The sequence below is a fragment of the Lepeophtheirus salmonis genome, chromosome 1, assembly GCF_016086655.4.
Source record: "Lepeophtheirus salmonis chromosome 1, UVic_Lsal_1.4, whole genome shotgun sequence".
In the NCBI taxonomy this organism is placed as follows: domain Eukaryota; kingdom Metazoa; phylum Arthropoda; class Copepoda; order Siphonostomatoida; family Caligidae; genus Lepeophtheirus; species Lepeophtheirus salmonis.
In genome coordinates this window covers 40,094,283-40,238,461 of record NC_052131.2, presented here as the reverse complement: position 1 = coordinate 40,238,461, position 144,179 = coordinate 40,094,283, and the positions used below count along the sequence as shown (strand labels likewise).

The 144,179-nt window shown below is 30.9% G+C and overlaps 7 protein-coding genes and 4 long non-coding RNA genes across 37 annotated transcripts; 3 read left to right on the top strand and 8 right to left on the bottom strand.

Moving 5' to 3' along the window:
- Positions 1–2,263: 2,263 nt before the first annotated feature.
- On the bottom strand, positions 2,264–3,904 carry LOC121127729 (uncharacterized). Its single transcript, XR_005867900.2, has 2 exons — positions 3,573–3,904; positions 2,264–2,700 (listed from the first exon to the last, which is right to left on the bottom strand). It is a non-coding gene; the product is annotated as an uncharacterized lncRNA (long non-coding RNA).
- Positions 3,905–14,705: 10,801 nt separating this feature from the next.
- On the bottom strand, positions 14,706–27,916 carry LOC121127743 (uncharacterized). The gene is made up of 3 exons (XR_005867906.2): positions 27,526–27,916; positions 15,419–15,540; positions 14,706–15,329 (listed from the first exon to the last, which is right to left on the bottom strand). It is a non-coding gene; the product is annotated as an uncharacterized lncRNA (long non-coding RNA).
- On the top strand, positions 25,976–27,403 carry LOC121127736 (uncharacterized). Its single transcript, XR_005867904.2, has 2 exons — positions 25,976–26,876; positions 26,927–27,403. It is a non-coding gene; the product is annotated as an uncharacterized lncRNA (long non-coding RNA).
- Positions 27,917–39,598: 11,682 nt separating the features above from the next.
- Positions 39,599–46,070, bottom strand: LOC121127974 (uncharacterized). The gene is made up of 3 exons (XR_005867998.2): positions 45,859–46,070; positions 45,074–45,680; positions 39,599–39,894 (listed from the first exon to the last, which is right to left on the bottom strand). It is a non-coding gene; the product is annotated as an uncharacterized lncRNA (long non-coding RNA).
- Positions 46,071–51,488: 5,418 nt separating this feature from the next.
- LOC121127748 (putative polypeptide N-acetylgalactosaminyltransferase 9) lies at positions 51,489–112,188 on the bottom strand. 21 transcript variants are annotated; one of them, XR_011783244.1, is made up of 13 exons: positions 70,941–71,062; positions 69,855–70,318; positions 68,727–68,897; positions 58,533–58,607; positions 56,175–56,269; positions 55,941–56,105; positions 55,729–55,874; positions 55,468–55,650; positions 55,258–55,394; positions 55,015–55,192; positions 54,099–54,464; positions 52,511–52,639; positions 51,489–52,448 (listed from the first exon to the last, which is right to left on the bottom strand). XR_011783244.1 is itself a non-coding variant. In XM_071892866.1 (13 exons), exons 2-13 carry the CDS (start codon positions 70,196–70,198, stop codon positions 52,305–52,307), a joined length of 1,872 nt encoding a protein of 623 aa, XP_071748967.1. In that variant the 5' UTR covers positions 70,199–70,318; positions 111,981–112,188; the 3' UTR covers positions 51,489–52,304. The 21 variants fall into 21 exon arrangements, 18 of the variants coding, with proteins under 18 accessions (XP_071748967.1, XP_071748982.1, XP_071748971.1 ...); XR_011783246.1 differs by having other exon boundaries at positions 70,917–71,048; XR_011783247.1 differs by having other exon boundaries at positions 70,874–71,017.
- LOC121115693 (uncharacterized) lies at positions 86,167–86,517 on the top strand. Its single transcript, XM_040709840.1, has one exon. It carries the CDS (start codon positions 86,167–86,169, stop codon positions 86,515–86,517), a length of 351 nt encoding a protein of 116 aa, XP_040565774.1.
- A 1,359-nt stretch (positions 112,189–113,547) lies between the features above and the next one.
- Positions 113,548–119,714, bottom strand: LOC121127756 (uncharacterized). Its single transcript, XM_040723242.2, has 2 exons — positions 117,947–119,714; positions 113,548–117,864 (listed from the first exon to the last, which is right to left on the bottom strand). Exons 1-2 carry the CDS (start codon positions 118,151–118,153, stop codon positions 114,151–114,153), a joined length of 3,921 nt encoding a protein of 1,306 aa, XP_040579176.1. The 5' UTR covers positions 118,154–119,714; the 3' UTR covers positions 113,548–114,150.
- Positions 119,114–122,198, bottom strand: LOC121127764 (uncharacterized). Its single transcript, XM_040723253.2, has 2 exons — positions 121,895–122,198; positions 119,114–121,820 (listed from the first exon to the last, which is right to left on the bottom strand). The coding sequence occupies exons 1-2, from the start codon at positions 122,080–122,082 to the stop codon at positions 119,216–119,218; spliced, it is 2,793 nt and encodes a 930-aa protein (XP_040579187.1). The 5' UTR covers positions 122,083–122,198; the 3' UTR covers positions 119,114–119,215.
- Positions 122,199–124,403: 2,205 nt separating this feature from the next.
- LOC121127789 (transmembrane protein 256 homolog) lies at positions 124,404–124,800 on the top strand. Its single transcript, XM_040723283.2, has 2 exons — positions 124,404–124,604; positions 124,660–124,800. Exons 1-2 carry the CDS (start codon positions 124,404–124,406, stop codon positions 124,798–124,800), a joined length of 342 nt encoding a protein of 113 aa, XP_040579217.2.
- Positions 124,801–124,865: 65 nt separating this feature from the next.
- Positions 124,866–130,485, bottom strand: LOC121127775 (putative helicase MOV-10). 7 transcript variants are annotated; one of them, XM_071892835.1, is made up of 5 exons: positions 130,176–130,310; positions 129,005–129,187; positions 128,372–128,510; positions 127,739–128,275; positions 124,866–126,651 (listed from the first exon to the last, which is right to left on the bottom strand). In XM_071892835.1, exons 3-5 carry the CDS (start codon positions 128,444–128,446, stop codon positions 125,353–125,355), a joined length of 1,911 nt encoding a protein of 636 aa, XP_071748936.1. In that variant the 5' UTR covers positions 128,447–128,510; positions 129,005–129,187; positions 130,176–130,310; the 3' UTR covers positions 124,866–125,352. The 7 variants fall into 7 exon arrangements, with proteins under 7 accessions (XP_071748936.1, XP_071748935.1, XP_040579205.1 ...); XM_071892834.1 differs by having other exon boundaries at positions 129,005–129,207; positions 130,176–130,232; XM_040723271.2 differs by lacking the exon at positions 129,005–129,187 and having other exon boundaries at positions 130,176–130,485.
- A 5-nt stretch (positions 130,486–130,490) lies between these two features.
- Positions 130,491–132,098, bottom strand: LOC121127795 (uncharacterized). The gene is made up of 4 exons (XM_040723297.2): positions 131,930–132,098; positions 131,696–131,862; positions 131,070–131,185; positions 130,491–130,998 (listed from the first exon to the last, which is right to left on the bottom strand). The coding sequence occupies exons 1-4, from the start codon at positions 132,074–132,076 to the stop codon at positions 130,571–130,573; spliced, it is 858 nt and encodes a 285-aa protein (XP_040579231.1). The 5' UTR covers positions 132,077–132,098; the 3' UTR covers positions 130,491–130,570.
- Positions 132,099–144,179: the final 12,081 nt, after the last annotated feature.

The window sequence follows — 144,179 nt, the reverse complement described above, 5'->3', positions numbered from 1 at the left end:
TAACTTAATATCACATATATACGTGATAATACTTTAACTTATCAACTTACTAGTAATTTACTGCTTAAAGTGATAGCCATTAGTTTTTGATTACTCATTGTATATTATATCATAACTTTAATCAATAGTACCATATGTCTAGCTCCCGCGTTTTATTCACACTCGCTCGGTGCCCATTCCTAACCATGACATATAACTTCACCTGCTCTCTATAAACAGTTAGCTAATAACATTATATTTTGTTTACCCTCTTCGTCACATTTAAAAAGAATTTCCTCCTTCATTTCAGTAGATACTGGATTAACTGAAGATACCAAAAAGTATATGAAAGCAAATATTACTTGCTTGACAGAAAAAGAGAAGATGTATGTCTGATGGTAGATGAAGTATATTGCGAGAAAATAGTTTAATATGCTGGTGGTAAAGTATTTGGAATCGAGAACAAGCTTGGATTACATTTTGATTGGAAAAATAAACAGTGATATTATAGAGAGGTGTTTTGGAAACTATAGCCAGTTATCTGGAGCTAATTACTTTATGAGTGTTCGACAGTTGCTGCGAGCAGAAAAAGCCATTAGATTAAAATCCCCGAATAAATTATTTTCATTTGACACTTACCAAGATCAAAACTAGCTTTCCTCCGTCAAGTGAAATTAATGTTGAAAACAAGGAGGACTACTCCCTTTTAGTATTCTTAAATGAAGAATACCCTGAAGTACTTCAGGAAAACGACAATACTATATTTTTTTTTATGTGAGTGTATATATTTTAAGAACCTCTTAAAAAACAAGATTGTAAGGAATGTATGGCATTATTATGCACTAGCATGGAGAGTCCCAAAATTATTTTGGAAGATGGAGGGGAAAAGGATGTCGAGAGGATCGCGAGGGATAAATTTTTAAAGCAAATTAATAGAGGTTGCCTTGTTACCCCCTCAGACCTTGTCTTCAACATCTGCTGCCAAACAAATCTACTCCATCAAAGACATTTGACAATGAAAGCACAAAATAAAATTCCTTCCCTCAAATTCGTTGCCCAAAATTTTCCATACAGCTTTGAAAATAAAATTGGAAGGAACTGAATTGGGGGAAATGATTATTACCGAAGTATGTAATAATGGCCATATCTTCAAAGATCTTTTTATAAAATTGCTTATTCATTTTTCAATTGTTTAGTCAAAGTATTGTATCGGAAATTAATAGCAAAATAAGGGTAGGAAGGAAAATGATAAAATATGATAATAATTGTAGAAATATAAGAAAATTAAATAATTAAAAAAATAATCTTAACTAAGTCTATACTAATATGTTCAGAATTCTTAGTTCAGCTAATAATATTGCATCATTATGATGTATTTATGACTAATATAACTGTGGACATTTGAACATGTTAATGTTCCACAAAATACTTATATTTTAAAAATATAGTCAAAATTTAGTAAATCCTCCATTGAAATCAATCATCTCTTTTTTTGGTTGCAACTTGTATAATTTGCTTATATGAGTTAAAACTTGACCAAAATCGCAACTTGTACACAAAATATCGGGTTATCTACTTCTTTTTCGTTTATTAATGTTTAAATGTTTGAGTTTGGATTAGACCATATTAAGCTGTGATTATTTCTGAACAATTATTGAATTATAATTCCATAGTTGTGAATAATTTACGAATTCTTTGTGTGTTTTTGTTTTGAGGAAAGTTTGCCAGATATAATAAAGGTAACAATGTATTCTACATATAGTTTTAAATCAAATGTGTTCTAAAACTAAAAAACAAAAACCACACACACAATTGAAAGATTTCTTGGTTTACAAATTATGTAAAAGATAATTGTGTTACATTAGTGTTCTTAGGTAAATAGATACTATAGTGGTAGCGGGCTACATACACTTTTAAAATGGCGTTATACTAAATGGATACAGGAACTTGTTCTTACAACGCCATTAAAAACATAAACAAATTGTCCTTCCTATGACGTAACCCACCAAATTTTAGAACTATATAATTGTACTTTATAAAGCAAAGCAAGAGCAAAAATTGTTTTTCGTAACGTCATCAAATTTTCTACTACCCTACCCCAGACAGTCTTATGATTATATGTGAATGGTCCTTAACGACAATTATATTTTCTGTCAAATAAGTTTCGAAATATCAATACTAGGTTTGACACCGGAACCGGTACAAAAGTATTTGTACCGTGACAACACCTGTTAATGTATATTACCTCAATATAAAGTATATATAATAAAAAAATGTAACATAATTTTATAAATCATTATATAAAATATTTTATTTTAAATCAATTTAATAGATTTTTAAAATATTAAAAAAAAGATGATGATTTTTATATATATTTAAATTAAAATTTATAAATTCAGATAATAGAAAATTATTCATAATTGTTATAACCAATAATAAACATCCGCCCAGACTCCGTTTCGTACAGTCAAAGATATACGAAGAATAATTTACCGGAAATCCGAACATCACAGCATTGGAAAAATATTATGTTATACATACATATAAAATATTTGTTAGACTAAGATTGTATACGGAATACATTTTAAGGAGTGTTTACGATTGAAGTAATTGAGCCACCCTGTCAGACTTCTCTGTTTCGGGTGGCGGTGTTCATTGAGCCTCAATTTTTTGAAAGCCAAGAACTATTGATAGAACAATAGCAAAAGTGATTGTGAATATCTGTAATGAAAAAATTATTATAATTAGTTAATTTATCAAATAGGGTTATCTATAAATAAAACATTAGTTGCAAGGCAAGGTTTAAAAAAACATATTTTATGGATGTTTACTTTGTTTCTAGGCATCATTTGATATTTAGCGCATATAATACTAGTATATTCTTCTAAGGGCTTATTTTGCCCTTGAGATATTGAGAGATAAATTTTCTTTTAATACAACTTTTTAAAGGTGCAAATAATGAAGTATAGTATAAAAGAAGAATAATTTCGTGTTGTATTAAAAAATTGGTAAGAAGATACATTAAGGAATCACGTAATGGTAATAATCTCTAACCAAACCTCGATTCTATTTTACTCTCCCCAATATGTGTCTAACTAGGTTTAGTCGATAACTGAAGCAGAAAATGCAAATGCAGTTAAGTTGGGCTTTTCTTATATCAGAGCTAAAAGAGCTTGGATGTGAAACCATATTTTTGACAAAACCTATAGAGAAGAATCCTAAGGGATTAGTCGCAACATCCAAAGAGGTTGCAAGTGTTTGAGTTTGGTCCACATACTAAATATTTATAGGAGTTTTAATATGTTTCTTTCCCTTTTATTTTTTTTCAAAGAAGATTAAAGAAAAATGACAATGATCTTTAAGTTTTTAGTTCCCTTTGTTTCAAACTTATAATGAAATGGGTTACGTGTGCTAAAAGAACGGGAACCACAGAGATTGAAAGACATCTAATTGTTTTGCATGAATAATATTAACATTGCAAAATATAAGTATCTAAAAATAAGTTATACATGATATAAATCCATATATTATAAATACAAATTATCCAAATTTATGGATTATGTTGTAAGAATTCAAAGTAAAAAATGTCTCACCTTATGAAGATTCATGATGACTCTGAACTATTTATTTGAGGTTCCTCTCATTTTATACATTTTTAAAACATCTTACAGGATACACTTCGATTACTTAGATCAAAGTATTAATTGGATACTTTGATCATCACGATAAATCTACATATATAGTACATTGAGGACAATGAGTCCTTAAAATAGGCTTATGTTCCTTATGTATGGGTCGGGCTTGATCCGGTTTTTGTCTGTGCGAGCTTTTATTAATAATAGAAAATTTTGGTTCATTGTTTGAATTTTGATCTAGAAAAAATTACCAAAAACTGAACCGAATATTCTGCTTCGTACCGAGTCTCAATACTAAAAAATAATGTCAAAATACAAAGATTACATTTATTTATCAGCTCAATATAAATTTTGTCATGTATTTGAGGAGGTAGGGTAGAATTTGTCATTAAATGAGGTTTCACTGTTCGGCTATATTATATTATTGGAGTGATCAAATCTATTTCAACTTGAGAGGCCTTTAAGGGAAAACATGTTTCACCTATTGCGTTTTTATATTGATATTTGTTTTATTTTAGAAAGATCTATGAATGTTGTAATCACCATTTAATGCGTCATCTTCCATTTTTTTCTCTTAAAAATAATAAAGGTCCATGTTTTGTCATTGACAACAATATGTACCCAAATGCGCAATAGCAAGACTCATTACAAATTAAAAATATTTATTTTCATTACATCTTGATTGTTTATTTTTCTTATATTTTCCAGAATAAAATTAACTGATTTGATTTGTGAACAAATGAATATTGCAATAAAATGTAAACATATCTTTGTAGAAATAAGAAGCGATATAATTAGAGTTTTTATTCGAGATAAAAGTTACACTATTATGCAATCAAGGGCATCTCCCGGATTATATTATGGAGGGATTTGTTTTTGTATTTTTTTTAATATAAAATCTAAAAGTTAAATTTTTTGGAAAAAAAAAATCAAAAATGAAATTTCAATTATTATATTTTTCGAAAAAAGAATTTTATTAATTTGAATTTTTTGAACAAAGTTACTAAAATCCAGAGTTATTCACAAAAAATTTCAAAAATCTATAAATACACACAAAAAATTCAAAAATGCAGAGCTATTCACAGAAAATTAAGTTTTTAGAAAATAAATTGAAAAATTAAAATTTTGAAAAAAAAATACAAAAATCCACTCTATTCACAAAAAAATCAATAATTAAATTTACTATATATTAAATTTTTTGGTCAAAAAATTCTTTAATTTGAGGGAGGCTACAGACCCTCCAAGCCTCCCTCCTACTGATGCCTCTGGCAATTATACCGTATCAAAATATTTTTTTAGTTCACAAATCTGCGTAGTTGAGATGTTTTGTTCCTTGGTGTGGTGGGATATAACTAAAATCTTGTTGTCAAAGTTGACTTTTCTACAAAAAAAAATGTAATTTTAAAAGTAGCCTGTCAAATTTTGTCACATCCTAATGACCCCCAATCCTTATATTTTACATTACCTCAATTCATTACAATTACGGATGTATTACTCCCCAAATGCTGGTATGGAAAAAGGGAGTGGATGAAAATATATTAAATAAATAGAAAAAAAAAAAGATAACTTATTCTTGAAAAACTGATATATTTAAAAACCCATTATACGTATGTGCATTGTTATTTAGTATACACAAAACAATAATCTAAATGTATTTTTAATTAAATTAATAAGTTTGATGAGATGCATTTACTTCGTTTATCAGAAGTTTGATATATTGGTCCTACAGCATTACCGAGGTATTGACGCAGTTAAGAGGGTACAATACTAAATTGGTATTCGAATCGGTACTTATATTGAAATCCCAAATACGTAACAATCATTTCCCTCTTTATCATTTAAAATTTTTATACTAATTGATACTCCATATATAAAAAGAAACAAGAATAAAAAAGGTATACAAACAACCCAATTGTTTGTTAATGGTAGTTAACTTTGTTATCCTAGGGTAAGGTGATAAGTTGTCGGCTTGACATAGAGATAGTTCTGCAATCGGCAAAAAATATGTTTCCTGTTGTGAGCAGGGATCATACCTTTTTATGAATTGTTTCTATTGGCTTGCGCAAGTAGTTTGTCTACTTTTTTAGTTTTGTTAAAATGGACTATGAAAATAATCTTTAGTGTTCTAGAAGCTCTGAGAATACAAAGAATTACACTATAAGTAACTCACTAACATATCTGTATGAATTCAAATATTTTAATAAAGACATGTGCGTTGCTTACTTATATTTGTTTGTAAAAAAAAAAACGATTCAGAGATTAGTGGCTGAATAATAATATTAATTAATAAGAAATAACATATACGTATGTTTCTCAAAAAGAGGGCACTGTAAAAGTTCTTCTGAGCATGTCTCATTTTTTGAACAGCAAACTAAAATCATGTCACACCACCTTGCTCATAATATATATATATATATATTTGCTCATTTCCTATTGAATTTTTTATGTGAATTCCGCAAAGAGAAGAAAAAAGTTCACACGTCAAGAAGAAAAATTATTTAATAATATTAAACATTATGCATCAAAAGTAAATTGGTGAAGTTATATAAAGTGAAATTCATAAATGATCTTTACAATAGATTTTTTTAAAGAAATAAATTATAATACTTGGGGATGGTATTTTTGTAGAGCGCTAAGAGAAAGCGGGAGAATAACATATAGTACTACTGAATTAATACTTTTGTTAACACTTGATACCTTTCATCGAATTTGGGCAGGAGAAAACCTTCAATCGTTAAAGTAGCATTATTAATCGAAAATATTACTAAATTTTATTCAAAAAATAGGTACATTATTATTTTATAAAGCTTTTTGATAAGAAAAATTAAAGCAAAAGAAGGGTGTAATTCATCTTTCAGAAAGAGATAACTTATCTTCATGACAATCTATTAAAGAATGAATATTTTTTTTTTAAAAGCACACTATTTTTTCTTTTTTTATAACAAAACTATATTTTTTTTTCTGAACAAAAATTACATATAGTTATGAATATAGTTGTTAAAAATATGTTAATACTTACTATTTGAAAAAAAATGGTAAAAGGCAGCTTAGGTGTCATTGCGTGGCCTTAAATTAGCTGCAAGCAGCTGAAAGATGAAAGAAAGAAATACAAATGCTACTGATTATCTTATAAGGGCATTGGTAATAATTAATCTGATGTCGTTTCTCGAATCTACTCTGAGTATAATAAGAACACTTATAATTCCCTAACAAATCATCAATGTTGCTCTTTGTCTTTCACACACTAATGATTACTTATGCTTAGACGAATCTTCAAGATTAAAGTAATAATGATAACAACTTCGGATTTTTTGTAAAAAACAAGTTGTTATAAATGATTACTTTAATCTTGTAGAAACTACAAAAGCCTCGCGCTCGTCCAAAGTCATATTTTTTTAAACTCTAAGGAAGTGAAGAAATGGCTGTTTCTTTGCTTCTTTTTTTTCTACAGCTCTACTCATTAGAATTGTTGTGTAAAACTTAGAGATATAAATTGTACTTTTTTTGGCTAATTTTCATTGTTTAAATTGTCCACAAACATATTATTAACAAGAGTTTAATTGAAATATGTTGAGAATATTTTTTAAATTGTGAATATTGAACACTCTGTATGAATACTTGCACATAAATTGAAATCAGAATGCATGATTTGACCACCGTTTCAGAATGTCTCACACATTAAGGCGTTTCTTATTCTTCATTTTGTTGAAATGTCCGAGTCGTCGGGTCAAAATCTGTTCCTATTGGATACATTGATTCAATTTTTGATACATACTCATACATTGAAATCACAAACATATCGTAATCCTCGTTCTTCACTTGGAGTCAATTTAAATTATAGTCTAAATATCCAAATTTTGAGACTATATATAACTTTTGAACACCAACAGACATGGTACATTGCATTGCACTAGGTGACATGAACTTAAATCCACACTCAGGGGCATCACTCAGCTATATAATTAATATTTTTAACAGTTCTCTATTGTCGTCTCTTTAATATCTTTTTTAAGATTATCTTTCACAAATTCAATAGTACCTTCGTGTATGTCTTTCAAAAGACTGGCCACCTCTTAATCAGCAGTTTCAGGTTTAAAGTTAGTTTTGTTGATTGAAGATAATTTTCCTTTAAATCTTTTAAAAAAGAATATCTGGTGACGATATGGTACCCATACACTCTTGAAAAACAATTCCAATAACTAATTCCGTTATATGTGTCTTCAAGAAAATTGAAAAAGTTTTTTGACTTTTAATTTTGTAAGTAGAACATAAGTTCCATTATTATTTCCTGTATTTGAACTTATCATGTTAAAACATTGCTTTATTTACACAATATGTATGCACTCTTTGTTTAATTTGAAACTCACTCATAATTTATTTGATAAATCATCAAGAAAAAAGAACAAAAATGTATCCAAATGATGTATTTTTTGTAGGTAATATCTATGAATAGGATGATTTAGATTTTTATTTCTGATTTTATATGTTAGAACTGAATTGAAATGGTCACTTTCCTTGAATAGATAAAAAAAAAAAGTCACTTAGGTCATGATAATTAAAAATTTAATTTTTTCGTTGAAATTTATGTCATTTAAATGCAATTAAATTTTTTTATATTTATCAGTACAATTGTTGGGTTGCAATATGCTAATTTTTATCAACTCCAACTGACGTTATTTTGAGCATATAAATATTATTTTTGTTGAAATCGTTATAAAATATATTTTATTATAAAGTTGGTGAGCTCAATTTATTTGATTTTACAAAAAAGCTTTAATTTGAAGTATATGGACAGTACTCAAGAAAATACTCAGTTTTATTGATAAAAATGTAAATTTTCAAAACTACCTCTAAATATTCTTTCAATTTCCCTAAAACTTTACAAATGTTAATTTTTTTAAAAGGAACAGATTTTGACCCGACGACTTGTACATTTCAACAAAATTAAAAAATAAAGAAACAACTTACTCACAGATTTAACAAAATAATCTTTGTGTATAAAAAAGAAGAATATTAATTATTCAAATGGAATGAAAGTTTAAAAAAAGTTGTTGGAGAACTCGATGTATGAATTAACATTAGAAGTTTTATAGGATCGTTAATATTGATGATTCAAGAAGATTGATTGAGTTTTCTACTCGAAAACGGAATATATATAGAATCAAAAGCAATTTCTTAGCAATCGATTTATAAATAATAAATGACTTGTTCTTATTGTAATACATAAAACTTTAATTTTTGTCTTATTATTTTACATACAAAAAATGTAATATATTGGTTTGGATATGTAAAACAGTACACTAGGGCGGCATCTATACAATCAAAACCTGATAGGATGTCATAAAATAGTCAAGAGAGTAAGAAAAATTCATGAAAAATCGTCCTAATACAGTTCCTTCCAAATTCAATGTATCGGTTTCGATTTAAGGATTGATTCAACAAAGGTAATTAATAGAAGTTTGTGAAAAAGAAACAAGAGCCGTTCAAAGACCAAGAAATGTATTCTGTACTGAAAAAGAAGAACATGTCGTTATTATGAAAGGTAGTAGACTGACAGGATTAGTTTAAATATAATTTTTCCCAAAAGTTAAAAAAAATCAAAGTTCGAAAGCAATGAATAGTTGTTTTATTTTACTATTTTAAAGGCTGTCTTGACAGAATACTTTTTAAGAGCCCGACCAAAATACATTGACCATGTTTCACAGAAAATTGGAAATCCTGAAGATCAATCAAGAAAATACTTTCAGTTATAGAAGAAAATGAAAGCATCGAGTCATTAATTGCATTTGTATGTGGTATTTGTAATATAAATTGGAGTTCTCCATTGGAAGACCAGTACAATGATTCATATACCTTCTACATATGAACGAATCCCTCTTCAGAGAAATTTTTAAATACTTACAGAAAAGACCAGGAACTAATGAGGTGAAGGAGAAAGGAACCCAATATTACTCTATAGAAGCCAGCAAAATAAAGTAACAAAAAAAAATATATAATACATCTTTAGTATTTTGATATGAGTAAAGATCTGTATTTGTACTTTTTTTTTTAATTTTCTTTAAATGAAAATTTTTTTTGCTTCATAAAGAAGCATTTAAGCAAAACCGGTGGAGTAAGGTCTTAGATAATTTCATTTATTTACAAGAGTTTCTTTTATCAATATGCAACTTTCGGTAAAAGAGGAATGACGAATCACACTTTCGATTTTTTTTAATGACGTAACTCTATCCAAAAATATTCATTTTTTCTCTGTCTAAAGGGTGGCTAATAACAAACAACAAATAAATTTAATACAATTGTAAATAATTAATTAGTTGAAAGGTTACAAAATTATTTTTTATGGAATATATTACAAAAATGAGCAAGTGAATAATCAAATGTAAGGTATGAAATGTTCACTTCGGTAATAAAAGTTTCATTTTAAATTTTATTAAGTATTTTGAATATATTTTGATTAAGACTACATGAATACAAGGAGTTAGCAAATTTATTTCTCTCGGGAGAGGCGTACACAAGTCAGCATACACAGTTTTTCTCTCCTTTCTTATTGTTTACTGCAGTTTTAAGAGTTTTATTTTATATCATCCTTGAACAATACCTCAGCAACCTCTTCCTGAAACTCGAGGAAGAATTAGGATCTCCCAATATAGAAATAAAACTTTTCAACTTAGGTATGAGGTTCAAGTGGAGAGCTTTTTTCATGCTGCCAAGTATGACTCTCTTTTTCACCTTAAAATGAAATTAGGTAAGATCCATTTTAATGAAGAAAATGTTTAGTGTTTGCCATTTTCACGCAAGTAAATTCCAGTCATTATGTCAGGGAGTTCATTTTTTTCCTTAAAGAACCCCAAAATAAATCAGATATCACCCAAAACGATTTGATGATATTTACTCAAAATTTGCTGAAGAATGCTGATATTTGCAGCTTGAAATTATTGATAAGGAAAAATTAAACTTCACATGTGAGCAAATCCTTTACACTTTATCTTTAAAGTGCGTTCTTTACGACCAAAACGGCTCCCATGAGGCTAAGGTTTCTGGCTAAATATAAGTAAGCCTAGACCCAAATTAATTTTTTTAATTCAATTGTACTTACTGGCGAGTAAAAAACAAATATATCAAGGACTTAATCTAATGCAACTTCTTTAGAAACTACGAGTTATTCAGCGGATAGATTTCTTCGCAAGGAAAATCTGTTGGCGTAATTCTATTTTAATCACATCACGGTTTCACGGAAGTTACAAGAGCTTAACTAGCCAAAAGAATTGTATTCGAAACAATTGGAAAAAATAAACAATTTTTGAATGTCCAGATTTTGGCTGTGAACAAATTGGCTCTCCTAATTGGATATATATTTTGAATTCTATGGATCGATTCTGTAAACAGGCCGACAATGGTATATCGTTTCAATGAAAAAGCTCTCAATCCAATATTAAATGAAAAAACAAACGTGAAGCTTCAAAAATATAGGTCTGATGGAAGGAGTTGTTCATATTTAAAATAATTAATATTGTTTCAGGAATAGGAAAAAACTTTCAAATGTATATTTTAGTATGCATCAAAAATTTCGAAAAAATCATTTATTAAGCTCAATTTTTTTAATTAGCTTTTTTTCCCTTAATTTTTTTAGTAAAAGTTGTATATAAAGTGAAATATTGTGGTAGGGTGTGCAAAATGATGTTTTTCGAAAATGAAGGATTTTTGGAAAATGGACTGCAATGGTCATGGGGGTCTGAATGAGTTGTAGAAATAAATAATACGAGTCTTTAAATATCGAACATATCTTAACGCTTGATATCCACTTTAGATTCCTCCGAAATAATCACTTTTGGACTGAACAAACGCTTAGCGTTTTGTACGTACGTTTTGAATAAATTCTATGCTCTGACTTCTGGTGAGAACTATAGCAATGATTAATTTTTTACGGAATAATGAGGCTGTTTACATGCTTGCTTTGGGACGTAATTACACTTCTGAGAATACATATTGACAAAGTTTATCAAGGAAATTTTGGTAAAATGAACTTTGGCCTCCGTCATCACGAAACACGAATGCCATAAAACAGTCCGATGCTACAACCAAAATATCAGCTACCTGAAGACTTTTGTAGAGGAAGACTGGACCAAAATTTCGGATAGACCCTAAAACTATTCTGCCAAACCCTAAGGAAAAGGTTGGAGAGATGTATGGTTGAAAAATAATATATCCTGGGTTGAGTTCCACAATGTCGTAACTGAAAACCTACAATATTTATGTTATTCCTTGAATGTCATTCTAGAAGTATAATTTCAAAAACAGTGAAATTCTGACTGTTGACCTGGGTTTTTTATCGATTGTTTTTTTAACCATTTTAATGTAAAAAATTGGAACATATGTTGTTTTGTATTTTTGGTGAGGAAAAAAAAATTATGTGTGCTTTAAAATAATTTGTTATCTAGTGTGGAATTCATCTGAACCATTTTGAACTTCTGAGAACTACACGAAAGGGTTTTCTCCATAGAAATTGTTTATCTAACAACATATTTAAAAATTACATCATAAATTGGTTAAGTGCATATCATTTTTTAGTTATAACAATTTTATTTTGTAGATGGCCGGGCTCCCACCAGTTACACCACCAGACGTGGGGGGTAACAAAGGATTCTTCTTACTCATCCCCTCGTTGACTATATTTGAAGGCGGTTAAACAAGGAATGGGTAATGGGTCTATGCAGGAAAATTTATTGACTAGGATAAGAGATTTAAATGGGAAACATTTGTTGTTTTATTTGAAGGCAGTAATGGAAAACTCTTCTGTATTGAAGGTCTGAGGCATATTAACGTTTTGATATTGCATTATTACATGGTTTTAAAGAATATTAATTGCAAATCCATACTTTGGTAATAATTACGAAGGTTTTTTTATCTAAACTTCCAATTGATATAAGAGAAAGATAATAGGAATTTAAAAGGGAACACCCATTTATGGTTAAAAATGTGAATGGAATTTGTATCAATGTGAGCTTAAAATTAAAAGGTATTGACAAAATTAATCTTAATAAAGTGACAAAAAATTAACTGTCGTGATGGTTAACACATTCAAAATAATCAATGAGTTAAGCGCTGTTAATTGGTTGAAACAACTTTGGCAAGTAGTCAATCATAACTAAAAAAATACAAGAAAAAAAAAACAATCAATGAGTTCGCTAAGAAAAATATGAAACTGTGTGGAGAGATGGGAAATAGCAGCAGATCAAACCAAATTTTACAGCTAATTGTTTTTCAGAGATGCTTGGTATGGCTCAAATATAGGGATCCGTTCCGATCTATACATCATCGACCCATTCCATTGTTTTGGACCAGGTAGTAATAAAGGAGTCGGAGAGGGTAAAAATAAAGGGTCATGGTAATTTTGATTTTTAAAAAGTGTGGCCATGCTTATGGGGTCCCTGACATCCCACCTTTGAAGATTTATTTATTCACATCATTATAAATATGAAGGAAGTAATCTTTAAAAAATCTTTTTCGGGCATGAATATGAGGTTGGTTTTTTCCTTCCCTCTTTTATCACATGTCGATCAATGAGGACCTTTTAGAAAGGGTAATGTCATCTTGAATGACGAGCCCAGAGACTTGATCGGTTGGGGTAACTCCCATGTGTATAGCAAATATTGGAATCAGATCCTTCCTTGTTTGGTTTTCTTTTTGTTGTTATTTTTTCTCTTCATTTTGAGCCCTTATTTTTGAATGAATTATATGTGGGATTGTTAGGCATGTTAATTTAATTAACTTGGTTGTTTATGTGCTGTCTTTTTTGTTAGACTAACCTGATTATTTATTTAATTTTGTTTTGTTTTTGTTGTTGGCGATGTCAAACCATCTTAGTTAATTATTATGTTTTATATACTTTCTACGTCTGCCTAGAATGTAAGAATTTGTTGTTTAACTTTAAATTACTGTTGTTCCTTTGTTTGTATTTTCTCTCTAATGGTTGTGTATAATTAATTACTTTATTAAATTAGATTAAATTTAATCTATTATGATACTGTAAGTTAACTGCAGAATTATTACTCATAAAATAATTCAAACATTTTTAATTGTATATAAAAGAGTTTTCCGAATTTAATGATATTATTGTTCGTCTTCATCGTTATGCAGATGTTGTATATTATTTTTGATAGATTGCTCGAAATAAATTTCCTATGGATATGTTGGTGGGCAGTTGGAATGTCTTCGCAAGTGATTTTTTTTTTTTTTTTTTTGGGGGGTAATTTTATGCTACCAAAAATATTGTATGCTTATTCATTTATTCACTGGACTGATCTAAACTTTTTTATTAATTCTTCTATTCACAAATGGAAGTAATTTAATCTCTAAATATATTTATAACGGCAATTTTATCAGGTCCTATAAAACAAAAGCTGTAAAGGCATGATTGTAGAGAAGTTGGCAGTAGTAAAGTCTATCAAAGTTGAAGAAATCAGCCTCAGCTTGATATTCCGCCTTCTTTTTTATTATTCCAAGGGTCTTCGTGAACTATGTTGTGGACATAATACACTACTACCGCTCATCGTCAGATAAAAACTTGATATTCTTGCGCCGTTTAATACACAATTATAAGAAATTTAAAAGCTATTCCGGATCTCCATAATAATTATTGTTGTTTTTTATTCTATTATTTTAAATATTGTGAAACTATTTTCATTCTTTCTTATGAAATTTTTAGCTATTTCATAGCTTTGTTTTGTTTATTTATTTACTGTTGAATTTTCTAGAGGGAACATTTTGCTAATAATAAATTGATTAATAATATCATATACAGTAAATTTTTTCAAGATGTTTGACTTTGGTTTAGAAAATTAATTTTAAACTAGAATGTATATCTTTATATGTATGCATGTAACTTCTCTAAATAAATAAAGTCATCATATATATATATAAACACCATTTTTAATAATAAAAGGATGGAGTTTTTGAAGCTTAATTCTCTAAAGTAAATATTTGAGTTACGACAACTTGCGACTCACCCCAGGATATGTAATTTAATCTATTATAAATTAAAGATATTTATTAAAAAAGTTATTAACTGATTGTTTTAGGTGAATAAAGTGTCAAAACAATAATGAGACATATTCGTCGGTAGTCCTGTAGAAAAGTTTTCATTTTGTAATATGTAAAAGGAACATATCTTATATATGTTGTTTACAAGGTGCAACCAAAAAATTTCACGAATAATTTTAAACGAAGGATTTACAGTACATGGGATGAGGATTATGGAATTATTAAATATTTCATGCACAATCAATATATTTATGTTGTCATTTTTGACTATTTTAATACAAAATTAGTAAAATATAAGTATTCTGTGGCACATTGGAAAGTTTCAATGCCCAAACTTGTACAATCTATTTATACAAGTTGCAACTCGTACAGACATCACAATTTATATACAAGAATAAACTTTTGAATTTTCCTCCTTTTCTCTATTTTTCTGCCTAGCAAAATTTTTTGTTCATCATCTACTATTAAAAATTAGAAGGGAAAGGGAGATTGCATAAGGCAGTTAATTTGTCCTGGATGACCACTTATGAGAATTTAATGTGCTAAAAAATCCAAATAGTGTATAACTAATATTTGGAAGTATCTATGGCCCAAAAGCATTCCATTGAAGACTTGGATATTCTGGTAATATGGTAATTTTAAGTTGTATTGTAGTTGGTGCATGTATCAGGCAATCTGTAATTTAGGAGTAGGTTAGTTTATTGACACTATATTTCACATTCATTATCATCTCCCATGCGTCCGTGCAACGGGCAGATTCTTACCTGTATTATATACATATATATATTCCAGTGTGAAAGAGACCAAATCAATTCATGGGACGAATGGCAAATCTGATTGTCTACAAAACACAAAAATCGTTTGTTACGAAACCGTTTTATGAACCCTAGGAAAAAAGGAATATATACATATTTAATGTACACACATAGAATAATGAAATTTCGTTAAAGCAAATAAAATACCACACTAGGTATAAAATAATATTTAAAAATACAACTCATAGATTCTAGGTTTTGTCAATTTCTAGAAATGTTCCATTATTCAATTCCTTCGCATTTCCTCGTTATAATGTATACATATCATAATATGGTTTATGCTTAGAACTATTGGTATATGCCCGTATTTTATTCGATCCAGTATTTCGAGCTAATCTTTCAAAATCATTAACTCTATTTTATTGTCCATTTTTTTAGCTTTTTTTGAGTATGTCATTTTCCATAGTCATGATATTTCCTAGTATTGTTTTCTCTTTTACCAGGCATGACTACTCAAAAAATTTCTGAGGCACTTCCACATTCGTCAAGATTTGAGTTCTTCATTTATTTTCAAACTCGAAATTATTTCTTGTATACCATGATCCAATATCCCTTATTCATGGGTATGATATACTAAAAACTTTCGTAGCCAATGTTTTCATACTTTTTAGATAGGTACATTCATTTAATTTATTTAGATATACTTCCATGATAAAAAAACTAAACTTTGAGTAAAATAAAATAAAATAAATCCCTTTACTTAGGGCTGTCGCAACGGGAGAGAGGGCAGTAACATTTCTTATGGACTATTGGTGTAGGGAAAAATGGGATTCAGTTAGAAAATTTAACAAAATTGAAATATCTATGCTAAAAAAGTTATGATATATCCTCATTTTCTCGGAATCGGCTCTTTACATGTAAATATTCGAGTAAATTTCGGGTATCCAAACTTTTGGATCATATCCGAAACCAAAATTAAACTGATAATTGACGCATTTTGTTACATTTTTACTGATGAACGATGCCGAAACAATGAAAAATTCAATGTGATTACTAATAGAACATAATTATTAGCTATTATTATAATAACATTGAATACGTTGAATAACGTGAATTGATTGTATCTCGAAACCTATCTTTCGAAAAGAAACATAAAAAAATACCCAAATCTTTTGGTAGTTTGTCAAATTTAAAACCAATTACGCCCTAAATACAGCTAATTATAATACAACCATTCGACGTCAGAGAAAATAGAAATAACAAGCAAATACACTATACATTATCGTGTTAGTGGAGTAACGCTTTGTGGAATAACAATGCAACTGTTTATGGAGATGTGGCTCGAAGCACTCATCAAGATAAATAGAGATGCACCATTCGATATGGATAATATTTTTATTTATATCACAGATTAAGTATGAAGTCTTAATCCTCAGAGATCCTCTATTTCTTTCATAAGTACACGCAAATGTTTAATTCGACTCCGTTATATAGTTTTACTTTGTTAAAATATCACCCCATTATCTTACTTTGTGTTTATCAAGGATGAACAGCTTATCAAATGTTCAAATAAAATAAAAACGATCCAGCCAGGCTCATTGGTGTTTTTTCCTATAGTGATAATGCTCTGAACAAAGACATGAAGAGATCCTATGGATCAATAAACTGTTATTTATCTATCAAATCCCAAGTCATCAACACGTTTTTCTTAAATAACTTTTGTTGATATTGTTAATAATGCAAGTTTTAATGGGTATATCCTAAAATTGGTAAATATTGTAATAAATTATGTTTCTCAATTGCAGAATTGTTATTGCCAAGAATCGGGTTCAATATTATGAAGGACCCTAAAAAATCCATTGTCATAGTCGAGAGCAACAAATTTCTAAACACATCTTTTAAATTTATATTCATGTCACATATTTACAATAGTTTGTAAAGAACATAAATGAAATTGTTTACTGTGCTAGTAAAAAATAGATATTATGTTAAGGTGATAGTTTATAACCTTCCTAATGCATGTTAAAATAAAAAATAGATATCATATAATCCACTTATTATACATATTTCAAAACAATTTTTTGAATTTTTCTTCATTTTATGTACAACATTAGATTATTCAAAAGTGTGTGGTACCACCCCTTGAGGGACGGTTATGAGAAAATGGGCGATTGGGGGGGGGCAAAAAAGTGGTGATTATATATTATTACATTTAAAACAAAAAAATTGATATACAAAAATCAAAAAATGTGACTACAAGGTAGCAGCAATGAATATGTTCAATATTATCCGGTGGATAGAATAGATTTACATCAATGATGATTATTGAACATCCTTTTATAAATAGATTCAATTATATTCCTAATCTGATTGACCATTTGCGCATGCTCATAAAAGACACAGTGTAACCATAAGGGTTTTTTGTGGAGTTATAATTGTAGGTCCTGGTTGTACTCAGAGTATAATTGGGGATCCACATAGGAGTAATTCTAGCAAATGTCCTTGGTTATATCATTTGCTCACTTATTACAGCTGATTATAGCTAATCTAATAAAACGTTATGAGCATAATTCTTTATCTCCTCCAAAATATTCTTCAAATGGTCGGGGGTTACCATATTGATTTTTGGATTCTTTTTTTTAAAATGCCTATTCTTACTAGATTTCCATCATTATACATAAGTCACGAAATCAAATTATGAAGTCTATACCACTCAGTAATAACTCAATTCAAGGAAGAATAAATGAAATGCCTGAAAACATAGAAGATGAATTGTGTAAGATTCTTGCTGCAACATAATTTAGCTTGCAATTAGATAAGTCTATTTTACTACTAAATGAATATGCCCTTCTCACTTATGTTTGTATTTGTCAAAGATAAAAAGTAGGTTCAAGAAATTATAAAATTTGTAATAAATCTACTAATAAACCAGCGCAAACACGCTATCTTAAAGACAGCCAATGAAAAATAGCTTATTTAAGTTAAAACTTTAAACTAAAACAATTTACTATAAACTATAATTACATAATAGGTAAATTTCTATTGTAAAACCTCCTTGTATACAAATTTTTTTGTTGCTTCTGTCCATTTGTTGTAAATATAATCAAACCTTCACTTTCTTTGATACTCTTGGAAATGCAACATATGAAAATACTGATTTTGCTAATATATCGCCATTTTTCAAACAGCACCCTGTGATTTATTTATTGTCATTGCCATTGCTAACTTGCCATGTTCCTTCTTAAACCATAAATATCATGAAAATTGAAGAATCATACTAAAATTAACTCTCTCATCTTCTTCCTAATTCCCTTTTTTAATTTGAATTTAATATATGTTTTTCTTTTTCTGTGACTAAATGAGACACGCAACACACGCACACACAAAAAAAAATATTTTAATAATATATGGTACCAAAGGAGAGTTGGTATTTGATATCATTGATAATTTTATCAAGTGGAGAAAAACAACCACTTGATAACATTAGTGCGGTGTAATAGATGGTGCACCTTCCATGATAGATCGTCATGGTTCATCAGTTTCTTGAAAAGCCATACCTGGTGAACTTGTAATCCACAGGCAGCATCTGGTAGTATAAAAATCTTAGTGGTCGACTTCCCAAATCAATTAAGACTTTTATCATAGGAGTAAATAAGATCCAGGCACTTTCTCTCAATTTCAGACTGTTTTGACAGTTTGGCATTGGTAGTGATGAAGAGTTTCACATTTATTGCTACACACATAAGTTACATAGCTATCGAGGGAAACTTGAAGAAACTTTTTTATTCTTTGTTCAACTTTAAACATGACTCTAATTCAATACATAAGTAAGAGCTCTTTTAAAATAAAATATCGTATTAAAATGAACAATTCCTGTGAATAATATTATTTCTAAATTTGTCTATAGTTAGAAAAAAAAGGACTTTAGATCCTATTAACACTCAACCCCATTTACAGATCTACTATATATTAGGCACATTTATGAGTTTTAAGACTACCAAGTATATTTTCGGGAATAAGAGATGCTAAATTTTATATAATAATTAAATAGTTTTATTTAAATCCATTAAGATTTATTCCTCTCTTATTAGATTGAAACTCAAATATGAAAGAAAAGAAAAGACTTTTTGAGCCGAATCACATTCATAAGAATTGTAGCTTTCGAATGAGTTTATGTAAAATAATAGTTTTATCATACAATGGGGGGGGGCGTATCCTCAGTTGACCTTTTATAACTTTGTCACAGAGTCACTATTAAAAAGTTATCTCACTCTCCAGATCCAAATTCCCGAATGGAAGGCCAAGGAAAAAAAGAACTTCATAAAAGACAATAAACTAACCAACAATTAATTATGGAGCTCACTTCCTTCACTCACAAAGTAGAGTAAGGGAAGGCCGTTAAAAAATAATTTGAATTGAATTTTAGTCTATTAAGAAGAACAAGTCTTTAGTAGATCACCACACACTCGAGAGGTTAGAGATCGGAAGTGTTTGATGGCCTCTTAACGACTGGCGATTCTATATAATTTTTGAACTTAATACAAACCTTCCCTTACCCTAACTCGTATAAAAATCAAGTCTGATATGTCATCATTATTATTAGTGATATACAAATAAGATTTATATGGCGTCTTCAATACTAACCTAGTAAAGGTATTGGTCTCTGTTAAATTCAAAGATTCCCTGGAGGCGTACTCTAAGAATACATCTGAGGGACCAAATGTCAATTCTATGGAACATGGGCCTACTGGATAATAATTTTACCTGATTTATTTGCATTTGTGGCTCTATTCTGCATTTTTATTTGCATATTTAGCTCCATTTTTATGCATTATTTGGGCATCACTAATTATTGTTCATAAATAAATATGGTAACTAATGAGTTGTAATAAGTAGGCTCACAAAAAATTTTTACTTATGAGCAAACATTATATGAATTAAGAGTTGATAAGTAAGGAAAATCTTCGTGAGTATAATTTAAATAGTAATAATGTTGGACCTTTGATAAAAGACATATCTACTGAAAGAGATCATTATTAAAACTTTAATTATCCTTGTTTGCTAATACGTTTGAATTATTAAAATAGAGAAAAAAATCTAAAAAAAAACACTTATATCTTGCTAGTTATCAATTAATACTAACATGGTCAACAATTTTACAACTCTAAAGATAAGGCCAACTCTCCATTTCTACTCTTTACATAATTAATTCAGACCTTCATTTTTATGTTTTTTCAAAAATATGTCGGCAAATACCCTCTGTTGTGGCGTTTATGGGGAGGACAGAGCTAGTCATTTGTTGTTAGGGCGCACGTAGTTCTAGACCTTAATTATGATTTTTTTTTCTTTTTTTGGGGGGGGGGAGGGGAAGCGGAAGGAGTAATAAATAGCTACACATCCCTTCTACTGCAAGAAAAATCTTCCACATCATTAATAAACTCTTTGACTGAATTAAAATGCTTAAGTGTAGAAGACAATGGTTTTAGACAACCTTAATTCTAAAAAAAATCAGAGATGATAGTGTTTGTTTTTAAGAAGTAATAGTCAGATATCCCTGCTATTCTTATAAGACTATAAGGGAGACAAGTGATAAGCAACATCATTAGAAAATTTTATTCAAAGATTTCGGCTGCTTTATTGCAATACTCTACTCTATGGCTAATGAAAACCTTCATTCTTTCTCTTAACAAAAATTTGTGTCAATACGTTTCTGATACTTTTTACAGCAACACTCGTAAATTTTTTATTTGCCGACTTTCGTAAAAACTTCCAAATTAATGAGTTAAGGACGACCCAAAAAAATAACCATCAAAAGGAAAATGTGCAGTCATGGATTGCTGTCGAGTGTATCAAGCTTTGGTAGATATAAGAAATTGTTCATTTACCTCAAGTTCTTTCTTTATCTTGGATATGTAAATCTGATCGAAAAAAATAATATGTAATTCATTTTAAAATTGTTGAAGAAATAATATGCCAATGATTGTCTGGGAGTATATAAGAGGTAAATGGCAATTGATATGATTGACTCATTTGGCTAACTACCTCATGATTTGGGGTCTGTTTTTCCTTCTTTTTTATCTTTTTTTAATGAAAGGTTGTGTGATCCAATAAAGGTAACGACGTGACCTAGAGTAGTGTATTCATAAAATGCGATCACTGATATTTGCTTTAAAAATTATTACTTACAAACATTCAAGTACTTCTTAGTTCTAAGTACTTTCGACAAAAATCATAAAAAAGATATCACTTATTTCGTTTAAAAATGTTTTAAAAACAATATGTAAATATTTGCGTAAATTGTAATATATACTTCTAAGTATGATATAGGATATTGATATAGGGAGTTATGGACTTTGAAATTATTGTTTAGTTGCAGATGGGGTTTTAAATATACAGTTACAACAGTTTATTTTTAGACTAAAATTGAAGGGCTAAAAAGAATTATATTCAAATTTAAAAAATGGAATAAAATATAAATATACTTTATAAAATAATCAGTTCAAAAATATTTTATTAACCTATTCACATCTCTAAATCCATAAAGTAATGCTAATAAATTATTATTATGACAATAAACATTTCAAAAAGATTGTAGCCCCCTCTAAGTTTTTAACGTTACTAACTATTGCAATTCGAATGTTTTGGTCAACTATTTATTTATTTTTTTGACAGTCTCAGCTACTTTTTCGTATCATCACTCTATGTTATGTATTTTATCACTATGCAGAGCAGCTGCAATCAGCTGTGAGAAGGGGAGAAGTAAATAATTGAGTCTATTTAGCAAAGGAAGTTTACTACTCAGAATTAAATAATAATGACAACTCCTAAGGGGAAAAAAATCCTTTTTCAGATTATCAATTCCAAAGAAATGGGACTGATAAAAAGTATACACAATTTACATCACTGATAATAATTCCAGTAAGAATACGCTAACACTCTGGGGTACCGAAGAACTCTAAACATTAAGAAGAAATAGGATTGTCCACTGACCATTGGCAATGTGATTTCCCTCTCTCTCTCTCTCTCTTTTTCTCTTTGAGTTTATTGTTAGGACAATTATTTTACTAACTCAGCTGTTGATATGTTGAAACAGCGTTTATACCTTGAGTTGTAAAAATATGAGCTTAAACAAGTCCAATACTTTTTGTAGTGGCAACTTGTGCAGTAATATTTATTTATCAAAGATGTTAACGTTTATTCTCTAACTCTGGAGAAGTGTGTTATCTACCATTGGATCATATTTGAGCTGCGTCCAAATGATGATCATCTATCCATGACGATGTCAATGAATGTGGTATTGCATTACTTTTAGTATTAACTATTTCATTATATACTAATCTTATTAAGACTTTTTCAATTTTAGAACACAAGAGATTAATTAAATATGGGTGTGGTTCAATCATTAACCTCTGAATATTTCTATAGTCAACAAAGCAGCTCACTATTTCTTGAAATGAATCGGAGAAAATAACTATTAATCGATATTAGGATGTTATGTGAATATTCATAATATTTATATGATTAATGAAATTGTATGATTTATATGAAACTTTAAAAAAATTTTAAATTTAAAAAAAAATGTAGATTGTTTACAATTTTACTCAGCGTATTTATTTATAAATAGTAACTCAATCGAAATTTATGAATTTAATTATCGAAGCTTATTAATTCATTTAGAAGACTTAACAGAATCAGATATTTTTTTTCTAGTGGAATAATTTTGGCTGTTGGTTAAATAAGATAAAAATTACATACAAACAGTACATAGTGTACAAGATATTTTATCTAAAAAGTTATTAAATTTGTGATTATTTTATATTTTACTGTCATTATCCAAGAAAAGTTTTCTTCTTTTTTAATTAAAGTATTTACAGTAACAGCAAATACATGTGTTTCTTATAGTATCTACATGAAACATTTTCTGTAATATTTGATGAAGATGAATTGTACTCAAGTACATGACATCTTTTGGTCTTTTGAGCCCACCTATATCCATGACATCCAAAAATAAATTTAAGATTTAATATGTTCCAGTTTCATCAACATAAATAAGATCCTTTTTTGATGAACAGGCCAGTTCAACACAACATTTTTGTTGTCAACATTTCATTATGCTAAAGCCTATAAATCCACTGACGTAATAAATTACATTTTATATTTTGGTAATTTCATCTAAGTTTGTAATATGTATATGAGAAATCATGTAGTAAAATATTTATGAATCATCTTCAACCTTTTGTAAAAAAGAGTTGGTAAAATTTATTTTAATTAACCTAAAATGGACCGAATGTTCATTTTCAATAAGAACCTAATTCCATTTTTTTTTTTTCACTCTCTAAAAAATGTCTGCAATTCAAAAAGTAATTACCACCACCAAGTTGACGCTACCATCCTAATCTCCTTTAATTGGGGTCATAATTTATTATTCTATGTATATAAACTTAACGTCTTTTATTTGTAGGAGATAAGTCCTAGGCCGATCCTTTAAGTGTGTGAATTTCAGTTTGAAATGTTTCATTAGATAAACTGTTGCGTTTACCAGACATTGTTTTCCATTTCATCCCTATTCTCCGAATGAAATGAGATAACTTATTTGTGTTCTTTGATCGTTAAAAATTGGGTTTTCGTGCCATTTTATATGAAAATTTCTATGTAATTTTGCAATTCTCCGTTATTTTTACCAAGCTTTTATTGTTGATTCATAAAATTTTTAGTGATAAGTTAACTTTTTTTTTCTCTAAAGTATGTGGAGGAATTACTTAATTAGTTAATTTATGCAAGTATTTGATGGCCATGCTTATTTCCTTTTTAAATATAGGTTTAATGCCGTCTAATTTTGCAGTAAAAGTAATTTTGTCATTTTCAAACGATGGGAAGACAAAATTTCGACGGCATAAGAAATTATTATAGAAATTTTTGAAAATACGCACTGGGGCAAATATAAATATGTTTTCCCCCATTTATAAAAAAGGATTTTTAATATATGATGCCTTAATTGATAATTTATCGAATTATAATATATGAATATACATACATATATAATAATACTTTTATTCAATCCGATATAATTGAAATACATTGAACGAACTTGAATAATATTTTTTGTATGACAACTTCTAAAATATCAAAAAGATTGCATACTCCTCTAGAGCGCTCCCTGTATACACAAACACGATAATATAAAAAGGAAGAAGATAAATAAAAAGATCAGGAATCTTGAATTTCTGTGAAACTTTTACTGACTTATTAAATCCCTTAACAACATAGCACACTGTCTTCCGGATGTATCCAATGAGATCTAAAAAGGGGAGAAGAATATCCTGATCCACAATGTTCTACAATTGCGTTCCTTTTTGTTTTCTCCATGTTTAGAAATAATGATTCACTATTTTATTTTTCTATGTTAAGGATTGTACAAAAAATATAATTCCAAAAAATTATCTTAACCATAACTGAAGTCAACCAAGCTTTACGTTTTGAAAAATATACAAAAATTCTGTTAAATTGACTAACATGTTAATTTTTTGATATTTCAACTTATTCAAGAAAATCATATAAAAAACTTAAAGGTAAAATATAAGAAAATGCGAGAGAGAAAAAAGAAATCAATTTGTATAAAAATATTTTTATACAGCAATAGTGTTCGAGTGTATCTGAATTTGTATATGATACTCTACAATTTTGTAGTAATGAAATTTTTTTTTTAGTGGAAATATATAAATATGTAAAATCTTTAGTATTTAATAATATTTTAAAACTCAATTAAAAAACACACCTTAAATGATCTCAGACATTTACAAATGTTTAATAAGTTTTTCAATATGAATTGATGAGTATTTATACATTTCTCTTAGTTTTGTGAGTAAATTTTGAGCAGGGAAAAATCAATAATCTAGATACATGAAAATTAATGTATTATTTACAAAATTGTGTATTAATTACAAATATGTTATATATTTATAACTTAACAGATTCTTCAAATTCGTTATCAATTTTTAAAAAAAATTAACATTTTTAGTTAATGATGAATTGAAGAGAATTTGTTGTAAGTTTATCTTGAAAATCTTGTGTATATATAATTTTCTAATAATAAATCAGACGTGATTGTAACTGTCAAAAAAATTAAATTATTTATGTATGTGATTTTATAGATTTTTAACAATGCCCTACTCTATTATAGCTATACAATAGAGTGATCCCTAACTTTAAAAATAAGTAATATGAAGAATGCCCCTATTTAAAGTAGGAATGTAACAAAATAGTTTTGGCTTCATTTTAAGTGTTTCCAAAACTCACGATGGGCAATTTAAATATTTTAAAAATAATTGTACGAGGTTGCGATAATATATTGATTTCAGATATGTTCCGAATAATACTTTAATATTTAAATGTGAAAAAACAAGATAGTCAATGTCATAGAGTCACATATCACGCCGTTATCTACCTAACACACCATTTTACGACCTATTTTGTGGTGAGCTGTTCATATTTCTGTTTTCATTCTACAAATCAAAGTTCATTACGTTGATTAGTTAAATTAGAATCAGCTCTTTTTAAGCTGAGAACACTTTTCATCCATTATTGAATAATAATGACATAGTTGGGATGAGTTGATTAACTACCAACTAATTTTGTCACTTTTTCTATTTATTTTCCTATAAAGGTTGCGTGATAGAATAAAGGTAACGATGGTAGAAATCACCAATTATGTCTGGAAGTTCGTTCAATAATTTTGTTTCAGTTTGATTTTAACTACTTAAAATGCTTTTCTTGATACGTTTTAAAAGTTTTAGATAATGTATAAATTAACTATATTTTTTTGACTGTTGGTTAGTGTTCCTCAAAGGGAATTTGTTTAAGCATATTTAAAATATATATTACCGTAGCCTCTTACTTAAACTTAGCTAAAAAGTTTTCAATGGCTGTGGTAAATTTTGAAATGACTTAAAGTGAATCAAAAATTATTTATGAAATCCTTAGACATGTCATATTCGCGTCTGCATGATTATATTTTTGTGGGGAGGAATTGTTTTGTTTTTTTAATTTTTGGAAAAAAATCTTTTAAAAATGTTTTTACTACTCCTGTTTTCAAGTAATATTTTTTTTATTATCGAATACAAAATTATTTTATTTTAACCCTGCATACGCCCCTGTATTCATACTTTAAATGAACAGCTTCACACTTTTTCATATCAAAACTAGTGATCACTCTAAACTACCAAATAACACTACGAAAGAAATCTCTCAAGTATTTTGATGGGGATTCATTTAATACTGTTTAATTTTTATGAAGATGCTCCTTAAAGAACAGATCGTATAACGAATACGGAATGAACTTGACTTATTCCTTATTCTTGCTCCGCGCTCTTTCTTCCCATCATCATATTATTCAAATAACAACTTCAATCAAATAAATTGTACTGAATTAAAATTTATAGGGTTTAGAACGATCATGGATCTTGTTAAAGTAAGTCGATTCATGTTTCGAAATTGAAAAACTAATTTATTCATTTCCAGATATTTAGTCTACTCTTCCTTGTGCTACTAAGCATGTGCGTTCACTCTTCGGAGACTCAAGCAGTACGCAAATGATCTCCACCAACAAGGACAGATAAGAAGCCCAAATAATCAAGGCATCATCATCTAGTTCTCATTTATCTTTTAAGTAAATTTATTCCTCAAAAAATACTTATTACTCTCCTTCAATATCATGAAGTTGTGATATCCTTTAAAACTAAAATGTGATTTTTAATGATTACATATGGGATTCATACTGATGTTAATTTTGATTGAAGGAGATTTATTTTTTGTGGAGTGATTGTTGTTTATAATATATATATTGTGTACAAGTTGTAACTTGTATAAACATATTGTACAATTTACAATTTTTACGTTTTATTATTACCTTATTTAATTAGATCATTATAATCGAAAATGTATTGATTTGTACCATCATAGGATTTTAATCTATTAAAATTAATTTTTTATTAACAATTATTCTTATTATAAATTCGGGCATTTGAACTTTTTAACATCATTAATATATTGGTCATCTATGGAATATCGTTTTCAAATGTATTCTAAATTCTTATCTTATTTCTGGGCTGACAACTTACATAATCCTCTTGTACAAGCTACAACTTGTACAAAATAACGACTTGTATTCACCATATAAACCATAGAGGCGGTGAAATCGATAATCTGCACCATAAATTCAGCTGAGGAACGGAGTTATATGTATAACTGAATTGCTCCATTTTGTATGGGTTTTCTTGCTATAGTAAGGCTTTCAATTCAAAGTTTGGGCTAGGAATAAAATCCATATTTTACATATCGTTAGTTACTATGAGTACGAAATTATATCCATGAAACTTTATTCAAGGTATTTCCATTTCCTCATCTAAATTAAAAACAACAAATGTGACGTCATGGCCGGAGTATCAAATCTATTCTTGTGTAAATATGTTTTATTTTTCTACGGTGTATACACTTAAAAGTTAAACATATTGTACACGGTATTACCTCACTTACACAAATAGATACCTTGTATTTTGTTGTCATCTGTCAGTGTTTCTGCTTCTATTCCCCTAATTAGTGTTTTGAACCTTGATTGGTCCAAATCTACTTTTAGAGTATTACAGTTTGTTATAGAATGATATTCAAGTATACTCAACGCCCCTAGCGGATAAAAAAAGTGTCACTACAACACGGGAAAATATTGATACGTGGTCCTCGTTTCACCACATGGTGAATAGCTTTGGAAGTTCCCTCCTCAATGATCAAAGAATATTTATAACAGCTTTGGAAGAAAATAAAACTCGCTTTAGATAGTATTTTCTACGACTCTAAATATGAATATGGTTTACAATCTTGTCAATACATCATAATTTCTCTTTCCATCATTGATTTTTATATTTGTAAAACTATCAGTTCAATGTATATAATATGTAGTTACATTAATTAACCTCTAAATCTTAGTTTATCATTTGGTTATAAGAAAAATACAGAAAACTAGTTTGAATATGGAGAAAAAAGGACTTTGCCTTGTTCAGAATTCGTTTTTAAAAAGGATAAAAATTATTTATTAAGATGCCAATTCATTGTTGGGAATTGTTCACAAGTTCACAGTACAACTTAAGGCTAATTAAAATTAAACCAATCAATGTTCGGAACTTTGATAAGGTGAGATAAACAGAAAATCAACCATTGTCAACAAATATAATGCAAATTTTATGTTATCCAGGTAGGTAGCGTTATAACGGCAGTGAGGATAAGCCTACAATTGAATAGAGAAGGAAGAATTACGTAATTGGTAAACTTCTATATAAATTTGAGTATTTTCATTATTCCCTTGGTAGGAAAGGCTGCATGATTATTTTGAGGATGTGCATGTAAAGAGATGAACAGCCATAAATATATATATATTAGTCGTCTTAAGAAACATAGCTACGCAGACTTTGGGTATTCTATTAACTTTTAAGGAAATTAGATCAATAATAAGGTTGATAATGATTTGTAAGATGTAAAAACATAAATGACTGAAAAAACTGGGAAAACAACATTAATAGAAAATATTTTATAGAATGATATTAGATATATCTTTAAAATATTTATAATATGTCATTATATTTGGTTATGTTTCTTTTATCAGGTAGTAACATGACCCCTCTTTTTTGTAACATAATTTATCATGAATATGGAGAAAATATTCCCAACAATAATTTTTGCTTTGTAACTGAAACTATGATTAAATTTGTATTCTTCTTTGATATTACATATATTTATTAAGTCTTTTTTGGTGAGCTGTGAGCAGCAAATAAAGATTGATTGTTTTCTGAATTTATTATAAACATTCGGAGGATATGCTTTCCAAAGATCTCCCTAGAAATTTCTTACAAATAAATATATATGAATAAGATTTTTGATGGTGCAGAGAGCCACCAGCAACCTCTATTACATATTTTAAGAAATTCAGGATTAAAGGATTCGCGGTATTTGAGGGATAAGTCTAAACTTATTTGAACTTAATATATTCCCCATTTTTTAATAACCCTTTTACAAACCAGAGCAATTAAACGATCTGGCATTCTCACAAAAAAGTTAAAATCGAAAGTTTAATATGCTTTAAAAGTGAAACAGCTCTTTAAAATAATTTATTAACATTCTTGTTCATATTATATTCAAGGGAGTAAGTATTTAGTTACTGAAAAGAAGAAGGAAATGTTATGACGACTAATGTATGGGATAGCAAGATAGACTTTATATTGATGATATCCTTCCTTTGTGTAATCCATGCATATAATATATTCACAGATTTATATGAAATGTTTATGTTCAACAGATCAATGTTCAAGGCCTTTTCATGACTATAAGAGACAACAGCTAAATTAATTATAAATTTTGAAAAACTGCTGACTAGTACGTACAAAAATATTTCTTGTACTAACAAGATAATCTTTTGAAGCTCTTATGTTTCTATAATTTATCTTTTGTTTTATTTTCCAACTTTGAATGAATATTTTTTGTGTCATAAAAATCTCATATTTGAAATAAGTGTACAAGTTTGAAGATAAAAGATGCATATGTAGTTTAAAAACTTAGTTGACTATTGTCAAAATTAAAATGTCAAATGCAAATAAATGATTTTGGTAAAAATATTTTGTATCAGGTGTTGAAGCAACATGAATTAACAACAAAAAGATAATGACATTGTATGATATTTGAACGTCAGCTGGATGTAAGTTTTTGTTTTCATAGATTTTTGTAAGTAAAGTAGAGAAAGGTTAATTTCCCTCCAAGAAAGGTCAATTTTTTGAACCTAAGAGGTTATAGAATAATAATAATAACTAAAATTATTGTTACTGAAAATAAATTACGAATCCAAAATGCATTTTTTTTCTTCTGATTTTTAACTTGACGCATGTGTAAAATTTACGTGAAGGATTTCATTTATCGAATGTCTCATCTCTTCAAACAACATAAAGGTAGAAGATATTTTTCTATGCTTCTTTCCGTTACTTTGTTATGGCACAATGTTACTTCAGAAAATCAAACTTCTAAAACAGATCTATGATTTACAAATACAGAAATGACCCGTATTTATCAAGAAATAGTTTTACATGAATCGATATAAGATATCTGCCTCTAAAATAACAAAATGATTTTAGGTTGTGCAAAAAAAAATGAATAAACTAATAGTGAATTCGTCTCACCTTATCAATCCGGGATGTACATACTAAAAATAAGGAGTAAGTGAGTCTACTCAATTGTAAATATTAAAAGAATAATACTTTAACATAAATTGTTTCCTTATTTGACACAATTCACATCATTCAATTCCATCTATACATAGGCAAAAAAAATGATAATATCTTATCTCTGTGAATATGACATGCAAATTATAAGTCATTCCAGACAATTATAGAAAATCTCCTAACTCTGAAACTGAATTTGTAGGATCTTCAACAACAACAAGGAACAGTCATTTATATTACCGGGTATACCGGTAATTGCATAAATAAGCGGACTATTTGTGCCAAATAATTAAATATGTAATAAAATTCGTATGACGTATTTTTTTTTTGAGAATTATATAATAGAGAATTTATTATAATATAACGGCCATCAGCTGCTATGACACCCTCCAAGCGCCCGTGGAAAGCCTTGCACACATTGATGATGTAATGTTATTCCATGGCTGCCCATTGCTCATTGACGCTAGCCGTCAATGAGTCAAAATTCGGGTGGCGGGTAGCACAGGCCTTCTTCTCAATTTGCCACCACACACTGTAGTCAAGGGGATTCAAATCAAGTGACTGAGGTGGCCAAATGTTTTTGTTACAAAATGGCATGTTGGCAGCAAGCCAATCCTGAGTCATTCCAGAGGTATGGGCAGGTGCGCCATCCTGCTAGAAGATAAAGGGCCCCCATTAGAGATCTTGAGGGCTTATGGAAGGACCTTGTCCTTCAAAATCTCCAAGTAGGCCTCTGATTTAAGTCGGAAACCAGTTTTGAACCAAATTAGATCCATTTTTGCCCCATTTGATGTAATGGCACCAAACATCATCACAGATGCTGGATGTTTGACTTTGGTGATTGTCTGAAGCTCCTCAACCATGTCCTTGTTGTCATTGAAGGCCACCACACGGGCACTTTACCTGTTGAATACTGGATCAACAGTGAAATTCTTTTCTAAAAAATGCAAATTCGATCCATTATGGGCAAATGATTTCCAATACTAGCAAAGTGTAGCAGATATGTTTTGTTCCAAAAGTACTTATTAAATATAATTTAAAGGGCTGATAAAGCAAAAACGAACTATGGGGATACCTATTTTATGACAGTGGCTCAGGGGGGTTAGTGGGACACTTTTGAAGGCTCTTATCGAACATGAAAGTTTCTACTACTATACCTTAACTCGAACATATAAACTTGACCAGTTCAATAATTCTGAATCATGGGGCCGAGGCTCATCATTTGGCCGTGAATGTAAGCAAATTTTCTACAAAAAATAATAAATTCTTCTTCCCTTCGGTTAGCGAGGGATGCAGTATAGTCCTGCTGGAACACATAGTTTCCCTCTGGGGAGTTGGATTTCACCCAGGACAAGAGCACCTCCTTGACGACGCCCTGATACTGATTGACTTCGATTTTTATGACTTTCGGGAACCAATGCCTCTGATGCCACGATTCTCAATATCATCGCAGAGGCTAGGAACATATTCTGGTTGACTGGCGGAACCTCATCGATGGCGTAGGCGAGGTAGAGGTCGTTCTTGGAGTTTCTTGACTAGTCCACGGTCCAGTTTTTCATGCATTGTTACTATGCTGGGTGCAAATCAAATCTGTCCTACTTTGCCTTTTGGCTTCCATCTCGACAATAAAAAAAACCGATTTTTCTAAGTTGTAGCTTATTTGAAGACTAATACTCACTGAATTATTGTGTTAAAAAATCTTGAAATATAGTTGTCAAATGAGGTATCCATGACAACGTCAAAGTGAAAGTCGCGATTTGCTGTCGTACAGTGAATAGGGTACTACGGTACGATTGGAATGCAGTACGGAACAGAAATAATGGCTGAACGAAGAAGACCGGAACGTTTAACGGAAAGCCAAAATTTCGGAACGCTTACAAACCTGTATATTACAATCATTTTCCAAAAATTTGCACTTCTCTCCCGATATCTACCTAGGGTTATAATACCTTAAATCGACTCATTTAGTAATTTCTTATGTAAATATTTTGTGATAAATCTAAATTTGTTGATTCTGTTGGAAGAGGAGGCCTCAATTATTCTCTGTATTTAATGTAGGTGATCTATATATTTAATGAGAGTATGTGTATGTTTTTCTTCAATTACGGTCAAAATAATTGGTGGATTTCCCTGAAATTTTTAATATGGGTTCTTAAGCCTCCGAAAACGGTTCTGGTTACATTTTTCACTGTTCACTAACAAGAGTTATGAAATAGTACCCTAGGCTTCCTTTCATATACATTTAAATAGAAAATATCAAATCAAAATAAAGGATTGAGCAAGCTTGAATCTTCCCAAGAACAGGTTCAATCTGTTTATTTATAACTAATTATCAATTATGGTAATTATTTCATTACTGATTATCTAAAAACTTCCGAACTATTTTTTTGTTATTCAAAATATGATTGAATATTAAATAATAGTATATCCCTCTGAACATTAAGTAAACCTGTTTTTTGAGGATTTTATATGTTAAGTGTACGCTGTATACAAACAAAGTAATTAAATATTACGATCAATCTCGACTATATATTATAATTTAATAATGGAACGCATTTTGATCCGCAAACGACCTCGATTGGAATACATTCAAGATATGGGTGATAGTGATACAAGATCAATCAATATCAAAAGATACAGCCACCACTTCATGATTGGAAAAATATGAAGAACATGGATCGAATGGGGGAGTTGATGGCTTCATTGAAGATATGGATGCAAATACAAATGCAAATTCAAGTGTTAATATATCGAACCAAGATTTTATTATTGATGTCAGTTCTCATCCAAGAGATGATCCGCGACAACCTTTGCTTTCAAGGCATCCCTCAAGACAATATGGTACTCAAATGCGTTGTTTTAACAAAGGTTTGTTTGTTCTTTTTAACTGGCAAGAATATAATGTTACAAAGGATTGTATATTCTGTTTTGCAAGCCATCATTTTCTGAACAAAAATTGGAAGGGATGTATCCATGTTTTCCATTAAAAAACTAAAAACTTGGATGTGCTGGACTGACCGATTAATTATGGAGATGAGGCTTCACTTTTCCTTGGAAAACAATAATATAATGAAAGGAGTTCAGGCACTTTCCCCAAGGCATTCAACTTTCTTAGGCAAGAATGTGCTCTTACCCATGACAATGCTTTATGGAATTAATGAAGACGATTTGACTGTGGAACTTCATCATGTGTGACGAATCATGGAAAGAAAAGCCCTTCAGAGACAATGTTCAAAAGATTTTTTCCATCTCTTTCGTCCTTATAGAGAGGATTTTATCGATTTATTTAAGCTAATTGGCATTTCTTTAACCCTTCCTGTAACATCAGTTAGCTGTGAAAGAAGTTTTTCATGCATTAAGTAACTAAAAAAACTATTTGAGAAATAGCAGTGGGGATAATCGTACAAATGATTTAGCTATGCTATCAATAAATGTATCAAGAGTATGGAGAATTACGAAATTATTGACAAATTTTCCCTAAATCACAATAATAGACAAATTATACTTTTGTAAATAAATATTTACTTAGAAAAAAAATAGGTGATATATGTTTTTGATGTTGTCGTATAATTATTAAAGCAATATAATACTGAAATAAAAACTTTATAGGTTGTATATTTTTTTATTGTTGCTTTACTTGAAGCATATAAAATGTTTATTAGCAAAAAAAGTATCAATTATAGTAAGCATCTAAGTGTATTCCATAGCACTTACATGAAAAATTTCATATAGTCCCCTAAAAAAATATATTTTAACTAGAATTATTTTGGTCAGGATGAAAAAATTTTACAGCGAAATAGGAGTTTTTTTTGGAATGATTTATTTTCTTTAAAAAAAATCATTCTGGCAAATTATTCAAGCAGTGTATAGCTATGGATTTGCTCAATTTTTTCAGAAAATTGTAATTTTTTGTGAATAGCTGTGGATTTTTGAAAAAAAAGTTAGATAAAATTCAATCATTGAAATTTTTTCGCGAGAAATTTAACTTTTTGTCAACAGCAACTAATCTTTGATATTTTTTTTGCTAAAAATTAATTTCTGGTTAAAAGCTATGGATATATATATGAAATGAAACCGCCAATGTACATTCCTTGTAATATTTTTGATAGAATAAGGCAAAAGCGTTGTTTACATTTATATTACAGAGAGTGGATCCGTATTGCGACAAAACAATACAACTCCTTGTAATTATCACATAGAGAAGACACCAACGCCTCAAGCAATATATACTTATGTTAGCCCAGGCTACAGAAACTCACAAAACTTTATGGATAGCATATATATTTTGGTGTGTTCATGCCCTATCGTACCTATGTACAATATTTGATTTGCAAATGAGTTATGTTAATATTTTATTGAATTTAAATATGATTATTACATACATTTGGATATATTCGTCTCTTAGGCAGTACACATATGTGCATTGTACATATGGCAATCAAATCAATAATGTTGAAATTTATATGTAAGAGCGACTGGTGTAGGTTACCTTAGTTGTGTGGGTACACCTATTAGTGAGCTACTGGGGGGGGGTACTCTTTCTTGGTCACAAAATCACAGCAGTTCTCCTTAAGTTAGGCCTTGTTGGTCACATGGGAGGTTGCAGAGTCCTTCTGCCACACCAGCGACAACCTTGGCTACTTGGGTAATCCAGGGTATCACAGTCTTCTCCATCACTTGTATACAGATATTGGAGTACTTATAAGTATTATGCATTTCCGTTCCTCCCACTAGAACTGAATCTCAGGCAGCTCCGAGTATTCTTCTTCCATTGTTATGAAATTAGACTGAATGAATGTTTTTTGTCCTTATAATTTGTTGAGATTGTTACAATAATATATACAGGACAATGACATTTGGTTCCAGGGCGATCGAAAGAAGGTACAGAGTTCCTATTCGAGGTAGTTAATACCTTAGTAGATGATAATAAAAATCTAAATATCTAATACTTTTTAGGGAATAGAGAAAGGAATGAAATTAATGATAAATCAAAATATTTTATCCGTCTACTTTATTTTTTTTTTAATTAAAAAATAAACTTAAAAGATGATTCAAATAAAAAAGGGATTATAAGAAGATTTATATTAATTAATTAACTTTCATTCAACATTATATGAACATTGTACATATATTTATACAAGAAGCGACAGACTTTGAGTACAATTTTTCATAAATTCCTTGTTTATTAACAAATAGAATAAAAGATATTATGTACACATAAATTTTAATTCGTTTCCTAAGGACTAAGGAAAATAATTTTATTATAATGTTTCTCATTAATAAAGAAGTCATTCATATTAATTCATCATTGTATACATTTCTTCGCAAAAAAAAATACTTTAGTTTGTTATATTAGTATCAAATTTCTTTCTAGCCTCATAGAAAATATTATAAGTTGCGTGATATTTCAACACTTTAATACTAATAAAATTATTTTAACTTTAAGATATAATATTTTATGTACATACATATATTTAGTGCATTCCAAAACTATACAAATAATTTTTGATATGTGACTAATTATAAGGTATTTATGATTATAGTTGATAATTAGTAGCTTTTTAACGCTAAAGCGTAATATAATTACAAAAAAAGTTATGATACTTTGGTCATTCCATCAAGAATGTGCAGTTTATTTTTTTTTCCATCAGAACATGATAAAACATTTTATTACTGAAAAAAAAGACAAAAGCGGAAGGGGCTAGGGTAATATGAGAGGTTTAATTTTTTCATATAATCAAAATCTTACACAATTTGATTGTGTGTGTCTTTAATGGTTAACCACAGCCTTGGGCCTAGGAGGTTGACACCTTGCTGGGTTCCTCTTTTGAACCTGATCAGGCTAAGACGAGGTGCCGTTTTTCGAAAGTATACTTCTTCGATTGTTATGGTCATTTAAGGAAGCCTTATTCTATACCCAAAACACAAAAATTGTTTTTTGGAGCTCATAAAGACAAAGATAGAGGGGTTGACTTATAAATCAAAAAGTGACTGGTGTGGTGGAATGTTTATTAAGCATCTTCAAACTGAATGTTATTCTTAGGTTTATCCGGATGAAGTATGCATACATAAATTACTTAAAATGTAAGTATATTAAAGGTGTGTTATCCAGCGTTGCATGGCAGGTATACATAAGACTTTTTTAAATACCTTTAAGGTCAATATATTCCAAACTAGGTCAGACATTACCTGATAAGCTCATTACATAATAAAGAGTTACCATGACTTCAATAAAGAATAAATATTTCAATGTCGACCTTCACTTGCATATATATATATATTAATATAAAGAAGATACATAGTCTGGTAGTATTCGTCTATGAAAAATCTCGTCAGTGGCACTCATAATGCTTGTTTGTTTGTTTTTTCATGATGATTGAGAGTTGTGAAAAAGAGGGAACAATGGATTTGACATACATATCCTTTAATTGATCCTTACTACAGTCTCAAAATTAAGAGTGTTTAAAAGGACAGTATTGTATGATGAAATTAGATTTATTTTAAGGAGTTGTGGATTTATGAATTTTTTTCAAAAAAAAAAAAAAAAAAATATTTCAATAGCTGTAGAACTTTTTGAGATATTCTTCTAAAAAATTTAATGTTTGAATTTTTTTCATATCGGCTATGGATTTTTGAAATTTTTTTCCCAAAAAGAAAATTAATTTCTTGTGAATAACTATAGATTTAAAAATAAAAAAATTAATATTTGAAATTTTTTCCAAAATATTAATTTTTGATTTTTTTTTTCGAAAAAATTCCAAAAATCTATTAATATACTTTAATGGCTTTATTTTCATTATAATATACATAGGTAATTCAAGAGAAGTATAATATTGAAATATTGTAAAAAGTGTGAGTATTAAGTGGATTTATTCTTTTTACATATATATTTTTATTAGAAAAAAAAAATACGAAGCCCATTTGCAGAAAAAAACATTCAGGGTCGTCTTTAACTTATTCTTGATGAACTGGGATATTATACATCCCTTGATTTATAAAAAAAATTATTTCTTTGAATCTGTATTTTATTGTCAATACTTTTCAGTATGCCCCTGAAGCATTAAATCTATACAACTCTTTATTTATCTGGATAATGCTTTTTTTTTAATCTATTATTCTACTTAGCTATTTTTTAATCAAGGATTAGTGGATATTAGTGGTTAATTAATAACATAGTAGCTTAAAAGTCGTTCCTTATGATTTCTTGGATTCTTCTTTTTTTTAATAGAGGGACTCAACCCATAGAGATAAAATCTATATAACTTATCATACAACGGTAGCTGCAATAATATAACATATATAACAGCTTTTATTCTATATAATGTACGCAACCTCATCAAAAATGGATGATTACTTATTTGATCTCCAAAATTCGGTGAAGGTGCTTATATTATAATAATAACAAATTACATCTTTTTAAAATCCTATACTTATGTTTTGAAGATTATTTTAAAATAAGAATTATTTTTCCTTTATGTCTTATTTTCATACTAGTATTTTTAGGATTTTACTTGATATTTACGGGTGCAAAATGGAAGGAATATTTTAAAAATGCTCACTGACAGAGGTTTAATATAATTTTTTATTTAGAAAAAATGTTTATTTTATCTTATATTCACTTTTTTAGAAGAGGTTGATTAGTTACTTCTAAAGGTAAAAATAATACCATCAGCACCTCTAACCGACAAAAAAGTATTCTCTTTGCTAACTAAATATGGCCAAAATTGATCTTGTGTTCATTGTTTCGTCATTTGGTCGAGTTTTAGTCCTGAGGTAAAATATGTGATTAGAGAAAAATATAGCAGGAGTAAAGATATAAACGATAGATTCTTTTTAAAGATTTTTTCTGTTAATTATTAATTTTTTCTGCGTTCAGGTGCTCAAAAATGAGCACCTAGTATGAATAGTAATTTTCCACTCAATCTCCAGCCTTGGTATTACAATACTAATTTTATAAATCCATGAACTATTTGGCTCTGATAGAGGAACAATATCTCATATTTTATTTGTTTGGCACGATGTTTAATGACAAGAGGCTCTAAAATATCCTAAAAACTGTTAATGTCATTTATGGAAGACAATGATAAGTTAATGAGAAAAAAGAATGCAATGTATTCGGCATAAATATTATGCATAGATATACAGGGGTGACCATGAGTTTTAAACCTTTTTTAATTTTTTATATTAAGTGACAGATTGATCGTAAATATTTTAGAAAATGTATTAAATTTTATTCCATATTTTATAAATTATTGAATATAACAGCCTCCTTTATCGACTACCTCCCTTAGACATGATTGAACTGCTTCACATGCTTCACGCACCATAAATTGGGGAAGTTTCGCCCATTCCTTCTTAATTGAGTCATGAAGATCTTCCAAATTTAAATATGGACGAGGATTTACCTTCGACTCGAGATACCCCTACACAAAGTAGTGGAAGGGGTTAAAATTGGGACTCGAAAGGGGCTACATAGATTTTTCCCAAAAAGGAATATTTGTTTTAAGCCACTCTTGTCATTGAACCATGGTATGCATTGGAGATCCATCTTGCTGAAAGGTCCCCTTAATCATTTTAAATGAATTGGTTTTAAGCCACGGAAGGACCACTAGCTCCAGAACATATCAAATGTAGTCACCCATCTTCATACGGATGCCCTCTAGAATAAAACCAAAAGAAGCTTATCTCTTTTACATGACATCTCTCCCAAAACTAAAAGGGATCGACTACTAACCCGTTTTGGAATTGTTCTTTGGCCTAAGGATACATCTTTCGATGATGAGGCCAGGATTTGGTCGTTTTGACAATTGAATTTTTGATTTAATGTTCCAAGACTTGTCGAACATATGGTTCCGAATCGGAGTCAAATCCAAGGTTTACTTCTGAGAATGTATGGTTTTTCTAATGACCTTGTAGTTAGAAGATGATAAGCAATTTTTTCATGGAGTTTATTATGGTCTAAAGATCCGGAGTTTGCCCTTCTTTTCTGTTAAAACCTAGGGGCAGATTTCCTTATACATTATCCTTCTATTTATTACTGTACTTTTACTTATCAAAGTAATCCTTTTTGTGGTATCTACTCACAGTGACCTTTTTTGCTCACTCACAACCTCTTCTTTCTGATAGAACAGGAAACAATCGACACTTGGGGGGCTTTAAATCCTAAAAAGGGGTTATCGACAACATTGTGATAACAGCAGTAGCAAGAGGAAAATGACGACAGTTCAAAGTCTACAAAAAGAATGATCAAACTATTTTAATATTATATCCAACTTTATAAACAAGTGATATACTATAAACTTTTAATCAATAATATGAATTACTGTAGTTCAGTTTTCTTTTTTCAGTCTATATAAATCATAAAATAAGTTTAAGATATAAAAACGACTAATAATATTATTATATAAAGACTAAATTTATAGAGAAAAGTAATCTAACTTTGAGATCCCACCCTGGGAGCTATGATAAAAAAGCCAACACGATTTTTGGCACAGTGACACCCCTAGTTATGTAAAACAAATTTCCTAAGGTTTCATATTCGTAAGAGTTGGGCTATTGTAATTGATTTTTTTTTTAAATCAAATTTGAGGTCATAAATAAATTTAAATATTCTAATTTTGACTTCATTTTTGGAATTCTCATACTTCAAAATAGTGAAGTACCAAATTACCTGGCGATGAAAAATGGGCCATTTACGAGAACAACAGCCGAAAAAGATTGTGGTCAAAGCACGGTGAAGAACCTCACAAGATCGCCAAGCCCAAATTAACGGCTAAAAAGATTATACTTTGTGTTTGATGGGATTGGAAAGGAATAATTCACTAGAACTGTTCCCATCGGGGTAAAACACTCAATTTGGACTTATATTGTCAAAAATTAATCTGTTTGAAGTAGGTGATCCACCAGAAGCAGACAAAATTTGCCAATAGAAATGGTGTTGTATTCTATCAAGACCCACACATCTTTAACGATACTCCAGGAGCCCAGAGAGCTTTGAAGGGAGGATATATTGCACACATCGCATATTCCAGACCTGTTACAAAGTGAATATCACCTTTTCAAACATTATTAAATTTTCTTGACGGTACAAAAGTGGCCTCAAGAGAAGCTTGTGAAAATTAGCTGGTTAGGTTTATTACCAATAGGGACGTAGACTTCTTCAATCGTGGAATCCAAAAGGTCTTTGTTTTTAGCATTTTTTTGGAAAAAAAATACTAAAATCCATAGCCATTCTCAAAAAATTAAATTTTTAGGTAAATAATTTAAAAGATTAGATTTCTAAAATTTGAAAAAAAAAATCGCAAATCAGCTATTCACAAAAAAATAAATTTTTTGAACAAAATTTCAAATATCCACAGCTTTTCACAAGAAATTAAAATTATTTGAAAAAATATTAAATTGTTTTCAAAAAATTTCACAAATCCACAGGTATTCACAAAAATTAAAGTTATTGGAAAAAAATTTATAATATTAAATTCTATGGGAAAAAAACTTAAAATATTATACTTTTTGGGAAAAAAATTTAATTATTAAATTTTAATTTTTTGGAAAAAGAAATTCAAACATTAAACTTCAAATATTACATTTTCTTGAAAAAAATTTCAAAATTCCACAGCTATTAACAAAAGATAAAACTTTTTGGAAAAAAAATTCAGTCCCTCCAGCCCACCCCCTGCAGACAACCCTGAATTCTTGTCCTTGTCTTTGCTAGATACAGAGTGTTAATTTCCTTGCTAATAGCTAATCTAATAAAACATATTGACTGCTAAGCTGTATTTTGCCAAACATTATTCCAATTGCCAATTATTCTGATACTATGTTAATTTTCGCTTTATTTTTTACATACCGCCAGGTCGCATGATTTAAAGCTCTAGGCATGCATAAATAGGTACCTAATGCAAAAAGCATTGCATTTTCTACTTATTGTAGCCTACACATACATCTAGAAGAAATTGTATAAGCTTTTGACGTTATTATATAATGATTTGATTTGAAATATGACTACTTTTAAGTAGTGATGGGAGGGTTAATCGGAACCAGGAATCCAAGAACGGTTTTGGTGTCGCCGGGTCGCCTTTAGAGTGTATTATATTGAGAGAGAGTCACCTTCCAAGGACTGTAAAAAAACCGCTCGCCCATGTTATTCGTGACTGCAAGTAATTGTCGATAATCTGACATTTTAGTGTGAGTCTATTAGAAATTACTAATGTCTAATAGATTCACACACTATCTAGGGAGAGGGACAACCCAAGAGGGGGGAGGGGGGAATATTGTTGTAATGACGTTGTTCTTCCGTTCAGAATTGTATCCAAATAATTACATAATTACAAATTCTAATTTTAAAACCATTAAACTCTACACAAATATAGCTTAACGAATTTAGTTTTTTTAAATCCGTTCCGTGATTGTTTAATTGTATTTATTTTTTGATTAGATTATTATTTCATTAATTTGTCAAATCCTCTTTTTTAATAGTGTTTTCTATTTATTTTCTCAAATCCTTTTTTTTCTTTTTTGTGATTGCTTTATTTATAACATATAGTGTCGACTTTTTTCCTTTACGTTTATAATAATCTGACTGTAATAATAATGAATTATTGCAGAAAGGTACATATAAAAAAAGGAATTGTTTTTTTTCTTGAATATTTAAAATTTAATTTGATTTTGTACCAAAAAAAAATTCATTTTGTCTAAACAACTATGTATTTGTGAAATTTTTTACCAAAAAACTTTATTTTTTGTGAACAACTGTGAATTTCGGAAATTTCTTTGTTGAAAAAATTTACTTTTTTGTGGGCAGCTGTAGATTTTGGAAAAAAAAAGCCTCAAAATTTTATTTTTTGGGAATAGCCATGGGTTTTTTTAATTTTCGTAGGGAATTTTTCGAAAAAAATTTAAATATCTAATGGTATACTTGAAAAAAAAAGTCAAAAAAGAAATATAATGAAATTTAATTTTTAGAAGCACCTCCTCCCCCCCAATAAAAAAATATAATCCTGTAGAATATGATATTTTTTTAACTATTATTTAAAATATTCAAGAATCGTCATCATGAATTTTTACTTGAATTGCAATGGAATCGGCATCGGGATTTTTTGGAATCGTCCCATCTCCACTTTTAAGTTTTATAGTTACATCTTCATATCTATATAAATAGACATGTGATGATGTCATAGGTAAATATATATATTTAACTTGTGTAATTCAAATATTTTTAAATAAAAATCTTCTGCATAAAACTTCACATCCATATAATATTATGTTTACATAACATAATAACCTATGATATGTAGGGAAGACCCGGTACAGTTTATAAAACACACATTTGAAGTGGAACAAAGACATTTGCTGGAATTACTCCGATGTCGATCCTCAATTCCCCCCGATTTCATTTAATCAAAATCATATTCCTTAGGATAAAAATGGGGATATTGTGATAAAGATTTATACTAAAGGAGAGGCTGAAACAAATGAATTACGTGTCCCTATACTGCAGGCCTTTTGGTTGCATGTCAAGGAGCTTGTTATCAGGGCTGTGGGATTACCAAAAGTGTCAAAAAAGAGTGCAAAATAACTTTAAAGCCTCATTCAAAAGAGCCTTGAAAAATGGAGATGTGTTTCTTGCTTCAAAAGTGGCCTCTCCAGACTGCACACTCACAATACTCTTTCCACAGGTTTTTTTATAGCTCTTTGGACAGTTTGATGTGAAACCTCGAGATCTCTTGCATGGGCCCTCATGGGCTGCCTGAGTTGTTTTTTTTACACTTCCGGATCCAGTTTGGCCTTTTTGACCCTCACTTTCTTCCTCTCCAACGTTTTGGACGTCCTGGAGACGCTAAACTGCTTGGAGAGCGCGAATGGAAATGCGTCAATTATTATCGAGTGTCATTTTCTCAATTTGTAAATGAATTCATATTTCAATATATTGAAATATGAATTCATTTCAATCACCCAGCCTTCATTAATTATTGAATTAGTAAGTGTTGAGATTTCAATGTACCACCCGGTATTAGTTTGTAAACAAAACAACAGAGTGTCACACCGTCTTGCGGTAAAATAATACAACTCCCTGAAGGATAATATTATTGGATAAATAATATAGGTACAGAGGGTACTGAGAACATTTTTCTCAGCAGTTGACATTTTTTTAAACAACAAGCTACCGAATGTCACACCGCTTAGCAAAGAATTTTTTTTTTCAATTTGTTGATGCCCTTTTGAATGTAACGCCATGTTTGGGAGTCACATTGAAGAAACTTCATCAAATGGCTTGAATATAAAAAATAACTTAACACCTGTATTGAATGCTACTTGATGAAAAAGAAAAACAGTCATATTTGTATTGAATCAAATACACGGCGCCAGAACTGTATAATTATCCTTAATTTTATATTTAAAAAGAAAAATATTATCATAAAACATAATATTATAGTACCCCTAGATGGCCGACATCTACAATGCTGACGTCACTTGACAACGCTCTAGAGACAAATAACGTCGTTTTTCTACACAAGTAAAACAAGACTGACAAAAGCAAGTTCGTCAGATAAAAAACTAAATTCGAAAATGGAGATTAACTAAAAGTAAAAAACTTTCAATAAACTTTATTTTAATTATTTAAAGATGTTAATCGTTAACAAAAAGACAGGCTAGAATGATTTTTCTCCATATTACTGCTGTATTTTTCAATTAATTATCGTCAATTGCTTTCAGCAAATTATTCTGATGAGTCCTTGGGAGGCATTGCAAATTGTACTTAAAGTAGCAACAATTCATTTTATTTGATAAGGCCATATCAGGCCCAAATTAAGTCTTATGAATCAAATAAATGTTCCATAGTATAGTAAATATTCTTAAGTATATCTGCTCAACCTAGAACTTTGAATACAAAAATTAAAATTGACTTAAATCGGAATATTGGGATGTAGGATATAAAAATTGAAAGGGTATTTTTCCTTTTCTTGATTTTTTCCGGATTGGATTTGTGCTAACACAACACAGATAGAATTTTTTTATTTAAAAATTTGGTATGTCTAAAACAAATACTCTTTATTTTACAAAGTATTTCAACTGTCTCTGGTCTTCCCTACATATTAAACTACATAATATTAATATTATATACTTCAAACTCATGGTATCGGTGTAACTCAATATCATTATTGACGAATATAATTATGAATTCATTGAATAATATATTTAACTTTATTTTACTCATAGATTGATAATAAAAAGAGCCCATTAAATTTACGATAATCATTCTTTTTGCTCCTTTGACACGTTATACTATTGGGCTATGTAACTATTTGTACATGAGAGGTGAATGCATCATACATATAGCTGCTATCTCAGTGCTTCAATGAAGCAGAATGTAGTTTTTTGTGATTTATTAGTTAAATAAGGAAATACATACCCGAGATTTAATGAGCTATTGCCATCTTGGGAAGAGTTTGGAAACTATTTTAAAGTTTGATATTAAATTAGGTATGTGTCCATAACAAGCCTATTTCACGCCCTTAAACATACTTTATGTAATATGCGTACTTTTATGTGCATTGTGTTTATTCAATACTTGTCAGGTATTGTGTCGTACTAGAGTTTCTCTCACTAGATCCTGTTTTCCCAGGATTTCTCAGGGTTTTACACATACATGAAAATCCCGAGAAATCCTCCATTTTAATTGTATATATTTCATTAAATCAAACGTTAAATACATATTGACGAATCACTCGGTTTGATACTTGGAAAAATGAAATAATATGTACTACCCAACAATCAACTCAAAAGAATCACATACTATTTGCTATATTTTGAATATAATAATGTGTTTTTGAAGTAGTTTTAGATGTAACATTTCAGATGTCTCATATTTTTATGAAGAGAGTAACATGAATTATAGTGATGTGTAGTGATGAAGATCGTGATTATTTTGAGTTTAAAAAAAAACAGTATGTGATGTGATATTTGAGATAACTCATATCATTATGTTGAGAGTTACATGGATCATACCACGGTCATTCCTAGAAAAGAAAGTATACTTTATATATGTATGGACTTCAAAAAATATTCCTAAGTCAGATGAAGGGATTGTAATACTATAATGTTTACTTATATAAATCACTGCAACTTCATCTGAACAATTAAATTAACATTAAATATATATATATTTACATTATACAGCATTTATTATTTACTTACGGGTTCCCATTATAAATACTCAAAGACAATTTTTCGGGAAATGAGAGAACCTAGTACATACATCGTTCAATGACTGGTGTCTTTTAGTGAATGAAGGTTGAAGTAACATCATCGTCATCAATTGTTATGTATTATATAATATACAAATATATATTTGGTATTTTTTTTTTTTTCAGTATGTATTTAAAACATATTTATGGATGTAAGTACAACGCGACGAACGTATCAATTTCAAAGTATGAACATAACATATGTATGCATATAGTACGTAGATATTAAAGACTGGATATCAGATATCGTCAGGGGGGAAGGGGGACTAATTAAACTACAAATTATATTACATGAGAAAGATCTGTATGTATCATGTACATATTTTTCAATACATGAGTACTTATTAAATCAGTCTTTGTTAATGATAAATACTTTTGAAAGAGAGCAAAAATTAGTCATATATCCAGGGAAATAGTCATTAAGCGGGATCTCGAGAAATGTCGGAATCCTGTAAGTGAGTAATAAATACTTTGAAATTTGAGTATTTCTTTATTCTAAGTATCAAATGTACATAATAGGTAAGTATAAAAATGAAGTTGTAGTAAAGTTCCATCATTCAAAATATTTTGGTACTTTGTACGGCATAATATATTATCGATGCTTATACCATATAATTTGCAAGGTATAAATCAAACAACTTCAAGCCGAGTCATTCTTTAATATGTATTTAACTTTTAATTTAATGAATATTTATATATTAAATGTGAATGTCTGTGTGTACGTTTGTTTGACCTTCAGTCACGGCCAAACAAACGGATTTTGCTGATTTTTTTCATGTAGGTTCTTAAAGGGTCCAGAAACGGTTGTGGTATTTTTTTTTTTTTTTTTTTGTATTTGGTGGCAATAGCGGCCTTTAAACGCCATTTTTTTAGCACTTCACCTGCACAACCTGAGAGCTGGGAAGTATTTTGGGATATTAGGAGGTTTCCTTCATACTCAAGGAAGCAGCTACGAGACTGCGAGTTCGGCGCCTGACCCAGAATAAAGTAGTCCCAATATAATACACATATATGTATAGTATAATACTTATACTCATAAAACCAACATGAGAATCATTCTTAAAATTTTACAGTCTTTTTTATTTATTTTGTATTAATCAGAAGAGTTTTTAATGTCCCGGGCAACACCTGGCAAATAAACTCTAGTCTAGAATGAAATTCGACTGCCTTTGCGGATGTCTCCAGGATTACCAGCAAAGCCAAATTACGGATTTTGTGAAATTTTTCATGTAGCTTCTTAAGGGCACAGAAACGGATTAAGTAACAATTTTTTTTTTTTTGGCCTTCAAAGTCTTTACATCCTTAAAATAGACATTTTGTAAAAAAAATTCACTAACAATCGACTACTTCATTTAAAATACAATATAGAGACTTTAAAAACAAAGAATTATTCTCTATAAATTTTGTCATGTATGCTTGCATACTTTTTTTTAAAGGAGATTATATGACTTAGAGAAGAAAAAAAGAACAAAGAATAAGAAAAAAGATTTTTGAACATACCATGGCAGTTGAGCGAACGGCAGTTCAACGTTCGGCGCTTGAATATTTTGTTAATACAAAATATTATTCGACATTTCTCTTAACCTCACAATCTCTCTTAAAATTTTTTTGCTAAGATACACATTACATGCAACGAGAATAATTCTTAAAATTTTAAGGTCTTTATTTTTTGTTTTATATGAAGCAGAAGAGTTCAAAATTAATTTTAATTTCCTAATGACCCGGGCAACACCCCATAAACCTACTCTTGTATATAATTAAATAAAACTTATATTATAAAATAATTCAATGCAAAAAATTTCCAGTCGGTGTCAAACACAAAAACAATCCGTGAGAGAAACTCGACTACCTAGTTCTAATGTGCACAGTTTAAATAATAAACCTAAGGTACTTAAGAGTCATTTTCTACGAGCTTGAATCAAATACCGCTAATAATTATAATTTGAAACAAAAGATGGGTATGCGTCACATGCCTTTATACTTATTCCATTAATTTGAATTACTTATTTTCGAGTTGCGTGTCTTTTCATTTTGAATCCGAGTTGAGTATCTGGTTAAAGAGACTTAATTGCAACTCAAGTCCAGGTATTCGTGAGTATGAGTCCCCATAGCTTTGATTTAGCAGTCGTCAGTTATACATTAAAATAAATCCTGAAAATACTTGGATTCGTAGTTTAAAGAGATTTAAGTGTGGCACAAATGTACGAAAGCCGTGAGTACAAGTCCCCAATTCAGGGCTCTAATTCAATAGTCATCATCAATGTTATAAAAGTCGTTAAAAGATGGAACCAATAATTATTAGAGATATGAAAATTGTCTAAATCCTCGTGTGCGTAAATTAAAAAGAAAATCATCATTTGGCAAATTTGATAGACGACATATTTAATGACAGAGATCCCTATAAAAACTATATATATTCTTACTAACTAATACGTATGAGTTATCAAAATAGGGATAAATAATTTATAAGAACACGAATATTTTCAGGTTATAAATATATCCTTTTTTTTTTACTCATGAGGATTTTGACAATTATCCCATTCCTAACAATAAGAGCTCTACTGAAACCAAGTCAAGTTACGAGAGTTGTTCTTCGCAGTTTAATTATACTTAAATGTGATTCTAACCCGAATTTTCAGCTCTGGCATAAAATGTATTCCAAATATTGTATAGATATCACGTTGTTACTTTTATTTTATCATGCAGCCTTTCCTTCGAACATAAAAAGAAAAAAGGCCCAAAATGAATTATTCCCAACTATAGAATGACAATTCAAAAATTGTTGGAAATTGTTAACAGCTTAAAAAGAGCTCAATTCTAATTCAACTAAGCCACTTGAAGAACACTGAAATAAACGAGGAGATATCCTTCCAAACTCTATAACTTACAAGAGGACTACTTCACTTGTCCTCAAGTACAAAGAAAGTTGGTGTTTTGGACCACCAAATGCTTTTTTCATAGCTATGGAATCAATAAAAATAAATAAATAAGAACAGAACTACTAGGTCCGGGATACACCTCAGCAGAAAAGCTGGTAACCAAACGGTTGGACACACTAGGTCTCCCTAGGGTTGACTTCGGTACAAAAATACTATTTAAAAACCCTTTTACTTCATCAAAATTCTGCTACAAAATTTCTACCTGATCAATTTATACAAATAAGTCGAATAACGAGGATGAGAGTATGAACTAGCGAGAAAATAGAAATGACAGCACATATTTTGTACGAGTGTAATGGGTTGAGTCCTTTGGTAAGAATGTGTAAAGTAAAATTATAAGAAGAACTACATGTTTTGACGTCATAAACTGATTGGGTAGTGACCACCCATCCGAATCTTCCCAGGCTTTTAAGGTGGAAACCATCATGAGTAAAGTGCAGGCTAGAATATATTCTTGCAGATCTACTGACTAAGTCTTTTCAGCTGTTGTAGTTTCTACAAAGGATCGATAAGTACCGGTCCTAGGACTGACAAATTTTATTAGGACTATTTTTTTAGACCTCCGATACTAATGATAGGGAATTGACAATCAAAATCCCTTTTAATTAACTTTGTTTAAATGACAAAAGAACAGCTACAATTAACAATGATTTTAAAAAAATACTTTAGAATTATGTTCAAAATTAAAGTTGTTTTTTGTTATGATCATAACCTTATAGTGTTGGTCTTATTTCTTTTCATGTTTATCAATGACTGACTATTTACGGAGATCCCATAACATTTTTTGGCAAGTACCTGCCGATTTTTTAAATGGAGATTATCAAAAAGCTTCTTCTTTTTAGGAACAAATCTAAATCTTTTGGAACTAAACTTCCTGATTTAATAATCATAGGTTTCTTTTGAAAATCCATTATTGTTTGCATTATCAAGGTGCTGTTTTTCTTCTTCGAAATGTTGATTTTCTTATTTTATTCTGTTTATTTTCCTGTAAATTTTCTTTTGGGATGCCTTATATTTTGCTCTCAGATGTATATTTTCTCCTGCTCTGAGTATTTTTAAAAATCCTATATTTTTTTTTAATTTAATCTATTCCTTATGATAAACACAGTATTTCTTCCGTTTTGAAATTAGAGGTATCAAAAAGTATATCTATGTTTTTTCAAAAACTTCTCAATTTTTTAAAATGAACTTCTGATGACTGTGCTTTGTGTTTATTGAAGGATTTCCCTTTCTTGTTGTACTTGTACTTGATAAGCTTGTTCGTGGCACAATCTATTGAAACTGTGAGTAACTTGTTCCTTTTCCAAAGAAATTGAACCTCATCGATAACGACTCCAGCTTATTTCATATCTAAACTTCCCTTCCTTGTATTTGATGATAGTGTTATGAACCATATTTTATATAATGAAAATATTTAAAAACTTGACCAACTGTTGGTAAGGTTGATGATGACATATTTTCGTACAGCTTTTAGTAGCAGGTTTAACTTAACTCATTAACATAAGTACCTTAAAGTTGATATAAATAACTCAAATTAGTATATTTATGCAGAAGAATGCCTAAATTATACAATAATTAACCTAAAATATGAAAGAAAAATTAGTTCATTACATTATAAAGTACAATATTGATTTTTAGTTGAATCAAAATGAAAATATAAGTGAAACAAAAAATATAATTCATAGAATTAGTCATACTCAATTAAATATAAAGTTTTCATGTGCTGAAACCATGAAATTTGTAGCAATTTTTCATTTCAAAAATTAAGTAAATCTTTAAGCGTCCAAGACTGGCTGAATTTTTATAATATTTGTATAATTTTTGTTATCTTATTTATATATTGAAAAATCTCATAATAAAATAGCACAGGTTTCATGATAGCTAAGCAATTTTTTTTTTTTTGACACCTTATTGGAAATGAGTATTACACAAAGAGTACATTTTTTCTCCTCTCTGATTGGCTTAAAAGTGTCAATTGTAGATAACTCCCAATTTTGAACATATTCAATATATTAAGTTCATAATATATCATGAGATTTAAGATTAATATTTAATAAGTAATTTATTATATATTAAAAATAAATTATCTATTTTATCAGTGCTTTTTCCTTTATATTTCATTTATATAAATTAGTCATATATTTTTACAAGTTTATAATTATAGTCATAAATTCTTACTTTTATCAAATAAGTTTTTCATAATTTTTTTAGATTTCACGCTGAATTTTTTATAGTTATCTTTTCCTAGAGTCATTTTGTTGTGATCAAAGCTATAAACCAAGTGACAAAACAAAGATCAAGGTATAATTATTTGCCCAAATTTGTTGAATAGGCAATAAATTTTTTGTCCGACAGGGGAGTAGAATATAAATATTACTCTATAAATATGTATGCAACCTCCATGGATTCACCTTTTTAACTGAATGAATAATGTAAATTCATCGAAGAGAAGAAAGTCATGAGGGAAAAAGACAAAAAATGAAGTCGTGACGTCATCTGTGATATCATAAAAGTGGTATCTTACGTTTGAAAAAAGATGTTCGTACGACAAGGAATAGAGGCATTTTGGTTTAAAGCTGTAGTTGCAATAACTAAGAAACATAAGTTGTGTTAAAATGAATAAATGGAAAAAAAGGTAATATTGAATCATATCATTTATTATTTTTTAAAACACAATAACAAAAAAATTCATAAAAAACACATTACATAAAGCTTTTTGCATTCCAAAAAAAAATGTATTTAATAATGAAATACACTTGGCAAAACTGATCATAATTTGTCTTAAGAGCCCTGAGAAAAGCTCTTTCATGATTGATAAGGTATGGTTATATGTACTAAACTTATCAAATCATGCACGAAAACATTAAAAAAAAAAAAAACAATAAGAAAAAGAGAGATATGTACTAACAAAACAAATAATAACTTTGGGGATGGGGTAGGGAAAAGAAAAAAATATCACAATTATTCGTCATCAGAGGGTATTTGCTATTAATAACGCTTTTAGCATGTAGATGTCGCATCACCTTTTGGGTTTTCGCATAGGTAACATACATATGTATGATGAGGGAGATAGAAAAAGAGAGAAGAAGTAACAAAAAGAGGCATCATGGAAATACTCTGACGGTTTATTAAGGTAATTACAGTGAGGGAAGGAGGAAGAGACGTAAACTACAGATTGAAGATTTGCATTGTACTAAACTTTTAAATAGTGATGGGGTTTACTGACATGATATTTGCGCATAGAGAGCGGTGGATGGGTGGTTGGATGACAAACGTGTAAAATGAAGAGGGGACTAACATAAGTATGAATGTATAGATATTTCTTTTATATAATAGAATTATATGTAGTATGTAACGACTTGAATATCACAAAAGTTATTGTTTTTTTAAACTTGCAAAAAAAAATCTAGTTTGATTATTTAGGAATAATAGATTTGATAAGATATTTCTTTGTTTTTTATTCCCTGTTGGACGGATTATAGGTTGAAAATTTCCACCTTTGTCGAGGTTCCTTACTATCACAGACTGCCATTATTAACTTATCCCTTTTTTCGTTTAAGGATAGACATTTATGAGTTGGACTATGCGTTAAAGTCTCCTCCTGAAAATATAAGTTTACATATTAGGATAAGGTAATTAATTAAATGAAAAAATCATTCATACCTCATGGTCATAAAACCATTGCTGATTTCCTTTAGAACCATGGCAAGGGAATAATATGACGTCATTTCCAGCGTAGTCCATGCAAGAATCCTCTCTACGAATTTCTCCATCTTTACTCATCATCCAATACTATAATTAATTAATAAGAAGATATTTATTATTCCGCAAGAATGAATCAGACTCTCCCACCATCTCTCCCCAGTCCCTTCACCACCCACGAATACAATATATGTGCCCCGTCAACACACTAGTATCTTTTTTGAATTGCACAATATGTACATACTAGTCCTGAAAATTGGCATGAAAAAGTAGTCATCTAAGCAGTTATAGTTAGGAGCCTTTGGCGTCGACTAGATAAAAATTATTTTGGGTAATATTTCTTTAATTGAGCGATTTTTAATGAACAAAAATATTTGGTAATTTTTAAACTCATAAAATATTCTACGAATGTTTTTAAATATAATAATTTCTTGTCTTAAATGTAGTCAACCCTACAATCAATGAGTAAAATAAATCCATTGAGAAAGATTATCGTCAGAAAATGATGGTCATTTCTCATATGTACTCTTATAAAATATGCCACACAATAGGTAGAACATGAAATTACTGCAAAAAACATTCACCGAATCATCATTAGTGATGAACACTTTCAAAAGGGCAAGGAGAAGTCAGGAGTGAGATTGGACATGGTACTTTTGAATTAGTAAATAATAATTATTATTTATAATAATCAGTTGTATTAGCATATCTATAGGCGTATCTAAAATATTTCAAACGCCAAGGCTCCTACAATTTTTATGATGGCCTGTAAGGCACTTTTATTTAGGGATGGCGACTGGGTACCTTTTAGTAATTGTACTTACTCTTTAATTAATTAGTTGTACTGATTAATCCTTTGGAGGACCAGCAAATTGTACTTAAGGTGAAAAATTACAAGGTAGCAATTAATAAATATGATAGATAATATGTATTTAGGTATTTTAAAGCCCATAAATATATCAAATGAAGACTCTATAGCAGGAGTTCTCAACCAGTGGTTGCATAGCAAATATTTACAGAATTTTTAATCTGTATATTTCCATCTCCTTCCCAGAAAATTTAAAGAAAATCCATTGGGTTTCAAACTTTTCGGAAAGGGATCACAGGTGCAAAAAAGGTTGGAACTATAGACTATGCTTAACATTTCCAAGTATTTCATTTTACACTATATTAAGTCCATAATAAGACAGAAATATGGCTATAAAATATTGGCCGTTTACATGAATTTATGAAATAAAAAAATCGTAATGTTGCTTTTTGTTCAAGTGCAAAATATAAAGTAACTCCTATATATTTTTGTAAATCCATTCCCCTAAGAAGATTCTGAATGTTGATTTGTTGAAATCAAGTGTATTTTCTTTAAGCTGTGATTATACCTTATTAAATAGAGAAGGGCACACCGCCTTAAAAGAATAGCAACATTGACTTATTACCAGTTAATTTCTTATATTTGTCTTGGAAGAAAAATTGAAAGATGCAATGAAGATTGCTTTTGTGTTGACGTATCACACATACATACATAAATGAAAGATAAACAAAAAGTACAGACCTGATTACCACCTTGTTTGTGACACGGCCACAAGCCCAACGGCTTGTGCATATCGTCAGGCTTAGCTGCTGAGTCCACACACTGAGTACTCACTTTGTTACGGATCTACAAATAGTTAAACAAAGAAAAGGACAAAAATCTCCCGCAACAAAAGAACTCGAATTCCATGTTATAAGATGAAAAGGAAAAAACTAGCCAACCATACATAATTAATAATATGTATATCATCAAACAAACTCATACGGAGAAAAACAATGAATGATAAACCACCTGATTTCCGAATCTGGCGTGGTTGCATTTGTTTCGATTAACACCCATATTTTGGACAAGCTCTTCAATGCAAGTCAGAGTTTGTTTATTTACGATCTATGTATTGAATAATCAAATAAATTTAGTGTTTCATTTCGATCAATTTTTTCCTTAATATAATTAAAGGATTAATTGAAATTGTATTTGTCATTCAAAACGACGTTAAAAAGCATTGGCTTATTAATTAATAATATTTTTACTTTCTCTATGAAGTATTTGCTCATAAATTTTTACAATCTCTATATAAAAAATATTTTGAATAGTCAATGTAATTGGGAGAGCTGTAAACTTGAGTCAACCTTTAAACTGCGACTTCAGACTGGAAGTAAAAAGGCTCGCAATTCGAATAACATTCAGGCTCAAAGACTCAAGATTTCACTTGGTATCGTAAAAAATCAACTCGGGTAATTTTTTTAGATATACCGGAGTGTTAGAGACCGTCAGTGCAACAAATTAGCATTTTATTCATTTTGCATTACATATTATTTAAAAGGTATGAAAATTTAAAAAAACGTATTATAGTGAAACCGGGTCTGATCAAAACCAGACGAAAAGGGATATTTCCTAGATCTTTCATAATAAGATGAAAAAAAAAAAAAAATCTTACCTCCCCGGAAGCAATAGCTTCACCAGGAATGAAAAGCTCGGGATAAATATTTTTTAAGTACCAATGGAAGGATTTGCATTCAAGATTTTTTCGTAGTTCTTTACGAGAGGAAACATCTCCGAAATTCCCAAGATCATTTCCAATCCTATCGTAGTAGTATTTCTTGTATTCATCCATCCTAAAATATAGTTACGGATACGAAATATTCATATATTATACCAAAGGGTTAATGAATACACTTACCAAACTTCTGCAAGCCGAACACTATTTTTTCTAAGAACATTGACTCCTGTTCTCCATTTATAGGGAGACCTTTTGCGAAAGATATGCCCTACATGTGAGCAAGGAACAATTTCAAGGGTACCACCGCACATCCACGTCTAGAATAAACGTGGAAAATGTCATGAACCAAACGTTACACAGTTTGTGCGCATATTATGCATAAAAACGAACCTTAAACGAAAGCTCTAAATTCTCCCCTCCCCAAATATCAAAACCAGAATCATATGTTCCTAATTTGGCAAAGTAATTTCTATCAATAGAAAACAAACCACCAGCCATTGTGGGTGAAGCTACAGCCTCGGCTGGATGGCTATGTTTTTTCTTCTCTCGCTCTGGTAATGAATGCCAATTGAACTATATATTACGAATAAAATACATTAGATAATGATTAAATATTTAGATATGTATAGCGTTTAGAATAAAGTCCAGTACTTGTAAATTCCAATCGAATCCTCCAACATTCACAGCACTTCCACCGTGATGATACTCAAGAGTAGCATCATTGATTACATCAATAACAGGACAAACAACATTTGTCTTATTTCTGGCAATACGGTCCAAAAGAGGCTCTAGCCATCCTATTCGATTATATAAAGGTCTGTAAATACATCTTCTATGTATATAAGTATAGTATGTATATTTACCTTTTGTACATTCACAATGAGAATCCAAGAAGGTCAAAACTTCACCTTTGGACGCCCTAGCACCACTGATTCTTGCACGAATTAATCCAACACGAGTTGGCTCTCGAACAATTCTAAGCTTTTCATGCTTATTAACGTACTCATCCAGCGGTTTTAATAAATGATCTGAAAATAATTAAAGGAGATGTACAGTCTAACTGTAATACAAAAATTAAGTTTCCTAAAAAGACTCACCTTGCGTGGAAGCGTCGTCAACTAAAATAATTTCCTTAATGAGATGACTAGGTGACCGATCAAGAACGGAATGAACAGTTCTTATTAGAACAGACCTTAAATAATAATAATGATTATCAAAAGAATGCTAAGATTACATTTTATTTTGTACAATATCATAATTTATAAAGTGCTGGATACACTCTTATGTTCATTAATATATTGTATAAGTAATTATTTACGCTCAAAAACCCCTCAAGTCAGGCTGACATAAATGTGGATCTTCTATATTTAAAATATGCAAGTTTGCATGGGAAATTCAAAGAAGTTGTTGCAGTATCAAATCTAAGTTGTTGTTTTTTTGATCAAATAGGACGTGGAATCTACATGGTACATCTATTTGAATTACATCATATCGTATTTGATCCGTAATAACTTGTACAAGATTTATAAGACGATAAAATTGTAATTCCTTGTCATCATTATTAAGTTACTTAATTATTTATTAGATGAACTGCTATAAAGTCTTTGCGTCATAAAAAAATAAAAACAAAACAAATTTCAAGCGAACTGATATTTTTCTCTGACTTTTAAATCCTAAACTCGTACATTATTTTACCATTTGCTCTCCCTCCGTTCTCCAAGCATAGATAATCAAGAGATGAATCAAACGCAATATGGAACTTTTTAACAATAAAACACCCCTATATACTTTTGAACAACAAATTAAAACCGTAATTTCCTAGGGCTATTGTACAGAAGTAATAATTTTTAATTGTAATTACAATCATTATTCGAATTAGAGAAACCTCTAATAGTAAAGAGGTGTACACACAAACAAAAAGACATAGTATAGCGGTTTATTTTTGTGGTTAAAAAGGCAAAATACTTGGAGCAAGAGAGCATAAAAGTTGATGAATTTCTAATTTCAAAGAGGAGTTCAAACCCCTAACAGTTACACACAGCAACTTTCATTACATCTCTCAACTTTTCTTCTAAATAGAGAAATAAAAGTACTTAGATCAACAGGTAGTTATTTACCCAATTACGCCTTTCTCTCCAATTGATGAATTGTTACATTGCAGGGATATAAAAGGATTTAATTCCATTTCAACAAACCAACGTTTAGAACAGGGATCGGCAACCTTTTGGAGATTAGGGACCAAACAGCAATAGCTGCAGAGTCATGTTGGAAAACCATGTGATTGAATATATAATTGATTTTCTGGCTGTTTAGAGAAAACAAGGATTCAATATAATTTTATTCAAACAGTACCCTCATTTTTTACAACAGGAATTACAATAAAGAAATGAAATATAAACCCAATTTAAAAGAAAAATCTATATTCCACTAAAACAAAAGGAAAGTAGGAAAAATACTAAATACTAATTATTTCATTTATGAAGGCTCTGAACTGTCATTTTGGATAAGTATGCCTAGTTTTAGATGATTGCTCATGATAAGATGGCGGGCCGTCGAAATTCACTCACAATATGGTCCACAGGCCTGGGATTGCCGACCTCTGGTTTAGAACAATAACAAGGGGGATTACGATTAGAGATGTTAAACGAACTGAATAATATTCCAAAACTGGTCTTTCTAAATTTATTCTATTCAGTTCGCGGATATGGAATTTAATATTTAAAAGAATAGTCTATAAATAGTTTTAGGCATTAGTAAGAAATAAATCAATGGGAGGAATCACATGGAGGCATAATATCTTATGTTGGGCACAATTGTCTTCAGCACAAAGATAAGAGGAGTGCTAAATGTCTTAAATGTGATCAAATTTCAAATTGGTAGAATTTAGGATAAAGTTTATCTGCTGTGTGAAAATATTCGACGTAGACTGATTATTTGAACATTAATAGATGAGGGTTCGACAAAAATGGAAAATTTATGATATTTCATTATTCATTTTTTATCGAATAATTTAGCATCTCTATCACGATATTATATTTATTGGCCCACTAAACTATTCCTACAGCAGTTGGAAGTTAAACCATTCTTGCCAAGTTCGGAATATTGTTCTACACTTAAAAGGAGGGATCAGGAAACACAATAACAAAGTAAATTCGAGTTCAACCAATCACCGTTCAGAATATTAGGTAGTAAGGGACAAAAAAATACAAAGGAGTTTCGGGGGTACCATAGTGGCTATCATGGAACTACTAACAAAAAGAAAGAATCTGAAAATACATTTTCAGATTTCTTTAGTGTGTGTCTCATCCTCAGATTTACTCCAAGATTACTCGCACATATAATAGGTATGCCGTACGGGTGTGCACGTCACATATCTCTTTCTATTTATTAAATGATTTGTAATGATAATATACGAGTTTATTAAGCTAATTAAAAATATGATGTGACCAACTTACCAGGCTTCATTATGAAAGCAAATAATAACAGATGTAGAAGGAAGATTTGTCAAAAATCGGCCATCAGCTTTACACCTGAAATAGATAAATATATTGAGTACAAATACGTAGACATGAGATTTCATTAACAAAAAAAGGCATTAAAAATAATGTAACAGTTGTTTGCAGTCGATGATCTATTTATATGTATGCACTTTCTGTATACCAACTGTAAAAGATTAAATTTTGAACAAGTCGCGGACAAGTACGTCTAATATCGTCATATTAAAGAATAACATTCCACAAAACGGTTTTTTTATTGCATGTCCTAAAACTGTGACGAAGTAACTGATTTACATTTCATGTGAAGTCCTTGAATGGGACCACTGATGTTAGGTATAACGGTACTATAACCATACCAGGGTATTGAAACATTTAAAACGATATTATACTATTCTGATATTAAAACCGGTAATTACAGCTCCACTAAAAGTAAGAATAAAAATTTTGTTTTATAAAATAAAATCATCAAATTTCTGAGCACCCAATATAACAAACGCCCTTGTAAGTACTTCTTCAAGTGCCCTTAAAGGAATTTTTTTTATAAATTTTAGTCGGAAAGTATTGAAAAGTACCAAATACGATATCTATATTGGTACCAAAACCGGTACAAAAATATTAATACCGTGGCAACAGTAAATAAGACTGAGGCGACTGCTAAAAAAAAGGGAATCTACGATTTCAGCCTTTACATACATAATACATATTGGCAGTGTATTGTCTAAGGGTCCCCGAGGTTATAATGATCTTCAATCAATATTTATTTTTTCTTTCTAAAAAATAGCTCATCAAAAAAATGATCTTAAATTAAACATAGATCCAAATATCAGGAAAAAACTAATTGCTCCCTTATAAAATAATAATACAAGATTGATAAAATCCATTATATGGTGATAGATGACAGAAGAGTGAAGGTGCATGAGATTGCTAATGCTGTGGGCAGCTCGAGTTAGAACCCTATTTCCATTAACTTTGCCACTACAACTGCTGAGATGTGAGCTGGTGCATTCTTGTGATGGAAAATGACTTTTTTTGTGGGCAATTCGTGTGCGTTTTTCTTGCAGCTCGGTTTTCGAACCGTCCAAAAATGATGAATAATATACACTTGCAATAGTTTTACCCTTTTTCAGATAGTCGATGAAGATTATCCCTTGCGAATCCAAAAGACAGTGGTCGTAATCTTTCCAATCAATTCCTCGATTCATAAGAATACCAAACAGAAAAAATCGACCCATCTGGCTGAAATTTAGTGTGTGTTCTTCCAAGAGATGCTACTAACTTAACATAAACTCGATATGTACTAGAAGTGCCATTTCTTGGACTTTGCACGGAATTTTCAAACAACCCCCGTATAATAAATATATTGGGCATTTAATTATTTCAATGATAAATTTTAGCCATCATACACAAATGCATAGCTACGCTTTTAGTAATAAATTGCTACGCAATATTATAATACAGTATCGAATAAAATACTATGTAGAATTTTAATATTATGAAATATATATAATTATAAGTAATTCATTTTACTTATAATGAGGAATAATATAACAGTAATAGTCTAGGAGTACATAAAAGTATGCCTGATTGACTAATTTGTCTAACTACCAGATGATTTCTGACCTTTTGTTTCTTTTTAGAGGAAAGGTTGCGTTATACAATAAAGGTAACGACGTGAGTAACATCACTAGTTCTTTTTTTACATCCCTTTTTGTTAGCAGCTGAAATTTAGATGAAGCTTTTTCTCAACTTGTTACCTTTTTTTCTATGGTACCAAGGTTAATAGAAATACAAGGTTAGATCATCATGTAATCGGGCTTGCTAGAATTTTTAATCTGATGTATTGTACCGAAAAAAAAGGCAGATTTTGAGAAAACACGTAACCACTTATAGTCTATGACGTCACCATTACTAGAATTTTCAATTTAATGTATCTTACCGACTGCTGAGCAGGAAAAACAGATTTTGAAAAAACATGGAACTACTCATCTACTATGACGTCAATATTCAAAGCGTGGTAGAAGTCAAACATCAGTCGTACACGCGTTATGGAATAACCTTGTATGGTACGACAATTTTTCATTTAATAGAAAGGATATTCAGAGAGAGCTTTACAAAATTTTATTCAAGTTCTACCTACAAATCAGCTTTTGGAACCGAATGAGGGAAAGAAAAAGAAAGAAATACATTTTTTTCCTTACTCGTTATAATGTCAAATCAGGAGCATTATCTATTTAAACTTTATATTACATTGCATTTATTCCAAAAATTAGTACTAATTATGTATGAATAAGTACATATGTATTCAAAAATAAAAGGGTAACAAAGTTCAATATGCGTATGAGTCGATGACTAATTAATTAATTTAGATGTAAATATCCTTTGTCGATCTAATCAATCGATCTTGCAACTGGTCTCAACATACTCAATAAACTAAGGATTACGGATTTTCCTCAGATTAGTCGGGTCTCCTCCTGTCCTAATATTTGACACTATTCTCCTGACTTGGCTTATGGATAAGCTCCGATCTCTATCAAAATAAAGGTCCAAGAGCAGTGAAGCCAAGTGATACAAGCTTTTTACTTTACTGGCAACGCTCCAAAGAATGCCATCCGCGTTACAATGTACAACAAGAAGACGGTGTGCGATGTTGTGAAACGACTAAATGATGACAAGAGCACATCAAGCATGCTCCATGCAGTCCTCACAAGACCAAAAACCAACTCCAACCTTTTTAACCGGGCTAAATAGTTCCATCATGGCAAACCCGGCCGTCTCTTTTTCAGTACACACGAATAGTAGGAGTGTGAGCAGGAGGACATTGGCCCGAGTGGTCAAGGAGGACTTAAATTTTCCCTCCTACAACAAAGGCCACTAACAGCTCCTTACGGAGAAGATGGAGCAAGTGAGGGTGGAGAGAGGGATCAAATTGCGTCGTATCTACAAGAAAAATCCAGGCATCATCAAATTAATGTATCACTGGTCCAACTTCACTGTTGATGGTGCCTACAACCCACAAAACGATCGGTGGCTGTCAGGTTCGAGGTCTTCAGTCCCTTCGGTAATAAACACCAAGAATCCAGCCAAGGCCATGGTCTTTACACTGCTCACCAGTGACGGAAAGCTGATGCTGCCCAACATATTTCCGCCTAAGGCCAGGCTGAACACGGATGTGTACGTGGAGCTTCTCAAACAGCTGTTTTGCCCTGGATGGCCTCCCAATACCCTCCGAATACCAAATTTATGAGGATTCAGGATTCTACTCTAGCTCACGTGCCCAAGAAGTCAATTGCATTCTTGGAAAAACATTTTAAAAGATTCGTCAAGCCGGATTTGTCTTCTAACAGCCCAGATCCCAACCCCTGTCGTCTGTGCTGAGGAGGAATGTTAATAAGACTCGCCTTTACAGTGTCGCCTCCCTAAAGCTTTACATTAAGCGAAAAATGGCCACCTTTACTACGGTCGAGGTCATCCGCGCGTTTTCGCCTTCCATCGTCGCCTGGACTCTGTAATTGAAGCAAATGGTGGCCACATCCATGTAAAAAAATATGCCCAGAAATAGTTGCTGCTAATTAAAATTGTAAAAAAAAACTATGCTTAATAAAGAAATATATAAAATTATGGAACTTTTAAGTGTTGTGTAAATACTTCTGCCCACCCCTGTATGAAGTAATGAAATAAATTTGGATGTTTCTTGATTTTTGCTCAAGATTGTTTTTAGCTTAACACATATATTCCATTTCAATGGACCATCAGTTAATCAGGGCAATTTGTAAAGAAGAACGAAATCCAATTTACGTACACATATCCCAACAACTTAATCCTTTCAATATGATCCAATGAAGCAGTCTAACATTTACTTAATTTTTCATAAAATAAAGCAAAACAGACAGAAATTCTTTAAAATTGAGTAAGCAAATGAATGTTCGAAATATTCACATAGTAGTCAAAACATATTCTTATTTGACTACTATAAAAAAAATGCAGGTTTAAGAGCATAGAGAAATAAATGTTTAGAGGGGGACAAGTTATTTCTAATGGCAATATGGGATTGTGAGGCAGAAGTCTTATAGAATATAGAGCTTGGTAGAATAATGCAGCTGCATAAAAATGAGGATATTGTAGGGATGTCCTTGGCTTGAAGAAAAAATTTGGACTATTCACGTTCAGCCTACTCATTAGGTGTTGTACATCAGCTGAGTTAATTGAGATGATTGGCCAAAAAAAAATATCCCGAAAGAAAGAAAAAAATAACTCCCTATTGAGATGGTGAACTCCTGACTGTCTTCTCTTTTCCAACTATTCTCTTTTTCTTCTCTACTAAATCCATGCTTGTTAATAGCTGAATTTTTGATCAACATATTTCCCAACTTGTCACCCCTATCTATATATATATACATGACAGTATCTGTAATTGTTTCAATGATCATACTGTTCAAGAACGTCAGGCCTACAAAATAACATGTTAATGCTGGATTTTACATACATATTAAAAGAGTCTTGAAATGAAAAACGTTTTTTAATATCTAATCGCTGACTCAAAAGGGTATTCATATAACATAAAGGGGAAAATATTAATATGATAGAACAACACGGGGAGATGAGTGTGGTCAATTGCCCTTCCTCAAAAATCAGCGAGCCCCTAACCTTTTGCTGATGTACGTCTGGATGTCAAGGACTGAACTGACACAACAACTCTGCTCTTCATTACTAAATCTTTGGTTACAAGCCTCTTCATTGTCGGTCGCCTCAGATATTTTAAACTCTCCTTATAGTTATCTTATTATAATTCGTGGATTTTGAGATATCTTCGACTTAAAAGATGTAACAAGGCCCTCGGACCGAACAAATAAAGGTTTCCCAAGTATCGACTTCCCGTCAGGCTGCCTCAATAATTATACATCTTTCTGGTGTTATAAACAGTGCTCTTAGAGATGTAAAAGCGGCTGGGAATGTCAACAGTTCAGTCTTCAGCTAAAATAGTCGCAAGCACTATTTGCCGTAGTTCCACCATTTCAAAATAGTGGCATCAGTTTTTATTTTTGGTAACACCTTATTTACAAAAATATACTCGTTGGAATATTATATATTTATGACACACACTTAATCTCCTATAAAGACATAATTTTAGATTTAACAAGTGTTCAACGACTAATGACGTTCAAACAATCATTGTTTATTTTAAAACGCAAAGTCGGATCTAAATAAATTTTCAATATTTTATAATATTATTCTCCCTTTTGTTCCATGGGGTGACTTCGATAAGTAAACCTTTATTGCCTCCGCAACAAAGTTGAACGGAGGTTATATTTTTGCATCTGTTTGTTAGTCACAAGGATTACGGGAAAAGTTACAGATCGATTTTGATCAAACTTGGTAGAAAGATTATAAATGGTCAAATTAAGTGGCCATTAAATTTTGAGAGATAAATGGTCAAGTAACAAAAAATGTCTAATCCCCCATAACTTTGGAACAAGGTTATTTTCTGACTACATCAACAGCTTTTCCTCACTCTCCAAAATCGAAATTCGAAAAAAGTGGAAGAACAAACTGCCCTATTATATGTATGTACACATTTACTATATTGATATTTGGACATGAAGACTCGCGTATCAAATGACTCATAAATCAAATGAGAAAGATTTATTTATTTTTCTGTCATTATTGTATAAAAAAGCTACTCTTTACATTTGGTTACTTGCCTAATACCCCTCTTTTCTTCCTGCCAACCATTTCCTTGCAATCATAATTGTTTAATCAAATCAAAACATATCATGAATCATCAGGGAAGATAAAAGAGATAAAATGAGAAGATTTACCTCTTAAATACACATATTAAGGAAATATCTTTTGAAGGTTCCCCCTTTACTCTCCTCAACATAAATCAACCTGATTCTACAACAATTCTTTAATGTACATACTAAGTCCTTTCCAATTAGGGTTTATCAGATCCTTTATAGAACAATAAATAAATTCCTTTAATTGCTCCATTAAGCGTAGTTCTTAATATAAGTTAGACATTATTAGACTACCATTGTTTTTTTAGTGTTGTGTTCGATCCAATCCGTAGAGAAAGAAAAAATATGTAGAGAAAATCAAAAATTGGTGTGCGTACTCAAAACTGAGCTAGAGACCTCCTTAGGCCGGCGAAACGGGACAAAATATATAATGATGACCTCATCAGGGTGATTTAATGGGAGGGAAATGTTACTAAGATTTTTCTTGTGGCTATTTTTGACAATTTGGACAGCATGTTTTTGTTTTTTATAAAAGATATTGACAACTAACTTTTAATTAGAAGAGACAAAAAACTTTTTCAAAAAGTGTTTAAGTTTTTGGGACAAATAATCTTTTACTATATAAGACTTTATTGCGTTACCCATAAGAAATTCCACAAAAATGAGCCCTATGGTTCCGACACCACTGCCTTCGGCCCTGTTTGGGCAAAGTTTTTAAAGCGAGGCTATATACCTTTTATTCGGATTCAAAAGGTTTTAGCGTCCACACGAAGAAGAAATCTGCTTAATCCGAGCCGGTTAAGAATGTTGATGAATTATGTACATTATACATATATACGAGAAGTGTTGTGTAGGTCCTTATTTATTCGGTACAGTCCAGTATTAGGACCGGTTCTATCGGTCCTTAACTGTTGGTCCTTGGAATTTTTCATAAGATGGTTTATTAGGATAAACAAGATATATAAAATATGTCTGAAGTTTATTGCACATATCTTGAAATTTTTTTTTATTTTTCATTATAATGCAATATAATACGATCCTATTATTTTGTTTGTTCGTTATTTAATTTATTCTATTATATAACATAATAATTTAAAAAAAAAAATGGGAGGAAAAATATCCTGGTTGATTCAAAATTTTTCATTTTTTAAGTGCTGACAAGTGGGACTGGACTGGACCGACACAGCACTATATACGAGTATATCATGTGAAAATGCGCGCTTTTTTATTCATCGGATGAAATTATATATTATAAAAAGTTAATTAAATTTAGGAGAAAAAAATATGGGAGGGGAAAAAGATTAAAAGATATTCTGGAATTGGGTAATGGAGTTAAAAAGGCTCTCTTTGCATACTTTTTGAAAATTCGACTTTACTGGAAAATCAAAACATACGAAGAATGATTAGTCAAATTTCAAGTATTACTCAAAAAGACAGTAAAAAAACTACTACACTCTGAAACTCTGCAAAATCTTTAAAGAAATAGTATACTGTCATTACACAAACTAAGAAAATAACACTCCACACAGAATTCAAACATTTTGACTGGAATCCAACACTGGTTATTTTACACTTCGTCACCCAAAATATGGAATTATTATTGAAATGTAATTGTTGTGAATTGTTCACAGATTGTTAACAATAGCTGATTCGAATGTTGAAGCAATCCACATTTAGAACACTAATAGGGATAAAAGAAACGGAAAAATCGACAGCTGACAACAAAATACATTACACATTTTCATGTTAGTGAGTTAGTGTCGTGCTCACAATAATAGAAAAGATATTGTAAATCGTGACGTGGAAGAAGTTTGCCGATTAGTAGCAAAATATAGGATTAGTCATGTTTATTATTGAATAAAGGATGGGTGTCATTATTAGAGCAAAGGACAGGGACCGTTCCTTTGAACTCTTTAGAGCATAAATATGTAGGTATGTAGGATAAATAATAATGGTCTAATAAGCAATCAACATATAAGGATTATTACGTATGATAAAGTTATCAACATGGTCTTTATCTCCCCTCAGTTTCTACAAGAAGAAACAATTGTCAACATTAATTAACCTACTCATATTACTTTACATTAGGTCATTTATTTATGGTATTAGTGTTACACGCTTATAAATATTAAGACATTATTTATTAAGTATATTAAAGTTAAATTGTACATTGCACAAACATAGAAACCCGTTGTGACACTCCTTGAGTTATTGTTTTATGCATAATAGGCACAAGGGTTTTGCAAGCATGGTGTTTACAGGCACTTAGATAAGAATTGTTCTTTTAGATTACATCCCAGCTTTTAAAATATTATGAGTAGCCAGAATTGGAAACTCGTATTCCCGACCCCAACTCAAGACATACATAGATAAGATTGTAAATTCTAAGGTTTTAGTAGCGTACGAGCTGTTGTTCTATTGTAGTTGACAAATGAATGTTATGGGTAACAAATCGAAATAAGAGCAAAAATTTATTTTCTGAAAAAAATACAGGATCCAAAATTTTCCTAACAAAGTACTGATTTTATAAATAGACTTTTTTTAAATATGGAGCATTGGGTCGCTAAAATTTACACATGATCGACTCTGTGAAAATTGCGACTCTTCGCCTTTTACTGAGACTTGCAAAGACTCAAGTCTGTACTTGGACTCTTGTCCCATGACTCGTTAACAGCTCTGTTTTTTTACTTAACCAACAGTACTTATGAACACATACACCACTTTATATATGAGCCTACTAGGGTTTTTCTCTCACCATCTTGGGATACCATTTCCTGGGATTTAATATCAAAGGGAAATTATCGAGGAAAAAAATATTTCCAGGGAATTCTTCCATTTAATTATTTAATTAAATGAAAATATAATATAAAGATGTATGCTACAGTGCAAATGATGTGCTATAAGCAAGGACGAAGAATGTTCCACAAACGAAACATTTATAGGAAACCAAGAAATGAATATTTAATTATTATCTTATATTGTCGAAAACATGGTTTAATTTAGGATATTGCATGGTTAGACTGTATGAGTAAGGAATTTAAAATGGATTTCTCGAGATCATGCTGGAGAACAACTTCCTAGAAATAAGAACCCCTTAAATCTAAATACATAATTAATTGCTTACCAATTTTGACTAGATCATAAAAATAGAATATATTGCAAATTGTCACTCGCCTTTGGCTATTAAATATTGTCGGAGTAGAAGGGAGCCCATGGCTCTCCATCTGGCAATGAATATTAAAAGGCATACCAATCATTAGTGGGCGCAAAATTTCAAAAATATAGCCGAAAAAGCGATTCATTTTTTAATAGTTTAAGGACCGTTTAATCGAAAGAAGATCTGATATTTATTTATAAATAAAATACAAGGTCCGAAAGTCCCCTCCCCCCAGAAAAAAAAGAACATATATATATATATACTCATTTTTTTTAAATAAAAAGGGACACCAACATCTGTACATCTGTAGCAAATGAGTTGTAAAATTTACATATGGTCTCCCCAAATCTATAAACCAAATGACAAAATAAGGACCACGTATGTATAAGGATCAACATTTTATTAAGTATTAGTCACCTCAACAAAAAGTTTTGTCCACTACAGGCTTACAGTATATTAGAATATTACTCTATTATAAATATCTACACAACCTCCACTGTTTAAATTTAATTAAAAATGTGAATTCTGCGACAATAAAAAAAATATTTATATGCCATGAGATAAAATGATTAAGTATCCCCTTCTGTGGTATCATAACAAGTAACGTCGTATGGTGGAGAAAGATTTTACGTCCACAAGGAATCTACTTAAGCTAACAGGGGCGTTCGCCACTTGGTTTTTAGCTTTGGGCCTCCCCTTTGTAAAGTCGTGTCACTCAGGTACTGCTCATGAAAAATATATGTACTTGTGTTTGTAGTCTATTTATAAAAAGATTAGCTAAAATTAAGAGACAATATACATATATGGGTTTGTGTGAAGTCCTAATATATAATGGTTCCTTTCTTGTTGCAAGGATTGAATCCCTATAATTAAATAGGATAAGTAAATCATTTATAGGAACATAATAGGTGCAAATACACATTACAGGGCATCATTAGATGAGCTTCAATATATAACTATATAAATATTCAATTTCTAAAGTTTATTTAAGAGTAATTAAGTATTAATAGTTCCTATCATACGTTGATGCATGTGCAAAAGTAACTCTTGGAAACAAAAACATTTTGTATAATAGTAACAATCCTCATTTTTATTCTCCTGGGAAAGGAACAGTTCAATTTTCTCTATAATTTCTCTATAATTAAACTATGCACAGAGATTAACCCAGCCCCTTCTGAAAATTTATCAATCGTTTACTCATTATTGAACCGAAATGATGAGTAGTAAAGTGTAGAAAAAATAATCAAATGTTATAATTACCAATCATCCCGGATATCTGGAAGAGTTCGATGAATCGAAATCATATCTGATACATATTGATTAAATGCATTGTCTGCCCAGCCTTTATCGATAAGTGCCTTAATCTCAGGGCTTGGATTTTCAATTCTAACGGGTTCTCCATTCTCGCCAGGTACATCTTTTACCACATTTCTTTAGGATAAGAATATAAGAAAAATATCAGATGGAAATTCGGATTTTAGACATTTCATTACTACTATACAAGAATATAAATTAGTGAGGGACTATTTAGTTTTTCAACTGTCACTACTAGATAAACATATTATTTGTAACAAATGTTTACAGGGCCCAAGTGAATAGATTATAGTCGCAAAACATGAGTCAAATAAACGAGGAGAACCTCTCTGTTGTAGTGATACTCATGGAAATGAATTCTTTAAAGTTACTCGAGAGGACTTGAATCCCCTTTATTTGACCATTTGAGGTGTTTTACAATTTCAAATTGAGTTCAAATCTCTTATATATAAATATTATTGCCATTGCCTCGGGTTGCATCATTTTAATCAAACCGAATATGTACATGAATTTGTTCAAAAAATGTTTGACAACTCTTAAAAGTAAATTACTCATTAGAGAAAGAGGAAAGAGTGTTTCTTTTCAGTCCTGATCCGTAGATATCTATATATAAATAAAAAACATCTGGCAATCAAAAAAGCTTCATTTACTGTGCTTATACAGAACAAATATCTATCACGTCACTTCCGAAATATATTATCGTTTGGATCTAAATTTATTAGTAATTAAAGATACAATGAATTAGGGCATCATATAAATTTTTTGTAAAAAATATAGCATTAATTAATTGAAAATGATAGTAAAGCAAGTGTATGGATATGTAAATATCGGTGACATGGGTAGGAGTAGCAAAACAATGACGCCACAGATTAATCCATGACAGATATTAATCAATAAAATAAAATTAATATAAAAGAGGCAAGGATTGTACTTTAATGAGGGACCAAATAATCACTATTTTAATATTAGCTCATGATGCAATAACCAGCATAAATCATTGACCCTTGTTCAATATGAAAATTTAATCTTAGGGCAAAATAAACAAATAGAGAATTGAAACTACGTGGAACTTACGGCTTAATCACATTTGAAACAATGAGAGGTTTTTCTTTGGGATGTTTCTTCGGAGCATGATTTGGACCTACATTGGCACGTCCTTTGACAGGTGGAGGTAACGTATCGATCTTAATTTCAGGATCATCTCCAGAGGCCTCTTTATTTTTAGCATTCAGCTCCCGATGAATATTCTCTGGGTGTATGTTGGAGTCCTTAGGATCCTTAGACGGATCGGATCTGAGGGATGAGGGAGATGTTAAACGTAGAGAAATAAGATACATGAGGTAAAAAATCGTAGGCACAGAGATGAAGATTTTGATCAAGGTGTTTCGATGTCTTCTTGGTACGAACATGGACTTCATGATGCTGGTGACGAAGAAGAAGAGGGACTCAGGGATGGAAGGAGGAGAGAAGGAAGAGTTTACTTTTCTATTTCGTCGCTTTTGTTATGGTTCATACAGATTGTAATACTAGATGCCCTCCTAGAACATTGAAAAGAATGATATTATACACACTACATATATATATGGATATTAATGGGATTCATGTCTTCGTTACATTTTAAATGATATATGATATAAATATTTTCATAATATGCAATAGTTTTAAAAACAGAGAGTGAAGTCACATTTTAATAGCAGTTATAATTCAGACAGAGTGTTTATACTATTCTTACAACAAATATCTAATGAACTTAAGAAAAGCCATGATAAATATCCCAATAGATTTGGTCATAGAAAGTTGAAAAACAAAAAGTATTTCGTGTAATACAAAAAAATATGAATATAATTCTACATGAAAATGGGATAACGATGATCCATAATTAGTTATAAGCTAATAAGTAATGATAGGCCGGTACAAATATGAGTTTAACTTTCCACTGACACGGAATCAAACTATTAAAAAAGGGAAATGTATGCCAAAAAAATGCCGGATATCAGAGATGCACATAAAAAAGTACACTACCAAGGTAAAGCTTCAGGATTTAAAGCACAATCAATTTCACCACAAACAAACATTGATATAATATTTATTACTTATTAGTTTAAGACAACATTTAGTTTCTTCTTTTTTACTCACAACTTTTATTTTTTTAAATTTCACCTTATCATAAAGAGCCTAAAAGGGGGGCGAGAGTAGGAAGAGAGGAGGACGCACAAACGCAAACGACCAGGAGGAATGATTCCAACTGATATGATGACGATGTAGAGGAGAGGAAAACAGTCAGTCAATAATAATAAATATACAAAAAAACGGACACTCCAAAAGGAGTGTGTCAGTCAGTGGTGGGACTATAAGAAGAGGAACTTAGTACGAGTGTGTACACGAGAGTACGTTCCAACCTAACATCAGAATAGTATGTAGTTAAAAACCACACCTGTATGATGTGTGGAGGATAGTGATAAGGGTCTACTACTACTAGATTATTTATACACGTGAGCCGAGCCTTTTCGAGCCGGTTCTCATTAACATTATGCATGTTAGTCTGATGGCGTATTGATGTACATAATAGACCATAGTATAGTTTAATTACGATAATGTTGTAAAAAATATTCCACACTCTGATCAATAATAAACAGTCGTGGTTCTTAAAAAATTAAACTTTTATTTTATAACTGTTGTTTCATTTCAGTCTAGGGAAAGGAGCTACCATCAAGAAAGAAAATTAAAACATTGCTTTAAGGTAAAGAAAATGATAGTTAAAAAAGCTTGAAAATCGTTGCATATGCTACACCTAATTATATATTATAAATAATTATTAAGATAATTTGTATTATATTACTACTGAAGGATAAGGCGCTAAATCCCGATGTTTTATCAAAAATGTATGCATGTCACAGGAGAAGTTTATATTGCATCTCTCAACCTTTCTCCTTTCAAAAAGAAAAAAGGCCCAAAACTAATTGGTAGTTGTAATTAGTTTAGTTTGTTTTTGCACTGGAAGTACATGACTGGTCTGAGACCGTTTTAATGTTTGTTGGGCCAAACTAAGTAGGTCATTTTAAGAATTTCAGTCTATTTAAAATTCGATCTAGACCAATTTTAAAGTTGAATTGTTGATGAACTCAAATGGAACTTATATTACTGAGTTATGACGAATTAATCAATTAATGAACTGGTAAGAATACTTTTTAGATTTCATAAGTGTTCCACATGTTCCTAGACTCTTTTCTAAACTAAGCATAAAAACTGAAAAATCCATCCCCTAAATAAGACCAAAAAATCGACTTAAGACATATGTCATGCGTATACTCACAATTTATTTCTAGGAACTTTGTATATTATAATCTTCAAACCTCAACAACTCCCCCTTTCAACCCCAAGAGGTTTTGTGATTCATAATTTTTCTTGTAATGGGCAGAGGAAATGCCACGTCAGTAGTTTTTGTGCTTCCAAAGTTTAATTTATCCGGACATTTTCACTCCTACAAACTGCACACATTTTAAATCACAAAACCTCTTAATTTGATAGGGCTTGTTGAAGTTTGAAGAATATAATATGCAAATGTTCTGGAAATAAATTGTTTATTCACGTATACGTGTACATGCATGCTAAATGTGGCTAGTCACCTAACGAAAAAAAAAAATCAATTAAGACCGAATTGGAAAAAATCGATCCCGGAACGAGTCTTAACACCAAGTAACTAGCCAATTATATCCTAATCTCCAACTGTTGGACTCTTCTCGATTTAATAGAGAATTTTCAATGACGTCATACATTGAAGAATAATGGACCGAAATAGAAAGCAAACTGGAGTCATAGTTATTAAAAAAAATAGACAAATTTCAAAAAAAAAAAATCTTGCGGAAAACTTCATTTAATGGCCATTAAAATGATAAAAGTTAAATTGTCGCCTGATGTTATAGAAAATCAGTGATATTTGAATAAAATCAGAGTAATAGGTGATCTGGGATCTTATAATAAAGAGATATAAATATCCCCTTTGCTTTTGAGTCATATTATGACATCAACGGTAGTTCATTTATTAATCAAAAATGAGCAAAGTTTTTTTTTCTTATAAAAATTGGTTGTTTATTTCTCAAAGATGGCCGACTTGTGCAACGATGACTCTTGCTTTGATTCCAAAGAGAAACAGAAAAAGGGCATTAAATGAATTGTTAGCTATTCCGTGCTTCCCAACTAAGAAATTATTATTTAGGTAATTATAATTGTTTAGAGCATAGCAATAGCTTATTTAAATTCAATGTTCAAAGCACGGATGGGGGGGAGCAGAAAAATCGACGGCTGACAACAAAATGTATTTTGAAATTTTATCTTAATGAGGTAACACTGTTTTTTATGATGAATTTACAAAAAAAAACATCCCTTTGCATCAAAAATTATTTTATCCCTTTATACAAATAAATAATCAATTAAGAACCCTATCAAATACATAACTAAATAGTATGCAAAGACAAAAAATAAATTCAACCAATACAATGATGAATACATTATACTACCTATTTATTGGTTGAATCCCTCGTAGATACGTGTATGTAACCCCTTAAGAGGTTTTCTATTTTTAACTTCTTACTTCCGCATAAATAATATCTAGTTTGGAACATACAGATGAATTCACCTCAAGAATGATATTTAAAATGAGTTCATCCCTTTTGCATATTGTAAACTAGCGGTAGTATTGCTTGCAATTATGAAGCGTCGATGAACAGAAAAAAAGACAGACCTACTTAATAAACTTTTAATTATATAAATTTGATTTATTAGTATTAGATGATAACTCCCCACCAAATCGTCAGTATTATTCTTCGTTTTACATGAGCACACTCAATATCTCGATGTTCTCTTCTCAAGAATGAAAGAATAATAGTTTGAGAAAATACAAACAACCATTGTTGAGATTGTGAAGAACAACAAAACTTCCACGCAAAAAAAATCTTTAAAACCCTAACTAATATTTTTTTAATATGAGGAGCTGACCTTTAGCTTCACACGCTTGTTGCTAAAAATGAGTTATCTTTAGACAATCAAACAAACAGACATACATGCAAACTTTGCTTTAATTCATATAGATAGATTATATTTTCATTCATATGATTTAAGCCAAATTGATCTTTTTATATAACTGATATTTAATATTGATGATGTGTTAAAGAGACTCACAACTTAAATTGGATTAGTAAAAATGGCTTGTAAACAGATCTGCAAAACAAAGTCATAAGTATACAATAAAACCTTGGAACAAGTCTTAAATTCCTTCTGGAAGTAACGTCGAGAAGCGATGGAGTTGCATTCTGAAACAATTTTCCTTTTAAGAAGAAACTGATTGCAGATTAATCCGTTCTCAACCATCGAGCTTTTATCCTAACTTTGACTTTTTTCTATATAACAATTCAGAGAAATATGTTCCGAATATATTGTATATTGTATCTTACAATCTTTCTTCACAAAAGAAATAGAAAAAAAAGTCCTAATTCAGTTGGCAACATTTAGAAAGTTGATCGTAGCTTTTAGGTGTCGACAACAAACAGACAAGGAAACTTTGTTTCATTAATTTAGATATGTTCTCTCCTTTTCTTATGAATATACTTTAGCACCAAACGTAAATATAACTGAACATGATTTTTTTTTAATATGACGTGCTAAGTTTTAGCTTTAGCTGCAGACGCTAGTTGTTACATTTTCTTTCTTAGATAAAGTAGTAACACAGTTTTTAGATATTAAATACATATTCAAAAAACTTTGCTTTGTTAATGTGTTATATAATGATATGTACTCCCCTTTTATTTTATTTTTTAAATGAAGCGTTGTCAATAGACAATCAAACAAACAGACAAACTTTTTTTTATTAATACAGATAACTCTGGAGAATTGTTCACAGCTTAGCATGAGCTCATTCTAATTTAACCCATCAACGCTCAAACGCTGATTGGGGGTAAAAGAAGCAAAAAGTAATTAAATAACAGTAAAATAAAGTACACTTTTTTGTATAATTTTTACTTCAGACTCGACTTGTACTCTGAGTGAAGAAGAGCTCCAAAACTTGACTCAGATTCGTAAAACAAAAAATGTAAACAACTCGGTTATAGGTACGTACATATACAGTAGACTCTCGATACTTGACGCTAATTCGTTTCGGAAGGAGCTTCGAGAGGAGATGCAGTCGAGTTCGGAATCTATTTTAACTTAGAAGGTTTTTAAATTAACATAGCCTTTCTAAAGCAAACATTTTAGGAAAATAGGCTCCGAGTTAATTAATATAATTTAAATAAGGAGCACATCATCAAGCAAGAATGGCAACTAGGAGCATGTGATCGAAGCACGAATTCAATTTTGTTTAGGGAAGTCACGTGAGTCACAGTCATGTTATAGATACGTTTATATGTAGAAATCATGACAAACAATTTTTTTTGCATATACATTGTAACTAAGTAAATACGTCAAAGCACTGATAAGCAGCATTTCAGTCTATTCCTAGAACCTTGTTTTAATAACTTAATTTACTGATTGAAGATAAAATTTCTTTTTTTCTCCAAGTTTCAAATGTTCTTTAATACGAGATAGCTTATAATATTCGTAATGTATATTTTTAGATTGATGAAGCTACCTATTTATAAATGCATTTCTCAGATAGTATCCAAATTAATTAATTATGAGTGAAGGTGTTTAATGTACAAAGATGGACGATCAGAAATCCCCTTCCAGAGTAAAAAACAGTGAATAATAACCGATTTCGCCTATGATTTTATTTTAAAGGAATCCATATTTATGATTTGGCGTTAATCGCCTCAATATTAACAATTTCATAAAACATAGAACATGGCACTTGATTAAGAATGTTTCATCGGTTTCAGGTGATTCATATTCTACTTTCAATTTCTATAGAAATATAGTACTAAACAAAGTTGTCATTTCATAATAGTGTCAAGTTTGTATAGCATCACAATCAAGAACCTTTGAACTTGTATTTAATGATACTTTAATTGCTTTATCTAATTCATTTCTGAATTTCATTTGGTTAGATATGATCAATCTTCTGGTCGCATCAAAATTTCCAATTCCAAACACATGTCCTCTATCGATGGAATCCTTCGATTATTTTGGAAGAGCAATGCATTTTAGAATTATGTTTGAATTAATTGAATGGCGAGCTGCCTGTGAAATATTTTGGATATCTTTAAGATATAATATATTCAAATCAAATTAAAGTTCCTTTATTTTAAGTAATAATTTATTGTATCAATCATTTGTTAATGTTACTAATCGTAGAAAAGATTATATAAAATAGATGTCCATACATCTCACTACTAAATAAATTTAGAGAAAATCGATTTGCTCAAATAAAAGATCTTTCGTGTCACGAGCACATTTTGAATAAAATGATCAATATAAAAATAGGTAATGCACCTATGAAATGATACTTTTTTTTTTTAAATTGAAAGTTTATTGTGAAAAAATGGTTACAAAATTTAATTTCCATGGTATGCAATTCGCTAGCCAAATATTTTTCCCATCTTTAGGCAATGGATAGATCCTTTTCTTTAGAAAAAATTGTTTTTCTTTGGCCGCAAACCAGCATTGGGCCATTTTTTGGCTCCAGCGTGAGAATCGAAGCGTAAATCATTGAGTACGTGGCCCATCGATGTAAACAAGTGATAATCGGAAGACACCAGTTCTGGTGAGTAAGTTGCATGAGCAAGAGTTTCCCAGTTGTACTATTCAACAAGCTGGCGGGTGGCTATAGAGCGATACGCAGGTGCGTTGTTATCAAGGTAAATTACATTGTGTTGCCTAGCTTCATATTTTGGGTTTTTTGGCGTATAGCATGGTTCAAGTCTGCTAATTGTTGTTGGTAGCGATCATCATTAACGGTTTGATCGGGTTGTAGAAGGTCATACCAAATGACGCCACACTGGTTCCAGAATACACACAGCATTGCCTTCTTCATTTATCTTCATTTCTCAAGTCAAAATCACCACTTTGGAATTTTTCAAAGCATCTGAAACACTGTACTCTACTTAGAACATTTCCACCATAAGCTTCTACAAGTATTTGATGGGCTTGAGAAGCGTTTTTCTTTAATTGGTAACAGAAAATCAATGATGTCCGCACATCGTAGTTTGTAGGCACAAAATTAGACATTTTTACGAGCGAAAAAAGTGCGTTGTTGAATGAAACTATACAAACAATGAATGTTGACACATGTCCAAATAAGCATTTAGATTTTTGGACCGGTTTATAATGTCTAACTGGCGACACCTAGGGACCAATAGCCGAAAGTCTCATTTTATAGGCACATACCTAGTATACATAATCCCAGTTCAAAGAGAAATCCCCTCACTAAATTATTTTGTTCAAATTCATATTAATTGACTTCATGAGGAACAAATTCTATTCAAGACTTAAAGATTGGTGATACATTAGGTATGCTGCTTTGTAAAACTACATTTTTTGCTCTTCGCAGTATTTTATTTTTTTAGTCTAAGTCAAAACAAAATTTATGTATTACTATAAACTATTTCCAAAAAACTTTAACGTTACTATATAAATTGCAAATAAATAATTAGATAGACTTTCCCCTATGGACTAAGTATGTAATTTCAGGTCGTTAAAACTAGTCTTGTGTCGAATCAAAGAATTATCAACCCCAGTCAACTCAGTTAAGTAGTTTTTATCACTAAAACTTATCAAAAGTTCTTAACTTCTTGGTGCTACTATCCCTGAATGATTATATAATCAGTTATAATGAATAACAAATATCTTCTAATCTCTTAGGAGACAGATTAAATAAATGTATACTAGGGGTTTCTAAAAAATTGTACAATATCAGTTAGTAAAAAAATTTAGCTCATTAGTTCTCATAGAGCAAAAATAATTCCCACAAATAGTACATGAAATGTTGTAAAGTAATACACAAAGTATTTCATTGGATATAAATGAGCAGTGGGCAAGGGGCATAAGTGTTGTATCAGTCCTTATTTAGGACTAAATATTGCAGTACCGTCCAGTTCACTCTCATTCCGGTCCAGTTCAATTTTGCATATCAGTCCTAATAAAGTTAGATCCTTGACGACGTTACTCAACATTATTTCTTTTTTTTTTTAATTAGTTCCAGTACTGATAATACGAAGGGCCACAGTCTTAAGGACAGACCCTAAGACTGTACTGGACAAAATAAATAAGGATGCTGACACTAGTCAGCATCCTTACTTTTTCTTCTTCTTCTTGTTCCTATCTAATTCTTAGTTGATCCTTTAGTACTCTATTCGGTTCGAGTTCAAGTTGATACAATAGTAATTAAAACATAAATACATATTATATCCATTTAAGAGTCAATCCCGTATGGCCTAACAATATTTGTTATATACAAACCTATATTTAAAGTACATGATATTATATAACTGATTAGTCCATTATTTTATTTTTTATCGATCTCTGAGCTAAGAAGTCAATATTATAATTACAAGGAAGAATAAAAATATGAAAAGAGTAGGTATATTTTGATTAGTTAATAGGTGTTGGTAGAAGACCCAATAATGTATTGTACGTAATGCCTTTTTGTATAATTACGGTTCAATCAGGGTCATTGATAATGATTTATGAGTTCTACTCTTGAAGTATATATGAACCAGTGAATAATTGTTGTTGAATATTCTTTAGGATTGCAACTTTTTGTATAGTTGTAATTTATTAATTTTTAACTATTCTAAGAGTGGAACTTTTAGGTTTTTATATTTTAATATACAAAATTCTTTTGTTTTTCCTTTAAAAAATTAAAAAAGTTTTGTGAGTTAATTATTCATCGAAAAGGAGGGAAAGTATATTTTTCTTTCTTAATTATTAAAAAAAATTAAAAATTAAATGATCCTGTCAAGAAAAAATGAATCCAACTTCCTTCCGAAAAAATTATAATTCAAAGTTTTGTTTCTTCTAAGAAAATAAGATTTAAAATTTAATTCAATTTTTTTTTTTATTGAGGAGTTGTGTCATTAAACAAAAATCACATATTACCATTTATAAAAATTATGACATTTTTTTAAAGGACAATACTTCTTTTTTTTTTTTTCATCTCAAATAATTATCAATAATCCATAGGGTCACATCCAAGATTTTTAGAGACAAGGTATATCAGAGACAAAAGTTTTCATGAAAAAAGATTGAGAAGCTCGCCCAATTTTCTTATGTTATAAGTATAAATCTTACAAATATAAAAGAACACTCAACTTATGTACATCTTACTTATCTCTATGTATATTGTTCACATCTAAGCACATCCTTAAAGACTGACCTAACTGACTCAAACACATTCCTTAACCCACAATGCTTCAAATTATATCTCAATGATTTAATTGTTTCATTAGCTAATTTAGTCTATGGACCCTTGAATTTTAGCTAAAACTTGCCTTTATAGGTTGTTTTTATTTATAATGATGGATTTTTATATAGCAGAACGTGGATATATATCATTTTTTGAAATATTCGATGGCTTATTTTCTTAAGGGACTCTATAATTATATTATATTCTACAAATTTAAATATTCCTTCCTTTCTAAAATAGAAAGTTTCATGTTCACAAATTTTAATTGTTAATATTCTATGATAAAGGGACTTTCAAAAACTCAGAATATTTTAGGAAAACGTCAATTATTAATTTGCTTTCTATAATAAACCAAGAGTGTAGTGGTTATTAAACAGAATAGACAAGTTTCCAAAAAAATATTAAGGCAAGTTCAACTAATGGCTTTAAAAATAGAATTAAAAGAATCATAGCACAGCGTTTCCTTATTTAATCTTTCTACCTTTTTTTCTCCAAAAAGAAACAGAAAAAGGCCGAAAATCATTTAATAGTTCGACTATTTTACTCAACTAAGAAATTATTATTAAATAATATTTAGAAATTGTTCACAGCTCGTAAAGAACCAATTTGAATTTTAAAAAAAAAACAATATTTAGAACCCTTTTTAAGTCAAAATAAGTAGAAAAATCGACAGCTGATAACAAAATAAATTTTTGATAGAGCAAGGTATTTATTCTTTTTTTAAATGGTTGTTTATGACTACTTACAGACGGCCAACTTTCAGATTAGGGACTTAATGTAAAAACGTTATATTTCTCACTTTTAAGAAATAAAATTAGTATTTAAATGAGCAAATAGAATGGGCACTCGTTAGAGAGCAAACCCACCGCCTCAAATCAAATTGAGTTATATATCTTAATTTGTTCCAAAGTTATGGTCGATTATGAATGTTTTAAGTTATGCGTTAACTTGACGTCCTAAAATTTAATAGCCTCTTACTGTGACCATATATTATCTTCGCACCAAGTTTGATCAAAATCGACTTGTAACTTTTGGAGTACTCCTGCTGACTAAAAAACAAACAGCCGTAAAAAGCATAACTTCGTTGCGAAATTAAAATTATTCTTCTCTATGAAAAACTAGAATTGGTGAGATTTGATTTGAAAGTCCATGTCGGGGGCAAATTAAGTCCTATCAATCAAATGAAGATTCTAAAGTACATTTAATATTCTTGGGTATTATAAATTATCACATAAATTCAAAGAAAAAGCCTATAATTGATCGAATTATGTCTATGAAATGAAGGCATCTGAGGTGTAAAATAATATATTCTTATGTTGGTTTTTGTTTAAGTTTTTTTTTTTTTTTTTGTCCACATATCCGCTCAAATCTTTCTCTCAGAGCTGAATCCAAATATTATATAGGTGTATATCAAAAATACACTGACTTGCTAAAAAATATCCGTAAATAAACATTTACACATACACAAGACAATATCAAACACCTGTACGACTATTCATTTGTTTGTACGCATACAGCTTCTCATTGTATGACAAAACGTTTTGTCAATAAATTAACAGAGAATATTTACCAATTATATGGATTTGACTGTGAGTAGTTCGATTTGACGTGGAAATTGAAACAAATAACATATGTTATTGAATACATTAATACAATATTCACTCCTACCTATCGAAATATCTAAAAGTAACATATAATAATGTATATAATATGCTGTAAATTAAAACAAGTTATCTTGATCCAATTGGAAAAAATCCGTTTCTAATCAACAATAGCATTGTCGAAACGCGGAAATCTCTTTTTCAATTCGGTATTAAGTATTTATTTTCTTCAAATTTAAAATGAAACAGACTCAGACAGATTTTTTTTTTTTTTTTGAGGCAAATTTATCAAATAGTTATCTGTATTGTATCTTGCAACCTTTCCACCGGAAGAAAAAAGAACAACAAATAAAAATCCTAAACTCAATTGGTAGTTAGTCAATTCTGTAGCACAACTATGAAATTGTTATTTAATTATAATTGTTGATAACTGATTACCGCTCATTAAGAAAAGCTAATTTAAATTCAACAGATCAAGTTCAGATCACTGGTTTTGGTGAAAGAAGAAGAACAATCAACAGTTGACAGCTGAGGTAACGCCGTGATGGACTGAATTTTTCTATGTGAACTTTTTATTATTGGTTTGGTCCAACACTAATTATAACCAGACCGAGCCCCAACACTAATACAGACTAAATAACCATGCATTTCTATTTTAAGATTCATAACTAAATAATAAGAACTCACGAATAAATTAAATTATAATGTTGGTACATTAAAAAAGATACACATACGAAAATCATGCATTTTCTACTCAATGAAGCGTTTAATCATCTTGAGTTGGGATGATGACTAGAAAAGAATAAAATAGGATATACCATCCATTTCCAAACAATACTACATACATATAAACGTGCTTGCACTACCTTTTACTCATATGTTTTTGCTGTTTTTCAAGTCATCTCATGATTTGATAACAACTAAAGGAGTGAAACATGTACTCTTTATTGTTAAGAGTAGAAATTATTAAATAAAGAAAATAGAGGCAATATCCAGGGTTATATCAGTCCTGACTTTGGGACATAAAATAGATCACGTCCTACTTATCGGTCTTGGAAAAGCATTCCAAATTTAAGCGCCCTCTCTAAGGCATCATTCTCACTAATAATACATTAAATTACCTTATGATCAAACTAAATAACATATATTATCCACAAGGTGATGTGACAGTCTGTATGTTGTTGCTTTAAAAAATGGGCATGCTGAGAAGAAATTTCACCAGTCCATCTATGTGAGTTACATGCACTTATATTTTATATCAAATACTATTACCAATCCGGGCGACTATTATTTTGCTGCAAGACGGCGTACTCTTTATCGCTTTTATACAAACTCATAAAAACAAACAACACACATACCAAATAGTGGAGATTGCTTAATGATGACGTCACAGGTTATGTTATGTTAAAGTCATTTAGAAAAGATTGTTCTAAAGTACGGCTTTTACGTTCGATTTGGAAGCGCCCTTAGGATTTAGAGTCAACCTTTTGGGACCAATAAGCATCTGAGCAAATCAAAAATAATAATATTCTCGGGAATAAAGGTATTGTGTCAGTCTGTAGTGCAACATAAATATTTTACAAGACCCTCTATCTGAGCAATATACCTACACCTATATTTTATCTACAACAATATTTTATATTGTTGTAGATAATTATAATGGCCAAATGGATGGAAGAACTTCAAATGCTGTCTATCGACAAGTTTTATTAAATTTTGGAGTTATTTAAAGCATTAATAAAATAATTAGAAATAAAATATATAATAAGGTTATGTCCTTGTATTTAATAATATTATCGTTCAGGGAGTTGTATTATTTTCTCACAAGACGTCGCCACTCTCTTCCGCTTTGTTTACAAACTAATATAAGTAAATAACGCTCATGCTCTATTAAAACAGTCGTGTAAAGATTATCTTAAGACATTTAAATACTTATTTTGGTTGATCTATTTATTTTTTGTCATCATCATAATAATTTATTAATTTAAGAAGTTGTATTAATTCTCATAAGGCATTTTTTACAAGATTGTTTTAATTCAGTTCCCTCATTCATTCATAATCACTCTACTAAAAAGTTCCCTTTTTGAAGTCCAAAAAAGGGATGGGAAAAATGAATGGGTGTTCGTTAGTTAACTTTACATATTGATATTACGGATATATCAAAAATATATAAAAAAATCAAATTTTTCTTTAAAAAATTTTCAAAATTAAATTTTTGTGGAAAAAAATTCAAATATTAAATTACTTTGAATTTTTTTTTCAAAATCTACTGGTATAGATTTAAAAATTTCAAAAATCTATAGTCATTAGCAAAAAATTAAATTTTTACTGAAAAAACCTAAAATCCATAGCTGTTTACAAAAAATTAAGTTTTTATAAAAAAAATTTCAAATATTAAATTTCTTGAAAAAAAAAATCAAATATATATACTTATTCACAGAAAATTAAATTTTTTGTAAAAAATTTGAAAAATTAAATTTCAAATGTTTCATTTTTGTCAAAAAATATATATATTACATTTTCTAGTAAATGCAAAAATGCGTACAGTCCACTCCCTTCTAACGCACCTAGAAACGAATATAGTTCAGCCAAGAGTGTTGTGTCGACTTAAATCGATTGAGTTAAGTCGTTAAAAGTCAACTTGAGTCGGAAAATTAGTTGAGAAATGATAAAGCCATTGCCAAATGAAATAGAATATAAATATTTAGGGTACAATCTTCTTATAAAATGGAAGTTATTTTCGATTTCAAACTTTCAATTAAGTATTCGAATGTGGAAACCCACTTTTCTCAGAGTCTTTTCCTATATTCTTACACTTGATTCGGGTGGTAAAAAAAATAGTTCCACATTCTATAAAACATATATGGACTCGCTGAATTTATTAGATCAAATATTTACTCTTGGCAGTCCTTATTATATTGTCAATGCATGTTTATTTTTATTTATCGAGCTAAAATATATTCAAATGGATAAGTATGAACTCCTAAAATGATTAACAAACCGAAAGATATGAGGTATGTTTTTAATATTAAAGGAATGATATAATATCTCCATTAAAATGATTGATTAAACAAAATATGGAAACTCTAGGACTGAAACATATAATGTATGAATGTTGATATAAATATTTGTTCCAGTTGTGTAATTAAAAATCGAACCGACTACTAAAAACAGAGCAAAAAATGTAATATTTTAATAGCTATAGATTTTTGAAATTTTTTGTGAATAACCGTGGATTTTTGGAAAATAAATTTATACATGAAATTTCATTTTTGAAATTTTTTGTGAATAGCTATCGAATTTTGAACTTTTTCCCAAAAAAATTACTAATTTAAGTTTTTTTTCAAAAAAAATGATATTTGTAATTTTTTGTGAATAGATTAGGAATTTTTTTAATTTCAATGAAAAATGATGATTTTTTTTTTTTTTAATTCCAAAAACTAAAGTACCCCCTTCCCCCAGAAAAAAAAATATATCTAATCCTGCGGACGCCCCTAAATTAAGATCGTACATGTTTGAATACGATTTTTATATGAGGGTATTTTGAACTTATATTTATTTTATTGGATTAAAACCTAACTTTGGTTATAATTATATATTCCAAGACTCCTTGTGTACTTAACTTTGATTAATTGAACACAAATTAACTGTTGTTAATCAGTGAACAATTCCCTCCTATAAAATAAAGAATAGTTACATATTTTTTCCTCCTTTTTGGGGAAGGATTGAGAGATACAATCAATAGAATTGCATTCTATTTTACATGAATTACACAAGAGAAGGATAGGAACAAGAAAAAATATTAATCTGCGTGCTTACATCAGTCGTCATAACATTCAATTCTTCTTTCATACAGAGTGGGGCTTCATAACTTCCTCTTTTTTATAATGTATGGTAGTTAGGCTGTTGAAGTAGTAGTGGTGTGGCCATGGTTTTATTCTAGAAGACGATGTTCTAAAGTTTTCTTGAAAACACAGTAGCAACATACTTGCTATCCTGCGTTGAAATAATGAGGAAGAGTCGAAAAATGGTTTAAATCTTTTAATTGCTTCAATTTCTAAATGCAAAAAACGAGTTTTTAAATCATGTTCATGATTTGAAATTTGAACGCAAATTACTCAACGGATAATAATACTAGAGAACTTAAATTGAAATAATCAGATTTGGAGTCATGCAAACATTCTAATTTGATGCAGTTTGTCTAAATCAAGAAATTAGAACCGGATTGATTCCGGAAATCCTGACGTTTTATAATAAGGATGCAGAATCACCAAAGAGTAAGCAACTAATCATCCACATTTATGGAATTACATTTTGTATTGAATAAGTATACTGTAAAACCTTTCAATGAAAAGTCATTTAAAGATAAACAATAAAAATAAAAGAATCAACGGGTATTAAAATATGGAAGTTCGGTGAAATTCAACAATGGGTTAGGTCACCTATCTGATATGATTTTTAAAACTGTGGCAAAGAAAATTGTAAATGTGAACCATCATTTTTGATAGAAAAATAATGCTTTTTTGATTTATAGAATAGCTAAATTGCCATTTGAAAAAAGGAAGCTATATTGTTGCACGGAATGTGAAACTTAATATACTTACTCTCTTGAATCTACATTGAATGTATAAGTCAATAAATTATTTTAAAGAGCATTTTCACTCAGAAAACTTTAATTTTTGTGGGAATTCCAGATTGTTGGAAAAAATAATTGATTGTACAGGAAAAAGTAGAATATATTATATTCACATAAGTTCACATCAAATTGCAAGGAGAGAGAAATAGATAGATGTCATTAATGAAGTTGTGCCTGATTAGCTTATCCAAGGACTCCTGTAAGTAGGACCGGGCACGCGCAAACATGAATTCAAATACGCGTGCAACATGGGTCTATTGGGAAAAAAACAATGCAACGTATTTGCTTAGATAATAATTAATAAGTAATAACTATTAGATACTTTGTGGACGTCATCTTTATTGTGTTTTGTAATTCCAATCATGCCCACTAAGTGTTGTGCTCCAGGGTGTAGAACAGGCTGTGACAACGAGCAACAACAGTCTGGAGTTACGATCCATATGTGGCCAAACTAAGAGAGAACCCCTGGACTTGATACCGCCTGCCTGAGAGCCGTTCCAAGTGAAACAAATACGAAAAAGACAGATTAGGCACCATCCAAAAGTACAAACCTATGTTCCCTGCATTTCAACGACTCTGATTTCATCTGTGAGTCTAAAAGAAGATAGACCCTTGGCAAGGCTCTAAAGAAGAGGTAAGACAGCTGCTCACTTTTGATGCGTATGCTAATAACTGTCCTTCAGTTACAGGTACCTCAAACCAGATGTAGTACCATCCCTATGGCCAAACTGCCCCAACTACCTCTCAACTCCTACAACTTCAGTAAGACAAACTCAAGCCGTGACCACGTCACGTAGGGCTCAACAGTTCAATAAAATGAGTTCTGTGGAAGAACTTGGTGACAAATTGGCCAAGGAGACACTCCCATCAAACTTCATCATCATCACAAAACCAAGTGTTGCCCTTTTGAAGCAATCCCATGATGAGAAATTGGGCCCCCAAGTAGTAGCCAGAATCCAGTTTGAGAGAGATATGTCATTCAAAATGAACCTTTCTGGTGTGTTGATTGACAAAAAGGCAGTGTCACACATCACCTCACCAGGCAAGGTCAACACTGTGATTCAAGCCATCAATTTGGCTTCCTTTCTGGGAGCAAAAGAAGAATTGAATCAAACAGAGACCTTAGAAGACATTCAACAAGTGGAGGTATCTACTACATCAGAGTGAGACAGATCCTGGAAGCAGGGGAAAATATTCCTTTCTGAGTCTTGTCAAATTCCACCACTATGTTGCCGGGTTTTTTGTTTTTCTTTGAAAATGATCAGCTGTACACCATGCCAAGAGTTAATTGTCATCAGAGACACACCTCCGGACTCAATAATCTTCGATAGCCCAACCAATCAGCATGTAGATCTGAAAGAGTTCATCCACAGAATGAACAGAGGGTGGTTTTCGACTCCATCCGACCTTCTCTACCTCTCCTGTCTTTATGCTCATTCCATGTTCTCTTACATCACAGCTACTCCTAAAGAGAACGACAGTTTACTTGGCACCCCGAATCCTAGAGCTTCATTTGTTGCTATATTCATTGACAGGATGTAGGACAGTTTAAACTCTGACATTATCGTCGTTGTGGAAGTAAAGTGCGAGAAAGGACACTCCTGGTCAGCTTTTCTTCAAATAATTTCATTCGCTTTTTTTAATGTTATGGGTAAAAATTTAAGTGCTAAACTGAATGATGACATCCGATTTTTAACAAAAAAGAGAATGGGAGCTAAGAATTCAGAAGCTAACAGGAAAAGAGCTAATTTTAATCAAAATCTTCTTACTTGTAGACTTGGACCAACTTTGTACTTTTTGATTGTGCTTTTTCTTTTTTAGATGCTTTTAATGTTTATTTTGATTAAAGAACTAATGAAATACCACTTCTATTACAAATATATAGCCTCATTTTTATTATTTTGATGATTTCCCCTAACAAAATACTTTTAAAAACTCTTTATTTTGTAGCAAAACACTATAAGAGACATTCCATATATGTAGAATAAACTAAGACCCATATTGGAAACGCGTAAGCGCAGTTTCCTGTCCCGCTTACAGGAGTCCTTGGCTTATCCTTCAAACAAAAAGGAACCTCTAATGCACATTTGCTTAAAATATATAATAGAGATAGATGGTGGCCTTTCTATGTCAACAGTAATGTTATAACTATATAGTAGCTTTATTTGTAAGCAATTTCTATGAAGTCATTTGGAAAAACAATATCCTGCGAAAATAAATTTTAAAATTCAGAAAATAATAAATTTTTATTTACTGTTTCCACTACTCAGCATATGGGAGCGGAATTTGATGTAGACTTGGTTATAGTCTCTGTAGCAAAAGAAATAAAAATGTTGCTACATGTTCGACACAGTTAATAGACGGAAAAACATTGACAAGAAAAATGATACTATGTACTGATCAAAGAAATATCAAAATTGAAGGGTACATTATAAGTTTTTTAGTAGATTAAAAATAAGTCGATTATCGTTTATTATATACAATACCGATACCAATACAATCTCATAAATAAAGTTCACTAGAAATTAAAGAAAGTTCCCGCTGATCAAAAGTGGATAATTACCTTAATTACTTACGAATGGAAAACTAATTATGAATTATTCTCGATGATGGGGATGGTGACGCTAAAGGCATTTCCTTCTCTATTATTAATTTAGGTATAATTAATAGATCTTGTAAATTATGATAACTTTTGTCATAATATATTTTTTTCTGTCAGTTTTGAGAACCAAAGAGAGAAGTGGGATGGGTGAGGGAGGAGTTCAATGTGATGCAATGCAAAGTAGTATTTATCATAATTAATTTTTTGCATATAGTTATACTACAGGTATAGCTTAGATTACGAGCTGCGTCCTTGTCAAAGAACGGCTTCACAACATGACCCTTCCGGAACTTCCTTCTCAAAAAAAAAAATATATATATATATTTGTTAAAGCGTCCCACACATATTTTTTTAGTCACGGTAAACCCAGCTTTGTTCTCAAGCCTTAAGTCTTATTCAAGTATGAATACTTTATTGGTGAGTAAATACTCATTTAAATTTGAGACTCTAAAACTGACACCTAAAGAAGCAGTTTGCAAATGAGTCCTACAGCTTGAGGTAGAGAAGTCGTGAATCTCCAGCTCTGATTTAGTCATCAATTTCAAATTCAAAGATAAATGATGGTGAAACAGATTCAAATAACAATATGAATTATCTAATCAATATATAATATTCAACTCTAATGTTTAAAGTATGAGTCAGGAGGAAAATCCTTCAAACCACACGTACTTGCAAACGCTGTAGATGGTGACGGCTGACGAGGTGTCATGATGGATCAAAGTTGTCATCTCCAACCTTTTTGTTCCTCTCTTTGTTCCGAAGGGATACATATTTGTTTGCAATATCTTGTTTGAAAGATACGATCAACAGCTTTTGATTGATGTGATCAGCTTTATGATTAAGAATCCCTACACTTCTAAATAATCCAATTAAAGAGGTGGTATATAATATTAAAAACCAGGCTAGGACCCATTCATAATTTTATCATTTATCTGTTCATTTCTGAAACATTACCTTCAATCTCCTAATTTGTTGATTTATTTATCTTTATTCATTCTTTTTTTAACTAAACTACAGCCACGTGATCAATTTTTGTCTAAATTCCCTTACCTTGCAGAACACCCCCATCCTCCTTGCGCAAGATGTTGCATTTGAGGTACTGCAGATGACGTGATTTTTCCTGGTGACGTATTATTTCTAATAGAGTAACTTATGATACTCCTGATACTTGTTGCCAACTATAGTTAGCCAAAATTGATCATATGTTCATTGTTTCGCCATTTGGCTTTAGCTTTGGTCCATTAAATAAAAAATTAAGATAAATGAACACCGTTTAACAAAAAAAATTAAATGTTCAATTTTTTCCCGTTCATAGGGTCTAGCGTTCAAAAACAAACGGAAAGCATTGCGGGCACTCAATATCTAAGGCAGTAGTCATAAAATCAGTCTTTATTCAACAGGTTGTTACTTTTATTGTATCATGCAACCTTTCCTCCAGAAAAAAGGGTGAAATCAGTTGAATGTTAGCCAATTAGGAATTACTCACAGCTTAAAAATAGTTCGTTGTAATTCAACTAATCAACGCTGATTAGGATAAATGAAGCAGAAACATGGATGGCTGACAACAAGATACATTATATATTTTTGTGTTAGCGAGTAGTCTTATAACAAAAGGGAACTTTTAATATTCAAAAACACTCGCAATCTAAGCTATTCCTGCATGTTATAGGTAGTGTCAAGGAGTGTCTTCTTCGATCATGTCATTATATTGTGTTAACTAAACATCCATATAAGCCTACGTGTGTACTGTATTTATATTATAGATGCATATACTAGCGTCATTGATGCAAAAAAAAAACTAAAATTATAAGGTTTGGGTTACCTTCATTATCTAATTTGTGTTTTGCTTTTCCTATGATAATGTGATTCTCACAAACATATGTAGAACTAGATAAATAGATATTAAATCTACCAAACCTTGTAATGTACAAGCATACATACATAGCTTATACTAAGACACTTTGGAATTTGCATAAAGTATGCAAATTTACATTATTCAGGAAAATCCCTTCTATCCATATCACGGGGGTTTTACAAAGACTTTTATAGCACAGACTTATATATTTATTTATAACAATATCCATCTAATGTAATTATTGTGTAATCTATTGGATTTCTCGTAAAAAATATTATTAAAGAGACTAAATCGTGAGGATTCTAACCTTGCAGAAAATACAAAGATTTATCATTATTTATATGTAGAATTGCAAAACAGTTGCATTTAGGATTATAGTGTTTGTCCTTAAGTTAGAAACACATTCATACTAAGACATATTTTTTATTTGACAAATGACTAATGAGATTGAAAACAAAAAATAATCGATTTGGTCTATAAACATATGACTCAAGTTGAGATATTGAGCGAAAAATGAACACCTTGCCCTGCTTTTTATTCTTTTTTAAACCCCTGAATGCCTGAATAGAAAAAAGTTGAATGATTAACGAAAAAAATCTTTGCATGACGTTCATTTATTTATTAATTTCTTTGTTCCTTTTTCTCCAACGACATTTTATTTCTCCTCTTTAAAGTAGTAATTCATTTCCTCCCCCAAAATCATATAACAGGCAGCTGATATTAACAAGGTTCTTAATTCAGGCTTACCATATATCTTGCTCTCACCTTCTCCTCGCGCTCTTTGATAGCAATTGTTAGCAGTGTTAGCACTCACTATATTTTATCTCTATAATATCGCCTTTTCATTGAATTAATAAGGTAAATTCTCCGAAGGGAATAAAAAATTGCATATGTAATGTTACGAAGAAAAATGATAAAGTAACATGATCTGGGTTATCTTAAAAGCGACATCTTACGGGTGGGGGAGTTTTCTGTTAGCCAAATAAATCTCTTGAAGTTGAATTTTTCCTCCTTGTTTTATAGCTATAGTTGACTTTATTTTAATAGTATTAGTAGGAAATTGTTCAATGTTAAAAAAAAAAGAGAAAATTTGTGTTGAACCAATCAATGTTCAGTACTTTACTAATAAGGGAAATAGGCATAATTAAATCGACAGTTGACAAGAAAATGTTTACAAAATTTTAATAATGTTGGGAGACTCCCGTCTAATAGATAAACCATAATATAAAATTATATATTATTAGTGGAAATTAAAGAATTGTAGTGTTAGTAGGAACACTTTTTTGTCGACTAGGGGTGTCAAATATACTTGAATATTTCTGCATAACTATCTATACGACATCCATGGATTCACCATTTGAACTGAATTAACAAGGAAAATTTTGCAAGGGAAGAACAAGCTAAAATACGGCATTAGGAAATAAAAAAGAAGACAGTGACGGGGCATTTGTGATACCATAAAAAGGGACATCCTATCTTGAGACAAATATAAAAAACACGACCATTTTTTCCTCAAGCTAACAGGCGCGTTTCCCTTCTTTGTTTTCAAGCTTTAATGGGGTTAACCCCATTATCAATGTATGTAGTTATAAGAGACTCACGATTCGAAAGTGCTCCAGAGAAAAATTCACTTTTTTTGGAGGAGCTACTAAAGCAAAGGAAACTACCACCAACTAGTCACTCGTTATAATACCTACTCCAAAACAAGTACGAACCAAATGTCCCGTCATCTGAGTTATTAGGACTACTGAAGACATATGGTTAGTCTTTTGTGGTAATCCTATTTATGGATATATAATACACTTTGTTCAAGAATTAAAGAGCAATGTTTCCTTCTGTTCAAAAAGTGTGTGTTCATCTAAAATGAAAAATAGAATGTGTAATGTGTATGGTTTGACAAAACAGCTGAATGTGAGTTAGTGGAGCTTTATTATATTATTACTTATATGAAGAAGAAAAAACTGTGAAACATAATGGGAGTAAAAAATAATACATAAAAAGGCAGTTGCTTAAAAGCTTCAGCTTTGTCTTGGCATTCTAAGTATATTGTACCTATCTCTAAACTGATTTGGAAGGACAACAATCAATTTGCTCATTACGAACATATACATAAATATATTTAGTATTGTACATATTATATAAAAGGATTACTCGGAGTTATTTGTTAGAATTAACATAACGTTTTTCATCGCCTTCGTTACCCACATTCTTCATGTAGTCAATTTGAGTCTATCCAAGTTTAAGTATGTATTTCATTTCTATAATTACTTTGTAGTCTTTTTTTAAGATATATAAGTAGGAGTGATAAAAATATGACAATGAAAGAGCTCGATACTTTTTGTGGATGCAAACTAAAGAGTGTTTTATTATTTTACATCGCTGTTATGATTGTTGCATTATTCTTGAAGTCCGTGAAAACGAAAAGTAACACTGATGATGTGTTGAGGAATTAATAGTGCAAGTCTTTGTTGGACCTGGAGTAGAATTGTAGGACGACATCGCTGCAGTTCCTGCCTATATCATTACTAGATACGGAGTAGGATTTGTTTAAAAATGTTTTTAAAAAAAAAGAAACCAAAAATTGGCGTGGTCAGCCTGACAATTCGAAAAATGTTTTGAAGCTAAGGAACAACGTTGTTCAATAAACAACACACTCGGGAGAAATTATTGTCTTGAGCTCAATGTGCGTAGGTTTGCGTCTCGGTCATTCCTGGAGAAGGAAATATAATTAATCTACTTACATTTTTTTTTTTTTTTTTGATTTATTTCTTATCGAAATTTCCTTTTCTGAAAAAAGATCATAGACAATATAAATATTTCTTTTTCTTAAATTCGACGTATTGAGCTTAAGCTACACGGACTCGTTATGGTTATTTTTTTTTTCAAAAATGAGAAGTCGACATACATCCAAACAGATAAACTTGTCTTTACTAATATAGTTGGTATATTAGTTATGTATTGAATATATAAAAATATATTCACCATAAAAATCGTCATTTCAGGAAAAAAAATAAAATATAATTTCGGAACTACTCGACCTCCCATCCCTAAATAAAAATCCTAGCCATGTCCCTGAATATAAACCTTTTATGGACCCTGTGGCTGTCGAAGAAGAAAAAATATAATTATTCAAACTATAGTAGTTAAACTACGTTATTTTCGTAATATTAGACAGTTTTTAAAAGTTTTGAAGCGTCCTTGTGGATAAAATATGGATCTGACTGAGTAATTAATATTATGAAAATTTGAAGATTTCCAAGACAAGAATTACGAAAGTTACAAGCGGAGAAAGAGTAGACCAATTGTTTCAATACTGTGAGGCTACACTGCTCTATCAGCTCCCAAACTACTCTTTAGATTTGTTTTGTTTTTTTAGAGAAAATTTCATTTCCATAATTTCCCCGAATGACCTCCTTGTTTTAGAAGAAAAAGAAAAATTTCCTTCTATTTTCGCTTCAAATTTCATCCTGACGAAAAAGTTTTATAATAAACAGGCAAGAAATCCATCATTTGAGGTAAGCCATATCCCCGTCGTTGACTTCAAAGAGCCGGCACATAGAGCCTTGCTTTTTCAATCAAATGAACAAGTTTAGAATTACCGAATGTGAGTATCTACATCTTCTTTTTAGTAAGTTTAAGCCTGATATGGAGGAACTAATATTACTATCCCTACAACAAATACAACCATTCCATTATATTCATTTTGGAAGGCGCCAACTTTATAAAGTTTGGGAAACCCATGTTATAGCAGCTACTCAATCTCTGGAAGTCATATCAGAAACCTTTTTTTTTGTTGTAAAACAAGCAGATTTATTTGTTATGAAACAATCCTACGTAGAACCAATTAAAGCATTTCCATCAAGATTTCAAAAACATAGGGGCTATCTGCTACATCTCAACAAAGAGCAATGTAATAAGAACGTTGATTTCACAGAAGAAATTGTCCGAATAATATTCATGCCTGGAGTCAATACCCAGTAAACATTCAGAAAGATTGTCATGATACCAGAAATTAGTAAGAAAAGATATCTCAGAGTTGATCCAAATTATTAAATCTAGATAAAGACCCAAAATTGATACAAGCAGGCAACCAAAATATCTGTAGTTGTGTCTACTTTCAAAAGACGGTTCAGGATGTATCAAGAAATTGAGGCAGATACAAGTACGGAGAAAATGCCCGCATTGCGGAAAGCTCTTCAAAAAGGAGGCTCCTATATGGAAGATTTCTACTGCTCAGATATCAAAATCCCGCTTTGTATTCAGGAACAAAATATGGATAAATGAAAACCCCGTGTAGCAACCGAGAGTACAGGTGAATGTACCGGGTGGTCTATTGAAATATGAACACTTACTAATTCAATAATTAATTAAGCTTGAGAGAGTGAAATTAATTCCTATTTCAATATATTGAAAGAATAAACAACTAATTACAATAATTACAAAAAACCTGAGCTCTCTAGCTTACATAAAAATCGAGAAAATTGCACTTGAACGTGATTGACGCATTTCCATTCGCACACTCCAAGCAGTTGGGAGTCTCCAACACCACCTTATACGCCTTCAGCAAGTCCGAAACGTTGGAGAGGAAGAAGGGCTCAGTAAAAAGGGCAAAGTGGATCCGAAAGAGTTAAAGAAAGCAGCCCAAGCCAATCTTCTCAAGTCCAAGAGATCTCGAAATTTCACACCAGACTGTCCACGGAGCTATCAAAAAAGTTGCTGAAAAGAGCCATGTGAAAAGGCCACTTTTAACACCAGCAATGAAAGAAAACCATCTCCTGCGTCGCAAGAGTTTTTTGATCTCTTTTGAACTCTTTTTTGATTCTTTCGGCTTTTCTACAGCCCTGATATCAACCTGCTCGACTACACCTTTTGGGAACATGTCCAGGGGAAGCCCTGAAGTGTCTTTCATCCAAACACCGAGGCACTCAAAGCCACCGTCAGGAAGCACTGGGATACTATGTAAGAGGACTACATCAGCAGCAGGTGCAAGGCATTCCACCCCACCTAGAAACCGTCTTTGCCACTAAGGGCGCAACATTAATTATTAAGAGAGGTCAGGCATACATCTATTTATAATATTAATTTTGTTAATTAGTAAATTAGATATTGTTAAATTTTAAAATTCAAAGTGGTCAGATTTTAATGGACCATACAAAAAAGGTGGACTTTGAAACTATATTACACAAATATCATAAAATGGGACGGTACAAAAGCATTAGTGCAATTTTACTTTGGATATCAATAGAGAATAAAAGTAAGATTAGAAACAATGTAACAATGGTCTACATAAGTCTACAAGCTAGGAGTCTATACTTATCAATGATCTATGAAAAGCAACTTAAAGTTAATGACAAGTTATTAAAAGACCAGTATATGCTGTAATGGTGAAGGAAAATGGGCCGAATGTACCTGTTTGAGACGCAATGTACCTCCAAAGAAACCAGGGAATTGCCTTTTGAAGCTATTGAATCGAATGTGCCTGTGGGGATAAAATGGCTAATTAATATAGATATGGGTAGATATGCAACATCTACTTTTAATACATATCCGCATCAACCTTTACCCAATGTTGTGGGCCTAGCGATTAAGATACTATTAGAGCCAGGCTATATCCATAGAGCTGCACATACTCCTCCCCAACACCCATTCACTGGAAATATAAAGTAGAAGAAGACAGCCGACAGCCAAGAAGCTATGAAAGGAAGGAAATAAACACCCAATCCTACTCTGTGTCTAGTAAGGGTATAAACAAGAATTACTCCGATGTCGATGCTCAATTATATTCCGAGTCCAACAAAGACTTACACTAATAACTCTTCAAGAAATTATCAGTGTTAATCTTACACAGGTCATATTTTATAAAACTTTAACCATCAGTTATCACTTTGTGTATTTTATCTCTAGGGTTGCAAATGCAAATATTTCTAAAATGATGACTAATCCGAGGACACGAATATGAACATTCAATACCTAATTTATCAGATCCGAAATATTATAAATGGATCAGTCCCAAATATGTAGGTAGGTAGCTTTGTATAAGATTCATGATAATAATTATGAAAGTAAAGTATGTAGTATACCTTTTAATCACTTCAAAAATTATGTAAAATGAAGAACCTAGCATGAACTAATTTAAGGTTTATGAGCACGCATAATTAGATATGAAAAGTGTTTTGGATACCATCATAGCTGCGTTTTTTCTTTTTGTTTTTGTTTTTTTAAAGAAGGTAATAATTACCTAAGAATATAATATGTATTCATAGTTTCAGTGGGTTATGAAATCAGATGAACTTTGTGAGTGTGTAGAGGCGTAGAAACTGCATTGACTGAGGTAGTGTATCTTAGTGCATTAAATATGTATGAGTAACTACAGTTTTATTTATTTTAAGCAATAAATTTGATGTTTGTGCCACCATTCATTGGTAAATGTTGAAAAGAAAACACAAAGAAAAGAGGATCACAACGGGTGTACAAATGTACTAGTGTGCCATTAACTTCACCTCACAAAGAACGTATGATTAGTGATGGTAACTGACTTCATTTTTTAAGCTCGCCCGATTTTTTTTTTTTTTTTTCTTGAGTTTGCAATCTGAAGAGGAAATTTAATTTTCATAAGCTGCTATAATTTTATTTAATTCCTGAGAAGTGAACTTCACTTTCCATACAGTACCTCATTGATGTATACAAAACTAAATCAGTAAAATTGAGATCAATATTTGAGTCATTCTTGCCTTTGTTAGTGTTTATTTACTTATCTCCCCTCTTCACATCTGCTTGTAGCTGATCTAATGAAACGTCATGACAGCTAAGCTGCGATAATTATAGTCTCTTATGTAATTAAGACTTCATTAAAGTATTTATCAATATCTTAAGGAAGTAAATACAAGATAGCCTAGGTAAATTAATGATGACGTCACTGACTCACATCTAATATTGCGTCACTGGCTCATTGGTATAATGAAATTATTAAGCAAAGGTGGGACGTTTTTTGCGTTCGATTCGGGTGCATCCTTAAGATTTAGGATGGTACCGGACGAGATATCAAACTTTTGGTACCAATACATTCCTAATAAAGAGTTTTCAAATCAAAAACTTTACTTTAGCGAATCATGGACAGATCAAATCTGAACTAAATGAGGTATTACAATAAGGTACATACATAGTATTATCAGAGATGAAAAAATATTATAATTGAATGAAAGATAATGATTGTAGTTGCAATTCTTCATAGCTGTTATCAAAAATCTTTTATTCTTGAATAGAGAAATTTTATTAATTATGTAAAGACTAGTGCGTGAAAGACGGAGCGTAAAAATGAGGATTTGTAGTAGAGTTACAAGTTTAAGTCCTTGTTGGACTCGGATTAGAATTGAGGATCGACATCTGAGTAATTCCTATCTATATCATTGCTAGATACGGAGTGGTTTTTGATTGTGTTTTTTTTTTGTATACTTCCTTCATCCTATAGATGATTACACCTAATGAGCTGAAAAATTATGACGGTTAAGCTTCTCTTCTCCCAAATTGTCAGGATGACACCGATAATTTGCACTGTTTTCGTAAAAGCATATTAGTTTTTAAAACTGACTACTATCCAAAGACCACATATATATAGAACTAGAAAAACACTGTGCGCAACTCAGATGAATTGACAGCTTTCTTTTGTAGTGCATTAAACAGCTGATATTCATTTTATATATTGTTAGTAAGTATCTACCAAAATATCTATATTTATGTATATAATTTCTTCTTCTTTTCTGTTGATCGTTCCTTTCATTCAGCAGACGGATTGTTCTTCTACTTCTTTATACATATATTTTCTGGTAGTAGGTCAAAACGTCGACTGACAGAACGTCGACCAACAAAATGTCGAATGGGCAAAGCGTCGACCGTAAAAAACGTCGAGCGACAGAACGTCGACCGGAAAATATTACATTTCAAAATATGAAAAACTGTTTCTACGACATTTCACTCTATACATTTCCGCCCGATATATTTACCCCACCACCCCTAAATAAACTAACATTAAGAAACCCTCACAAAACCCAATTACACCTCAAAATTTGGGGCTATTTTGGGTATTGCCGGCCTCAAAAATGATATGAAACCGACTGCTGGTAATTAAATTACTTTTCAGGGCCCCTCTTAACATCCCAATTTGTTTCACAAAAATAAAAAGTTATAATGTTAATACATTTTAAATATTCTTATTTATTTTATTATTTTCTTATACATATAAAATAGGAAATGTAAAATTATGAATTATGACTAATTCAACGTACATATTCTAAAGTATCCATATTTTCATATTTATTAAAGACATTATATAATTTTTTATTAACATTTTCATACTTTTAGGATTTTCTGATCAAGTCCTGTCCATTTTGAATTTGTCGTAGATACATTTTTGTTGAAGTTTGCTCAAGGATTAGTTCCTTTAACAGTTTTTACTTTTGTAGGATGATTCACTTGCAAACACATGTATGTATGAAAAGTATTATGCCATACCTTAACTGAATTATTCGTTCTTGGTAAATCATTTTTCATTCGTTCGAATAAATTCCACAGATCGATTTCAAATGCAGGTTTTTGTATTTTTCTCCTTTGAATGATGCCGATCCATGTGAATTCAAAATATTGCAAGAAATCACCCAGCAATTCATCATTTTCCTCGTCGAGTGTGCACATGCATCTGGTAAATGTGTTGTTCACTTCGCCAGGAGGAAGAAAAGCTAGGGTATACAAATACTTGATAATCAATTGACATTCTTCATTCTTATACCATTCCTGAAGACCAAGCCTTTAAATATTTCGCCATAAACATTCACCAAAATGGAAAAAAACACTCGAAAATTTTAATTTCAGGGAAAACTCTCTTAATTTGGTTAATCACAGCTCTATCAAAATCAACCGTTATTGAAAAAGGACTGAGGCGGATTGGGAGGGGCCCTTACTGGTAGATTATATAGGAATTGTGCTACTGGGTTATGTTTCAGGTGGGAAATGTCTGAATGTAATATATCGCAACACCACTTGGAGTAGCCTTTATTTTATATTCTACGGTCAACCTTCTGACAGTCGACCTTCTGTCAGTCTACCTTCGGTTAGTCGATGTTTTGTCTGGTCGACGTTTTGTCTATTCGGCGTTTAGTCTATTCTACGTTTTGCCAATTCGATGTTTTGACGGTCGACGTTTTGACAGTCGACGTTTTGTCCACCCACCATATTTTCTTTGGTATAACCTAAAGGACTCAAGGGAAAGAGGAGACGATCAGTAAAAGAAGAGCATGTTTTTTTCTTCTCGTTGCTGATTGGCTTAAAATTATCAGCTGCCATCAGGACAATTTTAAAGGTTTTGAATTCAATTTGTGTACTATATTGTGAGTTTAATTTAATTATTTTTGTTTTAATTAGGCAATACATATTAATTAAAATATATTTTTCATAATGGTAACGTATGGTTTAGTGTATTGTAATAATAGATTAACTTTGACTAAAAAGTTTTTCTGAAACTCCAGCATCTTCAAGCGAAACTTGCCAGGAAAAAGACTTCAATAATGTCAACTAAAAGAAGCCGTAAAAATATATCGAAAAAGGTGGTATCTGTAAATTATACAGTAGAACATTATTTTTATCATATTTATTGTTTTAGGCTCAGTTTTGTCACAAAACCTATATTGAAGGGTTCTTATTTTAATTAACATGTTTGTACAAGAAAGGAAAGAACTCTAGAATCAATTGTTCAAGTCCAACAGTTAAAAAAGCACTAAAATCAAGGTAAACAAATAAATAGAATGAATAAATTTACGATTCTTTTATACCTTATTTTGAAACTATGCCCATTCTTATGAATTTTTAATGGTTTATTACACTTTTCAAATTTGCGTGTGGTCCGTCAGGATATTATCTCTCCTTGATCAATGATTTCCTTTATCCTCACTGAAGATATTATGTGACACATATTCTTGTCATCGTGCTCGCTGGAATTGCAAGTAGATGGAAGCAAGTTGTTGGTTATTTCTTTACTCCAGATTCAGTTAATGGGTCTGTCTGTACTGGGAAAAATTACAAAGGATGTCGTCATAAGAGCTTCTGAAATTGGTAAGATCAATTACCACAGATATGGGCCCATCAAACCAGGCAATGTTCCGTTGTTAGGAGGTTAAATTTGGAAGAAAAAATGAAATTTTCAACTTCGTCCCGCATACTGCAAATCCGAAAGAAAATTCATACTTTCTTTATGATGTTCCTCATCTTCTAAAAAAATCTACCAACATCTTTATTAAACAATATTGAAATTATTTTGCTATCATTTTTTGGGGAAGAAAGACATTTATCAAACCATATTTTTTCTGTAAAACATCTTCAAAAACTGGTAGAGTTAGAAAAAGTTCAGGAATTGAAAATTGTTCCAAAGCATTCTGAAAGTTTCATAAACCCAATTTTCAAAAATGAATATTGCTGATGCAATGACTTTTTTTTTCCATGCAACAAGTGCGGGCCTGTGATATTCGACAATCCAGGAGTATGATGGGTCAATCTTATTAATGGCAAAATTTATTGATCTTATTCGTTCCTGGTTCGAGCTCATGACCTCTCGATCACCGATGATGGCTTTAATTCATCAAAATCTTGACAAATATAATGAAGCTATACCAAATGATTTTGGCCTTTTTTTTCTTTTTTGGATCTTGCAGTGATTATATTTCAAATACAAATTTTGCTGAACTACCAATGGAAAATATATTATATTTTTCCTTTTTTATGTGTGGCAAGCAAAAAGGTATAAGATTTATAAATGTAATGCCATTAATAATTAATTCATTATGTTAAAAGAATTACATTAAATAATGATTTGGGGACTATTAAGCACATGAAATTGCATTTGCAGGTAAATGATCGAATAAGCATCAAACATTTTTCCATATTAATTAAAAATTTGAATAGGTGGCCTCTTAAATTAATGAGAAAAATAAATTATAGCATTACTGTTCATAATGAAAAAGTGTGCCACAAATTATGATCCATGAACCAAAAAATCCTAAATTCTTGTCATGCTCCGATTCCGTAAAAGTAAAAAAAGGGATTATACTCAAGCGATTAATTACTTAGATACCTGTTTCTTAAAGGAAATATAATAGATATTCCGAAGAATTGTATTACGTCATACTAAGGAGTCCTTAGATGATTGGTTGAATAGGTACCTTATGTATGTAAAAACAATGCAGCCCTTTGTCCTTTGGTTCCATATCTAATTATATATATTATTCTACTACTTGACGCGTTTATCACGAATCTGTAATTATATTTTGATCCTTATTCATCCCCGAACAAAAAAAAATCAACTTAACTCCCCATTTAATTTTGAATAAATTATTTTCATAAAATAATTTTTATAAACACATTTCTGAAATCAGTACTAAATTTTACCAAAAAATAAGTTTTTTTTCAGGTGAATTAAGTTCTTACTACAAAGTTGGCTCAAAACTTAAAAATTAAAAAAACTGCAAAAATTCCAGGCTAAGAAATTGAGCAACAAATGAGTGCCATTCATGCTTTTAGTTTAGTTTTGAGCGCTTGTAAAAAAATCTTTCAAAAACATCCATTTCTACCCTCCCTTTTTATTGTTCTCCAAATACATCTTTTACGGCAAGATCAAAACTAAAACTAAGTTGTGAAACGACGACCATATTCTCAATTTTTTATCTAAATCATATTTGGCTACAAGATTACTTTTTTATCCACCAGGAGTGCTGAAATTATTAGTGAATTACTCTATAACTAACTCCTTTTTAATTGAACACACAAAGTGAATTTTGCATAGGGAAGAACGCTGCAGAAGTCACTTTAAAAAAAGATAGATTGACGTCTTCTGTTGTCCCTCACGGGGGATTTTTTTAATAATAGCCAACTAAATTTGGACAGAAATTGATCACGTAGTCTTCATTTTCTTAAACAGGTAATGCCTGTTAAATGCATTTAAAAAATTCAAATCAAAAATGATCGAAGATTCGTAATCAGTGAGTCAAGTGTCGGATTGCAGTTTTTCTAGAATGCAATTAATTTTTACTAATGCAAATGCAAGTATTCGATATATCATAGAATACAATCAAACCTGGTCTAAGCAGTTATATCCAGTTGCCAGGCAGGAGTTTTAGTAAATAAAACAACTGGATTAACCACGTACCTGCAATCCCTGACCAGCGGTCACACAAATAATTACATATCTATCATATTTTTTCATAGATAAACCTGCTTTTAATAGTCCCTTGTTTAAACTTACATCGACAGTTGAGTACAAACAAAGAAGGAGTGAACAAGTTAATAATTATAATATTTATGAATGCATAAAAATAATATTCTTCCTCACATTTTTAATGAAAAATGAGTTTTACCCTGTTACTGCCCAGATTTAAATTTAATCCACTTTTTTCAAATTTTGAATTACTTCAAAATACCAAACCTAGTTAACCTGTACTTAACGGTCACTTGTTCAGGTTTACTTGCCTGGCTGCATAATATAGGTAGGTTGGACTGTATATTAATATTGTATATTTCCTAAATGAAGAGGCATTTCTGTGTTTTTACCTTGGCAATGACCTTACAAACTAACTTTCATGTTAAAACAGATTTGTTTAATGTACATTGTACATAAAATTGGTTCAATTAGCGACATGCAATTTGATTTCAATGTAATTTATAAAGGATTTTTTTGTTAAAACATTATATAAATAATACTTAAGTCTTTAATAATTATTATTATCGAATATGCTTAATGGTTGAGGTATTGATTGCTTTGTGCAACGTAATTAGGCAAGTAAATGCAGATCAATAGCAGAAAAATATTTGGCCCGTCAACATAAAAGTAAAATTGAACAAAAATCAAGAAATTTTTTTTCATACAAAAATTGTGTCCCCATTAAATATAGTAATAAACAAAGAAGTAAGCAAGCTACTAAATAAGACTATAATTTATGTTATATATCTTGTTCTAATCTCTTATCCGCAAGATGGCGACACTATTCATGGAAAATGACCTTAAAAACCTTCAACAAAAATAGGTTTGGCCTTTTGAGCATTTTTTTATCAAGTTTTAAGGGTATAATTACGAGTCCGAGATATATTTTGAGGTAAAATAACTATATAGATGAAAATTAAATTTTATTAACAACTGATAGAAAAAATTCCAGTATTTGAAACATAAATTATCAATTACCTTATTTTGAAGCTAATATCTTTGCTTTATATCATTACTAAAACTAAAGATTAAATCCTATATCACAACTTACCATCCAAAAAAGCTTTAAAGCCGAAACTGAGGTTCGATGATAGTTTTAATTGTCATTTCTGTATTTACAGTAAATTTCGAATTTCCTCTTGTTAACAAGCTGTGAATAATTCCCTTCAATTATTCAACAATGATTCTATAATTAGGAATTATTCACTACTGACTTTAGATCTTCTTCTTTTTTTTTTGTTTCTTTTTACATAAAAAATGCAAGATAAAATGAAAATCACGACGTGTATTGAATAAAGAATAGTCCTGCAGTAGGTAAGAATTGTTTAATTATCATATAATTTTAGGTCTTTTTTTCTTGATCTTTTTTGAAAAAAAGGCTGTATGTTGTCCATTCCTGTCTAGACTCTTTATTTAGATATTTAGACTTTATTTGACTGAAATATGGTTTTTTCAATAGAATTATCTATATATTTTTCCGGTAATAATTACTGTACATTGTAGCAATTTTGAAGTGTGGTTTGCGTATTTTTCAGTAAGATTAATAACATAATAATTAATTAATAAAAATATAAACTTATCAGTTGAGGACTAACACTCTAATGGAGGGTAGTAGTTGAGAAAAGCCATCTCTGCTTCATCTTCAGGAGCATTGATATAGTTGATAATAATGTTACTTGCCGGTGTTAACCTGCTCACCCTAACAATTTGAAGTATGTATGGGAGTAGTATCTGCCAATGATGTCGGCAGGAATTACTACGATGTCGATCCCTAATTCTACTTCTTGTCCAACAAGGACTTACACTTTTTACTCTGCACCAAATCCTCAGTGGTACGCTTTGTCTTTCAAGAACTCGTCATTACTTTAAACTTATATGTTCACTCTTCATGAATAAAGTAATTATGATAACAGCTTTGGAAAATTTACAAAATAAAACTGTTCAGGTTGTAGCTACAAAAAGTATCGCAGTCTTCCGATGCTTATATTTTTTTCAAATATAAGCATTGGTATTTATTTATATTTTATATGTGTTACAACTTACATCACAACAAAAGCAAGTTAGGATGATTTTTTTTAAAGAATGAGTCTAGATTAGATTTATTTTCTCCAATAATTAACTATTTTTAATTTATATTTTTAAATTATTTTGATTAATCTTTCGGACATTGCAATTGAAGGCTAAAAAAATAATATAATAGCTTCTATTAGAAAGGCAAATAAATTCTCAATAAGCAAATGATACATTAAACTAGTAACAATTATTTCTAGGCAGAGGTCTGAAAAAGTTATTATGCTACAAGTTCAAGTTGAGTCTTGGTTCCTACATCTGTTTCTGGGTATTTCGATCCCAATCAGAAATTTGAATATAAAGCCCAAATTGATCCTAAACATGTTTATGAAATATTGAGGTGTTTATGCACATTAAATTAAAAATTTGCTTCGAGTTTTTTTATATTTAATTATAGATTTATTCAAACAAAAAATTTGAAAAAATATTTCAAGCTACTTGAACCCTTTAGAAATAAAAAATCTCAAAAGTAAGCACTAAGTGTATCAATAACGCCAATTTGGGTTGTGAAAGTTTTTTTATAAATTTTGATGAGATACAAAAATATTATCTTTCAAATAGGTAGGTATCTAAGCCTCTAACTAGATTATGATTGCCGAAATCAAAACAAAAAATACTTCACTGAGTACAAAGAAGAACTAAAAATGTATTATTTACATAAATGTCAATATGTAGAGAGTAAATACTAGTATTGAGACCTGGTCCCGGTTCCTCTAAAAGAAAAAGATTTTTGGATTGTTTTTTTCCAATTAATAATTAATAGCTTAGCGTGCCTTTAGGTGCAAAATCATACTAATATGTGTTCACAATCACCAATAGGGTTATTTCAGATGTAAAAAAGTTGCCATTGTTACATTTTTCTTTAATATTATATAAAAAGGGGGTTTTGGCATATGAGCAAAAAAAAACATTTAAGAGTTAAGTTTGATTTTTCAGTCCATACCGATAAAAAATTCAAAAAATTAGCATGAGATTAACTTAACCTAAACATATACTTGTTCTTACTTGAAATAAACACAGTTATTTATATAGAACACGGGAACCGGACAATGTCGTGTTTGATTGTTTATAACTAAATCTGGCTTTGGAGGGTGGAATTCATTTTGACGCTGGTTCGATTAAATATATTTTGAATCTTGTCTTGTTAAACTTTGATTTTAGTCTTATTATCTATATTAACAAAGGGAGGTTGGTCTGTACATTTGAATGTTTATGTGTATGTTTTCCGTGAAGTCATTTTTGAGTGTATCTTAGAACTGCGTCGTTACTTGATCTAAGAAATGAAAATTCCATCGAGCATGCTTCTCATATAAAAAAGAAAAGCGAAGTAGATATATATTGTATTGTTTTGTTCAGAGTAGAGGCAGAATTGAGTGGGATAAAAATCGCTCGAACCACTGCTGTGCAACACGAACCGAAAGTGTATCGGCTTTCATCCACTAAAAACGTAAAGTATGGCCAATTTCTTCCTTTGAGACCTCCATACTCAGGTTAATTGAAAACTGAACCAGCCCAGCGCAATACTGTTTAAAAGCGTTGGGTGGTATTGACTCACACCTTTACAACGCTTTATCATATGATCCGATCTGACCAATAATGAATAAGACATACTTAATTTTAAAAAAGGAACGAAATTGCTTTTTCCCTAACCTAATTTTATAGAACTTATGCATGTGTGTTTCTTTTATGGGTGTCGACACTGTTAGGCCTCAGAGGCTGAAACTTTTCATGGTTGCCTCGTTGGAACTCTTTTGGTCAGGCTAAGACAGGGGTGCTGATTTTGGGGTCGGTCATATAAGGTGGGTTTATTCTATACCCAAAACACAAAGATTGTTTTTTTAAGTTCAAAGAGACTAGATAGAATGTTAAGTTATAAATCAAAAAGTGACTGACATCTCAAAAAACAAATATTTTACAAAGGACTTTTGCTTAATTTATTCCAAATTAATAAGTTATGGGCAAAAAAAGAAATCGGTGACATTTACAATTTCGTCTTTTTTCGTGTGCAAAAAAAAGTATTTTCAATGGAATAATGGGATTCTTAGATAAAATAAAGTTTGTAAAAAATTGTCTGGAGATTTGTTTACATATATATCTGACACATAAAAAATGATATTTAATTGAAATATCGGTCATTTTCTGAAGATTCTTTTAAAATGTATTTTTGTTTAATTTATTAAACGGTAATTTTCAATTTTTAAGACTAAACGCCACAAAACATTGCATTTTGGACAAAAAATTATAAACCTTAACAAATTAAATGCAATATAATATTTTTAATTTCCGAAACATTTCATTACAATTTTTTTGCAATATTTGCAAAAATTAACAAGTTATCGAGGGTTATTTGTTCGACCACACCATTCTCCAAAAAAAAATTTGCTATTGTACGTACGAAAAATATCTTGAGAGTTGTATTCCACTTTACAATGGCAATAAATTCTACTTCACAATGTGATTTCCCACTCCCTCCTTGGCCCGAGTAACGCTGGGTAACCCTTTGCTAGTATAAAATAAAAATCAATTAATGTTACTTCGGATTAGGTCAAGCAATGAACATGTTAACGTTCATTCTCTCATATAAAAAAAAGAAATGAAAATTATATTAAATACATATATACAATATATATATTGTTAACAATACTAAGCATTTTTTAGCATGCGAGTTGTGTATTGTTGGCAACCCGAACCATGTTTTTATTGCTCAAAGTCTGCTATCATTATTATTTCATTCTTGAGGAGAGAACATTTAAGTATTGAGTAATTAAGTATGAATATGCATACGATAAACACTGCGTAACACTCATGTTTTCTTGAAGAATAATCTACTATATTAATAAAGCAAATATATATTATTAAAGCAAATTTTGTCTGTTCCTCAACGCCTTATAACTCTGATAAATGCCTGTTACTCTCGATAGAATATTAATAAAGCAAAGATGTGTCTGGATATTTGGAAAGGCATCCTTTTTTAGTGTATTTTACAAATGCATCAATTAGGTATATAAACAAAAAATAAAAATAGCATATTTTTGTATTTTTTATATAATATCGATTACGTAATTTTATCTGCATATTGCAATGGCAACAAAATTATCTTAATTGGTTGGATATATAGCGATTAATAGCAATTTTTTGTTGCAAAATATTAAAACCTTTTCTTGTTTATTTGTTTTTTTGTTTCTCCCTTTGTTTATGATCAACTTGTGTATATTTCATCTATTGGAACACTAGTTGGCACTGCAAATTTGAAAATGACGTCACAAATCATAATAAACATGACGTATACTTATTAATAAACTTAATGAAAGCACCCAAAAAAAATTAGAAATCTATATTAATATATATTATTTGTGTAGTTTAATCATTATTAATTAAGTAATAATCTCTATTTCAAGAAGTAAAGACTAATTCATTGCATAACTATTAAATATTTATATACATTCTACAAATTATACTAATAAAAATATTATAAGAATATGTTAATCAAAAAAAAATTAAATCTTTAACTAAAAAATCAGCTCCTAAAGCAAACACTGACAATTCACTTTCTTCTGTGGTGTCGTAATTTTCGGTTTGAGACCGATATGAAATATTAGAACATATTTTATCTAAATTAAAATATTCCACTTTGTCATTAAAGGTTTCAAGTTTTAAATCTATAAGCCATAAATAGCATGCATTTTTTTCTATAACTTTTCCTTTTAAAATATCTAAAACCTCATTTTTAGTCCAATCTTCGATATTTTTAACATAATTAAATGCTGTTTTTAAATCAACCTTTTTTAATTTTTGTTCTATTTTTTCCTTAAACTATCTTCCTTGTATATTTCCTTCAACATCTTTCTCTTCAGTAGTTCATTACATTCATCCTCATGGTAGATTTTTTTTTTTTTTCTAAAATGTCTTGCAAATTTTACCCTTTTTGTTATGATGTCTTCTCTATGTGGAGTATCCATCTTTTCTAAATAATTTATAGTACCATTCTTTGAAACTCTTAATCGACATGATATATAGTACATATAAAGTATGTTGAAATTAGGAATTTAGGATCTTTATGTAAACGTTAAACTAAATAAATATAATACACTTTTGCGAAACTTTGCCAAAAACAGTATTCAAATCAAACAATGTTTAATCATTCAATAATCAAACATTCGTTGAAGAACTGGTTTGAAAACAAATCATATGTTGGAGCTACATAACTCCCTTGTGAAAAGATGATCGGTGTCGCCCTCTACTTTGTTATCATACCTACATAAATACTTTATCTATAAATTAACAATATTGCTTAGCGCGTTTTATAAAAAAAAAAATATGAATATAGTTGTACTTCTTTTTCTTTTTTCTTTTTTAATATGACGCGCACGCTCAAGGGAACATTGTTATTTCTTAGAACTTAGAACAAATAAAAATGTTGAAAAGGGCGTGCGCGTTATACTGATAAAGAAAAGAAAAAAGGAGTTCATATTTATCACCTCTTTTTGCACCACGTAACCTTTCCTCAAAAAAAAAAAAAAAAAAATAAGCCCCATAAACGTTAGTAGTTAGATCATTCTTCTCAACTATGAAATACAATTATTAGAAGAAAAGAACCAGAAGCATCGATAGCTGGCAACAAAATAGATTGTATATTTTTGTTTTACCCAGCCGTCCTTTATTAATAAAGTAAAGTTTGTCTTGATGTTACAGGGTAACTCAATTTTTAGTTTTCTATTTGATGAACGAAATAACAATGTAGTAACGAGCGTGTGTAGCTATTGTTCAGCCCGTCATATTGAATTAAAAAAGGAGACAACATATATTAAGGGTTGTAAATCCTAAGCATTTTTTATTGTGAGAGTTTTGTATTTGTTGTCTTATTTTCTCTAGCTGTTATCATTATTCTTTCCTTCGTGAAGAGAAAAACGTCAAAGTATTGAGTAACTATGTGTGAGTGCTCATGAAAAAGGAATAATAATACTGATGATTTGTTGGGGAGTTATCTTCTGTTGTAATAAAGTAAAGTGTGTCTGTCTGTCAACCCCTAATACTCCCAGCAATGACAGATACTATCTGTAATTAAACGTTGACTTTATTTTCATTCAATTTTCAACATGGACTATCTCACAAAAAAACTTGATATTTCATGAGTTCATATAAAACCCCAGAAACGGCAAAAAAGTCTTCAGTAGAGTTATAAATGTGATTTTTAAAGCTATTTTTTTCTTTAATTTAGCTAGTTTTAAAATTAAATTTAAATTAATGAGAACGTATCAATATTTATTGAATCTCTCAACCTTTCCTTCATAAAAGTTGGATGAAAAATACCTCAAATTACAATACAATATTTGGCCAATTCACCTGTTAATTAGTTAAAAAAAACGAGTTCATAGGATTTATTGATATTTTTATTGTGTCTTGCATACTTTCCTACAAAAAGAGAAATTAAAAAAAGGCCTAAAATCAATTGGTATAATTTTCAGCTATTCAACTAACCGTCATTTAAGAGTAGGGAATAAAACGTTTTCATTTAAAACCAGTATTGTTGACTTAAACCTTTACTGTCTATGAAAAATATATATCCCTAATGGGGAGCTTTATTATATATCAGAACCTAATATGTATTTGAAATATGTTATTACATAGTTATACATTCTTATTTTCATAATTTAGCCTATAAATAACTATAATATTTGCAGAAATACAATATTTTCCTCTATTGAACGTTTCACTGACGCCGCAGAATACATAATAAACCGAAGCGACGCTACCTTGGGTGCCTAGAGTTAATTGTATATTCTTTGATTAAAATGGACAAATTTGAAAAAAATATTGGAGAAACTTTATCAAACAGCTTTATAAATTAAAAAGACTCTACACCTGTATATGTAGTAATATAATTTGATAACAAAGAAAAGCCGAGATATTTGAATTAAATCAAATTATTATGTACGTAAAAGTATCGTAAAAAGTTAGATAATTGGAGAAAAATGTATATTCTGACATTCAAATATACAACAGTAGTTCACGATTTGTATTAATCTATATGAAAAAAGGATATTTCTTCTTATACAACTTTGTTGTTTAGAACATCAAGATGGCCGACATCAACAATCTGGACGTCACGTAGAAACTCTCTATTGCTCAAATTAAAAAAAGTTGATTCGAATTCAACCAATCAAAATACTAACAAAGATAAGATAAATCGACAACTCACCAAAATAAAACTTAAATTTATATGTCCGTAGGATAACACCGCGTTTGAAGATGGAATCCATTGTGACAGAGGAGAAGAGAAGTACACAAGACTTCTCTATTTTTATTTTATTTTTACATTATCTATAAGTTATAACTTATAACTAAGAAATTTAAGGATGCTTGTGTATTTATTCTTTGATTCTACACTTTCCCATATTATAAAATTACACACAAAAAAATAACTTCAAGCAAAAGCAACAGTTCACAAAAGTGGAACATCATTAGTCATAAAGCTAACAAAAGTAAATTATAGGATAGTCACAGATGTTACGATTCGCTATCGTCATAATCATACATATTCTAATAGACATGATTATATGCTAAGTTTAAGAAGTGTATCTCGACTTATATATGGCCATTGCCTAGTCCATTAAATAGGCTGATTATATGCAACTTGATAATCAGCAAAAGTTGCCCAATATCATTTCTCCATCATCTTTAATCAATTTTTGATTTTTAAAACATGAAACAACACACTACAATGTAATAATTTTTATGATATTTTGTTATCATTTTTGATCGTTTATTGTCAAAAATTAAACACACTACAGTCATCACTTGTCATCAAAAAAATAAAATACCTTTGTACTCAATAAAATATTACGAGGAGAAAATTTGTCACTTGTGGAACATGTCAAAATCTTTGCAAAAAAACTCACACATTTATTTTTGCACCAGACCCTGCTCAAGGTAAAACCGGCCTTGGCCTCAGTTATTATCCTTATCCCTACCTATATGTAAATTTTGGTCCCGTGTAATCTGTTTTGCATTGGACTTTGTAAAAGTTAAGCCCGGTCCTGCTACAATTATTAATATGATTTCTCTCTGTTTTATTAATATTATATGATCGATTATATCTCATCTATGATGATCGATTTGTTCTTTTATTTCCACTGAGGAGCATTATAATTTACGATTTGAAAAGAGAAAATCAGATAAAGTGAAGAATTTGTATTTTTTTACGAACCGGCCGAGGTCGTACAGTCTTTGAACTATGCATATTTACTCCATTAGAGATTGAGTGATGTAAAAAACATTGGTAGTTTTTCTTTTTTTTTTCTTCGGAAAAAAACCAATCACGTGTAAATCGTAAAACAATTAAAAGTTGGCAAAAATTGACTCAATAATTATTTTAGAGATCATATACTTACATCATCATAGTACAAATTTTCCAAAAATTATAATTAATTAATCAATAAATTCACTATCGATGTAAATACATTTAATAATTATATGTGGTTATAATATAATATAAGACATCTTTAATAAATGAAAAGTTATAATTTAATTACATAGTTGATACCAGAAACGTGATTATTCAATTTTATTTCACTATTTACTAATAAACATTGTTTTTAACGACTTATAAATAATATATTTTATAAAATACTCCTATAAATTAATTAATTATGGGTCATAAATGACTAGCTATATGAGAAGTATGTCAGCCATACCACTACTAAAACTCATATCCAGAAAGTGTAAAAAATTACCCTTCAGAGAAACTCCATGAAGGAATTTGATTCATCTCATACTTAAACAAACTTATTTAAGTAATAATATGGATCTTCACTCTTAAATGAAATATGACCAATAAATAATAGTATTTAAATAAAACGTCCTACTTCGAATCCTCCTCAAAAAGATACCAATGTTTTTCAGTGATGATGGTGACTCAATATAACTTGGATCGTACATTGATGATGATAACTAACTCCTTAACTAAATAGATACTTATTATCAACGCATGCGCAGAGAAATAAAACAGAAAGGGCTCTCAATTATGTAAGTTACTATAACTACCAAGTTATATATACCTATAACTAAGTAGTCACTAAAACTGGCTAAAAAATTACTCAAATTTCGCTAATAACATAATGTGCGTTGTATTTTTTTTTCTTTTTTTAAAGAATTGAATAGAAATATTTGTAATTGTAATTTATCTGAAAAACCGACCAGATAATATTTTTCATTTTTCCCACAATTAATTTACCTATGAACATATAAACAAATATACCAAGAAAAGGTATGTACATTTATAAGGACAAAATTCATTGCTTTGAAGCAAAATACATAGTGTACAATATTAAATATAATGTGGTGTGTTAACACAAAAACAATCATAAACAAAAATCAAGAAATGGTTTTTTAACTCCATATATGTATACAGCCCAATATTTTATAGACTTATTTCAATCCATTATAATTTTGTATTCAAATGTCTGGGATGATTTGAAATGCTCAAGAATGTTAAATAGTTTAAGATCTTTATATTATTTGTAAGACTTATTTGGGATCCGATATGTTCGCTAAAATAAAATTCCTCAATTTCTATTTATTTCATTACGATGATGCTTTTTTTTATTTGAACTTTTTGTCCATTTTGCGGTGCCTCCAAAAGACAATTCATAATAATTTATTAATAGAGTTGAAGAGCACAAATATAATCCAGAGTCAATTTTGAGAAAAACCCTTATAGCTTGTTTAGTGTTGACGGCTCACATATATATGTATAATTAGAATTACAGTATATAAGTGAAGAAAATAGACATCCATTATAATTAATTAAAGGTATTCTTTCACCGGCAAAGAACATAACTTTACACTTAACTCATTACCGGTCAAGTGACCTTTTTTTAGTAACATGAAGACTCAAAAATTCCCTTCGCAATCTTAACATTACTAACTCAGGAACCAAAAAGTATTACACCATTCTAGTACTTTTCATGGTACTTTGATGCTTAAAACAACACTTCCAAATCCATAAGAAGCCCTTAGCTATTTGGAACTCAGATAAATTATATCACCCTAATGACGTAAAAAAATCATTAGAAAACGTCGAAATTGCATAGAAGAAACGCATAAAATTGACTTGTTGATTAAAGGTAATTTATTTTTTATAATATACCTAGGTATATTATATTTTTTTTATATGAACAAAAGCACAAGAACCAAGACCGATAAGCAATATATTGCGGTGTCGATTCGACTTTGTCGGTTCCATTTCTTGCAGTTCAAGAACTGGAACCGCTTTACCAATAAGGGCACAACCTTGGGAATTAAACTTAAACTCTGAAACAGTCAATTGATGAAGTGATGGTCGCTTATAAAGGGAAGACAGGTGGTCATCTAAAGAGCCAATGACTGTTTTTAGAAGCTTCATAATTTTACAATTTATGCCAAAACTCAAAATTATAAAAAAAAACACGTTTTATTCAAATTTAGTCCTTCTATGACATATAACAACATCCTTGAGTTATTTATTTATAATTATATCGAGTTCTGGGAGTGCCCGATTAAGGCTTAAGTCTCATTGAACTCAAATCGCACTCACAAAATTAAGGCTTCAATATAAGACTTGATTCCCATTTAAAAGAATATTTTTTTAGCCAGGCAGTATGCATTCTGCAAACTACTTTATTTAATTGGCATATTATATTTTTGGTGAAAAAGGAAATCCTATAATTATAATTAATGAAAATAAGATTACAAATTCAAAGATATTCGTAATCCCATCAAATGAATAATGAATATATTGCTGAAAAAAAAAACTCAACACAAAAACCCATTTCGTAATTTGATAATTTTTGAGAATCAATTTAAAGAAATCCTAAGCAAGGTGGTTATTTATAATGATTTTTTTTTTCTAAGAAATAATAGGAACACAAAAAAAAAATCAATAAGTACTCAAGTATAAAAAAAGAAATGGCATGAATGCGTATAAAATCACAATATAAAGGCTGCATAAAATATGGATTAATATGACTAGAGAAAAGGATACAAAACATAATATTATTATGACTGACTTGCTGAATCTTTAGCCTTACTTTCATTACCATGTTTTTTTGTAACATGGTTTTTTAATTTATCTTTACGATTAGATCGAAATGGACAAATGTGACAGGCAAATGGTTTTTCTCCACTATGAATAACAGAATGTCTTTTGAGCTGAGACTTTTCAATGAATGCTTTTTTACAGACATCACAGACAAAGTTTTTTTCACCCGTATGTGTTTTAATGTGTGCATCTAAATGAATTCTTCGGAGTGTACTAAAGCTACACAATTGGCATCTAAGGGTTTGGCCGGTATGAATTCTGGAATGGGTCATTAAATAGGATTTATATTTAGTTTTGAATCCACAAATATCGCAAGTAAATTTTTGTTCAGTGGAATGAGAGAGTTGATGAAGGTCCAAGTCTCTTTGTGAGACAAAGTGTTTGGGACAGAGACTGCATGGAAGTTTTTCCTCATCACGTCCGTGTATTCGTTTTATGTGAGCAACTAAAAGTTTTTTAGTTTTGGTCTTGTGAGAACACTGCGAGCAAGCAAAAGGTTTGATTTCACTGTGAGACTTTCGATGTCTCAAGACGGGTTGGAGAGAATCATTTGTATAATCACAGAGATCACATTTGAAAGGAGGTCCTTTGATATGATTGCAAATTATATGAGCTCGAAGTCCCTGTTTCCACTTAATAGTGATATCACACATTGGACATTTGTAATTTTTGGAGTCGGATGTTTCATGCATTTTACTATGAAATCTCATGCGAGTTTTGTTGAGAGTCCAGTAAGGGCGTTCAGGACACTGATATGGAACGGCTTTTTTTATGGGTACTATACTATTATCGCTTTCCTCCTCGTCAATAAAGTCTTTGTTAAATTTCTGATCCTCTTTTGAAGAATGATGGGGTTCGTCCTTTCCAGAGCGGTTGTCAGTGTTTAAAACTTCGGATTGGCGGTGTTCAGCAAGTAGTTTAGCCTTTTTAATATGGAGTTGCTGTTGAGGTTGCTGCTCCGTAGGAGGAGAAGGTTTAGGAAGTGTGACTCTCCCAGTCTCATTATCACCAGCAACAAGACATTTTTTTAGTTTTTCAGCCGATATTTTAGATTGAATTTTCTTCTTCGGAGACAGAGAAGAAAGTTTTTTATTCTTAGATTTGATATGTTTGGACAAGCCTCCCGGGATTTTTTTGATTTTGATTTTAGCAATACGAGGCACTTCATCCGAAGAGGATGAATTAGCGAAAGATTCATCATCAATACGAGGTGAAGTAGCAACGACATAATCAACAGGGCCTTCCTCTCCTTCATCAGACGAATGAATTATGCTCCTATCCAAGTCTTCCTCGTTCTCAATTATTAAATTATGAGTTCCCATCTTGGATGCAGTATGAGAAATAGGTGTCTGAGTCCTTTCTGTTTGAACGATTAGAGGATCCAGCTGTTGTTGATCCACATGTGTTGATCCATTAGCACAACTAGAATTGGAGAACCCTTTCCCTCCTCTAGTATACCGATCCATAGCACTAACAAAAATGTGCTCAGAGTCGGAGCTTGCAGGTACATAACGATTTTGGAGATTGATGCAAATGGCATTACTACTACTACTACTATTGTCGCCACTTGTACTACTATTACATGGCTGAGGATCCGATAATTGAGAATTTCCTCGAACTAACTCCTCTTGGAAATTATCATTATCAATTTGACCATTTTTGGGATTATTAGTACTACTATAAGAAGGGTAATATCTTGGAAATTTGTTGATTGTATCCTCGCATTCATCTAAGACATCTGACTGAGATATAGTTTTATGACAAGAATCATACCGATTTTCGGTGAGTCCAGATTCATGATTGTGTAAAATATTATTAGACTCTGAATTTGAAGGAAGTGGAACTGTTGATGAATGAATTGCTACCACATTTTTATAAATATTCTGTTCATTCACATGAGGAGATGGAGGAGGGGTTTCTCTGTTATTCATAATCCAAGAGTTCTGAGTATCATAATTTTTATTACTATTATTATAGACGAGTGAGGATGGGTGTTTAAAGTATTTGTCCGGCTCCTTATTTTCTGTTTCATATCGAATGGAATCATTTCTAGAATTAGAAACAGCGCTCATAATGTCCTCTCGTACAATCATTCTCTGATCTATTATGACATCACTCTGTAGAATCTTCAAATTTGACTCCACAGTTTGAATGATATTGTTAGCAGGAGTGGCTGAGGATGTTGTATTGATACTTTTGGACGAGACGTGAGGCATTGAAGAATATTTGTAATACCGAATATCTTGATCATGAATTTGTTTCTCATTTGAATGTATATCGTTTGAATACTTGAAAAACTTCCCACTCTCATGGTTTCCATGGGATATTTGAGAAGAAGGTGGCAGTTGGGTTGAGGAGTAATCCACAAATCTATTATCATGAACGCCAGAGTTTTGTTCTTGACGATTCATTTCATTATTTTTAGGAAGAGGCAGCTGTGAATATTCTTTGTTATATGAACTCATATCCGTGTTGATCATTTCTTGAGTGTGGTGTAAATTTGTGGAAGCACTGTTAGTCTTTGGTGCCGGAAGCCCTGTTGTCATGGAGGTACTAGTTGACTGTTCTCCAAGTAAGACTTCGTTGTTTTTTTGATGAAGTGAATTGGAAGAAGAAGAATTTTCCAAGTCCTCCATTTTTCTAAAAGCCTCTGTTAATGCTCGAAACTTGGGATCATATCGTTTAATGGAGGAGTTGATATCCTTGTATTTGGACCTTTCTTCGTGCCATCTCTGCTCATTGATTACCTGTTCGACGATTTGATACTCTGTTTCGACAGAGTTAAAATCAAAATCTGTAGATGTTGTTTGTTGTTGCTTATTTAGAATGGGTCTTTCATTTGACGTGGGGCCAGTGGGGATTATGTTTGGCCCATTTCTGGAAGAACTATAGTTATTGGTATATGCAGGTGGGTCACTGGTCGGATCACTCTGTAAAAACCAGTCTGGATCTACATCTGAGTGTTCGAGTTCCTTCACAGCAGAATTGATTGCGAGAGAAAGGAAGGAATTGGAGTCATCTAATTCAAGGTCTTGATCTTGTAAATTTTGATAAATGTCATGATATTTTGGACCAAGATAAATTGAATTTCGATGAAGAGTATTGAGAATGATAAAGAGTGAATCTGAGGAATTATAGTAGAGAGGTTCCTTTTCCAAATGATCACTTAGGAATCCAGTATCGATTTGTGACCAATTGACTAAATCTAAAAGAGAAGGAAGTCCATCCTTTCGTGAAGAAATATCCGCATTTACCCATAAGGCAATGAATTTGAGTACAAGCTCTTGACTCAAATTCCATGACTTTTCTGCAAGAAATGCTGATATTGAATTAATAGATGTTTGATTTAACATTTCGGGACGGGAGTAGATGGTAGAGAAATTTCTTTCAAGAAAGGAAAAGGATTGTTTCATGAGATCAGAGAGACAGTATTTTAGAGCCATTTCTAAAACAAAAACGCAATTACGAGAGTTCAGATTTCGCTCCAAGTACTCAGAGCAGTAGGACTTGAGTTTAAAAATGGCGTAGTAATTGGAAAGGTGTAGTAACTCAGGAACATTATTTTTATCTACGATGATTTGACCAGTGTAGCAGTAAGTCAGAAGCTGGTGAAATATTTCATAATTTTTGCATTGAGTGACTTCCACGGTTTCTTTAGTCGTTTTGTAGACCTGCAATATAATAATCATCATTAATATAAGTCCTAACAAGATTTATAATTAAGAGCAGAAGGAAACAATATTTTGTATTTACTTTAAGATTTGTATCAAACCAAGGAGAGCAAGAAGCCAGTACACATCGATGGGCAGGGAACGTCCTGCCCTGTATCGACAATGTCACATCGCAAAATCTTCCTTGTTCTCTCTGAATGCGGAGCTTTTCGAAAGCATGGACACAGTGATTGTTGGCTTCAGATATCGTCCATGGAGCTGGCTCTCTCCACGAGGTTTTCATTAACATAATTCCCTTGGGAATTTAATCAATCTAAATCCTATAGTCCTTTGAACTTTTTAACATCAAATTCTCTCTTAACTCTGCTAAGTTACTTGGATCTCTTCGCTACAAGATTGCCTGACTTAGAACAACCCTTAGATTCTCTATTCTCTAACTATTCATTTTTCCAATTGTTTATTGTCAAATTATTCTTTATAAAAAAAGAATAAATTTCTTCAACAGCAGACTTGATGTAAAAGAAGTGAGAGGAAAAATATCCTCTTTTAGGGAATTATTTAACTACCACAAATCGACTCAATCTGCGATATTTTGGCACATATTCAGAAAGAAAAGAACTATAACTTGTATAAATGTATCTGAATACTGATTACTGTTTTACATAGTGTTGTTGGAATAAGAGAGCAGCTAAGAGGGTTTTTAAATACCCTCTTCTAATGAATTCTTAGATACGTCATTAATCATTGCCTATTCATATATCATATTTTAAGGTGAAATCAATTTGAATTTGTTATGTTATAAATTATAATAGTCAGATGCAATTTGCCCTTTCAACTCACCTATCTGCGACATGCCTAGTTTCGGATAAATGAAGCCCAATAATTATTAAGATACTTAGAGATGTCTTTAAATATCTTGATATTTTAAGGGATGGGAAAATTACCGAAATCCTCTGTTAGTATAAATTAAAAAAAAAGTATATTCTCATGCCCTGCAAAATATTAGTGCTCTCATTAATTATTTAATTCTCACTATTTTGAAAATTAAAACGTATTAGCGAGCAAGGACACTTTTTTATAGTGATCACTGATAAGTGATAGCTCTATCAGCAGATATGTCGTTTATCAAAATTGGCAACATATACTTATCTTTTTGATTTACACTCACGAGGATGTAAACAATTTTCACATTCCTACTAATAATATATGTTTTTTGGAATTAAAGGAATAAAAAAAGAGATTAAACTAATTTTTGCAGGGCACAGTACAATTTTTTTATTAGTCAACTGAAGGTATCATCAAAAACTAATCAAAATAATATTTACAATTATCGAAATTATTTTAATATTACTTATCCTTGCCCCCTAATAAGCTTGAAATACTGAACTCCTTCACCAACAATGAAGACCTTATCCTTGAAAACCTCAATGCCTTTAACATCCGCAACACTAGATATTTCTTGAGAATAAAAACTGAAGTCAGATGATCTCCAAGTAATGAATTTCTGATCCACACCACAACTTAAAATAAACTGGTCCATGTATTTGACTCCAGTTATTTGGGACTCATGAGCGTCATTGATCCTATTAATTTCAGTGAGACAACCATTGCGAAATTCAAATTGAGCTATGGCTCCATCATCACCCCCAGTAACAATAAAATGTCCCAATATATCAATGGCGTTAATTCCAGACTGATGAGCTATGACTTGAGAAATGGCCCTAAACGAATAATCATCTTCTATCTTCCAAACTTGTAGATCACCTTTTGTTGAACCACTCACTACAAATTTTTGGCCATTGCATAGAAGGGTCTTAACAACTAAAAAACAAGAAGGTCCTTCAGCTGATTCTTTAATGATTTGTAGCTTCGAAAAATTTGCATCATATTGGAGAAGTCTAAGCAAGCCATCCGAACAAGCAATCACAATGAATGTCAGGCTATCATTTTTCTTCCATAAGGTAACGGAAGTTATTCTGGTTTCAACATCTGGAATAAGTTTTGTATCCCTCCAAACCTTCTTACGTCTCTTATCATTGCCCTTCATTAAAAATGAACTTAACAAGATTATATTTTGATCAGGGAACATTCTCCACAATTTAAGCTCAGCTCTGCCTCCACCTGAAGCAAGAATCATGGAATCACCATCTAATATCGCATCTAAGCATCTGATATTGGATATATGGCTTTTTAAATTAGATGTTATTCTATTATTCTTAAGATTCCGTAGTAATAACTTTGTATCTTCTCCTCCTGTGAGAAGATATTGGGAATTTTCAAATGCTACGACTTTAAGTGCATTAATCTCCTTTGTGTGAAAAATTGGTTTGATCACCATTTCATTAAGAATATTCAATAATACTACTTGGTGAACAACCTTGTCCTTGACATACGTAAAGACACCAAACGATTCATGATCGAATCGAAAGTCCCAAGATCGATGACAACCCCCGCAAGGGACTTGATAAATTATTTTTTCATGCTCTGGATCATACACTATAAAATCTTTTGAATAAAATCCAAGCAATAGTAACCCACGCCTGGGAGAACTAACAATTTTCTCCATCCATGAATAATTGAGCTTTATCACATTTAAGGGAATAAGATCATCATCTTTAACTATAAATATTCGCATTGTTCCATCTCGTCCAATCGATCTGATCTTTTCATCTTCATATTGAATATCCCCTACTCCTTGTTTTCCATGAACTCGATATAAGGAACTAAGAACAACTTTATTGGCTAAAAACAGAGTTCCATCTCGATTTCCTATCATATACCGATCCTCGTTAATGGATGATGCACATGTGACCCACCATTGTTTAATATTCTTTACTGGGATATAAAACTCAGAAACACGTTCGAGAGATCGATCAAAAATAGAAATGAGGCCATTAGAGCTACATAAAAGGACACGTCCATAGTTAAGTGCTTCTAAAGAGAAAATTTTACCCTCCACTAATTTTGTTTTTCTCTCTAATTCTTTACTTATCAAATTAAAAACGAATAAGTCACCATGGAGATTACAAATATAAAGTGTATAACCGTTCACACTCAAAAGTCCATAGCTTTCAAGGCTATCATCCTTATATAATGTCATATCATTCAATTTGACAGTACCACACTGAGTTAAACATACGAGGTCATTCGTTCCTGGCACACAAATAAGTTCTTTTACGTAGTCTGATCCTAAATCTGTGGCTAATTCAAGAACTTCTACTTTATAATTATTTTCAAAATTTAACATCCACATATTTATAGATACACCACTGGAGGCCACAACTTTATCTTGAAAAACATCAAGCCCCCAAACAGACGCAGAGGAACCTTCATAACGTCTTAGAAACTCGCCATTTTCTTTATTCCAAATTGAAATAAAACCATCCTCTCCCCCTAAAATAACATAATCTCCCTCAATGACAGATCGAAAGATCCTGGAAGTATGTGCTCCGTCTAGAACAGACACCAACTCCGTATTTTTCCACGCATCTTTAGATTTCCAAAGTCGAGCTGTTCGATCGTCAGAGGTCGATACAAGGTAGGTGTTATTGGATTGAGCAAGTGAAAAAATGACTCCATCATGTCCAAGTAGCTTTTGAACAAGTGGATAATGGCTAGAATCATTTTTAAAGTCACAGTTCCAAATTAAAATTTCTTTAAATGCGGTTCCAGCAAAAACCAGAACAGAGTTGTCTTCTTGCACTAAAATTAGCCCGGAGTAAAGAGAGCATTTCTCTGTAGAATGGAAAATTTGATGGTTTGATGAGGAGAAATTCCCAATAGATATTCTAATAAGGCAATTGGTCATGGTCAGAATGATGATATCATTTTTTATCTGAACCACATCAATGATCCAGTCGTTTATTTTGAGACTGAGTACAGATATTCCATTTGGATTAATAACCCGGAGTTCACGACCTCCAAATACTATATATTTAGATGAAAATCGTTTAATACTAGATAAAAAAGAAGAAAAAAACATTTTTATAATAACCGGGAGAAAAAAATGTGATTATTTTGTAGGACCAACCCATGGATAGTGACTCCTTGCGATAAAGCACAATCAAAAAACAAGGATAACTTTTCCCCGGTTTTAAAATTATATTGCTCAATCGAATTTCCATTTCCAACAAAAATGACCTCTCCATCAAATATATTTATAGATGTTATGTTAACCTCATTGAACTCCGACGTCCAAAATACGTCTCTCGTAGCCATAATAATTAATGTATATTCTGATTCAGCTTGAAAAACGGCATGGTTCAATCATTCTTATTATATTCCTTAATAATAATAAATATTAGATAATATCATTGCTAGAGACAAAATACATATAGTCAAGGTGTAAGTCTTCCCATATCTGGAGTAGAACCAGACTCAGTCACTCAACCTCGTCTTGGGAAAAGAATATTTTCATTCATGGTTAAAAATCAAACCTAATTGAGTTTGTACAATATCACTCCAGCCCTACATTAATTCTTCAGTACGTAAGTACCTTAGAGCTTTCTCTATGGTACGCACGTATATTGCTGGAGATTCTATATCAAATCATGTGCTACAATTAATATCTCGTCTACAAAGACAACATTTTCGAACTGAAATGAAAAAGTTTTTGATTAAAAAAACAACTTGGTTAATCTAAGTGTTTCAACCTGGATTACTATAAATACTACCTTTAACATTGTCTTACAATTCCATAGTAAAAAATTATACAAAATGAAATTTGTATCAAACATTTCATCCATTAAAGTTGGGAATCATCTTTTTGACAAAGGATGTACAATATATATATAACATAACTTTTTAATAAGAGACAAGCCGAATAGGTCAAGGGATGAAAGATAATAAATTGATTGAGAATATTGATATTATAATGACGAATAAGGTAGTCTGCATGACATTTTCATTTCTATCAATTAATTTTGCTTTATATAACAATATTCATATCTTTGAAGGGCAGATTCTGTCATGTATCATAACAAGTATTTTGTATTATTTTATTTTAAATTGGGAAATGTACATATCATTACAATATTAGGTTTTTTTTAATAAATGATAAGCCAAAAATACAAATAAGAAAATAAATAATAACATTGCCACTTTATTTTATCTTTAAAATGTGATTAAAGCCAGGATGAGGTTGTGCAGTATATTGGGTGCCACTCCAGATATTGAAAGAACTCATTGTCTCTATATATTCAACAATCAGCACAATCATTGAGTTCTAATACTATCTGGAGGAGCACAAGCTGCAATCACGCAACCTGTTGTTGTGAAAATAATATTTTTGATGATAAATTCCACTTGTTAAACTCATATAAACTAAGTACAATTATAAAATTTGTCATAGTTATAATTTTCTCTCAACATCACTTGGAATTTTAAGCAACTATTTGGGATAATATTTGAAATCCTAAAGTATTGTTTTTGAGCAAAAAATGATGGCTTGACTGAATGTATTCAGTTTAAAATCAAAATATTATCAAATTAATTATTTTAACTGATGAATTTGTCCTTGAAAAATAAATTAACAATATCAGTTCGGGTTTGTACAAGATCGATAAGTTTCAATCAAATAATTAATTAATATCAAATTTTATTCTTTGATTGATCTTTGGATACTAACGTGATTAATTCATTAAGTCGGTAGAGTAGAGTGTATTTGCACAATGAGTAAAATAAGTATGGATTCTCATAATTCAAATGGTAAAATATTATTTTAACCTATAAATTAAGATTAATTGGTTGTTAGATGTGTGTAGTTTTGAACCAAATTGTTTATTAATTATTTTAGGGACTGAGAATTAGAAATTAATTTCTGGCGTATGATTCAAATAGTTTCTTGAGGTTGGATCTATAATATTTAGAAATCCTCTCTCCGAATCTGCAGCTATTTTAAAATTTGTGACTCCAAATCATAGATCAATATCATATTTTCTGTGTTCCACGCCGATTCTGTTAGAAAATATACATGATTCTTCAGACTCCTAACTCACTCATCAGCCGTATTCATTTCTTCATGAGATAGATGTACTTAGTCAGGTTTGTAAGCGTTTTATCACTTTAAATAATTCGTTTCATAATATTTTAAGCTTTAGAAAACCTTTTGGTATATATACTTTTATTTTGAATTGTATACATAAAGTCAATCCATCATTTTTTGCTCAAAAAAATTGATGTTTTTCACAATAGGTTGCGTGATTGGAGCTTTTGGTTCTCCAGATAGTATTAGTATGAGAACACATTCGTAGAATGTTGTCCGATCAGATACCTAAAATGTAAAAATTCACATCAGTGACATTGCTGATAACTGATAAGTCACTAATTGACGATTGTTTCACACAATAGTTAATACATAATTATTAATTGATAATAATTACTGGACACGCCCCACTTCTTTTCTACTTTTTAGTTTTTACATTAATATTATTCATTAAACATCAAATATGTGGACCTGCATCAAAAGTGGTCTTCACTCCGTTTCAACTCTCGGATATTACTCCAAGCCTTCTATAGGAAAAAGCCCTTCCACTTGCTGCATGACACTTTTCCCTAAGGAAAATTGGACGAGGATTGCCGGACTACTCGGAGCTGCTGCCGTAGGATTGGGAGCTTATGGCGCACATGGTCTTCAAAACATAACCCCTGAGCAGAAGCGCCAATATGATACGGCCAACTACTATCACTTCCTTCATACTCTGGGGTTGGCTGTAGTTCCCCTTAGTAAAAGACCCATTTTAGTATGTTAATGTTGATATACTACTTATTAATAGTATTTTTACAACTTTTTCTTAGACAGGAACACTTATGCTCCTTGGGACCACACTCTTCTCTGGAACTATATACTATAATATTTTTACGGGAAAAGACAACTTAAAGAGGCTTACTCCCTATGGTGGGATGATTCTCATTATTTCCTGGTTAACAATGATTTAATATTTGTATATTATGTCGTTCGAGATTTGTGATAAAATGGCGTATTCAGAGAATAATTAGAAGACTTATATATAGAAGATATTTATTTTTATTTGTAATTTGACAAGACTCATTGGTGATTCTTAATTATAACTTAAATAAAATTATGAACTTAATGTGTTTTTTTTATTTTGTTTAATTTCATTTGTACGACTGATGTAGATCTATCCCCAATATATTGCCATATCTTGAACTGTCTGGGTAATGAAGTCCCCGAAAATACTCGACGTCAGGGCTCTTCACCTGTAAATGGTGGATGTGGTCTATAAGTATGTATTCGTATAGCACGTCTGAACCTATCAATTGCATTGACAAATGGTAACACAACGTATCATAATCCATTTCCGTTTTTAGATATTAACCCACACTTGTTTTTTAGTAGATAAGAATTCGTGTAATTAATTAATTACAACATAATATTTTGATTCGCGTGATATATATCTAATTTTTTTATTATAAAAACATGCAGTTGTATAAAACTGATTGATGAAGACTGTAAAAGGGATTCAAATATTACATATTTATTTTTATATTATTAAACCTGTCGCAAATGTTTGTCAAAGTATTTGTTTTCACATTATCCCAAGTGATGAATCCACCATTCTCTTTGATGTAGTTAACTAGAGATGACCAAACAGGATCCATTTCCAGCAATTTGCTATCACCCACCACAATACATAAATATTTGGCTCTCGTAATTGCTACATTAAACCTCTTGAAATTTGTTAAAAATCCTAATGTTTTTGAATTATTGGAACTCCTTGCCGTCGATATAATGATTATATCTTTTTCTCTTCCTTGAAATAGTTCAGGAGAACCGTATTCCATACGTGGGCAATAGTGCATAATACTACCCATTTGCATGTATTGAGGTCTATAAGGGCTGATGAGTCCAATAGACTTTTGTGATATATCATCCATACCCAATAATTTATTTGCAATTTTTTGGACGATTTCGACTTCAGTATTATTAAAGAAGGACTTGCAATTTTTTGGTCTAACCATATCTCCACGAACATCTATGAAAACAAATGGAAATCTATAACCCATATTTTCTCTTGCTCGAGTTACACTGAGACATGGCAAGGACCTCGCTACTAATTCTCCGTCGTAAAAAATTTCAGAAGATAACTTCAATAGCCTAAAATCTGATCTATAGTTGTCTACAAGTTTAGTAACATATTTTGGATTATAAGTCTGACCTGATCCTCGCATGTAATAAGGATCACACGTCATCAGTCGCTCCATTAACGAAATTGTCATTCCGAACGTGTTTTGGGATAGAACTACGGGTCCTAACTGATAATGATCACCAGAAAGAACAATCAAGGCATGGTTGAGATGAGGTTTTATTGCTAAGAGACATTCAGGCTCACTGGAAAAACCTGCTTCATCATAAAAAACATGAGTGAATAACTTTCCTACCATCTTTGATACTACATAGCCCATTACGGATGTTGAAAGTATAACAAATGACTTATCCTTGTTACGCACAATCCAATTAACTATTTGCCACTCATTTCCACCAATTTGTAGTGACTCTTTAAACGGTCCGGTCTTTGAGTCATATTTTTCTTTATGTCTTGCTGCAACGACATGTAAAACACTACAAGGACTTATGTCATCGAGAATTTTTTCTGTAACAACGTCAACAGCCGTGTTTGATGGAGCACAGACAAGTATTCTTGTCTTTTTCGGATCATGATGAACTTGTTTTATAGCTTCTGCTACTGTTGAAGATTTTCCAGTTCCAGGAGGGCCGAAAATGATGTACGGAAAGGGATAAGAGGAAAAACCAAGTATGTGTTCAATCTACAAATGCAAGCGTTTTTAATAATAATAATAAAATATTATAAAATAAATCTTAAGTTAATTAGGTAAAAATTCGTAAAAATTTAAAATTAATGGCTGAAGAACTTGAAGATGTCCCAAAAGATCAACAGTCTACTCTGTTTTATGGGCCAACAGCATTGGCACAAATGGAAAAAGAAAAGAGGGAAAAAGAAATGGGTATCAATAAAAGGCCAAGATCAAATAAAATTAGCTTATTACTCTCCATACTTAATTTGCTATCGTGTATCGTATCCTTCATTATACTATTATTATGGTCAAGAGTGACTTATTCTCAAAAAGAAACTGAGGAATTCGATTTCTATGGAAACAAAACTCTTTCTTCATATAAAAACATTAGACAACAAAACAGAGTCCATTTTATTCTCTACACTTTACTCCTAAGCATTTTTTTACCATGCATAATCAATATAGAGATTTCTATGTTTAAATTGCAAATTCCAAAACTACTAATCCGTTTTGCTGCATCCATAATATATGTTACAGCTGAAAATGTTCACCACAGTAACCAAAAAAAATTGTATTCTTCACACGGACTTTGTGCAACTGCTGTTAAGATCACTTTTACCATTACCATGATTTTATGGTTGTCTTCAACAATTGGAATATTCACATTCCGTATCTATACCTTACGTATAATTGGAGGACTATTAGCTGAAGACTCTTGGTTCCGATTGATAACCTCAACCATATTGTCACTTGTTTTTTTAATCACTTCAGTAACTGGGGTTTATTGCTATCAAATAACTGTTCTAAATGAAGGAGAACAATTTTCTCAGGACCGAGTATTTGCAGAGGCTTCAGTAATTAATTGGATTATTCAAGTTAGCATATTGATCATTCAGTTGTATTATAAGCACTACATTGAGGAACATACAAGATGTCTTACGAAGAAAGAATTCATTCAAAATTTTATTGAGTTTAAAGACTTAAAAACAAGACACTATTTGAAAGAAGAGAATCTCATTTTGGAGAATAGGGATGGTATACCTCGAGTCAATGTTCCATTAAGAAAATCTTAAAAATAAATTTATGATGAAATAATTACCGCTTGAGTTTGTTTCTCATTGCACCCCAGGTTTTTATTAAAGAATCTATAGATCTTTTGTCTTCGACCCACATTAATTTTTTTAGATTTGGATGGGAAAAGGACATCCAACGACGAATTATTATCCCGCAAGTTTTCCTCGTAAAAATGTGTCACAATTGATGTGGGCAATATTTCGAGGTTAAACGGAAGTAATTTGGTTTCTTTAAACTGTTTTGTAATAATTTTTTCGCGAAGTTTGAGTCTGCGAAAATTCTTGTCATCATATACTTTGAGCAGCCGATCGTGTATACTGAAATCCTTAGCTACGAGGTTCCAGGACTCATGTTGAACTGAAAATAAAGGACTTAAAGTCAATTTTATTTCTATCTTGCTTCCTAATTTGATGTTCGAAAATCGATTCAATTTAGTCTTTAATGAAATGATTCCATCATCTGTAATGATAACATCTTTCAAGACATTTTCCTTTAAAATTGCAGTTGCAGCAGTTTCCTCATTTTTTATTAAAGGGAAAAAGTAGTCGTAATAAGAGAGTAGCTGAAAATAATTATTTAAAACGTTAATTAAAGTTTGTGTTGAGATAAAATCCTCGCAAACTGATGAAAAATGTATTCTTCCAAACTTTTGACTTACCGATAATTCACCACAAGTTTTTGCAACAAGTTTTTCATTCTTATCAATGGAAAGACTCTTGGTTTTCCGTCCCATGCTCCTTCCCTCCTCTTTTTTCAATTGTTAATATGAGCAGATTCTAGCTAGCTATAAAAATATCCTAGGAGAGAAGAAAATAAAAAGAATATTAAGGTTCAACACGTTTGACTTATCAACACCTATAATCCAGATGACCTCCACCTTACCAAAACTAGAAAACAAATGCGATTGATACACTTATAAATTCAAAACATTTTTATTAAAAATTCTCTTATCACTCGAGAGCGTGTAATAGGGGAGACCGGAGACAGTTGCAACACAGAAAAGTTGGAACGTCATTCCTTTGTTTAGAATATCAAAAAAACTTCAGCCATAAAATTTGTACTACAAATGATAATAATATAATGCAAAATAATCTACGATTTTTATCAAATTTTATAAAAAAAATTGCACATAAACTGATTCATAGGGGTAAAAGTAATATTTTGAGTAACAACATTTCGTAATAATGAAGTCAGTATTTTATTGTTTTTGCCTATAACTTAAATTTATATAATTTGAATTTTGATTGTTTTGCAATCAGTTATTATAATTTTATCAATATTTAAAACTAACTTTTTGAAGAGAAATTTTGGATATTGTTGAGGTCAGTACAAAGGAATCAGTTGTAGAAATTGTCCTCGACTAATTTATCCTTCTTTGTTATATTAAATGTTTATGCTTCATTCAAGTATGTTTAGTCGTATTATCCGCCAAGTCAAAGCTCAGAAGAGAGTTGTGATAGTCGATTTCCCCTATCTATAATTATGATCAGTGATCTATAATTAATTTAAATCTTATTGATGTTATACATTGAAAGTTACTTAAAATTCAACACATTGAAAAGTCTAGTTATTTATTCCTCTAAAAATACGGTTTACTCTAATTTTCTTAATTACTATCCCAAACTCAATTTTTTAACTGTTTCAACTGTCCAGGGTTAATTTCGTCAACTATGTATTCACTAACAAAGGTTTTTTTGCATGAAAATTATAAGGCGAAGAAGAAAGGAAACCATTTATTGAATGTTTCGTCTAAAATAAACAATTTATTTTTATTTTCTTGATGAAATAAAGATGAGATTAAATGTGACGGGTCTAAATGTAATTAAACGAAGTGTGATTAAACATGACATAATTAACTCTGTAACTATCAGTGCCTACAGAGATATTTGTAGAAAAACTATACAATATAGTCACCGGTATAATTTTTAAATCGTTTAAAACGATAGCAGACATATTATTTTGGATTTTCAGTTGAGGTAGATTTTGGTGAATCTGAGTTTAACTAGCTTCGAGGAAATTAGGAAAAACCAAGTGTTGCAACTTTCCCCGAACTTCCCCCAATGCCCCTAATTGATATGCAGTATTATAACCATGGGGATAAGGCACATATCTTCTATGTAGCTGTAGTTATGTTATTGTCACAGAGATAAAAAATTACACAAAATAAATGAACTTAGTCAATACATACTAACTTAAGTGTAGTAGAATCAATTGAAGTGTATAAACGCATACTATGTTGGGAGTAATTATAAATTATACATACTACTTGACTTTGCATGTGACGTTAATTGCATAGTTTACTCTGTATAAAAAAATATCTGCTTTTTATAGATTTTTTAAAATTACAAGTAATTTCAGGAATAAAATGTGGAATGTAAATATTTAATATTTGATTGTTTTACATCAAATCAATGAAATATCGTGATTTCATTGAAAACTACCGTTGTAAGACGTGTACTTACTTTATAAATTCGCTAAAAATGTATAATCCTCTGTCATCACTAGTATTATTTCAGACTGATACCTGTAAATTTTCATAGTGCATATAAGGATGACGATTCGGCGTTTAGTACTTCACATTACCTGACGACGACTACACATTATTATTGCCTTGCTGAAGTCTTTAGTCATATAACTACGATGACTATATGTACGAGTGTGTTTCTAACTCTCATAGTCGGCGAGCTAGATCAAATAGCATTAAAAACAAAGAAGGTGCTATTAAAATATAGAAACAACAGTCTCTGCTATCACATCGTTAAGAAAAAATATTTGACTCAATAATAATAATCTTTAATAATGATGAATTAAGTTTTATTCTACAACTCGTTACTACAAATGAATAATGAGTTAAACACTAGCCTTCCATGGACTTTATTTTTAAGTTATTTAGACGCTCCTCGAATGATCCTGTATCCATAGGACTAAAATCGGATCCTTCTTCACAAGTCCAGGGAATGTTATCTTTACATTTATTACATTTATTTAAATTTGGGAGGCAATGTTCACAATGTTTTCCAAACCAACCAGGAACGCAATCGCATTGTCCATTCTTTGTATTGCACATCCCATGTACACAGTTACAACCAGCTATATCACAATTAGGTCCACTATAACCTTCATCACAAATGCACTCAAAAGGCTTAGTTGAGCAATGCCCATTCGTGCAAGAATCTAATTTGGCACAATCATTACAGTCCTCACCTTGCCATCCAAACATACATTCGCACTTTCCTGGATTATTGCAAAAACCATTTGTAATTGAGCAGTTCTCCTTACATATTGCTATTAAAAACCTCATTATTAATATCGTCATTCAGAAGTTAATTTATTTATTTATTGAGAAATATTCATACGGATATTGCAAAAGTATCCTTCCCAGCCATTATGACATTTGCAGCCTAAAGCATCAGTGCAATTTCCATGTTCACAATTAGGCATTGTTACACAAGTGTCACATAAAGGACCTTCCCTAATTTATTAAAATAATTATCAATTAATTTATCATAAATTACTTATTTAGAGCGTGTTCACGTGACGTCACAACGATACACCAAAGTGGTGGTGTATTAGTTATAAAATGTAGTACATGACCCCCACTTGATGGTGTTGTTTGTTCATTCCGTATGCCAGTGAAAACGCTCATTAGATATATATATCATTGAGCAATAAACACTCAGGGCCGGTTTTAATGTGAGCAGAGCTTAGGGAAAGGATAAATTCTCGGGGTTATTTTCTTTCTTTTTAAATTAAAATTAAGTTTTGAATCAATTTGTATTGTAGAAAAAAATTAGTTTCTTTTTGTTAAGAAAATAATTTAGAATACTCGTTTTTAAAGATAATAAAATGCAGGATTTCAAGGTGTTTTTTATGTTTATTTTTTAGGATTTTTTTTTTTTGAAAAAGGTATTTTTAAAGTAAGTTTTTATAATCAAGCCCGAGGGAGGGAAATGCCCCATAAACCAGCCCTTTATGTACTTACCAACCAATATCACAGGCACAAGTATGGGGGGCTATACAACGCCCATGTTTACATCCATCTTCTCCATTTAAGGAACAATCAGGAATAACACATTTTAATTCCTCTTTTGTCCATCCGCTTAGGCATCTGATCTCTCCGTCTTCAGTACATATGTATCTGTCTTGTTCCTTTTTTGAGATTACAACACATTAATTATTTAAAAAATCTCAAATTACGTGAGTAAAATAAACATACTTTTAACTTTTCAGCGCTGCAATCAATTTTATTCTTCAAAAGAAGTGGTGTATAACGGGATCCAGAGAATTTTCTTTGTACCATATAGGACTGAGTTCCATTCAAAAGGAGAGAAGTAACAAATAAAACTAAGAACATTGAAGGCATGACGATTGATGCCTTTTGACTTAAAATCCTTTGCTTTTTATACTCCTTTTTTATCCATGCCTTTAATTGATTTATGCTTTCATTTTAATTCCTTAAAAACCATTAAAAAAATATACAAAATTCCTCATATAAATCAAAAGAAAGTAATAAAGTAAAGTAATTTATAACTTTAAGATTTTGTATATTAAATTTAGATCATTCAAATTATTTAGAATAAATTTGATATTACAAATATAATTATTCTCAGAGTATTTTGGATTATAGGCTCTTTTGATCTCAATATTTAAATGTATAAAGTTAGGTACTTTAGTCCTATTTTTCAAATTCAAAAATATAGGTCAAATATTGTACTACGGTATAAATTAGGGTTGTATCAGTGCTTAATATGAGACTTAAAAACGTTCTCTACCTGTTATGGGTCTTTGAGAAAGTTCCATATTTTAGTGGGTGGGGCATTCAAATTTTGCCCTTATATTTATGACTTCTAAGATATGAAACACCTTGATGACGAAATGTTGTTCTTAAACAACATTTCTTTAAAATATTTTTTAATGAATATATCACGCTACTTCCCCGCATGTACTAAAGTGTTCGCCCAAATAACCAATGAATATTTCGTGTCTCCTAAACCTATGGTCATGACCCCCATATTGCAGGGACAGAATATCGAATATCTGTATCGTATCGTTATTGGAGAAAATACTTAGGAATTTCCATATTGTCTCCGCAATTTTATATGAAGCAATCAGAAAAAATCAAGGTTAATAGAAATACAAGATTATACCGTCATGTAATCGGTCTTGCCATAATTTTCAAATTGGGGTACCATACTGACTCCTGGCAAGACAGATTTTGACGTCATAGAGAATAACAACGGTATATTAACAGCATATAATACTAGAATTTATATGATTAATAGTAATTTTATATACTCTTTGACGTTACTATTAAAAAGCGTGGTGGAAGACAAACATCAGTTGGAAAATTGTTATGGACAGTATAACCTTGCATTTATATTCATCTTAGAAAAAATGAGGAAATGGAGAATAATTGTTATTCAATTTTTGTAGCCAGGGGATACTTAATAAACAGAGTACTCACACTTAGAGGAATCAATGAATAATGCAAATGACGTTTAATTAGATCAGCTGTGACAAGAGAGGAAGGAGAAAAGGATATAAATATGGTAATTTGTTAGAATACCTCACATATCGAACTTCAATTCTAGTTTGAGTCCAACAAGGACTTACAATTATAACTCCGCAACAAATATTCAGGGTCTTTTATGATAACACACAAATGTTCAATCATGAATATAATAGAATATATTTAGGAAAGGATGTTCACTACTCAAGAACTAAATAATATTCCCTACTGTTAAGGAAAAGAAAATTGATTCTTCAGATTACCAATTTAAAATAAAATAATAATAATGCGAACTAAAAATAAATAAGATTTTCATCAATGGTTATCTTATTAACATTACAAAGCCAGAAACAAATTGATGAATCCGTACTTTATAACTAAAATATTTTTTATTCTAATATATTTGTCTCCCACAATTCAGCCTTTTCAGTCAAGTTAAGCATTTATCAACAAGGATTAAAACAAGATGAATGAGCAAAATTTAGTATACGTATTTACTTTAGATATAAATCTGTTGGCAAACGAAACAAAACAATTGTCCAAAAAAAACAACAGGGTACATCTTATTATTCGTATAATAGCTTTTGCAAAGGCCTATGCCAAACGGATTGCACGTGGCTCAAATCTCAATTTGGTTAGAAATAATGATAAAAATTTGAGGGCCGAGTTGGGTTTAGCATGAGCGTGGCCTAAAAATAGATATAAATGTTCGGTTCTTTTCATTATTTTCTTTCTTGAAATTTTGAATTTTTTAGAAAGTAAAATGCTATTAAAAATGTACATTTTTTATATGTTTTTTTATCTTCTGTATAATTTTTTTTATTTTGTATAACGCTTATAGAATGATATTTTATTTTTTAGGAAGAGAAACAAACGACTATTTCATATAAAATAAAGACCATAAAATTTCAAGAATTATTCCCCGTTAATGCTGATATGTACCTTTGGAGACTTTTTTTGAAGGAGAGTGTAAGATTTAGAGATGAAAAAAAAGAAGAGAAAAATGTCAAAGGATTTTTGAGAACAATAGGTCACCTTGAATATTTTTTCTTTTTTAAACCTTATAATCTCCTAAAAAAAGAATAATAAGTGTTCAAAATTAATTTTAATTTCTTAATGTCCCGGGCAAAGCCGGGCAACCCAACTCTATCTCCTTATAAAAATGGTGCAAAGATACATCTAATATCCAGAGAGAATTATTCTTAAAAATTTTATGTTTATATTTTTTGTTTTATATTAAGCATAATAATTCTTAATTAATTTTAATTTCTTAATGTCCCAGGCAGCCTACTCTAATATATATAATATTGAAAGTAAAAGAGTATTTATTAGAAATATACCGATTTCAAATTTTCAAATTTTCAAAGAAAAAAAAATCTTGTGGCGATGACGATTGACTATTTTCTATTATTTTACTGGTTTGGCCCACATAAGATCAAATGGTATTGAACTGTCTCCAGTTCCTAACTGAGCTTTGTATCCTTGCCTTAGAAATTAAATTGTGTATAAAACAGTGATAGAGTCCGTACCAGTGTCTTTTTAATGCACCTGGGACGGATACTGTGGACTCAAACTTGACTCAGAAAATATGGACTCTACTTCAGCTCTTTTACAAATAATACTATTAAACAGAAAAATAAAAAAATATCCAGTGAAAAAGTTACTAATTGGTTTCCGAGTAAACCGCTCAACCTAACTCCTACCCTTACATCCTTTTTGAACACCTCATTAAACAATTCAAATGTATGGAGAACTAAAAATTTGGTTAATTCTAAATGGTTACATTCGAGTAAATTTCCTCTACAAACCTGAAAATTTGTATAATCTTTCAATAAATTCCCCCCTTGCTTTTTTTTTTTTTTTTTTCTGAACAACGTCGTCTACTCTAGCTATTGTGTTGATTTGTAAGCGTAATTTTGTCTCCAAAAATGAGCTCAAATAAATCATATTATCCATATGAATAATTATATATAGGCAGGCTTGTGAACAGAATGCAAAATTGAACTGATTTTTTTAAAACGATGAACATTAAAAATGAGATTTTAGCGTTCTATTCCAATAGGTCATAGTTATTTCCGAAGGGGTTTAGTTGTCCACAGAATCCTAGAAACACGACTATGCAAATTCAAGTGTAATTTTTGAAATTGGAGAGGCCTAAAGCCTCCACCCCTGCAGACGACCCTGGCATTATTATTCAAGTAAATGTGAATTAACCACTCTAAAAAGTACAACACTATTATTTATGTCTCTTTTACTAATTAATTTAATTTCTCTTGTACTCCAGGACTCATTCTCACGCTCTTTGTTTTTATTTTTGTCTGCAATTTTTTGTATGGATTTAAAGTACTTCACATCGAGTTGAGTTATGCAGGGATAAACATTATAAGAATTATTCCATGCTCCATTTGAAGAAAAATTATTCTAGCTTCCTTTAGGCTTGACGTGCTACAAATATGCAATTTGATTACAATGACTCAGTACTATTAAAAGTTGATCATAAGTTATATACAATGGATTTTAATAATTAATTATGACTTAATTCATTTATATTTATTAAGAGAAGATTGATATGAATCACAACGGACAGCTATTCTACTTCTCTGAAAATAAATTATTGTTATTTTTAGTCGGCTATTGGATTAATTTTATTATGATTCCCATAGACATTTCAGACAAAAAAAAACAAAAAAACTTTGTCACTCCAGACATACATGAAAGCGTTTTCGTTTTTCTACATTCAATTTAATTTAGTAATTTCATTTGGGGTATCCGACTTTTTTATGTCTCAAAAACTCTACAGCTTCATTTACCGAGCTCACTAGTGTATAGTGTATGTATAAGCTTGATAATACTTTAAAGAAAAATGCGTCAAGGAGAAGGGGAGGGGGGAGAAAGGCTTATTGTATCATTATTTAAAATACTGGTGTGATTGTGAGCTGCGTGCATTATTATGATTTTTGAGGGTATAAAGCAAAAAGTTTAATAAAGATATACAACGTATAATTGACCTACACGTCTTTTATCTGTTACAGTAGATTTGAAAACGTCAGACTTCATGAAATGTAATTCATTATGAACCATATTCTCAGAATAATAACTAATGAAACGACAATATAGAATATTTCGAAATATATTTCAAGTTCCAAGTTTAAAAAATAAGGCTTAAATTAAATATAATATACATAGTAAAAAATAAACCATTATACATTTATGTTAAATATCCTAAATTAAACAATTGTAATCATATAACTAATAATAACAATAAATTATAAATACAGAATATCGAAATAATAGATTGATCAAAATAATATTTTTTTGCCTTGACATCGGAATTTAGTTCAATATGTCATAACTTTAGGTTGCGAAACACAAGCTAGACGTGGAGTATAATCAATAAGATCATCACCCCTTTTTCCTCATGTATATTCGACTTCTTCCTTGATTTTGGAGATTACATCATTAATCCTCCATTAATTTAATGATGGTTCTTCGGGAAGGGACGGATTTACCCGTGTATTTCTTCATAAATTTTTGGAACGTAGGATGATTACCAATGGTATATTACATGCAATAAGCATCTTTGTGAGATCAGAGTTAAAGTCTTACTTCATGTATTTATCATTAACTTGATTTTTTGGATGAATATCCATGTTTTTGATATGAGATGAGGATAATGAGTGGCGTTTAATTCTAGACGTGGTACTAAAGTCACATTTATGTCAACAAATCGTCCGGTAAGTATTTCCAAATTCCTGGGCCTCCATTTCCAGAAATCCATACAGATTACATTTTTTTTTTTTGCATTCAAGATCATGGACGCCTTTAAATAGCATTTCTATCACTTTACCTGTGCAACCTGAGGGCCAAAGTGTATTTTGGAGATTATTAGGGTTATTTGATGCTGAGGGAAGCGGCGGTGGAAGAATTTAACCTACCTTAGGGACCAGCAGCCCACAACCTCTAGGTGGGGTGTATTCTAGCATATTGGAAGGGGTTCTTGTTACTTAGAAAGGTGCAGGTGGTCAGTTTAAACTACCTTGAGGCCCAGTACTTCACCTGTACAACTTGAGAGCCTAGCTATATTTTAGACTTTAAACTGTATTTTGGTTAGTACTTTACCTATACAACTTGAAAGCTGGGGTGTATTTTGTAATGTACTATTGTGTTTATGTCTAGTAGATCTAGACAGGATCTATGTCCCGGTTTTACTTGTGATTTTATGCGTATACTTTGTAGTTATCTTTTATGTGTACTTTGTTTTTTATATTCATGTGTAAAGTAATCTCTTTTGATATAGTCATTGATTCACATTTAAAGCCTTCGTAGTTAACCCTTTCACTACTCAGTATTATGTTCCCTAAAGCCAGTAGTTAAACACTATACGTGACGACGAGGATGTGATGGTCCTTTCCTTTCCTGGACGGGTTAATGGCCCATGGTCATCCACGGATGACCATTGCACTGTGGAGAATACTTTGGTATCTGTCTAAGACGGGCTCCTGGCTCGAGATTTTCCACTGGATGATCGTGCATTGAGGAGGAAAGGATCATGCCCAATGTGCATTGCACACTTGTAAACTCTTTGATATGGGCTCGTGGATGATGATGCTTCGGGTTCGACCCGTGTCTGCTACCTCCTTTCCTCCTTGTGGATGAGAAAGAAGATATATCTCATCGATGAGCTGTATGCTCATGATTGGGATGGCCTCAGATCGGATCCGTGCGTGAATGAAAAGATTCCAGGTATGTGGATGGGAATCATCTCTTCCCAACGAGCCGATGCTCCGTAGAGAGATCGTCTTTATATATACGGCCCCACTTAATGAAGTAACAAAAAAAGGTGCGACTTTTGTGTCCACAACGGAGATGGCAATAAGCTTTACTCATATTAAAAAAGAAATTTCTAATGCCCCTATCCTTGTTCATTATGATCTGTCTCGTCCATTCTTCTTATCGACGGATGCTTCCCTTGTTGGTTTGGGAGCCGTCCTATCGCAGATTGTGGGGATGTGGAAAGTCCAGTATCTTATGTATCGAGAAAATTAACATCAGCTGACTCCAACTACTCGCAAATTGATAATGAGTCAACTGAGATAATTTATGGTCTCAAAAAGTTTGAATGTTACCTGCTGGGACGAAAATTTACAATGAGAACCGACCACAAACCTTTACAGTTTATCCTTGATCTTAAGAAAGAACTTCCTAGTGTGGTGTCTGCTAGACCGTCTTGCTATGTTATTATTCTGTCGTCATTTACATATATGATTAAACAGGTAAAAGGAATTAAAAGCGCACAAGTAGATGCTTTGTTTCGCCTTCAGGTTGATGAGTCCGGTCAATGAACAGATCATACTTAATTACTTATGGTTAGAACTTTCTCAATGCTGAGTACTCCAGAAACGACAATACTGGCTGGTGTAGAAGCGGAGAATGAACTGTCTAAAGCAACTGAAGCGTCAAAAACGGGCAATTGGTCTGCAGTTTCTTAAATGACATATGTTCCGAAGCGGGATTGTCTATTTGTAAGATATGGCCTATTTTTTGGTGGTATCCGACTCGTGGTATCGTAGAGTGTGGACTCCGTAGAATGTACCTAGATGAGGTCCACGTAAATTATAGAGGAATAGTGAAAATGAAAATGGTAGCACGCAATTCTTTATGATGGCTATGATCTTACCGAGATATTGAGGGTCCAGTCATACGAAGTGTGCCAAGAACTTATCCCGAATCCTCACGAGTTTAAACCGTTTCCTCTGGCCTCGGAGTGGGAGAGAGTACATATTGATTACGCTAAATTTAAGGGTCTTTTCATTTTAATAATGATGATCCAAATGGTTAGAAGCCGAATATATGAAAAATACTTCGACGCTTGCAACGCTGAATCAACTATTTAAATGGTTCACACGATTTGGTTTCCCTAAAATCATCCACTCAGACAACGGTCCGCAATTTACAAACTCTACATTAAGATCAAAATTGTCTGAATGGGGGAATGACACCCATTCTCATTGTCTCCACCTTATCACCCTCAATCTAATGACCAAGCTCAAATAGCAGTAAGAATAGTAAAGGGTCTTCTTAAAAAAAAATCCCTCGTTATCGTTAGATGAGCTGCTGTTCGGTTATAGGTCGACTCCGCTTGGGGTTAGTAAATCTCCGGCAGAATTGTTAATATCTCGTCTTATGCATATGGCTTGTTATCCGAACTGTATTAACGAGCTCCAAATACATTTTTAACATTTATGAATGTATGGGCTAGATGCTTAGGTAATGACCATCCTAAATGGATACCTGGTCGGTTCCATCAACAATTGGAAAAAACTGTATGGATTATGAAAGCAGGCGACGACGAAATGACTCTTCACGCAAATCAACTTCGCCTTCGACAGTCTCCTTGATTAGGGGTGGGATATTAGGTGGATTTCTTAACGCTTAGGGAAGCTCCAAAAAAGAAATTTAACTTCACTCTGGCCTAGCAGTTCACCTATAAAATATGTGAGCTTAGGATTTAAAAAAAAATTAATTTTCCGTGATTGGTATGGAATTTTGAAATTTAATTTTTGAATTTTTTTTCAGTAAATGATAGAGGACTATTAACATCATTCAAAGAAATGGTCGAGAATTATAATAATTAATATAGGATAATTGATAAAGCTACAGAGTATGGAATTATAGCGAAAAATTCTTCTAATAAAAAAAAAAATAAAGAAAAGGGCAATTTGCAACGGAGTAACGTTCATCTTCATCGAAATTCTAATAAAATTGACTATGTTTTTATCAATAGAATTTCATTTGATACTTTATATTGTGATAAAAATTTTCAATGAATAATTACTTCTTCGATTATAATTTGAGCCTTTAACTAAGTTAATACTAGTAGGTTTGCCGGGCGTTGCTCGGGACATTAAGAAATTAAATTTAATTAAGAACTCTTCTGCTTAATATAAAACAAAAAATAAAGACTGTAAAATTTTAAGAATAATTCTTATCTTGGTTTTATGAGTATACCAGCACTCTTCTTATACGCAATGAGGAAGCAGTTGCTGTGTTTTTAGACACCAAGGAACTCTTATAATACACCCCAGCCCACAAATTGTGCAGGTGAATTGCTGGGCCGAGTCAAGTGAAATTTCTCCGGCGCTGCTTCCCTCTGTATCAAGAAACTATCCTAATATTCCAAAATACAACCCAGCTCTCAGTTTGTGGAGCTGAAGTACTGGGCCTTAAGTCAGTTTAAATTGCCCAACGCCGCATTTCTATGCATCAGGAACCCCTTCTAATTTGCTATACTACACCCCCACCAACAGGTTGTAGGCTGATGTTCTTCCATGAAAATCTTAACCCTTTGAATTTTAAAGTTCAACAAGATATAATTTATTATTTAATGATTGTATTTCAACAAAATGAATACTATAAATAGATCTATGTCGGAGATCTCTTAATCCTAATAATAAGAGCCTTATCTTAGCTTAACGGCAATGATTGCTTCCAGGTTGGAGATGGCCTGATACCCTATACGGATGTAGTATATGTCATGACACCCCAGTGGTGGCTTTGAGGGCCTCTGTGTTTGGATGAGGGACACTACAGGAATGCACCTTAAATTGCACATAAAAGGTGTAATTGAAGGGGTTGCTTAAAAAACTTATTCAAAAGATTCTTACATTGGAGGAGATGGATTTCTTTAATTACTGGTGTCAATAATGACATCTCCAACCTCACAAGGGTCTTTCCGCCCACTTTTTTTAATACTTCTTTGAACAGTTTGGTATGAAAAACCCGAGTTCTCTTTATGTACCCTCATGGACTTACGGGGATTGGCCTGTGGTGTTTTCTTTAACTTGTCCTTATCCAGTTTGGCCTTTTTGACAGAGCCTTTCTTCCTCTTTAACGTTTTGGACATGCTGGAACCGTAGACGGTGGTCTTGGAGACACCCAACTGCTTGAAGTGTGTGAATGGAAATTCGTCCATCACGTTTAAGTGCCATTTTCTCAACTTGTACGTTAGCTAGAGAGCTCAGATTTGTTTTGTCTTGTAACTAATTATTTATGATTTAGTATAGCAAAATATGAATTAATTTCATACACTCAACCTTAATTAATTATTGAATTAGTAAGGGTTCACATTTCTAAGGAGCACCCGGTATCTCAATATATTTTGAATCGGACTCCCTATAAAAATAGAGAATCTTTTTAATTAATTGAACTCAATCTTGATAGTATTCTTTTTGACCATATTGGATAATGTTATATGCAAATCTTACCGACAATATATATTTATTAGGGGTAAGTGACGTCTATAACTTTTTTTTGGAATCTGGTAGACACGGGTAAATGAACTTTATTATTTAAATACCTGCGAGTAATTTGTAGCTATATATCCTTAATTACAAATAATCTTCAGACATAGAGAAGAATGCACTAATGCAACTAATTGTAAGTTACTGAAAATTGATAAGGGCTCATTTATTTATGACGCCCTTTTGACGTGGGAGGGGGTTAAAGGTTTTTTAGGAGGGGGAGTATAATATATTTGGCAGTCCACTGCATTGAGAACTGACCAGTGTTTTTACTGGCCAACAAAACCTCTTCAACATGTAGCTAAAACTTTAGGACACCCCATTCGGGGGGGCGATTAATGGACAAACACAGAGAGGGGGTTAAACTATTTAAGGATGCCATAAATGTATGAGTCCTAAGCATAAGCGCCACAACAAAGGGGGGGATGCATTGGCCCCTCACTTTTTGGAAGAGAATACCAATGAAACGTAGCATGATTATGTTGTCTTAAATATATTACTTATGACGTCTTTTGATGGAACTGTCCACACTTTCGAATTGGTTCTAGCGTCCATCGTGATGAGTGAGATTGCAGGAAGTGAATACTTTATAATTATATGTGACGTCATCCTAAATATTGCGTGCTGAGTTTTCAAGACAGATGATGACGACGCAAAAAAAAAAAAGTTCTGGAAAACCTCCAATCCATACTTTTTTTTAAATGGATTTTTTCCTGTTTTAATCTATTTGAGCATAAAAAATTGTCGCTGTGAATACAACTCTAAAGAGAGCTACCCAAAGATTGGAGTTAAATTAACATATTATCTAATTTTATAAATAAGCGTTAAAAAGGTAGTGAAGATTTGATTGGCACCCTAATTCTCCACTGTAGATACCTTAATTAAGTATAAATGCACACTTCTTATCCTTTCAAAGGCTTTCATAGAAAATTGACTCCCTTAGACTACAGGATTTAAGTCCCTGTACATATTTTACATGAGCCTCTCTAACGAAAGTGGGATTTCAGACCCAGAGTCTAATTATTTTGTTTTTATATGGAAATATTTATTTTTCATTTTTGAGTCCTCTAAAACAGAGATTCTCAAAAGTTTTTTAGTGATGCACCACTTGTAAAATATTTAACCCAAGTAACCCTCTTTACCAGCACAAAGCGTTTTTAGCTTCAGTGACAAGAGCGTCTGCAGGATTATATTTGGTAGGAGGGGCTTGGTTTTTGGATTTTTTTTTTTAAATCCATAGCTATTTACAGAAAAAGTAAGTTTTTTTGGAAGAAAAATTCAAAATCCAAAGCTGTTCAGAAAAGATTACATTTTTTTGGAGAAAAATTTAAAACATTAAAATTTCTGGTAAAAACAATAATTCTTAATTATTTTTTTTTTTTGGGGGTACAACCCTTTCAGACCACCCCCTGTGACACCCCTGAGTTATGAACCACTTGTAAAACATATGTAATGTTATTACCGGTAACCCTTTATAACTTATGCTATTAAGTACTTATTTGCTATTTCTATGTAGAAGAAATTGCAATGTTATATTTTGCTAGATTTTCTAATCTAGGTTCACAGTTGCATTATTTTGTCATTATTCGTTTATTATTATTTTTAGAGTCCAGTCTAAATCTATACATTTCTTGATAGATAGCCAGAAAACGCACCAAAGTTAATTTGAATTGGGCTTGCTTGTAGTTTATCTATAAGTAAAGGAGGGGGGTAATATCAAAATCAATTTTAGTCCAACTTTTCGGATACGAAATGATTTAAAAAAAGTCATTTTTAGAATGACTATATAAGTTAAAAAACGCCTTTTTTGTTTTATTTAAACGAAAAAAATTATGTTTCTATAGTTTTAGAAAATTTTTTAAAAATGACTTTTTTTAACAACATTTAAAATTTGTTTAAAAATGGTCTGAAACTAGTGTTTTGTCACAGTAGATCTCTAGGAAAGATACTGAGAACTATCAATTTGATGTGTCTGTGTTCCTCACTCATCTGGAGGATATATCTCAACAGCTTTCTAAAGTAGTAGTTAACTCTAATCAAAATTTTTTTATTTGTTTAGCTGGACTCGAATACCTCAAAAAATTGTATTTAACCTCACTTGGGAGGTTATTGCATTCACATAACTATTAAATTGTGATGTGTTCAATGTTTAAAATATTATACTAAGGACTATAATGATTGCTCTTTTTAAAATTTACTTTCTAAAGTATTTTTCAGAAAAATCATTATTTTATTATAGCAATTCTTCAATTTCATTGCTTCAAAAAGCTAGCTATATATTTGAAGGCTACAATCCAAGAATATGTCAGATGAACAATCCTAATCATGAGATATCTTCATCAATCCTCACAAATCTTTCGAATGAATTTATTACTTCTTGTCACCTTGAAACATAGGTTAAAATGTAATTGTAAGCTACACTTTTATTGTAGAGAGAAAAATATAAATTTTGAATGTGCCTCAAATGTCTTAGTGTCAAGTTACGCGAGCAAAAGCTTAAAAATGAGGCAAATTGTTTCTAAACTTGTAAATCCTCTGTTTATTTCATTTTGTAAATAATGAAGTATTTCATTCAGTTTTAGATTATTCTTTTATATAAGCTAAAGGTTTTACGATATTAGTTTCTATTTTTATCTTTAGATGGCGTGCATGATGAC

Excerpts from the sequence above, each read along its gene's own strand:
- LOC121127789 (XM_040723283.2), top strand. The coding sequence starts at position 124,404 with ATGACACTTTTCCCTAAGGAAAATTGGACGAGGATTGCCGGACTACTC. Across the intron at positions 124,605-124,659 it reads TTAGTAAAAGACCCATTTTA|ACAGGAACACTTATGCTCCT; the intron begins GTATGTTAATGT and ends ACTTTTTCTTAG.
- LOC121127756 (XM_040723242.2), bottom strand. The coding sequence starts at position 118,153 with ATGTTAATGAAAACCTCGTGGAGAGAGCCAGCTCCATGGACGATATCT. Across the intron at positions 117,865-117,946 it reads GGTTTGATACAAATCTTAAA|GTCTACAAAACGACTAAAGA; the intron begins GTAAATACAAAA and ends ATTATATTGCAG.
- LOC121115693 (XM_040709840.1), top strand. The coding sequence starts at position 86,167 with ATGAGTTCTGTGGAAGAACTTGGTGACAAATTGGCCAAGGAGACACTC.
- LOC121127764 (XM_040723253.2), bottom strand. The coding sequence starts at position 122,082 with ATGGCTACGAGAGACGTATTTTGGACGTCGGAGTTCAATGAGGTTAAC. Across the intron at positions 121,821-121,894 it reads CAAGGAGTCACTATCCATGG|TATTAAACGATTTTCATCTA; the intron begins GTTGGTCCTACA and ends TTTTTTATCTAG.
- LOC121127775 (XM_040723271.2), bottom strand. The coding sequence starts at position 128,446 with ATGGGACGGAAAACCAAGAGTCTTTCCATTGATAAGAATGAAAAACTT. Across the intron at positions 128,276-128,371 it reads AAACTTGTGGTGAATTATCG|CTACTCTCTTATTACGACTA; the intron begins GTAAGTCAAAAG and ends AATTATTTTCAG. Across the intron at positions 126,652-127,738 it reads ATGAGAAACAAACTCAAGCG|ATTGAACACATACTTGGTTT; the intron begins GTAATTATTTCA and ends TTGCATTTGTAG.
- LOC121127795 (XM_040723297.2), bottom strand. The coding sequence starts at position 132,076 with ATGCCTTCAATGTTCTTAGTTTTATTTGTTACTTCTCTCCTTTTGAAT. Across the intron at positions 131,863-131,929 it reads GCAGCGCTGAAAAGTTAAAA|GAACAAGACAGATACATATG; the intron begins GTATGTTTATTT and ends ATCTCAAAAAAG. Across the intron at positions 130,999-131,069 it reads AGGATACTTTTGCAATATCC|CAATATGTAAGGAGAACTGC; the intron begins GTATGAATATTT and ends GGTTTTTAATAG.
- LOC121127748 (XM_071892854.1), bottom strand. The coding sequence starts at position 70,198 with ATGAAGTCCATGTTCGTACCAAGAAGACATCGAAACACCTTGATCAAA. Across the intron at positions 54,204-55,014 it reads AAGCTATTGCTTCCGGGGAG|ATCCGTAACAAAGTGAGTAC; the intron begins GTAAGATTTTTT and ends AACTATTTGTAG. Across the intron at positions 52,640-54,098 it reads ACAAACAAGGTGGTAATCAG|TATTGGATGATGAGTAAAGA; the intron begins GTCTGTACTTTT and ends AATTAATTATAG.